General features: G+C 41.4%; 29 non-coding genes across 29 annotated transcripts; all 29 read left to right on the top strand.

Annotated features, from left to right (window-relative positions):
• Nucleotides 1-55,392: 55,392 nt before the first annotated feature.
• trnal-aag (transfer RNA leucine (anticodon AAG)) lies at nt 55,393-55,474 on the top strand. The gene has a single exon. It is a non-coding gene; the product is annotated as a tRNA-Leu (tRNA).
• Nucleotides 55,475-56,793: 1,319 nt separating this feature from the next.
• Nucleotides 56,794-56,875, top strand: trnal-uag (transfer RNA leucine (anticodon UAG)). The gene has a single exon. It is a non-coding gene; the product is annotated as a tRNA-Leu (tRNA).
• Nucleotides 56,876-60,059: 3,184 nt separating this feature from the next.
• On the top strand, nt 60,060-60,141 carry trnal-uag (transfer RNA leucine (anticodon UAG)). The gene has a single exon. It is a non-coding gene; the product is annotated as a tRNA-Leu (tRNA).
• A 552-nt stretch (nt 60,142-60,693) lies between these two features.
• On the top strand, nt 60,694-60,775 carry trnal-aag (transfer RNA leucine (anticodon AAG)). The gene has a single exon. It is a non-coding gene; the product is annotated as a tRNA-Leu (tRNA).
• Nucleotides 60,776-65,332: 4,557 nt separating this feature from the next.
• Nucleotides 65,333-65,414, top strand: trnal-aag (transfer RNA leucine (anticodon AAG)). Its single transcript has one exon. It is a non-coding gene; the product is annotated as a tRNA-Leu (tRNA).
• A 941-nt stretch (nt 65,415-66,355) lies between these two features.
• Nucleotides 66,356-66,437, top strand: trnal-aag (transfer RNA leucine (anticodon AAG)). Its single transcript has one exon. It is a non-coding gene; the product is annotated as a tRNA-Leu (tRNA).
• Nucleotides 66,438-67,379: 942 nt separating this feature from the next.
• Nucleotides 67,380-67,461, top strand: trnal-aag (transfer RNA leucine (anticodon AAG)). Its single transcript has one exon. It is a non-coding gene; the product is annotated as a tRNA-Leu (tRNA).
• Nucleotides 67,462-72,267: 4,806 nt separating this feature from the next.
• On the top strand, nt 72,268-72,349 carry trnal-aag (transfer RNA leucine (anticodon AAG)). The gene has a single exon. It is a non-coding gene; the product is annotated as a tRNA-Leu (tRNA).
• Nucleotides 72,350-75,116: 2,767 nt separating this feature from the next.
• On the top strand, nt 75,117-75,198 carry trnal-uag (transfer RNA leucine (anticodon UAG)). The gene has a single exon. It is a non-coding gene; the product is annotated as a tRNA-Leu (tRNA).
• Nucleotides 75,199-75,750: 552 nt separating this feature from the next.
• On the top strand, nt 75,751-75,832 carry trnal-aag (transfer RNA leucine (anticodon AAG)). The gene has a single exon. It is a non-coding gene; the product is annotated as a tRNA-Leu (tRNA).
• A 3,393-nt stretch (nt 75,833-79,225) lies between these two features.
• Nucleotides 79,226-79,307, top strand: trnal-aag (transfer RNA leucine (anticodon AAG)). Its single transcript has one exon. It is a non-coding gene; the product is annotated as a tRNA-Leu (tRNA).
• Nucleotides 79,308-82,678: 3,371 nt separating this feature from the next.
• trnal-aag (transfer RNA leucine (anticodon AAG)) lies at nt 82,679-82,760 on the top strand. Its single transcript has one exon. It is a non-coding gene; the product is annotated as a tRNA-Leu (tRNA).
• A 940-nt stretch (nt 82,761-83,700) lies between these two features.
• Nucleotides 83,701-83,782, top strand: trnal-aag (transfer RNA leucine (anticodon AAG)). Its single transcript has one exon. It is a non-coding gene; the product is annotated as a tRNA-Leu (tRNA).
• A 312-nt stretch (nt 83,783-84,094) lies between these two features.
• On the top strand, nt 84,095-84,176 carry trnal-uag (transfer RNA leucine (anticodon UAG)). The gene has a single exon. It is a non-coding gene; the product is annotated as a tRNA-Leu (tRNA).
• A 1,969-nt stretch (nt 84,177-86,145) lies between these two features.
• Nucleotides 86,146-86,227, top strand: trnal-aag (transfer RNA leucine (anticodon AAG)). Its single transcript has one exon. It is a non-coding gene; the product is annotated as a tRNA-Leu (tRNA).
• A 3,393-nt stretch (nt 86,228-89,620) lies between these two features.
• Nucleotides 89,621-89,702, top strand: trnal-aag (transfer RNA leucine (anticodon AAG)). The gene has a single exon. It is a non-coding gene; the product is annotated as a tRNA-Leu (tRNA).
• A 3,392-nt stretch (nt 89,703-93,094) lies between these two features.
• trnal-aag (transfer RNA leucine (anticodon AAG)) lies at nt 93,095-93,176 on the top strand. The gene has a single exon. It is a non-coding gene; the product is annotated as a tRNA-Leu (tRNA).
• A 2,766-nt stretch (nt 93,177-95,942) lies between these two features.
• On the top strand, nt 95,943-96,024 carry trnal-uag (transfer RNA leucine (anticodon UAG)). The gene has a single exon. It is a non-coding gene; the product is annotated as a tRNA-Leu (tRNA).
• A 548-nt stretch (nt 96,025-96,572) lies between these two features.
• trnal-aag (transfer RNA leucine (anticodon AAG)) lies at nt 96,573-96,654 on the top strand. The gene has a single exon. It is a non-coding gene; the product is annotated as a tRNA-Leu (tRNA).
• A 2,356-nt stretch (nt 96,655-99,010) lies between these two features.
• On the top strand, nt 99,011-99,092 carry trnal-aag (transfer RNA leucine (anticodon AAG)). Its single transcript has one exon. It is a non-coding gene; the product is annotated as a tRNA-Leu (tRNA).
• A 3,392-nt stretch (nt 99,093-102,484) lies between these two features.
• Nucleotides 102,485-102,566, top strand: trnal-aag (transfer RNA leucine (anticodon AAG)). Its single transcript has one exon. It is a non-coding gene; the product is annotated as a tRNA-Leu (tRNA).
• Nucleotides 102,567-102,876: 310 nt separating this feature from the next.
• trnal-uaa (transfer RNA leucine (anticodon UAA)) lies at nt 102,877-102,958 on the top strand. The gene has a single exon. It is a non-coding gene; the product is annotated as a tRNA-Leu (tRNA).
• A 1,969-nt stretch (nt 102,959-104,927) lies between these two features.
• trnal-aag (transfer RNA leucine (anticodon AAG)) lies at nt 104,928-105,009 on the top strand. Its single transcript has one exon. It is a non-coding gene; the product is annotated as a tRNA-Leu (tRNA).
• Nucleotides 105,010-105,319: 310 nt separating this feature from the next.
• Nucleotides 105,320-105,401, top strand: trnal-uaa (transfer RNA leucine (anticodon UAA)). The gene has a single exon. It is a non-coding gene; the product is annotated as a tRNA-Leu (tRNA).
• Nucleotides 105,402-107,370: 1,969 nt separating this feature from the next.
• On the top strand, nt 107,371-107,452 carry trnal-aag (transfer RNA leucine (anticodon AAG)). Its single transcript has one exon. It is a non-coding gene; the product is annotated as a tRNA-Leu (tRNA).
• A 1,731-nt stretch (nt 107,453-109,183) lies between these two features.
• On the top strand, nt 109,184-109,265 carry trnal-uag (transfer RNA leucine (anticodon UAG)). Its single transcript has one exon. It is a non-coding gene; the product is annotated as a tRNA-Leu (tRNA).
• Nucleotides 109,266-110,608: 1,343 nt separating this feature from the next.
• Nucleotides 110,609-110,690, top strand: trnal-uag (transfer RNA leucine (anticodon UAG)). The gene has a single exon. It is a non-coding gene; the product is annotated as a tRNA-Leu (tRNA).
• A 552-nt stretch (nt 110,691-111,242) lies between these two features.
• Nucleotides 111,243-111,324, top strand: trnal-aag (transfer RNA leucine (anticodon AAG)). The gene has a single exon. It is a non-coding gene; the product is annotated as a tRNA-Leu (tRNA).
• A 7,801-nt stretch (nt 111,325-119,125) lies between these two features.
• trnal-aag (transfer RNA leucine (anticodon AAG)) lies at nt 119,126-119,207 on the top strand. Its single transcript is given in 2 exon segments — nt 119,126-119,163; nt 119,173-119,207. It is a non-coding gene; the product is annotated as a tRNA-Leu (tRNA).
• The last annotated feature ends 24,972 nt before the right edge of the window (nt 119,208-144,179 follow it).

Raw genomic sequence — 144,179 nt, 5'->3', positions numbered from 1 at the left:
TTCAGTAATTCAACTCAAATTGTGAAACTCGTGTATTAAATAAATTCAATGCACACAGACTGAAGTAGTTTAAGTCTTTGGTTCTTTTAATTGTGATGATTTTGGCTCACATTTAACAAAAACCCACCAATTCACTATCTCAACAAATTAGAATATGGTGACATGCCAATCAGCTAATCAACTCAAAACACCTGCAAAGGTTTCCTGAGCCTTCAAAATGGTCTCTCAGTTTGGTTCACTAGGCTACACAATCATGGGGAAGACTGCTGATCTGACAGTTGTCCAGAAGACAATCATTGACACCCTTCACAAGGAGGGTAAGCCACAAACATTCATTGCCAAAGAAGCTGGCTGTTCACAGAGTGCTGTATCCAAGCATGTTAACAGAGAGTTGAGTGAAAGGAAGAAGTGTGGAAGAAAAAGATGCACAACCAACCGAGAGACCCGCAGCCTTATGATTGTCAAGCAAAATCGATTCAAGAATTTGGGGGAACTTCACAAGGAATGGACTGATGCTGGGGTCAAGGCATCAAGAGCCACCACACACAGACATGTCAAGGAATTTGGCTACAGTTGTCGTATTCCTCTTGTTAAGCCACTCCTGAACCACGGACAATGTCAGAGGCGTCTTACCTGGGCTAAGGAGAAGAAGAACTGGACTGTTGCCCAGTGTTCCAAAGTCCTCTTTTCAGATGAGAGCAAGTTTTGTATTTCATTTGGAAACCAAGGTCCTAGAGTCTGGAGGAAGGGTGGAGAAGCTCATAGCCCAAGTTGCTTGAAGTCCAGTGTTAAGTTTCCACAGTCTGTGATGATTTGGGGTGCAATGTCATCTGCTGGTGTTGGTCCATTGTGTTTTTTGAAAACCAAAGTCACTGCACCCGTTTACCAAGACATTTTGGAGCACTTCATGCTTCCTTCTGCTGACCAGCTTTTTAAAGATGCTGATTTCATTTTCCAGCAGGATTTGGCACCTGCCCACACTGCCAAAAGCACCAAAAGTTGGTTAAATGACCATGGTGTTGGTGTGCTTGACTGGCCAGCAAACTCGCCAGACCTGAACCCCATAGAGAATCTATGGGGTATTGTCAAGAGGAAAATGAGAAACAAGAGACCAAAAAATGCAGATGAGCTGAAGGCCACTGTCAAAGAAACCTGGGCTTCCATACCACCTCAGCAGTGCCACAAACTGATCACCTCCATGCCACACCGAATTGAGGCAGTAATTAAAGCAAAAGGAGCCCCTACCAAGTATTGAGTACATATACAGTAAATGAACATACTTTCCAGAAGGCCAACAATTCACTAAAAATGTTTTTTTTATTGGTCTTATGATGTATTCTAATTTTTTGAGATAGTGAATTGGTGGGTTTTTGTTAAATGTGAGCCAAAATCGTCACAATTAAAAGAACCAAAGACTTAAACTACTTCAGTCTGTGTGCATTGAATTTATTTAATACACGAGTTTCACAATTTGAGTTGAATTACTGAAATAAATGAACTTTTCCACGACATTCTAATTTATTGTGATGCACCTGTATATTAAGGCTTTGAATGTTTGTATGTAATAACTCACCATGGTAATTAAGCTTACGTTGATGTTTGCTTGTGAGTCTAAGCAGTGTCCACTTCATGATGAGCAGTCATTAAAAGTCTCAGTATCACCTCATTCTCCTGTTTTTAATGGAAAACATGAGAGAAGACGTGCACTGATTGTCATTGATGTCCGTTGATCTTTCCCCCGGTCGCTTCTGTCAAGAGTTGCAGCCGTGTATCGGAGCAAAAGCAGATTAAGGGCTCTCCTGTGAAAGGTGTCTGTTTCAGGTCTATTTCTCTCAATTTGTTTTCCATTCTAATCACAAATTATGTGAAACTGATGCAAATATATATATACAGTAGATAGCCTTTAGATTTCAAAATGTTCTCAGCTGTTTGGATGTGAGGCTAAAATACATGACAATCTGCGTCCCGTATTGATTTAATGTTAAACGCAATTCTGTTCCATTTAGTACTGAGCAATTCCATATTATAGCCTATGTGATGGTTTATATTTTGCAGAATAGACGAAAGAAAAGCTGTGGATGCGTGTGTCTGATTCAGTGTTTGGTAGGTAGACCCACAACACTTCCTAAAAAGGAATAAATATTAAAAGTAGACAATGAACATACAAAGTGGCAGTAATTTGTAAGCATCAATAAAACAACATTCAGTTACTCCCAGATGACTTAAAAGAAAAACAAACAAGAAAAACGAACAAAGACAAAACAGCAGGTTCACGTTCATCCACTGGCACCCATAAGTTACTGCAGACGAGCAGGGAACATATTCCACCCTATACACCTACAGTGAAGAGCAGATAGGAATAAGATAAAAATACAAACAAGTATCATAGCTCTCCAATTTAAATGCATACTTACAGTGCCAGCACCACAAAAGTGAGTGAAACAGGCACTGTTAGTGAAACTGTTAATTCCAGCTGCAAGACACAGGCTAAAGTCACAAACGTGAACAAATTTCAGGGTTTGCCAGGAGTGACCAAGGGGTGCACACACCAGCAATGCGCACTGCCAACTACTTGTGATGTGCTTATATTGCCTTTGCAATCAAGCAAATTAGCAGGGGCACAGGTGATGACAATTAGGGGAGTGCACTGAAGCAACACACTCCCTGCGTCCGAAACCGCATACTGTCACAATATGTACTGTATTTGATAAGAAACGCACTTCTTGGCTGGTAAAACAATACGCTCTTTCGGTATGCGAGAGGCAGTATGAATAGAATTCGGACATACTAACATCCGGGAACGTACGCATTGTCCCGTGACCAGAATATACGATGTAACAACAGCAACCACGTAAATAATCCATTCAAGTTCAGTTAAACAAGTGCCATTTAAGCACAATGAGCAATGTTCTTTGTGTATACTGCGCTTACTGTTAAAACCAGCCTTCCGTCCCACGGTTCTCCACCATTTATTTTAAATCCAGCATTTGAATGTGACGTCTCCTCTGCTCCCGATGCATTGTGGGATAGGAAAATGTTCAATCGATCCACACTTCGGATTCCTGCCAGAAGTAGTAGGTCATTCGGGGATTTCTCACTTACTGTCTTATGAATACTCTGGATTCGGACATACTACTCCACTGGCATACTGTTTTTGGCATACTATACAGTAGGATGGATATTTGGACACAGGGCCTGAATCCACAATAATCCTGAGTCCCATGACACTTTGCGGGCGATGTGGGCGGAACTTCCGTTTAAGCATAAACAATCATTATGTTGTGTACTAACTCAGCATTAAAAATGACAGAAACTTGAGAACAAATTATCACAGAATTATAGCGAGGAGATATTGTTCTTCCTCACCTATCTGTAAATGATTATGGGTTTGAGGATGATGGCCAAATATTGCAAATAGAAGCATTTTAGTTATTTTGTTGAGTCTTTATCCAACAATGGAAGAACCTGAGCAGACTAACCTGAAAAGCTATGTAGCCTATTAGCACCTTCACAGCTGTACAGTTGGACATGTTTTGAGAACTGTAGATAATTATGTTTATTTTAAAGCATATATAGAGTCTAGTCAGAACCTGAAGAATTTGTTGTACCAAGATAATGTACTTACTGCAGATAGAGGGGATGTACAGGATGCCCATGCATTGCAGGACTCAGGCAATGATACTGTCTTGCTGCCATTTTTCGGATAAAATGCAATTATTTTGAGGGAGATGAAAGTGTAGTAAGTTCAATCTAGCTTTATAATAGTTTGTTTACATACTTTATCTCTGTATCTAAAATAAATGCTATAACCTACATGAAATGTTTTAGTGTGACTGAAAAACTGATCCTGTTGATAGATTTGCAAGAGTTGCAAGTTGACCAGGTGGGACTGGCAGTGGAAAAGGAGGTCAAACTTCAAAAGAGGAAAAACTACAGTACCTCAAGAAGGAAGGGAGGGAGAGAGAGAGAGAGAGAGAGAGAGAGAGAGAGAGAGAGAGAGAGAGAGAGAGAGAGAGAAGAGAAAGAGACTTTCAAAAACCTTTTATTTTAAAACATTACTTTAAAATACATTTTTACAAACAAACAAACAAAACAAACAAACTTATCATAACAATAATTACCAGTGAAAAACCAGACTACCAGATTCATGAACATTAACAACTGCTTCTTTAACACCCCATATCATTCCAAATAAAAATAAAAAAATTGTTTGCTGATAATACATGTACTCAGTAACTACTCAAGATTTTACGAATGATTTAAACAACATCAAGTCAACATTTTGGTTTTCGTTCTTGCACTGATGGGATTTCAAAATAGCCAATTTAGCTTGTCCCAACAAAAAATTAGCAAGCTTACACTCCCTTTGCCAAGAAAATCTATACCTATTTCCAAAAATAAACAATGTCTTGTTGAATAAAAACCCTAGTTTAGACATTATTCCACCAAGCAACACGAACAAAGGCACTAAACGAAAACAATCACAAAATAAATGAAAAACATAATCAATATCATTACAAAAAGGACATGTTGATGAAACCAATGTATTAAACCTGGAAACAAAATTATTAGTGGCCACTATACCATGAATGATCCTCCACTGGTATTGGAGGTTTATACAGTGCATCCGGAAAGTATTCACAGCGCTTCACTTTTTCCACATTTTGTTATGTTACAGCCTTATTCCAAAATGGATTAAATTCATTATTTTCCTCAAAATTCTACAAACAATACCTCATAATGACAACGTGAAAGAAGTTTGTTTGAAATCTTTGCAAATTTATTAAAAATAAAAAACGAAAAAAAAAATCACATGTACATAAGTATTCACGGCCTTTGCTCAATACTTTGTTGAAGCACCTTTGGCACCAATTACAGCCTCAAGTCTTTTTGAGTATGATGCTACAAGCTTGGCACACCTATTTTTGGGCAATTTCTCCCATTCTTCGTTGCAGGACCTCTCAAGCTCTATCAGGTTGGATGGAGAGCATCGGTGCACAGCCATTTTCAGATCTCTCCAGAGATGTTCAATCGGGTTCAAGTCTGGGCTCTGGCTGGGCCACTCAAGGACATACACAGAGTTGTCCCGGAGCCACTTCTTTGTTATCTTGGCTGTGTGCTTAGGGTCGTTGTTGGAAGATGAACCTTTGCCCCAGTCTGAGGTCCAGAGCGCTCTGGAGCAGGTTTTCATCCAGGATGTCTCTGTACATTACTGCATTCATCTTTCCCTCGATCCTGACTAGTCTCCCAGTTCCTGCTGCTGAAAAACATCCCCACAGCATGATGCTGCCACCACCATGCTTCACTGTAGGGATGGTATTGGCCAGGTGATGAGCGGTGCCTGGTTTCCTCCAGACATGACGCTTGCCATTCAGGCCAAAGAGTTCAATCTTTGTTTCTCATGGTCTGAGAGTCCTTCAGGTGCCTTTTGGCAAACACCTGGTGGGCTGTCATGTGCCTTTTACTAAGAAGTGGCTTCTGTCTGGCCACTCTACCATACAGGCCTGATTGGTGGAGTGCTGCAGAGATGGTTGTTCTTCTGGAAGGTTCTCCTCTCTCCACAGAGAAATGCTGGAGCTCTGTCAGAGTGACCATCAGGTTCTTGGTCACCTCCCAGACTAAGGCCCTCTCCCCTGATCGCTCAGTATGGCCAGGCGGCCAGCTCTAGGAAGAGTCCTGGTGGTTCCAAACTTCTTCCATTTACGGATGATGGAGGCCACTGTGCTCATTGGGATCTTCAATGCTACAGAAATTTTTCTGTACCCTTCCCCAGATCTGTGCCTCGATACAATCCTGTCTCGGAGGTCTACAGACAATTCCTTGGACTTCATGGCTTGGTTTGTGCTCTGACATGCACTGTTAACTGTGGGACCTTATATAAACAGGTGTGTGCCTTTCCAAATCATGTCCAATTAACTGAATTTACCACAGGTGGACTCCAATCAAGTTGTAGAAACATCTCAAGGATGATCAGTGGAAACAGGATGCACCTGAGCTCAATTTTGAGTGTCATGGCAAAGGCTGTGAATAGTTATGTACATGTGATTTTTTACATTTTTTATTTTTAATAAATTTGCAAAGATTTCAAACAAACTCCTTTCACATTGTCATTATGGGGTATTGTTTGTAGAATTTTGAGGACAATAATGAATTTAATCCATTTTGGAATAAGGCTGTAACATAACAAAATGTGGAAAAAGTGAAGCGCTGTGAATACTTTCAGGATGCACTGTATAAAAGTCTCCAAGAAGGAGTAACTTCCTCTGGGGCAGAAAGATAAACCCTCCATTTACTATCAACCCTTTCCCGTAATTGTTTACAATAAGCATCTTTTACACATATATGATACAAAATCTTTTTTCCAAGGGATTAAAAATCCAAAGCTTCATACCCCTTCAACAAGAGAACCTGACCACTTTCATTCGTTTACAACATTTTGGGTTTAACTTTTAAAACAGGAAACGTCTGAGGCACTGCATCATTGTGAATGAGCTCATTTAAAAAGGACAAGAATTCAGGAGGAAACGAGACTTTAAGACTATTGACAAAACCATCCATAGTCCTTACTGATCTACAAGAGTCTGTACACTTTTCCATTGACTATTGTGCAAATCAAGCAAATCAATCATTCTTATTATCCCTGCTTTAGAAAACATTGCAATAAATGAATTCAGTACATTTGATTGTATTTTAAACAATGGATTAAAAAACAAAGGTTCAAGAATACCATAATGTTCATTGTTATCTCTTATCATCTTAAACAGTCCCCATACTTTCAGCACTGATGCATAAAAATCAGCAAAAGACAATTTAGTTTCTGGATCATAGGACTTTTCAATTAAAAACAACTGTCTGTCCAGCTTGACATTGGTCATATTTTGAAGCAAAATGAGGCTGAATGGTATCCAAGACACTCTATCTGTCCAATAAAGTATCTTTTTCAATGTTTGCAATCTCATTGCCTTCATCTTTGACTCCACATGAATGAGTCCTTGTCCTCCCTCTGCCACAGGCAGATAAAGAACACCAGGTGGAAGCCAGTGATGACCATTCCAGAAAAAGTCAACAAAAGCCTTCTGTATTTTTAAGAAGAAATCTTTAGGAGGGTTCAAAACTGTGAGTTTATGCCACAGCATTGAAGCTGCCAGATTGTTTATGATTAAAACTCTTCCTCTGTTCGAGAGCTGTGGAAGAATCCATCTCCACCTCTGGATGCTCCCTATCACCTGGTCAGAAAGTCCTTCCCAATTTTTCTCCATATACTCATCAGTCCCAAAGTAAATCCCAAGGATTTTAAAACCATCTCGAGTCCATTGACACTGTTGAGGTAATTGAGGAGGTCCCATTTCCCTCCATTCTCCCATCAATAATGTTGTACATTTCTCCCAATTTATACGTGCAGATGTCGCTTTTTGAAAGCAATTTAAGCAGGTTGTTAAATTACCTATATCATCCACATAACGTACAACAACAGTGACATCATCAGCATATGCTGTAAGTTTTACTGGGGTTAAATCTGGATAACCAGAAATGCTCACACCATGTAGCCTACTCCTTAATGTAACCAGCAATGGTTCGATTGAAATGGCATACAGTAATCCAGAAAGTGGACACCCCTGTTTATACCTCGAATTACAGGAAAGGGTCTGGTTAAGGAACCATTAATTCTAAGCATACTGTAAATATTATTATTCAGCAGCTTAATAAGAGACACAAAATTTGGCCCAAAACCAAAAGCCTCTAAAGTCTTAAAAAGATATACATGATCTACCCTATCAAAGGCTTTTTCTTGGTCAAGAGAAAGAAAACCTATTTCCAAAAGCATATCTTTTCCCAACAGATATCAAATCTCTAACCAAAAAAAAGATTATCAAAAATTGTTCATTTGGGAATACAATAGGTTTGATCTTCATGGATTACACTTGATATAAATAGCTTTAATCTATTTGTTATAGCCTTTGACAATATCTTCAAATCCACAGTTAAAAGTGATACAGGGCGCCAATTTTTCAAAAAACCCAAGTCTCCTTTCTTGGGAATTAGTGTCAAGACAGCTCTTTGGCAGCTCACAGGAAGAATCCCCTGATTAAAGCATTCTAATAGAACTTCATAAAATCATGTACCATCAAATTCCAAAAACATTAATAAAACTCTGCTGTCAGACCATATATCCCAGGAGACTTCCCAGGATTCAACTCTAAAACAGCTTTTGAAATCTCAGAAAAATTAAGAGAACTCTCTAAAAATTGTGTATCTTGTTCTTAAATCTGAGGAAGATCACATAAGAACTCATTTACAGCTGATTCTTCACATGATTCTGCCTTATACCATTTTTCATAAAATGACAAAGCAACAGCATTTATTTCCTGTTGATCAGTTATTTCTTGACCACTGGAAAGTTTTAAGTAATGAAAGTACTTGTTGTCTCTGGACTTTTTTTTCTAGTCCAAAAAAAAAAAAAGAAGGCTGTAGGGGCATCCATTTTATTCAAATGAGTGTATCTGGCTCTAATCAAAGTTCCTTTTCTTCCAAAAGATTCTTTAAAAGAAATGTATTTCTTTCAATATCTGTGAGAGATGAATCATCATTATAGGCTTGAAAGTTTGACAGAAGTATATTTTGTTCCAGTATCTTCATTTTCTCTTTAAGGGCTCTAGTACTGTGAGCAGTATATTGCTGACAAAAAAATTTTTTATCTGTACTTTGCCTATAACCTACCACTGACTTGATGAAAAACTGTCTCTTTCCTCTCTCCAAGCTTTCCAAAAAGAATGAAAAGCATGAATAAAAGAATTATCCTGGAGTAAGTTATTATAAAAATGCCAATATGAAGAATAAGATTTAATAAAAGGAACAGAAACAGTCATAGAAATATAATGGTGATCAGACAAAAAGTTTGGAGAAATAGAGACACCAAGAAATCTGCCCCCAATTATTAGCTTTCACATAAAAACGATCAAGTCTTACCGCTGACATTTCATTAGAATTCTGTTTGAGCCAGGTATACTGCCTAACCCCTGGAAAAGTATCTCTCCATAAATCAGTAAAACTATGAGAATTAATTAAAGATCTAAGTGCTTCAGCTGAACAAGAATGAGGTTCCTCATGATTCCTATCCACAGCTTGATCTAAAGTACAGTAAAAATCACCCCCCAACACAATAATCTTATCCTGAGAACATTCAGATATAGCTTCAGAGAGTTTAAAAAAAAAGAAGTATACGTTCATTCCCTATATTTGGTGCATAGACATTAAAAAAAGAAAAATTAGAATCCCCTAAAGTAACATCCACTCGCAAAATCCGACCAGAAATTATTTCAGACACAAAAGCCTGACTATTTACCCATGATGAAAGAAGTATTGCAACACCTGCGCTTAAGTTTGAACCATGACTAAGCAGAACACTACCCTTCCATTCGGTCATCCATTGCATTTGATTTTGAACATTCGTATGGGTCTCTTGTAATAATATAATATCTGTCTTTTTTAACTGTAAATAATCAAATAATGCAGCTCTCTTCTCAGTGCCCCGACAACCATTAATATTAAAAGAGCCAATATTAAACGAAGTCATGGGAATGAGAAATAGAAATTCAAAGAGCCATTGCACAAACACCACAAAACTCATCATAACTTTACTAGTGTTTTACAGATCGAGTCTTCATTCTTTTTCTTACATTGCACATAAATTTCTTAAGTTGATAACGTTTTGGTTGATCAATTTCCTCTAAAGTAGCTTTTCTCATGGCAATGGCACATGATTAATTGAAAAGCCTTAAATTTGGAAAATACATTTCAAGTTTTGGTCTCCGTTGATATTTTGTAAAATCAAGAAAATGATTCAACTGTTCAACTGTGTAGTAGGATACATTTGTTTTATAAGTGGAACATCCCTGAGAGGTTGCATCAATACTGTCTCCACAACTCTCTGAATATTCACTATCAGAATCATAAAAAGAGTGTCCATCATTTTCCAAAACATCTTGTGAATCCAACAAATTCATCACTCCCTCAATTTCCACTTGTTCTCCAAAGTGCTCAGAATCCCTAGCACTGTCAGCAACAGCAGGTTCTGCATCATCCTGTATCTCTACACTATCACCAGCAACATTTGCACTTGGTACATCAGTAACAATAGGGACCACATCAGAGTTATCGACACAGCCAGTTGAACTAGGTTCGCTAAGGCAGTCACTAACTTTTTCAGAGTGCTGATCAATTTTAGTTTCATTATTTTCATCAGGAGTATGAGTCACCTGCTCATTAACAGTAACTGACTCATTCTCATGGTTAACTTGTTCAGCGTCCTTCTTTGTGGGACACGTTTGTCTAGTATGACCATGCTTTCTGCAGACAAAACATCTCATTGAATCAGAAGTAATAAAGATAGTATAATCCTTACCCAACACTGTCAGTTTCACTGAGACATTCAAATCCTGATATTCAGCACTCAAAATCATGAAAATTTGTCTTCTAAAAGACATGATGTGTTTCAAGTCTGGATTTTTTTAAACCAAGAGGAATCATCTTCATTGAACCGATGATTTTGCCGTTACGCACAAGAATGCGCTCAAGCATATCCTTGGGTATAAACGGCGGGACATTTGAAAGAATAACCTTTTTTGATAGGTTAGACAGCAGCAGCACCGGAATGAAATCATCTCTCACTGATACACCACACTCAACTAAATTATCCACCATAGTTAGCTCTTTCAGAAAGATAACAATAGACTTATTCATCCTTGATGCCAACAAAATGTGTTGTGCACCAATTTCATTTCCGATTGCTGTCAAGCAATCTTCCACCGACACCAAATCATCTGGTATGCATTTGCAACCATGTCGGGCAGTCAAGATTGATAACCCTCTGAGTTTGGACCCATAATCACCACACGACTGGACAGTAAATAAGCCTACTACAAACTACTAACTAACAAAAATATACAAAGGAAAGAAAAGTTAGAAGGAAAGTTTAAAGAACTCACTCAAAACGCCATCACTCATTCACTCGCACACTTCTCACAGTCACTCCACACATGTGCACGAGAGAGACAGAGAGAGAGAGAGAGAGAAGAAAAAGAGAAAATGAATGCAGAAAGCAGGGAAGGAGATATGTGAGAACATGAACAACAGTGCCCATTTGGAAGAGAACAAAGAAATGAGAAAGAGGAGCAGCATTAAGATATTCAACAGTGAAGCTGAAGCTAAGAACACAGAGGAGAATGGTATTGCACAAAACTGCTTGTGTGTGTGTGATAAACAAAGCAATTCAAAAGATTTTTTGAAGGAACATTTTTGAATAACTTTTTTGATGCAAGTTTGAAATCCCATTGCTATTTATTAGGGCTCAGAATTGCCGCAGACCTCCCGATTCGATATTACAATGATATTTTCAAGCCGATTTGATATGTATTGCGATATTGCAATTCTGTAAGTATTGTGATTTGCTGGTTTGATATAAAAACATCATAAAAAGATAAACTTTGTTAACTCCTTTTTCTCAGAAAGAAATGTCTGTTGAAGAACAGTTGTGTCTGAAATGACAATTGTTTCACTCTGTATTATATAATTTTCAGGTAAAAGTTAGGAATGTGCAAAACTACCAATTTAAAACTATCAGCTGACCAGTCAGTGCATTGTCTGAGCTAGGCGACTAGTTAGTGCAAAGGAACCCATGTATAAAGCAGCATTATGTCCATTTGTATTCAACAAATAAATATATACAATATATCATTTTAACTTATCAAACTAATTTAGTTATTTTAGAATATAAAATATATAAAATATTACCATAGGCTATATTATCATAATGATTATTTTGCAACTCAAATGGACGCTAAAGAATAAAAGGTAGTCCCGGTGTCATTGCATGTTATTTGCATATGCATCCTGACATAGTCTGAGCAGCATTCTCATAGACAACTCTATTGTTACAAACAGCTCCCAGATGACTGACAGAGAAAAAAATGTGTGAACTCACAATTTGCGCGTGTTCCGCGAGACACGGTCGCACTGCGCGTGTGGGTGCCAGTATGGAATGCCAGGCAGTGCGAAATTCAACACGCAAACAACACGTTAACAAAGCGTGATCTCAGGCATCAATTTCATATACTTCTGAGCCATTTGGCCACTTGTCCAGTTTGAACGGATGAGTGTTGGCTGCTGAGCACTAGAGTTAAACATTTTTTTAAGCCTAGAGGGGCTGCCTACCCACTCATAGACTCTATGCTACCACTATTGAACATGCTAAGGATCTTCTAATTTCTTAGTCCTTTTCTTCCTTTTTTGTGTAGCCATAAAAACAAAATATTTGGATTGCAGTTTTATGACAAATTGTTTTCATCAAGATAAAATTGCCTCCTTTTCGATTAGAATGAGAGTTTGTAATTAGGTCAGGTAGTAATTCGATATGGCTTTGCTGACAGCAGATGTACGCTACTGTGCCAAAGTGCTAGGCCACCCTGAAAGTTCTTATTAAAACCATTTACCTGAGAAGTAAGTGTTTATCTAATTAGTTAAAACACTTTATAACATTTAAGTAAACACAAGGATACAAAGAAAAGAGGCTTACTGTTTCTTTCTAGAACCACACACATACAGTAGTTTATATCTGCAATACCTGGAAATAGTCATGCAGAAAATAAGGGACATGAATGCTTTCAACTGTGCATTACAGATGCTCCACAATGATCACAGCAACAAGTAACATGGATTGTTATTGAGTAGCCTATTATACACTTCATAACATCCCGAAATAAATGTATTACTGCTTTTGTGACAGTTTATATAGCCTACTGGTTTAGCAATGTGACGGTCTTGAAATGGCTTACTGACAGTATGAAAAGGCTTGGACTGAAGATGGGACTGATGTGATTCCACTGCAAACTGCTCAAGCTAGGGCTGGGCGATATGACGATATATATCGTGGGAAAAATATAAAGTGTCCGATAGAGATTTTGCTTTCGTTATCGCGTTATGTAAAAATATCCGTGTGGTTTTCAGTGGGCAGGACTGCTTAAAGTTATTGACGGGTTAGGTACTCGCACCGCTCGGGTGTACAGTAAAATACACACACAAATCAGATGTGTGTCAGTATATTGGATCTGTGCATTAGGTCTTAAAGTGTAAATGCAGCCTAATACTGTACTTGCTGCTGTATGTGTCGTTAACAACAAAAGAAAAGAGAAAATCACTCACTGCACTTGATTGAATAACTTTTGTAGCTTTTATAAGGATCAGTGTATATTTAATGAATACAGTGAAGACTATGAAGTGTTTTATTTTGAGAGAGTTTGCATGATCTTGGGCCAGGGTGCAATTAAAACTGTTGAACCACATTAATACATTTTAATACAATGTGCTGTAGCCTATATGTGCATAAAATACAAAATAGGCCTAATGAAAGAAAATGTCTGTCCTGCATAATCTGCATATTATTATATATATTATTATATATACATTGCTTTTCAAGTCTATAGCTAATCATCCAGCACCTCAACTAAGCCTTTAACCAGATATATTATTATTATTGTAATGTATAATAATAGTCATTCATTCATTCATTCATACTATTCATTCATTTATAAAATTCAGCTGTCTGTAATTTGTTTTCAGTCATGGATTGAGCAAGGAGTGGGCGATATGGCCAAAATCTCATGATATGAGTAATTTTATATTGCGATAATGATATCACAATATAGGCTAGTTATTTTTGCAGGAAATAAGGTTGTAATGATTCCAAAATTTTAGATACCAATGAAATTTCACAATGCTTGATACCAATTTCGATACCACAGCAAAAATTAATATTAGCCTAACTAATGTAAGAAGTTCTCAAGCAATTATTAAAGTCAAACAGTCAGTAATAAAATAAGAACAAAGAAACAAATGACAAGCAATAGGACAAATAAACACAATATAACAAAGATACAAATGACGTAAACAGTGCTGAAAGTGTTTCAAACTTCAAATAAGCATTCAGAAAATGAATAATCAAAATAAATAAAACAAAACTCTCTGTATCGGCCTTCCAAAATCATGGCTGTGTTGGGTCAGTTTTCAAACGCACTTCCACCACCCGAAGTTGTTACAAAAGTTTTTATTAACTCCAGTGAAAATAAGGAATGAAACATAGATTGAAATTAAACTCAAAATAATACAAAACAAAATCTACTTATAAGAATTTTTTTTCCAACAAAATAACATCAAAAATCGTGTCTGACCCACTCCACGTCTCCCGACATTTGCCATACCCTACTCAAATAACAGGGGTTGTATCAAACTCTGTTTCACAGTTGGATTCTGTTTCCCCCTAGGCCCACCCCCGTCAAACGGCGAAGGAAGCACGTGTTCACAAAAAGCTCGCCCCACGAGACTCCTACCACTGAGTAGAGATGGGCGGATCGATACTTCCGATACTAAAGTATCGATACATCCGATACTGATGTGGTATCAAGAATGAAGATGTGAAGATCCTCACATAAAAATATCGATTCTTTTTTTTTTTTTTTTAGAACTAGTGATCTTATTAGTTAGGTAACATGAATATTAATGCATTTTGTGAGCTTCGAAGTGGAAAAAAAGAATTATATTAGCGAATTGTTGCATGGCAACGGAACTATTTTTTCTTCCACTCATCTTGACACATAGAAATGCTAAAATACACCAGCAGTCAGACAGTGCTCACCTTTTCAGTCATAGCACTCGTTTAAAGAGGGAGCAGTGCTTTCCAGAGGTAATGACAGAAAAACAGCATCTGGAGTTATTCACACTAAGTAATGAGAAACCTAGACATAACGTATTATAATGGCTTTGTGTGACAATTTTTACAAGCTTATTTAAATTCAGAGTTGTTAAAACATTGATAATGATCTTTAATCCACATTAATGATACTCTTATGAAAACTACCCATGGATTTTCTGTAGTAATATTATATATTGTAATAACCACGACTGTAGTAACCATGTTTTTCTTTTTCTTTTCTTTTTGGCAGTAACCATGGTTTTACTACAGCATTACTGTAGTATCCATATGGTAACTTGGTTTTAGTAATAGTAACCATATAATAATATCTATGGTTAATTTTGTGGTTTTATATGTGCCTTATACTTACTAATTTTTAAAGGGTAAACAAAGCAGCCTAATAATTTTCTGTTTAGGCCAATAAATATATAAAATTAATTAATAATTTAAGTTACTAATTTTATCCAAAGAATTTATAAAAATTCAGTTTATTAGAGGTATCGGCATTGGTATTGATATCGGCGATATTGGCCTAAAAGTATTTGGTATTGGATCGAAAAGAAAATACGTGGTATCGCCCATTCCTACCATTAAGGTACTACGGAGAGCACTAAGGCTCAAAACTAACGTTTTTAACAAGTTTTACCAGTAGAATTTTGTATTCTAGAGAAAGGAAAATTTCGTGACTGTCTAGTTATATTTTGAAAATGGGGTAACAGAATCTATGTTTGTTGCTTTTTTATGTCTTTATGAACACAACCACCTATTGTTATATCTATCAATAAATAATATTATATTTGTGAGAGAGTTTTCATTTTGAATATTGTAGACTTTTGGAAGAAATGTGTGCTCACTCATATAACTGATTTTATAGGCTAAATATGCGACCGTTCTCACAAGGCACAAAACCTGGACATATTGATCATATTTCTCTTTTTTCCCCTTAGTACAGCTTTTGCAGAAATGCAATTGCGTGATTTGGCCACAAGAGAGCTTTGTTGTCCACTTTAGTTCAGCTGTTTGGAGTAAACTAAATCTGATGGTTTTCTGTCCCAACAAGTACTTTCACCGCAATTTACTGAGAAAAGGTAAAAAGAAATTGTAGATAAAAAAAATAACATCACACAAGTTTTTAGGATTTATCTTTGTCTTAAAACCACCCCCATTATAGCAGGGGGAACACATCCTAACAGTTGGGAATTTTACTGTCAGATACAGTTCCCTCTGTGTTCAATAAGAAATACAGCTCATACCTGTGTCAAATTCATACTGCTGACTTGTTTCCCCACAACAGGTAAGTCCTGTGATTTTTAGCCTTCTATCCCTAAATTTGTCCATGGGGGAACGAATCCTGACAGCTGGGAATGTTACTGTCAGATACTGTTCCCACTGAGTTCAATAAGAAAGAAAGCTCACACAAGTATTACATGGAAGACTTTTATAAAAAAAAAAAAAAAAAAAAAAAAATTGTGCACACTTACCTTTTAGAATATACAATACCGTTTACTTTAGTTGAAACATCATGGTAGCAGCTTGCCTTGCTGCCTACATGTTTTTCACACAAGTTATAGATGGTGATAATTTGTTTTATATCACTAAAAATTTCAGTAAATACAAAACTAAATGGCAAAATGGTTTAAAAATTTAAGAAAACAATATACCGGCCTGGGTAGCTCAGTGGTAAAATACGCTGGCTACCACCCCTGGAGTTCGCTAGTTTGCTAGTTCAAATCCCAGGGCATGCTGAGTGACTCCAGCCAGGTCTCCTAAGCAACCAAATTGGCCCGGTTGCTAGGGAGGGTAGAGTCACATGGGGTAACCTCCTTGTGGTCGCTATAATGTGGTTTGTTCATGGTGGGGCGCATGGTGAATTGAGCATGGTTGCTGCAGTGGATGGCATGAAGCCTCCACACGTGCTATGTCTCTGTGGCAACACGCTCAACAAGCCACGTGATAAGATGCTTGGGTTGACTGTCTCAGATGCGGAGGCAACTGGGATTTGTCCTCTGCCACCCAGACTGAGGCGAATCACTATGCCACCACGAGGACTTAGAGTGCATTGGGCATTCCAAAGTGGGGGAAAAATCCCAAAAAAACAATATACTTTTTAAAAGTGGGAATTAAAGAAATATTACAAATAATATATATATATATATATATATATATATATATATACACACACCAATCAGCCACAACATTAAAACCACTTCCCTAATATTGTGGTGGTCCCCCTCGTACCGCCAAAACAGCGCCAACCCACATCTCAGATTGCATGATTGTTGGTGCCAGATGGGCTAGTTTGAGTATTTCTGTACCTGCTGATCTCCTGGGATTTTCATGCAGAACAGTTTCTACAATTTACTCAGAATGGTGCCAAAAACAAAAAGCATCCAGTGAGCAGCAGTTCTGTGGACAGAAATGCCTTGTTGATGAGAGAGGTCAACAGAGAATGGCCAGACTGGTTCGAACTGACAAAGTCTACGGTAGCTCAGAATGCTATTCTGAGATACGGGTTGCCGCTGTTTTGGCGGTACGAGGGGGACCTACACAATATTAGGCAGGTGGTTTTAATGTTGTGGCTGATCAGTGTGTGTGTGTATATATATATATACACACACACACATATATATATGGAAAAATCCATATATCTGGACTATTTAGGGTACAAGAGTGATATCCCCAAGTTTATTGAAGGTAATTTGCTGTAAAATACCCATGGGTGAATTAAGCTGTCAGTACGGTAACTATTGTGTCAATAGCAGATACAATGTACAATCAGGGTACGTTTACACAACAACGATGTACTTAAAACGGAAATGTTTTTCCTTTGCGTTTTTGAAAAGTTTCGCGTACAGACGACAATGTTGTCAAAATGATCCCCGTTCACACGGATCCGCAAAAAGAATAAAAACGCTGTATTATGCATGCCAGGTCAGTAGTTGGCGATGTCACTTTGTAAAGCAACACTACACGCCTGCACACATAAGCATTCTTCCACAGAGCGGTGAATACAAACAATGAAAATGGCGATCACTGGTCGTAGTAGTGATGCAGTAATTCTACACTTTGCTGGAGAAGAATCAATAAACTCAAAATCTTGAGCAGCACAAACACAGTCCTGTTGTCCGCCATTGTAGTTTTGAAGTACTCGCGCGTGCCTATAGACTGAACACGTAATACGTGTGCGCATGACATCATCGTTTTACAAATTTGCGTTTTTGTATGTTTACATGGAGACGATAACGGCATCGTTTTCAAAAACGTGCACTTTGAAACCCGTTTTCAAAAGTTTGCGTTTTCAGGCCCCAAAATGCCATTGTCGTGTAAATGAATAGCCAAAACGCATGAAAAGTTTTCAATTTTTAGTTTAAAACGTTGTCGTGTAAACGGCCCCTTAGTAAATGAATTTAATACTCTTGTTATTTGTAACTGGTATTTTAAGCCTCGTACAAAACAGTAAATTCCTGACCTTAGGAATGCATGAGTGATAATAATTTTGATTAAAATGCACACTTAGTAGCTTCATCTGAGCTCTTCAACTCACAAGCACTTACCAAAGCCCATTCAATACCTTACAATATCTGCTGGTGTTAATACTGAACAATTTTTATTGTCCCCTGCTATAATGGACATATTTAGGGATAGAAGGAAAAATTCACAGGACTTACCTGTTGTGAGGAATCAAGTCAGCAGTATGAATTTGACACAGGTATGAGCTGTATTTCTTATTGAACACAGGGGGAACTGTATCTGACAGTAACATTCCCAGCTGTCAGGATGTGTTCCCCCTGCTATAATGGAGACGGTCTTAAGACAAAGATAAATCCTAAAAACTTGTGTGATGTTATTTATTATATATTATATATTTTTTTACCTTTTCTCAGTAAATTGCGGTGAAAGTGTACTTGTTGGGACAGAAAACCATCAGATTTAGTTTACTCCAAACAGCTGAACTAAAGTGGACAACGGAGCTCTCGTGACCAAATCACGCAATTGCATTGCTGTACTAAGGGGAAAAAAGAGAAACATGATCAATATGTCCAGGTATTGTGCCTTGTGAGAACGGTCACATATTTAGCCTATAAAATCACAGTTATGTGAGTGAGCACACATTTCTTCCAAAATTCTACACTATTCAAAATGAAAACTCTCTCACAAATATATTATTTATTGATAGAAATAACAGTAGGTGGTTGTGTTCATAAAGACATAAAAAAGCAACAAAAATAGATTCTGTTACCACATTTTCAAAATATAACTAGACAGTCATGAAATTTGCCTTTCACTTCTAGAATACAAAATTCTACTGATAAAACTCGTTAAAAACATTAGTTTTGAGCCTTAGCGCTCTCCGTAGTACCTCAGTGGTACGAGCACACCATCTCAAGGGTGAGCTTTTTGTGATAGCAGCAGACTTCTCTATTTATTTAACAATAAAATCATGAGTCTGTCTATCAATCTGTTAACTTCAATTTAACTTATTAACTTTAAGTTTGTTAAGTTTCTCTAAATGACCGCTGCCATTTCAAACATCTGTGATTAAAATAAAAATAAGTCAAGAATAGCTGCAGGAACCTTTTTTGTAAATGTTTTATAAAACAACTACAAAACCTAGTTATGAGCGTTGAGATGACATGTATGCCACTTTGCGTCCGCTGTCTAGTAATTGACACAGGTGAGTCTAACTGGTTGAGATGCCAGGCAGATATTGTTTTTCGCTTTATTTATGAATGACTTGATTTTCCTTTTCTCCTTTGTGATACAGAAATAGCAAGAAAACAAAAAATAAAAAAGCCTGTTCTGGGACTGAGAAGTATAGCTGCTACTTGGAAAGCAGAAAAGAGAGAGCGAGAGCAAGAAAGTATAATGATAATAGACTTTATTTACTATTGTTAATATATATGATATACACTGGCAGCCAAAAGTTTGGAAAAATGTACAGATTTGTTATATTCACCAAAGTGGCATTCATCTGATTACAATGTATAGTCAGGACATTAATAACATGAAAAATTACTATTACAATTTGACAAAAATGTTCAGAACTTCTTAAACTACTTCAAAGAGTCAAAAAAATCCTCCACATGCAGCAATGACAGCTTTGCAGATCCTTGGCATTCTAGCTGTCAGTTTGTCCAGATACTCAGGTGACATTTCACCCCACGCTTCCTGTAGCACTTGTCATAGATGTGGCTGTCTTGTCGGACACTTCTCACACACCTTACAGTCTAGCTGATCCCACAAAAGCTCAATGGGGTTAAGATCCATAGCACTCTTTTCCAATTATCTGTTGTCCAATGTCTGTGTTTCTTTACTCACTCTAACCTTTTCTTTTTGTTTTTCTGTTTCAAAAGTGGCTTTTTCTTTGCAATTCTTCCCATAATACACAAGGGAAAACAAGGGAAGGAGGAACACCTAGGGAAACAATCAGGGGAAAACCAATCATGAAAAGAAACTACAAAGGACTACAAAACAGGAAACAGGAACAGGGAACTAAACCAGAATTTCAACATAAAAGTCAAAACAAACAACAGGGAATATGTGACAGCCACTTTGGTGAATTAAAGTACCAATTTCCTTCCGAAACAGCAAAATCTGTACATTATTCCAAACTTTTGGCTGCCAGTGTAAATTATATAATATAAAATGTTCAAAGATTTGTCCTGTCTGGAACAACTTCACCATCCTATTTCTGAGTGTTGTGAAAGCTACAAGAAGGTTATCTTCCCCTTTTGATTCATTATACTTAAATGAGTGAAACAATTGATACCTGGTACCGTGTACCTTCAGATAATTCATTTTCTTGTTTTTGTCTTCAAAACGGAAAAACAAATAACTGTTCATCACATATTCGTCTCTTCTCATGAACATAAAAAAATAATAATCTCAGGTAATTTTTTCATATTTTTATTGTTGTTTTCATCATACTTTGTTCTAATGCATCACATGGAAATACAATCAAATCAAAACAAAAAACAAAACCTTTTTGGACCGTACGAATCCTTGTTATCATCCGTTCATTACATTATCTGTTTTGTAATCAAAAAAACGGATAACAAAAATGTTTCATTTTTTATTTTTCCCTCAAAAATAAATAAATAAATAGACACAAATTTTTTCATTTTTTTAAAAGGAGAATTCTCAACTTTTTTCTATTTTCTGTTTCACATTTCCCATTCTGAAAGCTAAAGTGGGAGAGAGAAAAAAATGTAATAAAAAAATATCACATTTTAATTCATTTCATCAACTTTTGCAAAGGTCACTAGCAGTTGAAATGGGCCACAAAACGGGGAAAACATTACCCGAGATTATTATTTTTTTATGTTCATGAGAAGGGTCGAATATGTGATAAATGGTTATTTGATTTTTCGTTTTGAAGACAAAAACAAGAAAACGAATTATCCGAAGGTACGGACTGTACACACATTGACTTGTGCACTGATTTTATTAATCAAAAATGTCCATAACAACCATAAATTGCCACAAAGTTATACTGATGCTAACTTTAATTCTCTACAAAATGTACAGTGCATCCGGAAAGTATTCACAGCGCTTCACTTTTTCCACATTTTGTTATGTTACAGCCTTATTCCAAAATGGATTAAATTCATTATTTTCCTCAAAATTCTACAAACAATACCCCATAATGACAACGTGAAAGAAGTTTGTTTGAAATCTTTGCAAATTTATTAAAAATAAAAAACGAAAAAAATCACATGTACATAAGTATTCACAGCCTTTGCCGTGACACTCAAAATTGAGCTCAGGTGCATCCTGTTTCCACTGATCATCCTTGAGATGTTTCTATAACTTGATTGGAGTCCACCTGTGGTAAATTCAGTTGATTGGACATGATTTGGAAAGGCACACACCTGTCTATATAAGGTCCCACTGTTAACAGTGCATGTCAGAGCACAAACCAAGCCATGAAGTCCAAGGAATTGTCTGTAGACCTCCGAGACAGGATTGTATTGAGGCACAGATCAAGGGAAGGGTACAGAAAAATTTCTGCAGCATTGAAGGTCCCAATGAGCACAGTGGCCTCTAATTGAAATTTGATTATGAAGTGGAGCAAACTGTTGCAGGCACCATGATACAGTTGTTAAGCTGTGGCCTATTCAGAAAGCCCCCCTCCCATACACTCATTCACTGCCTCCATTGGAACTGCTCACATTTGGCTGCTTCAAATAAGTTTTGATTACATTGCTTTCTCAGTAAATCCACATATTAATATTTGACAATTTATGAATTACACAATTTGTAATTATTTCTTCGTAGATCTAACGGTGCATCAGAACATATATAACATAATAAATTAGGTATATTCCATTTATTTTTATTTACCTAAAAGCAGTGCATGTAACTTAAACATTTGGAGCTTCTGACACTGGTTTCTAGTACTGTAATTCTAGCCTATAAACTGACGGCAAATACCTAACCTAAATAATACTTCATTACATTAAGCAGTCCCACCATGATTTCGCGGCACTTTTTCCTGATTTTTCAGCCCAAAATGGCTGAATTTGCTGTGTCTTTTCTCAAAATTTTGCGATGCAATTTGTGATTGGAATAAGTGGGTGTTAGAAGACCCTTAATTATTTTTGTATTAACATTTTCTGCCTCATACAATGCAAAAAAACCTTTTCTAAGTTTAAAATAGACATGCAATAAATCTGTAAACTAAAAACACAAATGAGGATTCAATAATTGGGCCTGTTGCAATTATTACATCATCTAATATTGAAATATGATATGCATTTATGTACAATTTTAAATTCCACAAATATTTTGAAAAATATCATATTTTGAAATATATGTTGCATATATGTATATGTGACCTTTTTATTTTAGTAAAAAACATTTATGAACATTTATTATCAGCATATGCATATTGCTGTTTTTTTAGATTTGTAGCCTACTCTATTAAGCACTTCAAATTCTAATCACATTTTATTGCACACTAATGGGTATTTTAAGTGAATGTTAGGGATTCTTTGTATAAATGCAGGTTTTTGTGTCTCATTGACTCATTGTACTTGCTTGTTTTGATTATTGGGGGGGGGGGGTACTGGAACACTAATGCATATGTAGCAGCTTCAAGTTCCTGGGTGTCCACATCACTGAGGAACTCACATGGTCCATCCACACTGAAGCCGTTGTGAAGAAGGCTCATCAGCGCCTCTTCTTCTTGAGATGGCTGAGGAAGTTTGGAATGAACCGCCACATCCTCACACGGTTCTACACCTGCACTGTAGAGAGCATCCTGACTGGCTGTATCTCCACCTGGTACGGCAATAGCACCGCCCACAACCGCAAAGCACTGCAAAGGGTGGTGCGAACTGCCAGACACATCATCGGAGGTGAGCTTCCCTCCCTCCAGGAAATATATACAAGGCGGTGTGTGAAAAAAGCTCGGAGGATCATCAGAGACTCCAGCCACCCGAGCCATGGGCTGTTCTCACTGCTACCATCAGGCAGGCGGTATCGCAGCATCAGGACCCGCACCAGCCGACTCCATAATAGCTTCTTCCCCCAAGCTATCAGACTTCTGAACTCTTGATCTCCCACGATCAAAATACATCAGCACTGCACTTTATTACTCTTACTCTTATATCTCACACCGGACTGTCATAAATTATATTATTATTATATTATATTCTCTCTTAACAACTGACTATCAACCGACAGCTGAATGTCAATATAGTACAATACTGTACATTCTATATATACTTTTTTATATATTTTTATTTTTATTTTTATTGAATAATGTGTATCTATATTGTGTGTATTGTATACTGTACAGTGTTTGTTATTATTTGTATATTGTTGAGTGTAATTATGTGTATATCAATGTTTAAATTGTGTTGTGTAAATCTGATGTTTATTGTAAATTGGTATATGTCTCATCACTGTCACGACTGCTATGTTGATCGGAACTGCACCCAAGAATTTCATACACCATTGCACTTGTGTATATGGCTGTGTAACAATAAAGTGATTTGATTTGATTTGATATAACTGAACTGTTATAGTAACATTTACTCTTTTCTTTTTAAAGGAAAGCCTGGGAGAGCAGGTCGGAAACAGCAAGAAGGGTGTCATGTAAGAACATTTTTTTTACCACCTTACAAATCTGTGATAGGCAACATTTTATTGTATCTTGTAGGTATAAACATCCCAATAATCAAATGTAAAAAAAAAAAATATATTTTGCTCTCTTTTAGGATGCAGAAAAGGTCTTATACTCTGGCCCAAGATGATGTAGGCACACTTGTCTACCTGTTTAAGCTCCATTTTAAAGCTGTTTCTAGGCTTATTGTATACTTCATATATAATAGCATATTGCAACATTTTCCAACAAATGGTGTATTGTACTGATATTTTGAAGGATGTACAGGTGGTCCATACCTTGCATAACTCCCTGGAGAGGCCTCATACAGTCGAGAGGTATGTAAGTACAGTTATCAGCACTCAGTCATTATCTAATGAACGTTATCTAAAAAATAAAAAAAAAAAAAAAAAATTACCCAACATCAAAAGTAATTTCCTTTTGAAATGTAAAAACAATCAATTGTTGACATTGCAATAAAACACTCATTAAGGATGTTTTACAGGTCGCACATGAATCTCATGTCACAGAGATAGTGTAACACTGACTCAGGCTCAGTGGGATCCATGTGCGGTTTATTAACACAAGTTCAGAGTACAAACAGGCGTGGGTAAAATAACCAGGGCAACCAACAATATCAGAGATAGGGCAGTAACGTAGTCAAACAGACAAAGGACCGGGGCAGGCAGCAAAACAGCAATAGAGATAGTCCAGGCAAACACAGTAATAGGCAGGCAGCAGAGAATCGTACGAGGTAAATCCAAAGCAGAGTCAAACACGGGTAGATCAACAGAGTAAGTAATAACACTCAGAAATGTAGCCAGGGCAAACAAGACTTCGCAATGAATAAACACGCACATCAGGCTTAAATAGTCTGAGTGATATGAGGCATGTGTAGGGTAATCAGTCCAGGCATGTGGGCACTTGGGAAATGTAGTTTAATGTTAATATTCAGGGGAGTGAGACCTCCGGTGGTCGATTGAGGAATCTTCACCAAATAGCAGATGATGTTGCTGATGTAAATTTTTGTCTTTTTAAGAGTTTCATACTAGGGACTTTAAAAGATTAATGTTGTTAATCATAAATACATTGAATGTTCTTACATTCTTAATATTGCCTATAGGATTTACATGAGTGGCGTGCACTTCGTGCAAAACAAGATGAGGAATACATGGAAAGTCTGCAAACTGACCAAGAAAGAATAAGCATGCTCGGCAATGTTTATGTGTTTGTTTTCTGCCTGTTATTTGTGAATTCATACATTTACATGACAATTTGGGCATTTGTTTTTTTTTCTTTCTTCCCCCGCAGGACCAGGCACAGCGCAGAGAAGCAGAGTTTTAAAACAGACGCAAAGAGGCACAGTGTGACTCAATAGTTATTTAATTGAACCAAGCATAGACTGATTAATTTTATGTCTTGTTCTCTTTTAACAGGCTTTGGAAAGAATACTTAATTTGAGTAATCAGGCCGAGCCACAGGATGGCATCCCACTGCAAGTGAAATATGCGGATGGCCATGTTTTAAGGAGGATGTTTCACCTCATGCATCCACATCAGGTACTCGGAAATTGGGTTCTGATATCGGGACACCTCATGGTGCATTATTGCTAATTTACAAAAATTCCCAAATTTGAAAGTTTAAGGATTTAAATTAAATGCAAACACTGTCAATGTAAATTAATTCTGATTATTTAACATTTTTTTATTGTATAATAACTTTAACAAGGACATGTTGTCTGGGCAGCGCTTCCACAAATAATACCTTGGATATTTTTTTTTTGAAGCAACTATTTGACATTGTTAGCTCAGATGACATGGCAACAGAGGTGTTCTCTATTCAGAGAGCTAGGGCATCACCAATACAACAATGGGCAAAATAATTGATCACAACAAATCCTGCACTGTTTTTGCAACCTGGGATGATGTAATGGACACAGACATTGATGAAATTCATTACTATGAAATTCAAAGCCTTTTTCAATGGAAATTAGGAGTTTATTCAGGTTTTAATTTGTTCTTTGTCAGGACACTCTGGTTCTTGAAGAGGAGAACACTCCTCAAAACAACTTATCTGGGTCCTCAGATACAATTGCTGGCTTCACGGATTTCAGTCATGTTAATGACACTAACAAGTTTGTGGTAGTTTCCTATTTTATTAATAATGGATAATTTACTGTGTTAAATGACTCAGGGCCAGCAGGCCAATAGAGTGCTAAAAAAAATATATATATATATATATATATATATATATATATATATATAGAGAGAGAGAGAGAGAGAGAGAGAGAGAGAGAGAGAGAGAGAGAGAGAGAATATATATATATAGGTATCTAGAAAGAAAACACATTTAAGCAAATCCTCATAACATACAGATAATTTCAGTGACTCTAAATGTTTTTATCATTAAGTTTACTCACAAAGAAATTGGAATTATATTTTTGATAGGTGAAAAATCAATAGAAAATTGCTTCTCTGAGGGTGTTCTCCAGAACAGTTGCGCAGCATACAGTTGTGCTCAAAAGTTTGCATACCCTTAGAGAATTGGTAATATATGTACCATTTTTAAAGAAAACATGAGTGAGCAGGCAAAACACATTTCTTTTATTTCTTATGGGATTCATATTCAACTGTAGGTTATAACAGAATGGCACAATCATGCAACAAAGAAAAAAATGAAATGACCCCTGTTCAAAAGTCTGCATACCCTTAGTTCTTAATACTGTGTATTGCCCCCTGTAGCATCAATGACAGCGTGCAGTCTTTTGTAATAGTTGTCTATGACGCCCCAAATTCTTGCAGGTGGTATAGCTGCCCATTCGTCTTGGCAAAATGCCTCCAGGTCATACAAAGTCTTTGGTCATCTTGCATGAACCGCATGTTTGAGATCTCCCCAGAGTGACTCGATGATATTAAGGTCAGGAAACTGTGATGGCCTCTCCAGAACCTTCACCTTTTTCTGCTGTAACCACTGGAGGGTCAACTTGGCCTTGTGCTTAGGGTCATTGTCATGCTGGAAAGTCCAAGAGCGTCCCATGCGCAGCTTTCGTGCAGAAGAATGCAAATTGTCTGCCAGTATTTTCTGATAACATGCTGCATTCATCTTGCCATCAGTTTTCACAAGATTCCCCGTGCCTTTAGAGCTCACACACCCCCAAAACATCAGTGAGCCACCACCATGCTTCACAGTGGGGATGGTATTCTTTTCACTATAGGCCTTGTTGACCCCTCTCCAAACATAGCACTTATGGTTGTGACCATAAAGCTCTATTTTGGTCTCGTCATTCCAAATTACAGTGTGCCAGAAGCTGTGAGGCGTGTCAAGGTGTTGTCATTTGTGGCATTGGCACAGTAAAGGCTTCTTTCTGGCAACTCGACCATGCAGCTCATTTTTGTTCAAGTATCAGCATATTGTGCTCCTTGAAACAACCACACCGTCTTTTTCCAGAGCGGCCTGTATTTCTCCTGAGGTTACCTGTGGGTTTTTCTTTGTATCCCGAACAATTCTTCTGGCAGTTGTGGCTGAAATCTTTCTTGGTCTACCTGACTTTGGCTTGGTATCAAGAGATCCCCAAATTTTCCACTTCTTAAAAAGTGATTGAACAGTACTGACTTGCATTTTCAAAGCTTTGGATATCTTTTTATATCCTTTTCCATCTTTATAAAGTTCCATTACCTTGTTACGCAGGTCTTTTGACAGTTCTTTTCTGCTCCCCATGGCTCAGTATCTAGCCTGCTCAGTGCATCCACGTGAGAGCTTACAAACTCATTGACTATTTATACACAGACACTAATTGCAATTTAAAAAGCCACAGGTGTGGGAAATTAACCTTTAATTGCCATTTAAACCTGTGTGTGTCACCTTGTGAGTCTGTAACAAGGCCAAACATTCAAGGGTATGTAAACTTTTGATCAGGGCCATTTGGGAGATTTCTGTTATCATTATGATTTAAAAAGGAGCCAAACAACTATGTGATAATAAATGGCTTCCTATGATCACTATCCTTAAATAAAAGACATTTTGCATGATCAGTCATATTTTCAAAATCAATGCCAAAATTTCACAATTTCTACCAGGGTATGCAAACTTTTGAGCACAACTGTATATGCAGTGCACAGTGCAATAAAAAATAAAGAAATAACCACCAGGCCATAGTGTGATGGAGGAATAGCTCTTTATGGTTTATTAAAAGTCATCCATTCATTATTGACTATTTTATTGCCATCATATATGCACCGTGTGCTTACAAAGCGTTGCAAATAGGTTTGTTAGAGGTAACGCCGCAATAAAGATATTATACGATCGTGTGTGCTTTGCACGGCCGTTATTTGCACGTTATATGCATCAGATCAGCCACGTTTAATTTGGTAAAATATTGCAATACATACAGTTGTTCGATATAAGCATATTGCTAATTGTTTTGGGAGATGATTTAATTTCGACTGATATTTAGAAGTAAAAAAATCTCCCAAAGCAGCATCCCACTTTTGCACATTTATTTACATGTAGCCTATTAGATACCATTTGCATTTGTCAGCTTCTTTCTGCTGGTCTAACATGTGTGTTATGGTATTAAAATAAGATTTTCCCAAGAAATATGTAAGAATGAACCTGAGGTCTTCCATGATTCCTATTGTTTCCAACAACAAAGAACTTGAACATAACATACTGGTAATTCCGACTTCAGAAATGGGAAGTAGCACATGAAGGCAGCATAAGGTCATGATTCTTGCAACTTTTCTAGATCACTGTAAAGCTACATATGCACAAAATTCCTTTTTAACTATGATAACATCAGAATAAACAAGCACAGATCCTGCAGAGGTTCATGTGTTATAAGGACACAAGTTAATATTCAGTTTTTTTCTAAAGTGTTTATCCAGTCTATTGAACTGTAAACAGGGTTTGTAAATTGAGGTGTCTAATGTCCTCTGTTATGTCACTTGTAATTATGAGGAGATGTTTCTCTGTGTCTGTTTTGTATTATAATATTGATGTACTGATGTTACAGTACGCAGAAAATTGCACTTTGATAGCGCCCTTACGTTTCTGGCAGGTGTAAGCATAGAACCCTGAATTTATTAATTTAATCCTAACACAGAAGACAAATAACAGCTTTTTGTTTGATTTTTAGGTGGAGAATAGTGATCCATGGTGGAATCTGTGGCTTCAGCAGACTGGTTGTGTTTTTGCAGGCTTCAGACAACAACAGAAGTAGCACAGTGTTTGACCAGTTGTTCAAGCCACCGCTATATATGGGGTACCATGTACATGTACATATGTACCATAGTAAGGTGTGACCACGGAGGAGAAAACAATGGTGTTTACTTGTTCATGAACATTTACCTTGGATCAGAAAGAGGAAGTGCCATCCAGGGCAGAAGTGTCCATAGCCAGCGGATAAAGAGGCTTTGGGGAGATCTTTGGTGGGGTATGACCAATGTGTACCACCAGCTTTTCTCCTTCCTTGAAAATGATGGAATCATTGACTGTTCCAATGAGATTCATATATGGACACTGCATTATGTTCACCTGCCACAGATAAACTGGGACCTGGATGTTTTCAGGGAACAATGGAACAACCATTGCTTGCACACTGATGTCCACCACACACTATGTCAGATATTTGTCCAAGGATGTCTTCAGAGGCAAACACAACCACTCACTGCCATGGCAGAGATTTTTGGACCCAACACTGCTCAACAAGGTGCAGCTGCTGGAATTCCTGCTCTGAATTGGCAGGAAGTAGTAACATTTCCTGCTAACCAATTCAGTCCAAGCCATGCACAGATGTAACAACTCCAGGATGTGGACACTCTGGCAGGACCTATTGGTAGTCTGGCCATAGTTACACTCCGAAGTGTAATTTTCTGTCCATTCCATTGTAATTATCTACCTCAAACATCAAAATGGGCACTTAGGAAATAAAACTTAGGAAATAATGTCATTGTTGACTGATTTTATTTGGTGTTAATGTTGAGGTGAAACTTTTAGTAAAGGCGTATAAATGGAACTCAAGTACAGTATTTATATTTGAAACCTAGATAAACCTAAGATATTTATATCACATTTGGGGGGAAAAATTAGGTCAGATATCAGAAATAATTTATTGATCCCCAAGGGGAAACTGGGTCATGTTACAGTTGCTCACATTTAAGAAGAGAAATATATATAAGCATAAGGGGGGAAAAAATTAAAATTGAGATATGTAAAAATAAGAGGTAAGTGCAAAAAGAGTCTACATAGAAGTTCAACATAGTTGAAAATATACAGTAGAAAATATACTTTGGACTACTTCAGTATAAATATGCAGTGTACTAAATCATTGATAAATTTCTATGGCTTTTTGCTCTCAAATAGTCTGGTGGAAACACTGAAATTAAAGACAAACTGCACCTTCAAGTGATGCTTCAATGGTGTGGTGTGTAAAGACAGAATGGATGCTTTTTTCTCATACAGACTACCCAGGTTTGATTCACCCTTGTTTCTGTGGGATTCTAAATAAACACGCTGCAGTGACTCCCCTATACTGAATATTATTTTGTAACTATGGGTGCAAATAGTATCTGTAAATAATAATAGTAAAAAAATATGCTTTTTATTGCTATTTACACTCAGTGCAGATAACATCTGCCGAAAAAAATTATTGCACCTTTTTAAAAATGCTTTTTATCATTTAGATATCATAACTTAGTTGTTCTCACAAAAATATGCTTTATCAAAAAAGCCTCAGCTATCTGTTCTTGGCTGACAGAAGTGGAACCTGACATGGTCTTCTACTGTTGTAGCCCATCCGCCTCAAGGTTCGACATGTGCATTCTGAGATGCTATTCTGCTCACTACAATTGTACAGAGGGTTTATCAGAGTTACTGTAGCCTTTTTGTCAGCTCAAACCACTCTGGTCATTCTCTGTTGACCTCTCTCATCAATAAGGCATTTCCGTCCACAGAACTGCCGCTCACTGGATGTTTTTTTGTTTTTGGCACCATTCTCTATAAACTCTAGAGACTGTTGTGCATGAAAATCCTAGGAGATCAGCAGTTACAGAAATACTCAAACCAGCCCGTCTGGCAGCAACAATCATGCCACGGTCTAAATCAATGAGATAAAAAATGTTTTCCCTGTTCTGAAGGTTGATGTGAACATTAACTGAAGCTTTTGACCCGTATCTGCATGATTTTAGGCATTGCACTGCTGCCACAAGATTGGGTGATTAGATAATCGCATAAATAAGTAGGTGTACAGGTGTACCTAATAAAGTGCTCAATGAGTGAATATACTGTATATATATATATATATATATATATATATATATATATATATATATATATATGCCTTTTTGCAATAGAAATTTCCTAAAAATGAGTCATCATGACCAGATGCATGCGAGTTGGTCTACACACACCTTAAAACACAAGGAACAGATTGTGATGATGCATTTACATTCCATAATAAAGTAATCCTCATCAATTATACGTCACTCATCATATTGGGTTCCTGATCATAAAAACAGTCATTGTGATATTTATTCATCCTCATTCAGATTATAAAAATAGCATCATCCAGACAAAACAGCATATTTGTTACAGTTCAAGAGAATAAACATACTCCTCAAAACAGACACTCATTCAGTGACCAAAACAAAGATGGTGACGTGGCCTGGAATACCTTTATTTTTGATGACGTGAGAGCAGAAAAAGATGGCGGCCGTAAGATTTGTGACTGAGCTCATTCAGAAGACTCCTCCAGTAGAGTTTTATTGTTTCTCGCAATGCAAAGTTTTCAGTAACCTGTCAACAGGTTAGTTCTGCCCTAGTAATTCTAAGGACAGCACAATGACAAGGAATATCTGAGGGGTATTCCAGAAAGCAGGTTAAGTGACTTACCCGGGGGTAAGTTTACTCAGAATAAGCGATAACCTCAGCTTTCTGTTCCAAAAACTGAGGGAACTTTCAGGGTATGTTAGTAGCCATAGCAACTTACTCTCCGAATATAACCTGCTCTGGTGTAGGTTATGTTCCAGAGTTAGTTTATTTCAGGTAGTGTTTCAGAGGCTGTCAGCGCATGCGTGCCCTTTTAATGGCGGCACAGTGGGTGAGAAAGTTCAGATTACGCACAATATTATACTTTTAAAGTAATATTTCGGTAAACTGCAATCTTTAACTCACAAACCTTCTTTACTCCAGCATTTCCAGTCTCACACCGCAGATTTGCATTCAAAAGTGAACAAACTGTGTACACTGTGCTTTAACTTTTAATGGGAAGGTTTTAATACTGTAATATGTTTTAATGCAAAACACATCAGAAAGTCCCCCACACTCTTCACTGTGAAGACAGGGCTTTATGTATTTATATTTAGCCCTTCTAATAAATCATTTTTATTCTATACATTTCATAGAATAAAATTATTATAGCACCCATATTCTATTTACAGTTACTTCAGTCAATGAATATTAATGTTATTTATAAAATGACATTCCATAGTATTAATATGTAAGTAATGTCTGTCAATTAAAAGCTTCAGCAATTAATCACTTGTTATTCTTCTTCACTAACTAGATAATATGTGATAATTTCACAGACCACAGATATAGAGGTTAGAGATTTTATTTCTTATCACTCTAATTGATGTAGGCTACTGTACATATAAATGCACACATTTCCAGACTTGTTCATTGTACTCTCTTTATTATCTGAAAATATAAATGAGACATGCTGTCATTTAGAGTCACCCACAGTGCCCTCATTTAGCTGGTGGTCAGGTGATTCAATAAAAAGATTTATCTTTCTGATGCTCAGCCTCCTCTGTACATCTCTAAATTACATTATTGTTCTGCCTTTCAATAGGGAACTTTTACAGCTTCCTATTAACAAGGAAGAGATGAGTTACTTTTTCCTAATGCTGAGATCATGAACATCTATAATGTGTAGTCAGATCCATGATCTTCAATTAAAACAACATAATTTAATTCCGTACCAAGTTGCTGGAGGCAGATGGACCCTACTGTACATGACAACACAACATGACAAGTTTTAATGCCACATCAAATGTGAAAAGAACACAATGGACATATAACTCCTATCACTGTCCACCTCTGTTCTTCATCTTCATCTTAGCAGATCTTCATCTTATAATGCACATTAATAATCATGTGTGGCCTACTAAAAAACATTACATTAAATCAATGGAAAATGATGACAACCGTTGGAGATCCTACAATTGAAAGAGGGTCTACTAATACAATGAGACCATCAGCAACTGTGGGAAATTAAAGGTGATATGATTCTAAGTTTTTAGAAACCCCAACTGGGTACATCAAATGGTATTATAAATAAAGGAAATACATTCAGTTCACATGACATACAGTAAAATAAAATTAGCATGCACAGATCATGGTAAATACCATTCAAATTAATCTTAAAATAAAATATATAGTAAACCTATAATTAACCAAGAGTTCAGGGTTTATGTGACGGTAAGTTAACCTTGCATTCTTTAATACTCCTCCGATCTCCCTGCAGCTGGTTGTTGTGAAAACGTTGCATGTACAGTGTTAGTAAGAGTTCTGGGAAATCGTGATCTGGAGTTACAGAGTGGAATCATGCGCTCTCTTACACTGTACACATCACAACGTTAAAATCCCGAAAACCCAGACCGGACTACTAACAAATATGGAGTCTGGCAGGCATGAGTAAAAGGTTTTAAGATTGCAGACGATTGACTGCTTTATCTACTTTTTTCTCTCTCCCTTCATTGCATCGCCTATGTTGAATATTTGAAATTGATTTTGAGTCTGACTGCTCTACTGATGTTTTTGTGTGTGTGTGTGTTGTTGAAACTATATGAACTGAAATTTTATGCTGATACATTTAAAAAAAAAAAATATATATATATATATTTTATCCCCTTTTCTTCCAATTTGGAATGCCCAATTCCCACTACTTAGTAGGTCCTTGTGGTTACTCACCTCAATCCGGGTAGCGGAGGACAAGTCTCAGTTGCCACCTGAGACCACCATTCCATGCATCTTATCATGTGGCTTGCTGTGCAAGACACTGCTGAGACTCCACATGTGGAGGCTCATGCTACTCTCTGTGATCCATGCACAACTTAAAATGTGCCCACTGAGAGCAAGAACCACTAATCGCAACCACGAGGAGGTTATCTCATGTGACTCTACCCTCTCTAGCAACTGGGCCAATTTGGTTGCTTAAGAGACCTGGCTGGAGTCACTCAGCACGCCCTGGGTTTGAACTTGTGACTCCAGGGGTGGTAGTCAGTGTCAATACTTGCTGAGCTACCCAAGGGGGGCCTGGGTAGCTCAGCAAGTATTGATGCTGACTACCACCCCTGGATACTTGACTGTGGGAAAACTGTATTTTTTGGACACTCTGTGCTTGTAAATACACTGAAAGAACAGGGAGTCTTGATACCTGGGGACAAACTTCTTACCAGTGTTAAGGGTTCATGTTTATTGTTGATATTTGAGATATTGATGGTATTTTATACATGCATCCTTTGTTTTCCTTTCTTTAATGACTTGACTGAATTATTGACAACCCAAATACTTAAAACAATCGACAGAATATCTGTCTGGCACCCCAGCATTTAAAATTAACCTTAGAGAAGTAAAATGTTATAAGGTGGATGGGAGCAGCTGGGTTTCCCAATTTTAAAAGTGGGGAAACAAATTATGTAAAAATGTGGATTTGGTTTGACATAATGTTGTTGCTAAAGTGTTTGCTTTATTATCAAATTAATTTTTGTTAGTTTACAGAGGATTACCTTTCCACAGAGAATAGTTTATGAATATCCTGCCGGACTCACAATCTGTTGATCTGGCCAGCCGTTATATGGGTCATTCTTCAATTGGAGTGGCAAACGAGAAGCAGAATTTGTAAAAATGCTTCTTATTTATTTAATAATATACTTTATTGCAATATATTTAAAAATAGTTTATTATGTTTTATACAGAAAAATGAAAGCTTAAAGACATTTTGGTTATTAAATAATTTTAATCAAATACTGGTGACACACCTGCTTATGTTTGTGGTGTTACCGGTATCAGAAGTAAAGTTCTGGGTTGATCTAAAATGAGTAGGTAAGTGCAACTTTAGGCATTTATTCAGAAAAATTATTAACTTTAAGAATTAAATTTAAATTATTTTATTGAAATTTTGTGTGGAATTTTTCAGCTTAGACCCCATTTCAGTCAAGGCAGAATTGTTATCTCTATTTATTTTGACATAGATGGAAAAAAAAAAAAAAAAAGACATGACAAATAAACTGTAGTTCCTTTTTAGTGTTTGTTTTAAAGGGTTAGTATCACTTTAAGATTTTAAAAGGTCAGATAATGAAATAAATAGCCTCAGAAGGAAATACATTTTACAATTTAAAGTAACACCACAGACAACTTACATTACGCCCATGTGTATGTGTGTATGTATGTATGTGTGTGTCTGTACGTATGTGTATAATTAGTTTTATTTTTTATTATTATCTATGTCTTGCTGCTGTTTTTGTATTGTTTTTGTATTGTTGTACACTGGAAGCTCCTGTCACCAAGACAAATTCCTTGTATGTGTAAGCATACTTGGCAATAAAGCTGATTCTGTTCTGATTCTGATTTCTGTCTGTACATTGTCTGTGGAGTTACTAAAAAGTCAGTGGTGTTACCATGAAAAACAGTAGTTGCACAAATCTGCACAATTCTGGACTTTTTTAAATGGGAGGATTCCATCATGATAGTTTCAAAGTCAGGGGAAATTTTGGAAACATTAATACGGCATGTTCTCGCAAACTCAAAAGATGTACTGTATTTTTTGACAAAAATGTAACTTAATGCGGAAATTGCTTTTACCATATACAATATGAATGTTCAATTATTTTACAATTTATTGGTATTTAAAATTGTTTTCTATTGTTGTAAATTGCATATTAAATTGAACATGGCAGTAAGTTTGTGTTTTAAATGTTAAGTTTTGTGTTTAAATTGTCTTTTGAGTATTCAAAGTTCCATAACCAAACACAATGAATTGACAGAGTGGATTTTTTTTTTTTTTTTTTTTAGCACTTTTGCTTAATACCAATTTCTTTATTAAACAAGGTGACTGTAGAGCCGAGGAGGGCGGGGCCGGGCTGGAATGAGACACACCCGGTCCCCAATCAGCCTGATGGGGCGCACGAGGGATAAAGGCGGCCGGGGACAACAGAGAGAGAGAGAGAGAATTGCAGACAGCTGTACTGTGTGGTTTTAGTTGTGTGTTTTGGTTATGTTTTTTGTTTAATAAATTGTTATTTAAGTTGTCAAGCCAGTTCTCGCCTCCTCCTTTCCACTGAACCCCCTTACACTGGTGCCGAAACCCGGGAAGGAGGAGGGATTCCCGTCGCAGGATCCTCGACACTGCTTATCCACCCAGGGGAGCGCTGCTGCCGTCCGACGGGGGACGGAGTAGCCCGACCACCCGGACGTGGGGAACGGCCGCCGTCCGCGAGGCGAGTGGGGACGGGACTCCCCGACCGCCTGGAGCGAGGGAGCCGCTGCCAGGGGCGGAGGAGTGCCATGCCGTCCCCCGGGAACGCAGAGGGGTCGAGAGAAGACCGCCGTCCACGGGGGGGAGGAGGGAAGCGACTCCCCGACTGCCTGGAGTGGTAGGGCCGCTGCCAGGGGTGGAGGGAGAGTCCCCACGGGACGCCGGGAACGCGGAGGGGCGTTCTGTCCGCTGGGGGTCGGAGGTCTGACTCCGGTCCACCCGGGGAGGAGCGGCTGCAGTCCGCCTGAGAGGGTGGAGTAGTGATCGAGGACCACGCAACGGCGCATCAGAGAACCGGTGAGTTTCTTTTTCTCTCTCTCCTCTCTCTCTCTCTGTTGTCCCCGGCCGCCTTTATCCCTCGCGCGCCCCATCAGGCTGATTGGGGACCAGGTGTGTCTCATTCCAGCCTGGCCCCGCCCTCCTCGGCTCTACACTGACATTGATTCCCTTTGCACTGCCTGTAACAAGATAAATCCAGACAATGACTGCTCTGACATCTTTACATTGGAAAATTACATAGAATTAGATCACGTTCACGGGAAAAGTAAGAAGCAAGAAAGTTGAATGTATTATTAATTTAATTCTGGCTCCCTTTTTAGGTGCAATGCAATTCATGTTCAAGATGAGAACACCTGTTGTAACGTGCATCCCTGATGTCAGGAGTATAAAGGACCTCCCGTTAAGGCTAATGTATACTTACTGGGCGGACAGGTTTCGCTTAGTTTACCTACAAATGATGAAATACAGTGACATTTTGTTCTGCATGTGTTCGTTTGGTGATATTTCTCCTGTTTGCGCAGATCTCTAAAATTCTTGATCTAGGAGAACTCGAAGAGCATTGATGATTGGTTAAAACTAAACGTGGGTGTGGTTTGGACGTGACATTTTTTTTTACAAATCGCGTATTCACCTGTCTCTCAGAAACTGTGCAGAAGTATACTTTTTTTTTTACATGATTTGCAACACAAACTCTACAAAGACAGCGCAGCCACGACAAATGAGTAGAGAGAGATTTGAGTCTTTAAAAGTGGAAGGAGCCTTGACAAGTTAAATAAAGCAAAGAAGTAGCACAGCTCTAAGAGCGGCGGTCCACAGAGAGAAAAACCTGCATTCCCTATCTGTCACTCACTCGACGTTGTGTCGATGTAGTGACACTAGGGGTCACTCTTGGGAGCCCGAAACACCTCTGGTCTTTGAAAAAAGGCCAATAAAAATTGGCGAGTGGTATTTGCATACCACTCCCCTGAACATACGGGTATAAAAGGAGCTGCTATGCAACCACTCATTCAGATTTTCTCTTCGGAGCCGAATAGTCGATGCTCACTGAGCTGAATTCCCACGGCTGTTCATTCACCTCTGCTGGATCTGATGGCGCTTTTCAGCGGCTTCTCCCCCCTCTGTACTAGTGCACTGCAGAGAACGCCCCTGGGCGCTTCGGCAGAAATAAAGAGTATATTCTAAAAAAGAGTATTTTCCTCTAAAAGAGCGGCACACACGGAATGTCTTTTTAAAGACGTGTCTTTTTAAAGATGCCTTTCTGTTTGTGTGTTATTCCTGGTTGCGGTCATTATCTCTCACCTTCTGACGGTCACGATCACTGTTTTTCTTGCCTGGGCGCTGCCCACACGGAGACAGCATTCGTGGATGGGTCATGTACTCATTGCGAGAACATGTCCATGGCAACGATGCGGTCACGGCTTGCCTTTGTATGAAAGCAAGCCACCCCAGTGGCTCCCCGCCCCGGTCCTTCTACCCACGGGTATGAGGCCAGCGCGGCTAGCACTGGGGGAGATTTGGGGACTCCAATGAGACCACCTCCGCCGGGTATCCCCCCACGGACCTCCCATTCCCCAGCATGCTCGTCTGCCCCGATCGGGCTTCCGGATGAGTCCGCCGGCTCGTCTCACGGCGAGTTCGACCTCTTATTCGGAGCCCGCGAAGGTGATGAGCTCTCGAGCACAGCATCGGAAAGCGGGCTCATCCAATCGGACACAGAAGCCTCAGCTGGGTGACGGACATGCTTTCCTGGGCAGCCGCGAGCGTTGGGCTAAAGTGGAACCCTCCTCTCTCCCCTGAACCCTCACGGCTCGATGATTGGTTCCTGGGCTCACAGTGCCACTCGCAGCCATGCCTCGCCCCAGTTCCTTTCTTCCCGAAGTGCACAAGGAGCTGACAAGGTCATGGGAGGCACCTTTTACTGCCCGGTCCTGATCTTTCAGCTCCCCCGCCCTCACTACCCTCGATGGTGGGGCGGCCAAGGGCTATCCGGCGATCCCCCCGGTGGATAAGGTGCTCGCAGTGCACCTATGCCCGCAGAGCGCCGCCACCTGGCGTGGGCGCCCAAAGCTCCTGTCCAAGGCCTGTAGGTTTACGTCGTCCCTGAAGGCCAATGCTTACGGTGCCGCTGGGCAAGCCGCCTCCGCCCTGCACGCCATGGCTCTCCTGCAAGTCCACCAAGCCAAGGCGCTAAAGGAACTGCACGAGGGTAGTTCCGCCCCGGGATTGATGCAGGAGCTGTGCTCGGCGACCAATCTCGCCCTCCAGGCGACGAAGGTCACGGCGCGGTCTCTCGGGCGGGTGATGTCCACCTTGGTGGTCCAGGAGTGCCACCTTTGGCTCAACCTGGTCGAGATGGGAGAGGCCGAAAAGGCATGGTTCCTTGGCACCCCCATTTCCCAGGTTGGCCTGTTCAGCGACACCGTGAGGACTTTATCCAGCAGTTCTCAGCGGTGAAGCAGCAGATGGAGGCTATCCGGCACATCCTGCCCTGGCGCGGCTCAAGATCCCGCACCCCGTCTGCTCGTCACCAAGGGTGTCCCCCTGCGGTGACTGCACCGGCTCTGCCGCAGCCTGCTCTGGAGCTGGTAAGCAGACCACTCCATCCCCCGGTGGAGGGCCGGGAGGAGAATCTTTTGTTACCTTTTCATTTAATTTTGCCGAATGCCCAAGTGGCTGTGGTACCCAAGAGTTCAGCAAAAGAGCGGTTTCCTTGTTCCCTGGGTCACATACCCGGTGCGCATGGCCATCATCACGACCACCGTCCACCATTCCATTTTGGCAGGTTTGGCACTCCAGCAGCGGTCTCCCCGCCCCTGCGCGCCCAGCTGTGGCACAAATCCACCCCCAATGCGATGGTCTCCACAGGTCACGAGGACAGGCCTCTTCCTCCCCCATCCCAGGCTGTTCCGGGGGTGGTCACAAGGAGCCAGGTAAGTGTTTTGATGTCCCTGAACTCAGCATGGCCACGACACGGCGTGGCACCTCAGGCTCTGCCACGAGGCCCCACCCTCCAGTACGTCCGACGAGATTGTCCCCTTGGTCCCCCTCGCCCGGAGCTTGGACATGTGGCTTGCGCTTTCCAACCCATCGCGATGGCTGGTCCGGACCGTCCGACTCGGCTACACGATTCAGTTCGCCAGGCATCCGCCCAGGTTCAGCGGCGTCCAATTCACCTTGGTGAAGGGCAAGAACACCGCTACCTTGCGTGCGGAAATCGCTACCCTCCTATGGAAGGGGTTTTACAGCCCCTACTTCATTGTACCAAAGAAAGGTGGTGGGTTGTGGCCAATCTTGGACCTGCGAGTACTGAACCGGGCTTTACACAGACTCCCGTTCAAGATGCTGATGCAAAAACGCATTCTAGCGAGCGTCCGGCATCAAGATTGGTTTGCGGCGGTAGATCTGAAGGACGCGCACTTCCACGTCTCAATTCTACCTCGACACAGACCCTTTCTGTGGTTTGCATTTGAGGGTCGGGCGTATCAGTACAAGGTCCTCCCTTTCGGCCTGTCCTTGTCCCCATGTGTCTTCACGAAGGTTGCAGAGGCAGCCCTTACCCCGTTAAGGGAAGTGGGCATTCGCATCCTCAACTATCTCGACAATTGGCTAATCCTAACTCACTCTCGGAATGTGTTCTGTGCACACAGGGACCTGGTGCTCTCGCACCTCAGCCGACTAGGGCTTCGGGTCAACTGGGGAAAGAGCAAGCTCCTCCCAGTTCAGAGCATCTCTTTTCTCAGATTGGAGTTGGACTCTGTATCTATGATGGCGCGCCTCACGAACGAGCGCGCACAGTCGGTGCTGACCTGTTTGAAGGTGTTCAGACAGAAGACAGTGGTTCCACTAAAACTGTTTCAGAGGCTCCTGGGGCATATGGCATCCACAGCAGTGGCCACTCCGCTCGGGTTGATGCATATGAGACTGCTTTAGCACTGGTTCCAGACTCGAGTCCCGAGATGGGCATGGCGCAGCGGGACACATCGCGTGGCCATCACGCCGGTCTGTCACCGCCTCTTCAGCCCTTGGACCGACCTCACATTTCTACGGGCAGGCGTTCCCCTAGAGCAGGTCTCCAGGCGTGTCGTGGTTATGACAGACGCCTCCAAAACGGGCTGGGGTGCTGTATGCAATGGGCATGCAGCCGCTGGCTCCTGGACGGGCCCACGGCCACATTGGCACATCAACTGCCTCGAGTTGTTGGCAATTCTGCTTGCCCTATGGAGGTTTGTGTTAAGCATGTGTTAGTTCGGACAGACAACATGGCAACGGTGGCATACATCAACCGTCAAGGCAGTTTACGCTCCCATTGTATGTCACAACTTGCCCGCCGTCTCCTCCTCTGGAGTCAGCAGCACCTCAAGTCGCTGCGAGCCACTCACATCCCGGGCAACCTCAACACTGCAGCGGACGCCCTGTCATGACAGGTTACCCTCAGGGGAGAGTGGAGACTCCACCCTCAGGTGGTCCTGCTGATTTGGAGTCGATTCGGGCAGGCACAGGTAGACCTGTTCTCTTCCCAAGAATCCTCCCACTGCCCGCTCTGGTACGCCCTGACCGAGGCACCTCTCGGTATAGACGTGCTGGCACACAGCAGGCCCCCTGGACTATGCAAATATGCATTTCCCCCAGTAAGCCTACTTGCACAGACCCTGTGCAAGGTCAGGGAGGACAAGGAGCAGGTTGTCCTGGTACCACCCTACTGGCCCACCCAGACATGGTTCTCGGACCTCACACTCCTCTGACCTTCTTTCTCAGGGACAGGGCACCATTGGGCACCCGCGACCAGACCTCTGGAATATCCATGTCTGGCCCCTGGACGGGATGCAGAAGACTTGAGTGGCCTACCACCCGCGGTGGTAGACACAACCACTCAGGCTAGGGCCCCCTCTATGAGGCACCTGTATGCCTTGAAGTGGTGTCTGTTCGCTAAGTGGTGTTCTTCCCGAAGCGAAGACCCCCAAAGATGCGCAGTCGGATCGGTGCTTTCCTTCCTGCAGGAGAGGTTGGAAGGACGGCTGTCCCCCTCCACCTTGAAGGTGTATGTAGCCACTATAGTGGCACACCATGACACTGGTAAGTCCTTAGGGAAGCACAACCTGATCATCAGGTTCCTGAGAGGCGCCAAGAGGTTGAATCCCTTCAGACCGCACCTCATTCCCTCATGGGACCTCTCTGTAGTTCTTCAGGGTCTATGGAGAGCCCCCTTTGAGCCCCTGCAGTCAGCTAAGCTTAAGGCACTCTCTTTAAAAACTGCCCTCCTGACTGCGCTCACTTCCATCAAGAGGGTAGGAGACCTGCAAGTGTTCTTTGTCAGCAAAACGTGCCTGGAGTTCGGTCCGGGCTACTCTCATGTGATCCTGAGACCCTGACCGGGCTATGTGACCAAGGTTCCCATGACCTCTTTTAAGGATCAGGTGGTGAACCTGCAAGCACTGCCCCAGGAGGAGGCAGACCCTGCCCTGACGTTGCTGTGTCCAGTGCACGCTTTACGCATCTATCTGGATCGCACGCAGAGCTTTAGAGTCTCTGAGCAGATCTTTGTCTGCTTTGGTGGACAGTGGAAAGGAAGCGCTGTCTCCAAGCAGAGGATCGCCCACTGGGTCATTGACGCCATAACAATGGCATATCAGGCCCAGGACGTGCCACCCCCAGCAGGGCTACGAACCCATTCTACCAGGAGTGTGGCAGCCTCCTGGGCCTTGACCAGTGGCGCCTCTCTAACAGACATTTGCAGAGCAGCGGGCTGAGCAACACCCAACACATTTGCGAGGTTCTACAATCTCCAGGTGGAACCGGTTTCGTCCCGTGTGGTGGCAGGCACAAGCAGGTAAGTCCGGGACAGCTGGCCGGGTGTATCGCTTGCGCATAGTGCCTTTCACCTCCCCTGAGCTGAAGACGTGTGCTGTTGACTCCCAGTAGTGTTCACAAACTGTGTTCCCTGGATGATTTCCTCTGAGCCCTGTGGCAGACGAGTTTGTGGAGAAACTCGCTGCCGGCTCAGTACATGTGCTAACTAAGCCCTGTATTGGGGTAGGTGCTCTGCATGTGTTGGTTCCCCATAGGTAACCCCATGCAATGTATATCTTCCGCTAATTCGTTTCCCTGTTGGTAAACTGCGTCTTCCTCTGCCCCAGTCACCATGTTTGTAGAAACTCCTCCCCCGTAGGGTAGGACCTACCATGGGACTTCTCCACATGACATACTTCCGACAAAGCTCGGCAAGACCATGTGATGTATTTCCACTCAAAATACCCCCCCCCCCCCCCCCGGGCGGGGTGTGGTCTCTGCAGTGTCTTCCCCTTGGGAGGGACACCCCCCCCCCCCCCGACGTAGACCTGGTGGCCACAGTCGGATAACAAATTTCACTCTTTTTTTGGGGAGAGGAAAATAAAGAGAGGAAAAGAGGCCATGACTGGGCTAGCCTGTCTCTATCTTTTGGGCAGTCAACTTGTCCCCGAAGGGCCATTCGACACTCAAGTGTCGGCCTGGTGCGCTGGCTACGAGGCACACAGTGGTCTTCCCGTCACACACCGCCAGTTCACATAACACAGTTCAGCCAGTTGTGGCGTTTCGTCTAGGGACCCCTAGTGTCACTACATCGACACAACGTCAAGTGAGTGACAGATAGGGAATGTCCTGGTTACTTAAGTAACCTCTGTTCCCTGATGGAGGGAACGAGACGTTGTGCCGGGACTTTGTCTCGGCTCCTCAGCACAAAACCTGAATGAGTGGTTGCATACCAGCTCCTTTTATACCCATATGTTCGGGGGAGTGGTATGCAAATACCACTCGCCAATTTTCATTGGCCTTTTTTCAAAGACCAGAGGTGTTTCAGGCTCCCAAGAGTGACCCCTAGTGTCACTACATGGACACAACATCTCGTTCCCTCCATCAGGGAACGGAGGTTACGCAAGTAACCAGGACATTATTGGCTTTACTTGTGGCTGGAACAGTATGTGAAACACTGTGACATCACCCTAAACAAACATATTTTATAACGACACCATGCGTATTATAAACACCAGCTTCGTTTGCACAAGAGAAAAAAGTTTGGCTTCTTCCAAAGTATAAACCAGGCTTTTAGAATATCACTGTGGACTTTGCAGATTATGGTTCTTTTTTTTTTTTTTTTTTTTTTTTGGATCTACACAAATTAACTGAAGAGAGAAACAAATTAACAGCTTTCTTAGAATTTTGCATTTCAATTTCTGACCTCTAAAGGAGAGTATTTGTTAAAATGTTTACATTAAGTAGCCTAATGTACCCAAATGCATTACAAAAAAAGTTGTGAGGTTGATAACTAAATATACTAGAAATAACTTTACTGCCTGACAAAATATGCTGCCCTCTTTTTTTTTCTTCTTTTTTTTATAATACATTATTGTGCATCCAAGATGTGCTAATGTTTCACTGTTAATGGTAGCTAATTCTGAGAAAGAAGCACATTTAATCAAACTAACATGAAAATTTAAAACCATCTGTAGGTCATCCTAAGCAGGTAGGTCAGATTTTCAGAACAACAGTCAAACACATGCACACTAAACACATATTCCTGCACACAAACAAATTAAAACATCAGTCACAGAGATGGTAGTAACGTTTTAAAGTAACCTATTAAGATTATTTTGCCTTTACAAAGTAACCTACCTTCTGCAACCAGTTAAAATATTCTGTCCTATCATAACTTTATTGTTCTAACAAATTCAAGACCACTGTAAAAAGCAACTCCTCACATGCCCACAAAATGACATTTTATCACACTCGTAATAAAAAAATTCAGTCAGTGAACAAGCTAATTAGTGCATAGCAAAAAGGGTTGTAAATCTCAGAAATATCCACAGACAGACAGACGATAATGTTAAGAGATGAATGGAATACAACAGGCATCCCAGTAAGCACATTTTCTTTAACAACAGTTTTGGCCCAAATAAACAGCTGAAATGTGGCCTGGCCAGTTGCATAAACAAAGCCATTAACTTAAGACTGTGTCTAACAATTAGTATGAGTAACTAAAGACACCAGAGAAAGCCTGTTGCATAAAACAAGCTTACAGCTGTCTTTAGTAAGACAGTCGAATAATTTAGTTTATTGTTTATTGTCATTTCAAAACATGGGCTACATGAAAGCAATGAAACTAAGTACTGAGGTCCCGGTAACAACAGCAAAGAATAAAAACACTAAAATATCAAATTAAGCAGAGCAGAGATAAGTACTATAAATAAACAATAAAACAATACAACCACAGAATCTCAAAATTAAGCAAAGAGTAATCTCAAAACAACAGCAAAGGATAAAAACACTCAAATCTAAACTAAGCAGAGCAGTGCAATAAAGTGCAATAAAGTGCAATGACAATAAAACAATACAACCGTAGAATCTCAAATTAGCAATGGTAAAAACAGTGCAAATGAGTAGTATTAATAAATTAATAAATATGAATATTATTATGGATATAAATATTCAAATGCTACTGCACATAAGAGACTGTAATCTATGAGTATTATTGCACATGAAAGAGTCCCTGATGTATAAGTATTATTTTACATGAAAGAGTCTTTGGTGTATGAATGTTATTGCACATGAAAAAAAGTTTTTGAATCTGACAGCTTCTGGGAAGAAACTGTTTCTGAGCCTGGTTGTCTTGCCCTAAAGCTGCGCAGCCTTCTACCTGAGGGAAGGAGGGTAAACAGTCCATGAGCAGGGTGGAAAGAGTCTTTCATGATACAGTCAGCCCTGTTCCTACATCTGCTGGTGTAAATGTTCTCAATAGTTGGAAAACTGCATCCAGTGATCCTCTGTGCAGACTTAACTACATGCTGCAGAGCCTTCCTGTCTGCAGCAGAGCAGTTTCTGTACCACACTGTGACACATGATGTAAGGATGCTCTCCACTATGCACCTGTAGAAGGATGTGAGGACTGTTGTACCTAGGCCAGCCCACTTGAGCCTCCTCAGGAAATACAGTCATTGATGGGCCTTCTTTATTAAGTTAACAGAGTTAGTGTGCCAGGTGAGGTCGTTATTAATGTGTATCCCCAGGTATATGAAGCTGGGGACGACCTCGACAGCTGTTCCTCCGATGTAAAGAGGGGCAGGAAGGCTCCTAGTGACTTTCCTGAAATCCACAATCATTTCCTTTGTTTTCTTCACACTGATGCAGATGTTGTTGGCTCTGCACCAAGCTGCTAGTTGTTCCACCTCTAGCCTGTACTCTGTCTCATCGTTGTGGGAAATTAGTCCTATCACTGCTGTATCATCCGCAAACTTAACAATGTGGGTGCTCGGGAATGTAACTGAGCAGTCGTAGGTCAGCAGAGAATACAGAAAATACAAGCACTTTATCTCCCAGTGCTAATTCATGTAGTCGAGTGCTCCTGTCGTACAGTCGGTGTTGTCATTCTTGTGCTTGGAGCAAATTCTCCTGTGTTACCTGCCCCAAAGTGTGGAGTTTTGCTCTAAGGTCAAGAACGTATTGAATTTGGTTCTTACTCTTTGAAGGTCCTTCCTCCCAAGCTTCCTGTATGACGTCCAGCACGCCGTGTGGCAAACGCCTATACAGTAGCTCAAATGGGGAAAACCCTGTGGAAGCTTGTGGGATCTCTCATACTGCAAACAACAGGGGTTCAAGCCACTTATCCCAATCTTTAGCATCTTTGTGTACGAACTTACGAATTATGTTTTTCTCCAGGATGATGGGAGAGGAAGTGATGTCGTGGATTCTGACAGTCTGTCTCCTATTTGTTAAAAAGTCCAGCACCCAGTTACATAATGATGCACTCAGCCCAAGTGTCTCTAGCTTGTGTATCAATGTTTGAGGTATGATTGTATTAAAAGCAGAACTAAAATCTAGGAAGACATAGGAACATAAGAGTCCCTGCTCTCCAAGTGGGTATAGGCCAGATGTACAACATATGAGATGGCATCTGCAGTTGATCTATTCCTCCTATATGCTTACTGATGGAAGTTGATGCTAGCATCAATTTTACTTTTTATATAATCCATGATCAGCCTCTCAAAGCACTTCATGACTATCGGAGTTAGTGCTATAGGGCGATAGTCATTCAGATCTGACACTGCTGTGGTCTTTGGAACAGGGATGATGGCAGATTTGAAGCATGATGGTACCTTTGCTTGGGAGAGTGAGCTATTGAAGATGTCAGTCAGTACCTCTACAAGCTGGTGTGCACAGTCTTTCAGGACCCGGCCTGAGATGTCATCCGGACCTGCAGCCTTGCCGGACTTGATTTTCAGGAGGGACCTCCTGACATCCTCTGTGGTTACACCAGGGGACTGCTCACCTGGTGTTAGGGTGAGTCTGTATTGCATTGTGAGAAAAGTAAAACACTGAACAACTTTTAAAAAATGTCCAACAGTGGGCACTCACAATTTTCCTTCACTGAAAATATTTGCTTATTAGAAGAATGCAGTGCTTCAAAATTGATTCTAATGAACAAATTTAGTGATTAACACAAATAATAAAAACACAAGAAACATAGTAAAACTACTAACATAGTAAAAGTCAAGTGCTGCATCTAAACCTGCATACTGTCCCAGTATGTACTGTATTTGATGAAGGATGATCTAATCTGCCACCAAAACAGTACATTCTTTTAGGTATGCCAGCAAGTAGTATGAAGATTTCGGACCTACTTCATCCGGGAACGTGGGCATTGACCCTCGAATATATGACGTAAGAACAACAGCAGCAAAGATTATCTGCTCTGGTTTTGTTAAACAAGCACCATTTGTAAGCACAAAGAACAATTATCTTGGTATATGTAGTAGCACTTAGGGGTTATTTACACTTGGCCACTTCATGCATTTTCACAGATCGGATAGCTATCTGATCATCAAATGACCAGGTTTAAATGCCCTCCGAAACGCATTTGAGACGGATTGCAATCTGATCGTACAAACCACTTCAGGAGGTGGTTTGAGACACATTCCAGACGAAACTGGTCAAGTGTAAGTGCATCTGGCTGTTCAAGACGCATATATAAAAACTTTACTCCACCCAAACAGTACTACATCAGCATAGGGAAAACGCTAAATAAAGCTACTACCGAGTATTTGCATAGGGCTCACGTTGCGCAATAAATAACAACAAATTAAGGCATGGATGCATGTTGTTTCTTCATTTATTTGATGCAGATTGCTGAAGAAACTGACACTAAACACTGGCATTAAGCGCAGCTTACGCGCATGATGCATCTTGCCAATGAGAAGACCAGAGGGGGGAAAATACACAGCGTGCACAGAAACACATGCGCTCTGTTCAAAGTCAGTTGGAATCAAATAAATCACATCTTTTAAAATTTCTGCCCAGCATAAGCATAATCAAGGAAGTGAACTGTCTTATTTGCATATAGCACGGGAATTGAAGATCAGATTCATATTCGTTTGGCGGAGACACATTCATGTGGCCAAGTGTAAATGTAATGTGCTTTTTCAATCGGATAGCAATCCGATCAGTAAAAACGCATGACCAAGTGTAAATAGGCCCTTATAGTTGAGAAGAGCCATCTGACTTGCTGTTCACTGCCGTTCTTTTAAATCCAGTGTTTTGAACATGACGTCACCTCAGATGTGGGATCGTTAAAGCTGCACTACGTAACTTTGTGCTCTCAAGCGACATCTGAGGTTGAAACTTAAAATTGCAAGCTATTTGCGGAAGAATACATTATGTCAGTAATGTTCTGGTACTGCTCTTCTTTAATCTCCCAATTTGAGCTTACCTGGACATCACCTGTGTGTGATCATGACTGGAGATGGAGTCATAACGTGCTATTTTCATGTTGTTATTATGTTATGCGATTAAACATTTGAAACTGACATATTACTTGCTTTGATGAAGAAAAACAACATTCTTATTTACATATTTTAATGAATTTAGCACTTAAATTGCTTTGACATAACACTGAAAGCACTTTTAAATAGAGAACAGGGGACTCTCCTCAGCCACAACCAGTATATATTAATATGATTATTCAAGTGTTTTATCTACTATTGTATGAATTGTACTACAATTTAAGAGGTTAAACTCGTGATATGGATGATACGAGTTCAATAGAAGACTTTATTATTTTTCTTTATATTGTCCAGCATCAGTTACTACAATAGCATGTCTATGCAATGCACACAATAACACCATGAACTAAAACGAGGATTCAGTAATGATGGGGATAAAATATACTTTATTAAACATAAAAATATTAAGCTTAAATATGCAATATAACGATTACAAGAAGTCAATTTCAGAAGTCATACATATTAAACATGTCACAGAAACTTCACTGGACAACATAGATACATCGCGATCGGTTAACACATGAGTAATGTTCATAAAAGCATGGCAAGCAATATAAGCTTCAACAACCCTACCAGAAAACATATCCAAGCATTATAGCAAGCAAAAGACTTTGCCAAACAGATAACAGATAAACATCTATTTACAATGCCTCTACGCAACATCTCAGCACATAGGTTGGATTCCAAAGGAAATCCTCACTGACAAAGGCACAACATTCATGTCACGTACACTATGTAAACTGTATGAATTATTAGGCATTAAATCGATTCGCACCAGTGTTTATCACCCGCAAACCGACGGGTTGGTCAAACGATTTAATAAGACCTTGAAAAACATAATTCGTAAGTTCGTACACAAAGATGCTAAAGATTGGGATAAGTGGCTTGAACCCCTGTTGTTTGCAGTATGAGAGATCCCACAAGCTTCCACAGGGTTTTCCCCATTTGAGCTACTGTATAGGCGTTTGCCACACGGCGTGCTGGACGTCATACAGGAAGCTTGGGAGGAAGGACCTTCAAAGAGTAAGAACCAAATTCAATACGTTCTTGACCTTAGAGCAAAACTCCACCCTTTGGGGCAGGTAACACAGGAGAATTTGCTCCAAGCACAAGAATGACAACACCGACTGTACGACAGGAGCACTCGACTACATGAATTAGCACAGGGAGATAAAGTGCTTGTATTGCTGCCCACTTCGAGCTCCAAATTACTCGCCAAGTTGCAAGGACCCTTTGAGGTCACATGACGAGTTGGAGATCTCGATTACGAGGTTAGGTGAACAGATATGGGAGGGGATGTCAAATCTACCACCTCAACCTTCACAAACCATGGTAGGAGGTGGTGCCTGTAGCCTTGGTGACGATAGTTCCGAAGAGGGTGGAGCTCGTGCCGTTCACTCCGGTCCCTTGTGGAGACCACCTCTCACCGTCGTAGCTTACAGACATTGCCCGGTTGCAAGCAGAATTCGCTGATGTGTTTTTACCCCTTCCCAGTCGCATGAACCTTGTAGAGCACCATATTGAGACCACCCCGGGGTTGGTGGTTTGTAGCCGCCCCTATCATCTTCCTGAACACAAGAAAAAGGTTGTTCAAGAAGAATTAGAGGCAATGCTTGAGATGGGCGTAATACAAGAGTTCCATAGCGATTGAGCCAGCCCAGTAGTTCTGGTACCAAAGAGTGACGGCTCGGTCCGGTTCTGTGTTGACTACCGGAAAGTGAACGCTGTGTCTAAATTTGATGCTTATCCAATGCCACAAATCAATGAGTTACTCGATCGGTTTGGCGCACCTCAAACAAACTTTGAGGTGGGGGGGGAGGCCGGATGTTGCCCTGGCCTGAGTCGGCAGTGGGGGTATGTGGCATGGGGGGGCATGGTCATGTGTCATGTATGGCTAAATAAACACTGGACAGCATAAAATTGTGAATCAGTGTATCTTCCATATTCGTTTTGAAGATAAAAACGAGAAAAATAATTATCCAAAGGTACACGGACCAGTCCCATGTATCATTTGTACATTGCATATTCAATTAAGAATTCAAAATTGGAAAATCAAAAAATGACTGATTTCATTAAACAGTTACTGAACCAATATTAAAAAACAAATAACAACTTGATTTTCATACTTCGGATTTTATACTCCAGTTAAAAATAGGAAATTGGAAAAATGGCCACGGGACACTGTTCATTTTGATAATTCAATTTTCCATCTAAAAAGAAACTAAAAGAGGTGAGAAATTTATTTGCACATGTTTTTTATTTGTATTTTTTGTATTTTTTATTGCTTCACAGAAAACATGTTACAGAACATAAACATACAGGGGGGATACAAAAATAAGCATAAAAGGAAAAAAATTACTATTACAGTTTATCTAAAAACCTTCCAAGAATAAGGAATGTTATTTTAGCTTTCTTGGAGGAGATTTTCAGAAGGGAAGATAACAAAATATGTAAATCCTTTGCAAAATTTTTTGGATTGGATTTGAATTTAAAGAAGACCTATTATGCCCCTTTTTACAAGACGTAATATAAGTCTCAGGTGTCACCAGAATGTGTCTGTGAAGTTTCAGCTCAAAATACCCAACGGATCATTTATTATATCATGTTGTATATGCCTCTTTTTGATTGGAATCAAAAACACGCTGTTTTCGTGTGTGTCTCTTTCAATGCAAATGAGCTGCTGCTCCCCGCCCCCTTTCTGTAAACAGGGCTGTGCCTTTACAGCTCGTGCTTCGGATACTATAGCAACAACAAATCAGAACCGGAGTGTAAATAAATACCAGAGTGTTTTTCAACCATTTAGCAACGATGGATGAGCAACACAATATTTACTGTAATGACGTTAGCTATGCGCTATAACGAGACATGACATTTTAGGGGGTTGTCTTGCATCATGCGATTTGCAAACATTCACAAAATATAAAGTGCGATACTTACATCTTCAGGATATAAAGCTGGAACACAAACAGTTGGTATTGATCCATGCTTGAGAATCAAATATTTAGAAAAGCCTGCTTTATATTGATCCTCATTCACAAAGCATTCCGGTGTAAAATGATTTGCTCAAACATACACAAATTTTGGTATGTTTTGGGGAACATTTTCTTCAAAAACAAAACTTGTCCACTATGTCCTCAGTGGCTCTGATGCCGGGAGTACATGAAGACTCTTATGTTCACTTTTACAGCCTACAACAGAACACGTATGACGCTTATGAAGCTGAGACATTATTCTTCTCAATGTAGCTGCTCCAGTGCGGAAAAAAAAATGGTGGACTGTGTGTCGATCACTCAGGGGAGGATCTATGATAATAGGATGGAGTCCGTCACCAGTCGTGGGCGAGGCCTGCTCTAAAGTGACGTCACTTTAGAGCGGATCCAAAACCAGTCATTTTGAGACACTGTTTTTGATTAATAGAAATATAAGAAAGAGGAGTGGGTGGACTTTTAACATTGTAGGGTGGTTGTGTACACACACTGCTGACTCACATTTATGTTCAAACACCATGTAAAAGTGAATTTTGCATAATAGGTCCCCTTTAAGATACATTGCTTTATGGATATGGTATTTACCCATCATACAAATAAAACGTACCACAACTCCTTATTATCGGTTTCATAATCATGGAAAAAGAATAATTGTGATAGAATCTGGTAAAATTTTAAATATAAAGATGAGATAGGAGACCCACATTTTTTAGAGTAAGGGCAAAAATAAAATAAGTGGGGAACAGTTTCCAAACAAAACACATCAGGGAAATGTTACCATTAAAATCTACTGAAGTATTTATTACAGGAGTAATAATGCTGAATAATTTTGAAATTAACCTCCTTAATTTTGTTATTAAAATAAATTTGCTGGTTACTGACCACATCTTCTGAAAATGTATAGTAGGGAATAGAGTTAACCATTTGCTATAGGCTTTCAGAATATTACTATTATTAGCAGTGATAACATTTCTTATGAAACAGTACATTTAAGACTCAAAATATGAATCCCTTGAATAAATGTCAGAGGAATATTCTAATTCATATCACAGTACAATTTTGTAAGATTTTACTAAAATAATCATTGTGAGGGATACTCAATGTAAGTTTAACAATGTCCTGTCTATTAACCCTTACACCACGTTTTCTTACAAAACCTTTGTATGAATGTATTTCCCCATTTTCATTTAACAAATCTGAAATAAAAACAATCTTCTGATTAAACCAATCTGGGAGGAAAATTGATTTTTGATGTGATAAAATATTGATTATTCCAGATAATATGAGGTGATAAATTGTGTTTTAAGATCAGCTTCCATGAGTCAAGTGCTTGCTTGTGGAAATGAGATAACTTTAAAGGAAGCCTTGTACATTTAAAATCACATGAAAGTAATAGATACAAATTACCAAATTTCTTAAAGATCATATTAGGAATACACAACCAAATTGAGTTTCTACTGATACACTTAAGCCAATTAATTTTAAAAATCTGGTTTAGCGTTTGAAAGTTTAAGGCATTTAGACTTTCTAAATATGGCTTTATAAGAGACTTCCTATTGATGCATTCAACCTAGTTTTTCCAAATTAATTTAAAGAAGTGAATCAATAGCTTTACAAATAGGATCAACATAAAGAGATATAGCAGACATGAACATTTAGTATGTTGGTGGACACAGGCTAAACTGGAAATGGACAGGGGTATTAGAAAAATACAATAAATTGGAAATTGACATTTTGTATGTTGGTGGACACAGGGGTCATAGACTAATACAATGAATTGGAAATGGACATTTATTATGTTGGTGGTTAACAGACCTAGGTCTTTCGGATCAAAGTAGGCAAAATAGTTGGTTAGGGGGCAGATAGTAGGTCTGTGGACAGCCCCACCCCCTCCGGGTGGTCCGGGGGTCTCGTTGGTCAACTTGGGCAAAATAGTTGGTTAGGGGGCAGATAGTGGGTCTGTGGGCAGCTGCGCCCCCTCGGGGTGGTCCGGGGGTTTCATTAGTCAATTTGGGCAAAATAGTTGGTTAAGGGACAGATAGTGGGTCTGTGGACTGTCCGGCACCCACCCAGGTGGTCCGGTGGACTTTTGGGGTCTGTGGGGGATTGAGTCCCATTCCCCCATTAAACAAACACAGTGTGACAAATTGAACGTGGGACCACACTGCCCCGAGAGGTGCCCGCCTGCCATCAATATGAATAGTGAAGGCAGCCATTCATTTAAGCCAGAGGTGGGATGTGAGGCCGCCACCCTGTGGGTCAAGGCCGAACTGCAGGTGAAATGCTCATTCAGGGGGATTTCTTTAAACGCCCGTGGTGGGGGTCTGTGGGTCCCAAGACGTGGCGCCATATCACAGATTATCCCTGTGGGCCCCCGGGAAGGAATGGGTGCCGGCCACCCGCCCGCAAAATTTTTGGGGGGAATGGCGTGCAGCGTACACGAACCAGTGACCGTTTCCCCATTTCCTAATGGCTTCATTACCAGCATTCGAAATTGATGGCCTTATGCAAGTTAAGCATATAAAACAGGATAATAAACACTCTCTCGGTGACACATCATGTTATCTCAACTGGGTAGCCTTTGAAGGTTTCAAAGAGATGAGCTGAACTAAACTTTTCCACTATTTCAGAATGTAGGGGAGAATCAGTGTATGCCTTTTCCATGGTAGTGTGGCCGAGGGGTCTAAGGTGCAGAGGAACACTGAGGATTTTTAAATACTGTGGGTGACTTGCTTCTAAAATGTCTTTTGAAGCCTTTGCTTTGCTTGGAGGAAATTCAAGGTTTCATAGAGATGAGCTGAACCAAACTTTTCCACTATTTCAGAATGTAGGGGTTTGAAACCCACCGCTGCCAGGCATGGTTTTAAAAGGCCTTTGTTGCATTAAGTAGGCCCACTGATAGGGCATATTTGGTCTGTTTCATATTGATCTGTGTAACTAGAGTCAGTGCAAGAAGCTGAAACATGAGAATTTGCTTACACTGACAGCAGCAAGTCCCTTAAGGAAAGTATAAGGAGTAAGGTATTTAGTCGAGAATGATGCATCAATTGCTCCTCAATGATGATATGATCCTGTCTTCTAAGGCAGGCAACTCAGTCCTACTCCATGAAAACACCCTTTATGCAGGGTTTGGTTTCAACACATATTTTCAAGTAAACCCCAAGGCCTTTATTAGATGACCCAGGTGTGTTTGACTAGAGATGAAACTTCATTCTGCAGGAGTGTGGACCTTCAGCAGTAGGAGTGATTAACAATGGATTATGGAGGCCTTTACACCTGCCGAGGAACTCCTCCATAAAACACTGAGGATTTTTAAGTACTGTCGGTGACTTGCTTCAAAAATGTATATGGAAAATATTGTCTGAAAAAAGCCTATGGAAAAACTAAATGAAAGGTAGCGTGGCCGAGCGGTCCAAGGCACTGGATTAAGACTCCAGTCTCTTCAGTGCATGGGCTGAAATCCCACTGCTGCCAGGCATGGCTTTAAATGGCCTTTGTTACACAGCTGCCAGAGTGACCTTCTAGAAAGCTTCTGTGGCAGCTTGTACCACGTGAAGCACAAGGTGCAGCATTTCAAGTCACCAAGACTGGGCATGATGAAAGTGAATTTACAGAAGGTTTGGCAACATCAGTTTTGAGTGGAAGGATGAGGGTTAAGCATATAAAACAGGATAATAAAAAATCTCTCTGTGACACATCATGTTATCGCAACTGGGTAGCCTTTGCAGGTTTCATAGAGATGAGCTGAACCAACTTTTCCACTGTTTCAGAATGTAGGGGAGAATCAGTATATGCCTTTTCCATGGTAGTCCATGGTAGGGTCTAAGGCGCTGAAGAACACTGAGGATTTTTAAATACTGTGGGTGACTTGCTTCAAAAATGTATATGGTAAAATATTGTCTGAAAAAAGCCAACGAAAAACATAAACAAAAGGTAGCGTGGCCGAGCGGTCCAAGGCGCTGGATTAAGGCTCCAGTCTCTTCGGGGGCGTGGGTTCGAATCCCACCGCTGCCAGAGTAGTGTTTTAGTATGCTGCTGTGGCAACTTGTACCACGTGGAGCGCAAGGTGCAGCAGTTCAAGTCACAAAGACTGGGCATGATGAAAGTGAATTGACAGAAGATTTGGCATTATCAGTATTTCATGGAAGGATGAGGTTTAAGCATAAAAAACAGGATAATGAACACTTTCTCAGTGGCACATCATGTAATCTCAACTAGGAAGGCTTTGCTTTACTTGGAGGAAAATGAAGGTTTCATAGAGATGAGTTGAACCAAACTTTTCCACTATTTCAGAATGTAGGGGAGCATCAGTGTATATCTTTTCCGTGGTAGTGTGGCTGAGGGGTCTAAGGCGCTGGATTTAGGCTCCAGTCTTTTTGCATTGATATCCCACTGCTTCCAGGCATGGCTTTAAATAGCCTTTGTTGCATTAAGTAGGCCCACTGAAAGTGCCCATATGGTCTGTGGCTGTTTCATATTGATCTGTGTAACTACAGTCAGTGCAAGAAGATGAAACATGAGAATTTGCTCACACTGACAGCAGCAAGTCCCTTAGGGAAAGTTGTCGGTACAGGAATCACGTATTTAGTTGAGAATGATGCATCAATTGCTCCTCGATGATGATATGATCCTGTCTTCTAAGGCAGGCAACTCAGTCCTATTCCATGAAAACACCCTTCATGCAGTGTTTGGTTTCAACACATATTTTCAAGTAAACCAAGGCCTTTATTAGATGACCAGGTGTGTTTGACTAGAGATGAAACTTCATTCTGCAGGAGGGTGAACCTTCAGCAGTAGGAGTGATTAACAATGGATTATGAAGGGCTTTACACCTGCCGAGGAACTCCTCCATAAAACACTGAGGATTTTTAATTACTGTGGGTGACTTGCTTCAAAAATTTATATGGTAAAATATTGGAAGGGGAAAATCAGTATATGCCTTTTCCATGGTAGTCTGACCGAGGGGTCTAAGGCGCTGAAGAACACTGAGGATTTTTAAATACTGTGGGTGACTTGCTTCGAAAATGTCTTTTGAAGCCTTTGCTTTGCTTGGAGGAAATTGAAGGTTTCATAGACATGAGCAGAACCAAACTATTCCAATCTTTCAGTATGTAGGGGAGCAGCAGTGTCTGTATTTTCTGTGGTAGTGTGACCGATGTGTGTAAGGCGCTAAAGAACACTGTTGATTTTTAAACACTGTGGGTGACTTGATTCGAAAATGTCTTTTGAAGCCTTTGCTTTGCTTGGAGGAAATTGAAGGTTTCATTGACATGAGCAGAACCCAACTATTCCACTATTTCAGTATGTAGGGGAGCAGGATACATCTTATCTGTGGTAGTGTGGCCGAGGGGTCTAAGGCGCTGGATTTAGGCTCCAGTCTCTTTGGAGGCGTGGGTTCGAATCCCACCGCTGCCAGGCGTGGTTTTAAAAGTCCTTTGTTGCAATAAGTAGGCTCATTGAAAGTGTCCATTTGGTCTGTGTCTGTTTCATATTGATCTGTGTAACTACAGTCAGTGCAAGAAGATGAAACATGAGAATTTGCTCACACTGACAGCAGCAAGTCCCTTAGGGAAAGTTGTCGGTACAGGAATCACGTATTTAGTTGAGAATGATGCATCAATTGCTCCTCGATGATGATATGATCCTGTCTTCTAAGGCAGGCAACTCAGTCCTATTCCATGAAAACACCCTTCATGCAGTGTTTGGTTTCAACACATATTTTCAAGTAAACCAAGGCCTTTATTAGATGACCAGGTGTGTTTGACTAGAGATGAAACTTCATTCTGCAGGAGGGTGAACCTTCAGCAGTAGGAGTGATTAACAATGGATTATGAAGGGCTTTACACCTGCCGAGGAACTCCTCCATAAAACACTGAGGATTTTTAATTACTGTGGGTGACTTGCTTCAAAAATTTAAATGGTAAAATATTGGAAGGGGAAAATCAGTATATGCCTTTTCCATGGTAGTCTGACCGAGGGGTCTAAGGCGCTGAAGAACACTGAGGATTTTTAAATACTGTGGGTGACTTGCTTCGAAAATGTCTTTTGAAGCCTTTGCTTTGCTTGGAGGAAATTGAAGGTTTCATAGACATGAGCAAAACCAAACTATTCCACTATTTCAGTATGTAGGGGAGCAGGATACATCTTTTCCATGGTAGTGTGGCTGAGGGGTCTAAGGCGCTGGATTTAGGCTCCAGTATCTTTGCATTGATATCCCACTGCTTCCAGGCATGGCTTTAAATAGCCTTTGTTGCATTAAGTAGGCCCACTGAAAGTGCCCATATGGTCTGTGGCTGTTTCATATTGATCTGTGTAACTACAGTCAGTGCAAGAAGATGAAACATGAGAATTTGCTCACACTGACAGCAGCAAGTCCATAGGGAATGTTGTCGGTACAGGAATCAGGTATTTAGTTGAGAATGATGCATCAATTGCTCCTCGATGATGATATGATCCTGTCTTCTAAGGGAGGCAACTCAGTCCTACTCCATGAAAACACCCTTTATGCAGGGTTTGGTTTCAACACATATTTTCAAATAAACCCCAAGGCCTTTATTAGATTACCCAGGTGTGTTTGACTAGAGATAAAACTTCATTCTGCAGGAGGGTGAACCTTCAGCAGTAGGAGTGTTTAACAATGGATTATGGAGGCCTTTACACCTGCCGAGGAACTCCTCCATAAAACACTGAGGATTTTTAATTACTGTGGGTGACTTGCTTCAAAAATTTATATGGTAAAATATTGTCTGAAAAAAGCCAATGAAAAACATAGACAAAAGATAGCGTGGCAGAGCGGTCCAAGGCGCTGGACTAAGGCTCCAGTCTCTTCGGGGGCGTGGTTTCGAATCCCACCGCTGCCAGAGTAATGTTTTAGAATGCTGCTGTGGCAGCTTGTACCATGTGGAGCGCAAGGTGCAGCAGTTCAAGTCACTAAGACTGGGCATGATGAAAGTGAATTGACAGAAGATTTGGCATTATCAGTATTTCATGGAAGGATGAGGTTTAAGCATAAAAAAAAGGATAATGAACACTCTCTCAGTGACACATCATGTAATCTCAACTAGGAAGGCTTTGCTTTGCTTTGCTTGGAGGAAAATGAAGGTTTCATAGAGATGATTTGAACCAAACTTTTCCACTATTTCAGAATGTAGGGGAGCATCAGTGTATATCTTTTCCGTGGTAGTGTGGCTGAGGGGTCTAAGGCGCTGGATTTAGGCTCCAGTCTCTTTGCATTGATATCCCACTGCTTCCAGACATGGCTTTAAATAGCCTTTGTTGCATTAAGTAGGCCCACTGAAAGTGCCCATATGGTCTGTGGCTGTTTCATATTGATCTGTGTAACTACAGTCAGTGCAAGAAGATGAAACATGAGAATTTGCTCACACTGACAGCAGCAAGTCCCTTAGGGAAAGTTGTCGGTACAGGAATCACGTATTTAGTTGAGAATGATGCATCAATTGCTCCTCGATGATGATATGATCCTTTCTTCTAAGGCAGGCAACTCAGTCCTACTCCATGAAAACACCCTTTATGCAGGGTTTAGTTTCAACACATATTTTCAAATAAACCCCAAGGCCTTTATTAGATTACCCAGGTGTGTTTGACTAGAGATGAAACTTCATTCTGCAGGAGGGTGAACCTTCAGCAGTAGGAGTGATTAACAATGGATTATGAAGGCCTTTACACCTGCCGAGGAACTCCTCCATAAAACACTGAGAATTTTTAAGTACTGTCGCTGACTTGCTTCAAAAATGTATATGGAACATTTTGTCTGAAAAAATCCTATGGAAAAACTAAATGAAAGGTAGCGTGGCTGAGCAATCCAAGGTGCTGGATTAAGACTCCAGTCTCTTCGGGTGCATGGGCTTAAATCCCACCGCTACCAGGCATGGCTTTAAATTGCCTTTGTTACACAGCTGCCAGAGTGACCTTCTAGAAAGCTTCTGTGGCAGCTTGTACCACGTGGAGCACAAGGTGCAGCATTTCAAGTCACCAAGACTGGGCATGATGAAAGTGAATTTACAGAAGGTTTGGCAATATCAGTTTTGAGTGGAAGGATGAGGGTTAAGCATATAAAACAGGATAATAAACATTCTCTCTGTGACACATCATGTTATCGCAACTGGGTAGCCTTTGCAGGTTTCATAGTGATGAGCTGAACCAACTTTTCCACTATTTCAGAATGTAGGGGAGAATCAGTATATGCCTATTCCATGGTAGTCCATGGTAGGGTCTAAGGCGCTGAAGAACACTGAGGATTTTTAAATACTGTGGGTGACTTGCTTCGAAAATGTCTTTTGAAGCCTTTGCTTTGCTTGGAGGAAATTGAAGGTTTCATAGACATGAGCAGAACCAAACTATTCCAATCTTTCAGTATGTAGGGGAGCAGCAGTGTCTGTATTTTCTGTGGTAGTGTGACCGATGTGTGTAAGGCGCTGAAGAACACTGTTGATTTTTAAACACTGTGGGTGACTTGATTCGAAAATGTCTTTTGAAGCCTTTGCTTTGCTTGGAGGAAATTGAAGGTTTCATTGACATGAGCAGAACCCAACTATTCCACTATTTCAGTATGTAGGGGAGCAGGATACATCTTATCTGTGGTAGTGTGGCCGAGGGGTCTAAGGCGCTGGATTTAGGCTCCAGTCTCTTTGGAGGCGTGGGTTCGAATCCCACTGCTGCCAGGCATGGTTTTAAATAGCCTTTGTTGCATTAAGTAGGCCCACTGAAAGTGCCCATATGGTCTGTGGCTGTTTCATATTGATCTGTGTAACTACAGTCAGTGCAAGAAGATGAAACATGAGAATTTGCTCACACTGACAGCAGCAAGTCCCTTAGGGAAAGTTGTCGGTACAGGAATCACGTATTTAGTTGAGAATGATGCATCAATTGCTCCTCGATGATGATATGATCCTGTCTTCTAAGGCAGGCAACTCAGTCCTACTCCATGAAAACACCCTTTATGCAGGGTTTGGTTTCAACACATATTTTCAAATAAACCCCAAGGCCTTTATTAGATTACCCAGGTGTGTTTGACTAGAGATAAAACTTCATTCAGCAGGAGGGTGGACCTTCAGCAGTAGGAGTGATTAACAATGGATTATGGAGGCCTTTACACCTGCCGAGGAACTCCTCTATAAAACACTGAGGATTTTTAATTACTGTTGGTGACTTGCTTCAAAAATGTATATGGTAAAATATTGTCTGAAAAAAGCCAATGAAAAACTTAAAGAAAAGGTAGTGTGGCCGAGCGGTCCAAGGCGCTGGATTAAGGCTCCAGTCTCTTCGGGGGCGTGGGTTTGAATCCCACCGCTGCCAGAGTAATATGTTTTAGAATGCTGCTGTGGCAACTTGTACCATGTGGAGCGCAAGGTGCAGCAGTTCAAGTCACAAAGACTGGGCATGATGAAAGTGAATTGACAGAAGATTTGGCATTATCAGTATTTCATGGAAGGTTGAGGGTTAGGCAAAAAAAACAGGATAATGAACACACTATCAGTGACTCATCATGTAATCTCAACTAGGAAGCCTTTGCTTTGTTTGGAGGATATTGAAGGTTTCATAGAGATGAGTTGAACCAAACTTTTCCACTATTTCAGAATGTAGGGGAGCATCAGTGTATATCTTTTCCGTGGTAGTGTGGCTGAGGGGTCTAAGGCGCTGGATTTAGGCTCCAGTCTCTTTGCATTGATATCCCACTGCTTCCAGGCATGGCTTTAAATAGCCTTTGTTGCATTAAGTAGGCCCACTGAAAGTGCCCATATGGTCTGTGGCTGTTTCATATTGATCTGTGTAACTACAGTCAGTGCAAGAAGATGAAACATGAGAATTTGCTCACACTGACAGCAGCAAGTCCCTTAGGGAAAGTTGTCGGTACAGGAATCACGTATTTAGTTGAGAATGATGCATCAATTGCTCCTCGATGATGATATGATCCTGTCTTCTAAGGCAGGCAACTCAGTCCTACTCCATGAAAACACCCTTTATGCAGGGTTTAGTTTCAACACATATTTTCAAATAAACCCCAAGGCCTTTATTAGATTACCCAGGTGTGTTTGACTAGAGATGAAACTTCATTCTGCAGGAGGGTGAACCTTCAGCAGTAGGAGTGATTAACAATGGATTATGAAGGCCTTTACACCTGCCGAGGAACTCCTCCATAAAACACTGAGGATTTTTAAGTACTGTCGGTGACTTGCTTCAAAAATGTATATGGTAAAATATTGTCTGAAAAAAGCCTATGGAAAAGCTTAAATGAAAGGTAGCGTGGCCGAGCGGTCCAAGGCGCTGGATTAAGACTCCAGTCTCTTCAGTGCATGGGCTGAAATCCCACTGCTGCCAGGCATGGCTTTAAATGGCCTTTGTTACACAGCTGCCAGAGTGACCTTCTAGAAAGCTTCTGTGGCAGCTTGTACCACGTGGAGCACAAGGTGCAGCATTTCAAGTCACCAAGACTGGGCATGATGAAAGTGAATTTACAGAAGGTTTGGCAATATCAGTTTTGAGTGGAAGGATGAGGGTTAAGCATATAAAACAGGATAATAAACAATCTCTCTGTGACACATCATGTTATCGCAACTGGGTAGCCTTTGCAGGTTTCATAGTGATGAGCTGAACCAACTTTTCCACTATTTCAGAATGTAGGGGAGAATCAGTATATGCCTTTTCCATGGTAGTCCATGGTAGGGTCTAAGGCGCTGAAGAAGACTGAGGATTTTTAAATACTGTGGGTGACTTGCTTCGAAAATGTCTTTTGAAGCCTTTGCTTTGCTTGGAGGAAATTGAAGGTTTCATAGACATGAGCAGAACCAAACTATTCCAATCTTTCAGTATGTAGGGGAGCAGCAGTGTCTGTATTTTCTGTGGTAGTGTGACCGATGTGTGTAAGGCGCTGAAGAACACTGTTGATTTTTAAACACTGTGGGTGACTTGATTCGAAAATGTCTTTTGAAGCCTTTGCTTTGCTTGGAGGAATTTGAAGGTTTCATTGACATGAGCAGAACCCAACTATTCCACTATTTCAGTATGTAGGGGAGCAGGATACATCTTAAGTGTGGCCGAGGGGTCCAAGGCGCTGGATTAAGGCTCCAGTCTTTTCGGGGACGTGGGTTCGAATCCCACCGCTGCCAGAGTAATGTTTTAGAATGCTGCTGTGGCAACTTGTACCATGTGGAGCGCAAGGTGCAGCAGTTCGAGTCACAAAGATTGGGCATGATGAAAGTAAATTGACAGAAGATTTGGCATTATCAGTATTGCATGGAAGGATGAGGGTTAGGCAAAAAAAACAGGATAATGAACACTCTCTCAGTGACTCATCATGTAATCTCAACTAGGAAGCCTTTGCTTTGCTTGGAGGATATTGAAGGTTTCATAGAGATGAGTTGAACCAAACTTTTCCACTATTTCAGAATGTAGGGGAGCATCAGTGTATATCTTTTCCGTGGTAGTGTGGCTGAGGGGTCTAAGGCGCTGGATTTAGGCTCCAGTCTCTTTGCATTGATATCCCACTGCTTCCAGGCATGGCTTTAAATAGCCTTTGTTGCATTAAGTAGGCCCACTGAAAGTGCCCATATGGTCTGTGGCTGTTTCATATTGATCTGTGTAACTACAGTCAGTGCAAGAAGATGAAACATGAGAATTTGCTCACACTGACAGCAGCAAGTCCCTTAGGGAAAGTTGTCGGTACAGGAATCACGTATTTAGTTGAGAATGATGCATCAATTGCTCCTCGATGATGATATGATCCTGTCTTCTAAGGCAGGCAACTCAGTCCTACTCCATGAAAACACCCTTTATGCAGGGTTTAGTTTCAACACATATTTTCAAATAAACCCCAAGGCCTTTATTAGATTACCCAGGTGTGTTTGACTAGAGATGAAACTTCATTCTGCAGGAGGGTGAACCTTCAGCAGTAGGAGTGATTAACAATGGATTATGAAGGCCTTTACACCTGCCGAGGAACTCCTCCATAAAACACTGAGGATTTTTAAGTACTGTCGGTGACTTGCTTCAAAAATGTATATGGAAAATATTGTCTGAAAAAAGCCTATGGAAAAGCTAAATGAAAGGTAGCGTGGCCGAGCGGTCCAAGGCGCTGGATTAAGACTCCAGTCTCTTCAGTGCATGGGCTGAAATCCCACTGCTGCCAGGCATGGCTTTAAATGGCCTTTGTTACACAGCTGCCAGAGTGACCTTCTAGAAAGCTTCTGTGGCAGCTTGTACCACGTGGAGCACAAGGTGCAGCATTTCAAGTCACCAAGACTGGGCATGATGAAAGTGAATTTACAGAAGGTTTGGCAATATCAGTTTTGAGTGGAAGGATGAGGGTTAAGCATATAAAACAGGATAATAAACAATCTCTCTGTGACACATCATGTTATCGCAACTGGGTAGCCTTTGCAGGTTTCATAGTGATGAGCTGAACCAACTTTTCCACTATTTCAGAATGTAGGGGAGAATCAGTATATGCCTTTTCCATGGTAGTCCATGGTAGGGTCTAAGGCGCTGAAGAACACTGAGGATTTTTAAATACTGTGGGTGACTTGCTTCGAAAATGTCTTTTGAAGCCTTTGCTTTGCTTGGAGGAAATTGAAGGTTTCATAGACATGAGCAGAACCAAACTATTCCAATCTTTCAGTATGTAGGGGAGCAGCAGTGTCTGTATTTTCTGTGGTAGTGTGACCGATGTGTGTAAGGCGCTGAAGAACACTGTTGATTTTTAAACACTGTGGGTGACTTGATTCGAAAATGTCTTTTGAAGCCTTTGCTTTGCTTGGAGGAATTTGAAGGTTTCATTGACATGAGCAGAACCCAACTATTCCACTATTTCAGTATGTAGGGGAGCAGGATACATCTTAAGTGTGGCCGAGGGGTCCAAGGCGCTGGATTAAGGCTCCAGTCTTTTCGGGGACGTGGGTTCGAATCCCACCGCTGCCAGAGTAATGTTTTAGAATGCTGCTGTGGCAACTTGTACCATGTGGAGCGCAAGGTGCAGCAGTTCGAGTCACAAAGATTGGGCATGATGAAAGTAAATTGACAGAAGATTTGGCATTATCAGTATTGCATGGAAGGATGAGGGTTAGGCAAAAAAACAGGATAATGAACACTCTCTCAGTGACTCATCATGTAATCTCAACTAGGAAGCCTTTGCTTTGCTTGGAGGATATTGAAGGTTTCATAGAGATGAGTTGAACCAAACTTTTCCACTATTTCAGAATGTAGGGGAGCATCAGTGTATATCTTTTCCGTGGTAGTGTGGCTGAGGGGTCTAAGGCGCTGGATTTAGGCTCCAGTCTCTTTGCATTGATATCCCACTGCTTCCAGGCATGGCTTTAAATAGCCTTTGTTGCATTAAGTAGGCCCACTGAAAGTGCCCATATGGTCTGTGGCTGTTTCATATTGATCTGTGTAACTACAGTCAGTGCAAGAAGATGAAACATGAGAATTTGCTCACACTGACAGCAGCAAGTCCCTTAGGGAAAGTTGTCGGTACAGGAATCACGTATTTAGTTGAGAATGATGCATCAATTGCTCCTCGATGATGATATGATCCTGTCTTCTAAGGCAGGCAACTCAGTCCTACTCCATGAAAACACCCTTTATGCAGGGTTTGGTTTCAACACATATTTTCAAATAAACCCCAAGGCCTTTATTAGATTACCCAGGTGTGTTTGACTAGAGATAAAACTTCATTCTGCAGGAGGGTGGACCTTCAGCAGTAGGAGTGATTAACAATGGATTATGGAGGCCTTTACACCTGCCGAGGAACTCCTCTATAAAACACTGAGGATTTTTAATTACTGTGGGTGACTTGCTTCAAAAATGTATATGGTAAAATATTGTCTGAAAAAAGCCAATGGAAAAACATAAACAAAAGGTAGCATGGCCGAGCGGTCCAAGGCGCTGGATTAAGGCTCCAGTCTCTTCAGGGACATGGGTTCGAATCCCACCGTTGCCAGAGTAATGTTTTAGAATGCTGCTGTGGCAACTTGTACCATGTGGAGCGCAAGGTGCAGCAGTTCGAGTCACAAAGACTGGGCATGATGAAAGTGAATTGACAGAAGATTTGGCATTATCAGTATTGCATGGAAGGATGAGGGTTAGGCAAAAAAAACAGGATAATGAACACTCTCTCAGTGACTCATCATGTAATCTCAACTAGGAAGCCTTTGCTTTGCTTGGAGGATATTGAAGGTTTCATAGAGATGAGTTGAACCAAACTTTTCCACTATTTCAGAATGTAGGGGAGCATCAGTGTATATCTTTTCCGTGGTAGTGTGGCTGAGGGGTCTAAGGCGCTGGATTTAGGCTCCAGTCTCTTTGCATTGATATCCCACTGCTTCCAGGCATGGCTTTAAATAGCCTTTGTTGCATTAAGTAGGCCCACTGAAAGTGCCCATATGGTCTGTGGCTGTTTCATATTGATCTGTGTAACTACAGTCAGTGCAAGAAGATGAAACATGAGAATTTGCTCACACTGACAGCAGCAAGTCCCTTAGGGAAAGTTGTCGGTACAGGAATCACGTATTTAGTTGAGAATGATGCATCAATTGCTCCTCGATGATGATATGATCCTGTCTTCTAAGGCAGGCAACTCAGTCCTACTCCATGAAAACACCCTTTATGCAGGGTTTGGTTTCAACACATATTTTCAAATAAACCCCAAGGCCTTTATTAGATTACCCAGGTGTGTTTGACTAGAGATAAAACTTCATTCTGCAGGAGGGTGGACCTTCAGCAGTAGGAGTGATTAACAATGGATTATGGAGGCCTTTACACCTGCCGAGGAACTCCTCTATAAAACACTGAGGATTTTTAAGTACTGTGGGTGACTTGCTTCAAAAATGTATATGGTAAAATATTGTCTGAAAAAAGCCAATGGAAAAACTTAAATGAAAAGGTAGCATGGCCGAGCGGTCCAAGGCGCTGGATTAAGGCTCCAGTCTCTTCGGGGGCGTGGGTTCGAATCCCACCGCTGCCAGAGTAATCTTTTAGAATGCTGCTGTGGCAGCTTGTACCATGTGGAGCGCAAGGTGCAGCAGTTCAAGTCACAAAGACTGGGCATGATGAAAGTGAATTGACAGAAGATTTGGCCATTATCAGTATTTCAGTGGAAGGATGAGGGTTAGGCATATAAAACAGGATAATGAACACATCTCTCAGTGACTCATCATGTAATCTCAACTAGGAAGACTTTGCTTTGTTTGGAGGATATTGAAGGTTTCATAGAGATGAGTTGAACCAAACTTTTCCACTATTTCAGAATGTAGGGGAGCATCAGTGTATATCTTTTCCGTGGTAGTGTGGCTGAGGGGTCTAAGGCGCTGGATTTAGGCTCCAGTCTCTTTGCATTGATATCCCACTGCTTCCAGGCATGGCTTTAAATAGTCTTTGTTGCATTAAGTAGGCCCACTGAAAGTGCCCATATGGTCTGTGGCTGTTTCATATTGATCTGTGTAACTACAGTCAGTGCAAGAAGATGAAACATGAGAATTTCCTAACACTGACAGCAGCAAGTCCCTTAGGGAAAGTTGTCGGTACAGGAATCAGGTATTTAGTTGAGAATGATGCATCAATTGCTCCTCGATGATGATATGATCCTGTCTTCTAAGGCAGGCAACTCAGTCCTACTCCATGAAAACACCCTTTATGCAGGGTTTGGTTTCAACACATATTTTCAAATAAACCCCAAGGCCTTTATTAGATTACCCATGTGTGTTTGACTAGAGATAAAACTTCATTCTGCAGGAGGGTGGACCTTCAGCAGTAGGAGTGATTAACAATGGATTATGGAGGCCTTTACACCTGCCGAGGAACTCCTCTATAAAACACTGAGGATTTTTAATTACTGTGGGTGACTTGCTTCAAAAATGTATATGGTAAAATATTGTCTGAAAAAAGCCAATGAAAAACATAAACAAAAGGTAGCATGGCCGAGCGGTCCAAGGCGCTGGATTAAGGCTCCAGTCTCTTCAGGGACATGGGTTCGAATCCCACCGTTGCCAGAGTAATGTTTTAGAATGCTGCTGTGGCAACTTGTACCATGTGGAGCGCAAGGTGCAGCAGTTCGAGTCACAAAGACTGGGCATGATGAAAGTGAATTGACAGAAGATTTGGCATTATCAGTATTGCATGGAAGGATGAGGGTTAGGCAAAAAAAACAGGATAATGAACACTCTCTCAGTGACTCATCATGTAATCTCAACTAGGAAGCCTTTGCTTTGCTTGGAGGATATTGAAGGTTTCATAGAGATGAGTTGAACCAAACTTTTCCACTATTTCAGAATGTAGGGGAGCATCAGTGTATATCTTTTCCGTGGTAGTGTGGCTGAGGGGTCTAAGGCGCTGGATTTAGGCTCCAGTCTCTTTGCATTGATATCCCACTGCTTCCAGGCATGGCTTTAAATAGCCTTTGTTGCATTAAGTAGGCCCACTGAAAGTGCCCATATGGTCTGTGGCTGTTTCATATTGATCTGTGTAACTACAGTCAGTGCAAGAAGATGAAACATGAGAATTTGCTCACACTGACAGCAGCAAGTCCCTTAGGGAAAGTTGTCGGTACAGGAATCACGTATTTAGTTGAGAATGATGCATCAATTGCTCCTCGATGATGATATGATCCTGTCTTCTAAGGCAGGCAACTCAGTCCTACTCCATGAAAACACCCTTTATGCAGGGTTTGGTTTCAACACATATTTTCAAATAAACCCCAAGGCCTTTATTAGATTACCCAGGTGTGTTTGACTAGAGATGAAACTTCATTCTGCAGGAGGGTGGACCTTCAGCAGTAGGAGTGATTAACAATGGATTATGAAGGCCTTTACACCTGCCGAGGAACTCCTCCATAAAACACTGAGAATTTTTAAGTACTGTCGCTGACTTGCTTCAAAAATGTATATGGAACATTTTGTCTGAAAAAATCCTATGGAAAAACTAAATGAAAGGTAGCGTGGCTGAGCAATCCAAGGTGCTGGATTAAGACTCCAGTCTCTTCGGGTGCATGGGCTTAAATCCCACCGCTACCAGGCATGGCTTTAAATTGCCTTTGTTACACAGCTGCCAGAGTGACCTTCTAGAAAGCTTCTTTGGCAGCTTGTACCACGTGGAGCACAAAGTGCAGCAGGTCATGTCACTAAGACAGGGCATGATGAAAGTGAATTTACAGAAGATATGGCCATATCAGTTTTGAGTGGAAGGATGAGGGTTAAGCATATAAAACAGGATAATAAACAATCTCTCTTTGACACATCATGTTATCTCAACTGGGAAGCTTTTGCAGGTTTCATAGAGATGAGCCGAACCAACTCTTCCACTATTTCAGAATGTAGGGGAGCATCAGTGTATATCTTTTCCGTGGTAGTGTGGCTGAGGGGTCTAAGGCGCTGGATTTAGGCTCCAGTCTCTTTGCATTGATATCCCACTGCTTCCAGGCATGGCTTTAAATAGCCTTTGTTGCATTAAGTAGGCCCACTGAAAGTGCCCATATGGTCTGTGGCTGTTTCATATTGATCTGTGTAACTACAGTCAGTGCAAGAAGATGAAACATGAGAATTTGCTTACAGTGACAGCAGCAAGTCCCTTAAGGAAAGTTGTCTGTACAGGAATCAGGTATTTAGTCGAGAATGATGCATCAGTTGCTCCTTAATGATGATATGATCCTGTCTTCTAAGGCAGCCAAATCAGTTGTACTCCATGAAAACACCCTTCATGCAGGGTTTGGTTTCAACACATATTTTCAAGTAAACCAAGGCCTTTATTAGATGACCAGGTGTGTTTGACTAGAGATGAAACTTCATTCTGCAGGAGGGTGGACCTTCAGCAGTAGGAGTGATTAACAATGGATTATGGAGGCCTTTACACCTGCCGAGGAACTCCTCCATAAAACACTGAGGATTTTTAAGTACTGTCGGTGACTTGCTTCAAAAATGTATATGGAAAATATTGTCTGAAAAAAGCCTATGGAAAAGCTAAATGAAAGGTAGCGTGGCCGAGCGGTCCAAGGCGCTGGATTAAGACTCCAGTCTCTTCAGTGCATGGGCTGAAATCCCACTGCTGCCAGGCATGGCTTTAAATGGCCTTTGTTACACAGCTGCCAGAGTGACCTTCTAGAAAGCTTCTGTGGCAGCTTGTACCACGTGGAGCACAAGGTGCAGCATTTCAAGTCACCAAGACTGGGCATGATGAAAGTGAATTTACAGAAGGTTTGGCAATATCAGTTTTGAGTGGAAGGATGAGGGTTAAGCATATAAAACAGGATAATAAACAATCTCTCTGTGACACATCATGTTATCGCAACTGGGTAGCCTTTGCAGGTTTCATAGTGATGAGCTGAACCAACTTTTCCACTATTTCAGAATGTAGGGGAGAATCAGTATATGCCTTTTCCATGGTAGTCCATGGTAGGGTCTAAGGCGCTGAAGAAGACTGAGGATTTTTAAATACTGTGGGTGACTTGCTTCGAAAATGTCTTTTGAAGCCTTTGCTTTGCTTGGAGGAAATTGAAGGTTTCATAGACATGAGCAGAACCAAACTATTCCAATCTTTCAGTATGTAGGGGAGCAGCAGTGTCTGTATTTTCTGTGGTAGTGTGACCGATGTGTGTAAGGCGCTGAAGAACACTGTTGATTTTTAAACACTGTGGGTGACTTGATTCGAAAATGTCTTTTGAAGCCTTTGCTTTGCTTGGAGGAAATTGAAGGTTTCATTGACATGAGCAGAACCCAACTATTCCACTATTTCAGTATGTAGGGGAGCAGGATACATCTTATCTGTGGTAGTGTGGCCGAGGGGTCTAAGGCGCTGGATTTAGGCTCCAGTCTCTTTGCATTGATATCCCACTGCTTCCAGGCACGGCTTTAAATAGCCTTTGTTGCATTAAGTAGGCCCACTGAAAGTGCCCATATGGTCTGTGGCTGTTTCATATTGATCTGTGTAACTACAGTCAGTGCAAGAAGATGAAACATGAGAATTTGCTCACACTGACAGCAGCAAGTCCCTTAGGGAAAGTTGTCTGTACAGGAATCAGGTATTTAGTCGAGAATGATGCATCAGTTGCTCCTTAATGATGATATGATCCTGTCTTCTAAGGCAGCCAAATCAGTTGTACTCCATGAAAACACCCTTCATGCAGGGTTTGGTTTCAACACATATTTTCAAGTAAACCAAGGCCTTTATTAGATGACCAGGTGTGTTTGACTAGAGATGAAACTTCATTCTGCAGGAGGGTGGACCTTCAGCAGTAGGAGTGATTAACAATGGATTATGGAGGCCTTTACACCTGCCGAGGAACTCCTCCATAAAACACTGAGGATTTTTAAGTACTGTCGGTGACTTGCTTCAAAAATGTATATGGAAAATATTGTCTGAAAAAAGCCTATGGAAAAGCTAAATGAAAGGTAGCGTGGCCGAGCGGTCCAAGGCGCTGGATTAAGACTCCAGTCTCTTCAGTGCATGGGCTGAAATCCCACTGCTGCCAGGCATGGCTTTAAATGGCCTTTGTTACACAGCTGCCAGAGTGACCTTCTAGAAAGCTTCTGTGGCAGCTTGTACCACGTGGAGCACAAGGTGCAGCATTTCAAGTCACCAAGACTGGGCATGATGAAAGTGAATTTACAGAAGGTTTGGCAATATCAGTTTTGAGTGGAAGGATGAGGGTTAAGCATATAAAACAGGATAATAAACAATCTCTCTGTGACACATCATGTTATCGCAACTGGGTAGCCTTTGCAGGTTTCATAGTGATGAGCTGAACCAACTTTTCCACTATTTCAGAATGTAGGGGAGAATCAGTATATGCCTTTTCCATGGTAGTCCATGGTAGGGTCTAAGGCGCTGAAGAACACTGAGGATTTTTAAATACTGTGGGTGACTTGCTTCGAAAATGTCTTTTGAAGCCTTTGCTTTGCTTGGAGGAAATTGAAGGTTTCATAGACATGAGCAGAACCAAACTATTCCAATCTTTCAGTATGTAGGGGAGCAGCAGTGTCTGTATTTTCTGTGGTAGTGTGACCGATGTGTGTAAGGCGCTGAAGAACACTGTTGATTTTTAAACACTGTGGGTGACTTGATTCGAAAATGTCTTTTGAAGCCTTTGCTTTGCTTGGAGGAAATTGAAGGTTTCATTGACATGAGCAGAACCCAACTATTCCACTATTTCAGTATGTAGGGGAGCAGGATACATCTTATCTGTGGTAGTGTGGCCGAGGGGTCTAAGGCGCTGGATTTAGGCTCCAGTCTCTTTGCATTGATATCCCACTGCTTCCAGGCACGGCTTTAAATAGCCTTTGTTGCATTAAGTAGGCCCACTGAAAGTGCCCATATGGTCTGTGGCTGTTTCATATTGATCTGTGTAACTACAGTCAGTGCAAGAAGATGAAACATGAGAATTTGCTCACACTGACAGCAGCAAGTCCCTTAGGGAAAGTTGTCGGTACAGGAATCACGTATTTAGTTGAGAATAATGCATCAATTGCTCCTCAATGATGATATGATCCTGTCTTCTAAGGCAGGCAACTCAGTCCTACTCCATGAAAACACCCTTTATGCAGGGTTTGGTTTCAACACATATTTTCAAATAAACCCCAAGGCCTTTATTAGATTACCCAGGTGTGTTTGACTAGAGATAAAACTTCATTCAGCAGGAGGGTGGACCTTCAGCAGTAGAAGTGATTAACAATGGATTATGGAGGCCTTTACACCTGCCGAGGAACTCCTCTATAAAACACTGAGGATTTGTAATTACTGTGGGTGACTTGCTTCAAAAATGTATATGGTAAAATATTGTCTGAAAAAAGCCAATGAAAAACTTAAAAGGTAGCGTGGCCGAGCGGTCCAAGGCGCTGGATTAAGGCTCCAGTCTCTTCGGGGGCGTGGGTTCGAATCCCACCGCTGCCAGAGTAATGTTTTAGAATGCTGCTGTGGCAACTTGTACCATGTGGAGCGCAAGGTGCAGCAGTTCAAGTCACAAAGACTGGGCATGATGAAAGTGAATTGACAGAAGATTTGGCATTATCAGTATTTCATGGAAGGTTGAGGGTTAGGCAAAAAAAACAGGATAATGAACACACTATCAGTGACTCATCATGTAATCTCAACTAGGAAGCCTTTGCTTTGTTTGGAGGATATTGAAGGTTTCATAGAGATGAGTTGAACCAAACTTTTCCACTATTTCAGAATGTAGGGGAGCATCAGTGTATATCTTTTCCGTGGTAGTGTGGCTGAGGGGTCTAAGGCGCTGGATTTAGGCTCCAGTCTCTTTGCATTGATATCCCACTGCTTCCAGGCATGGCTTTAAATAGCCTTTGTTGCATTAAGTAGGCCCACTGAAAGTGCCCATATGGTCTGTGGCTGTTTCATATTGATCTGTGTAACTACAGTCAGTGCAAGAAGATGAAACATGAGAATTTGCTCACACTGACAGCAGCAAGTCCCTTAGGGAAAGTTGTCGGTACAGGAATCACGTATTTAGTTGAGAATGATGCATCAATTGCTCCTCGATGATGATATGATCCTGTCTTCTAAGGCAGGCAACTCAGTCCTACTCCATGAAAACACCCTTTATGCAGGGTTTAGTTTCAACACATATTTTCAAATAAACCCCAAGGCCTTTATTAGATTACCCAGGTGTGTTTGACTAGAGATGAAACTTCATTCTGCAGGAGGGTGAACCTTCAGCAGTAGGAGTGATTAACAATGGATTATGAAGGCCTTTACACCTGCCGAGGAACTCCTCCATAAAACACTGAGAATTTTTAAGTACTGTCGCTGACTTGCTTCAAAAATGTATATGGAACATTTTGTCTGAAAAAATCCTATGGAAAAACTAAATGAAAGGTAGCGTGGCTGAGCAATCCAAGGTGCTGGATTAAGACTCCAGTCTCTTCGGGTGCATGGGCTTAAATCCCACCGCTACCAGGCATGGCTTTAAATTGCCTTTGTTACACAGCTGCCAGAGTGACCTTCTAGAAAGCTTCTTTGGCAGCTTGTACCACGTGGAGCACAAAGTGCAGCAGGTCATGTCACTAAGACTGGGCATGATGAAAGTGAATTTACAGAAGATATGGCCATATCAGTTTTGAGTGGAAGGATGAGGGTTAAGCATATAAAACAGGATAATAAACAATCTCTCTTTGACACATCATGTTATCTCAACTGGGTAGCTTTTGCAGGTTTCATAGAGATGAGCCGAACCAACTTTTCCACTATTTCAGAATGTAGGGGAGCATCAGTGTATATCATTTCCGTGGTAGTGTGGCTGAGGGGTCTAAGGTGCTGGATTTAGGCTCCAGTCTCTTTGCATTGATATCCCACTGCTTCCAGGCATGGCTTTAAATAGCCTTTGTTGCATTAAGTAGGCCCACTGAAAGTGCCCATATGGTCTGTGGCTGTTTCATATTGATCTGTGTAACTACAGTCAGTGCAAGAAGATGAAACATGAGAATTTGCTTACAGTGACAGCAGCAAGTCCCTTAAGGAAAGTTGTCTGTACAGGAATCAGGTATTTAGTCGAGAATGATGCATCAGTTGCTCCTTAATGATGATATGATCCTGTCTTCTAAGGCAGCCAAATCAGTCGTACTCCATGAAAACACCCTTCATGCAGTGTTTGGTTTCAACACATATTTTCAAGTAAACCAAGGCCTTTATTAGATGACCAGGTGTGTTTGACTAGAGATGAAACTTCATTCTGCAGGAGGGTGGACCTTCAGCAGTAGGAGTGATTAACAATGGATTATGGAGGCCTTTACACCTGCCGAGGAACTCCTCCATAAAACACTGAGGATTTTTAAGTACTGTCGGTGACTTGCTTCAAAAATGTATATGGAAAATATTGTCTGAAAAAAGCCTATGGAAAAGCTAAATGAAAGGTAGCGTGGCCGAGCGGTCCAAGGCGCTGGATTAAGACTCCAGTCTCTTCAGTGCATGGGCTGAAATCCCACTGCTGCCAGGCATGGCTTTAAATGGCCTTTGTTACACAGCTGCCAGAGTGACCTTCTAGAAAGCTTCTGTGGCAGCTTGTACCACGTGGAGCACAAGGTGCAGCATTTCAAGTCACCAAGACTGGGCATGATGAAAGTGAATTTACAGAAGGTTTGGCAATATCAGTTTTGAGTGGAAGGATGAGGGTTAAGCATATAAAACAGGATAATAAACAATCTCTCTGTGACACATCATGTTATCGCAACTGGGTAGCCTTTGCAGGTTTCATAGTGATGAGCTGAACCAACTTTTCCACTATTTCAGAATGTAGGGGAGAATCAGTATATGCCTTTTCCATGGTAGTCCATGGTAGGGTCTAAGGCGCTGAAGAACACTGAGGATTTTTAAATACTGTGGGTGACTTGCTTCGAAAATGTCTTTTGAAGCCTTTGCTTTGCTTGGAGGAAATTGAAGGTTTCATAGACATGAGCAGAACCAAACTATTCCAATCTTTCAGTATGTAGGGGAGCAGCAGTGTCTGTATTTTCTGTGGTAGTGTGACCGATGTGTGTAAGGCGCTGAAGAACACTGTTGATTTTTAAACACTGTGGGTGACTTGATTCGAAAATGTCTTTTGAAGCCTTTGCTTTGCTTGGAGGAATTTGAAGGTTTCATTGACATGAGCAGAACCCAACTATTCCACTATTTCAGTATGTAGGGGAGCAGGATACATCTTATCTGTGGTAGTGTGGCCGAGGGGTCTAAGGCGCTGGATTTAGGCTCCAGTCTCTTTGGAGGCGTGGGTTCGAATCCCACCGCTGCCAGGCATGGTTTTAAATAGCCTTTGTTGCATTAAGTAGGCCCACTGAAAGTGCCCATATGTTCTGTGGCTGTTTCATATTGATCTGTGTAACTACAGTCAGTGCAAGAAGATGAAACATGAGAATTTGCTCACACTGACAGCAGCAAGTCCCTTAGGGAAAGTTGTCGGTACAGGAATCACGTATTTAGTTGAGAATGATGCATCAATTGCTCCTCGATGATGATATGATCCTGTCTTCTAAGGCAGGCAACTCAGTCCTACTCCATGAAAACACCCTTTATGCAGGGTTTGGTTTCAACACATATTTTCAAATAAACCCCAAGGCCTTTATTAGATTACCCAGGTGTGTTTGACTAGAGATAAAACTTCATTCAGCAGGAGGGTGGACCTTCAGCAGTAGGAGTGATTAACAATGGATTATGGAGGCCTTTACACCTGCCGAGGAACTCCTCTATAAAACACTGAGGATTTTTAATTACTGTGGGTGACTTGCTTCAAAAATGTATATGGTAAAATATTGTCTGAAAAAAGCCAATGAAAAACTTAAAGAAAAGGTAGTGTGGCCGAGCGGTCCAAGGCGCTGGATTAAGGCTCCAGTCTCTTCGGGGGCGTGGGTTCGAATCCCACCGCTGCCAGAGTAATGTTTTAGAATGCTGCTGTGGCAACTTGTACCATGTGGAGCGCAAGGTGCAGCAGTTCAAGTCACAAAGACTGGGCATGATGAAAGTGAATTGACAGAAGATTTGGCATTATCAGTATTTCATGGAAGGTTGAGGGTTAGGCAAAAAAAACAGGATAATGAACACACTATCAGTGACTCATCATGTAATCTCAACTAGGAAGCCTTTGCTTTGTTTGGAGGATATTGAAGGTTTCATAGAGATGAGTTGAACCAAACTTTTCCACTATTTCAGAATGTAGGGGAGCATCAGTGTATATCTTTTCCGTGGTAGTGTGGCTGAGGGGTCTAAGGCGCTGGATTTAGGCTCCAGTCTCTTTGCATTGATATCCCACTGCTTCCAGGCATGGCTTTAAATAGCCTTTGTTGCATTAAGTAGGCCCACTGAAAGTGCCCATATGGTCTGTGGCTGTTTCATATTGATCTGTGAAACTACAGTCAGTACAAGAAGATGAAACATGAGAATTTGCTCACACTGACAGCAGCAAGTCCCTTAGGGAAAGTTGTCGGTACAGGAATCACGTATTTAGTTGAGAATGATGCATCAATTGCTCCTCGATGATGATATGATCCTGTCTTCTAAGGCAGGCAACTCAGTCCTACTCCATGAAAACACCCTTTATGCAGGGTTTAGTTTCAACACATATTTTCAAATAAACCCCAAGGCCTTTATTAGATTACCCAGGTGTGTTTGACTAGAGATGAAACTTCATTCTGCAGGAGGGTGAACCTTCAGCAGTAGGAGTGATTAACAATGGATTATGAAGGCCTTTACACCTGCCGAGGAACTCCTCCATAAAACACTGAGAATTTTTAAGTACTGTCGCTGACTTGCTTCAAAAATGTATATGGAACATTTTGTCTGAAAAAATCCTATGGAAAAACTAAATGAAAGGTAGCGTGGCTGAGCAATCCAAGGTGCTGGATTAAGACTCCAGTCTCTTCGGGTGCATGGGCTTAAATCCCACCGCTACCAGGCATGGCTTTAAATTGCCTTTGTTACACAGCTGCCAGAGTGACCTTCTAGAAAGCTTCTTTGGCAGCTTGTACCACGTGGAGCACAAAGTGCAGCAGGTCATGTCACTAAGACTGGGCATGATGAAAGTGAATTTACAGAAGATATGGCCATATCAGTTTTGAGTGGAAGGATGAGGGTTAAGCATATAAAACAGGATAATAAACAATCTCTCTTTGACACATCATGTTATCTCAACTGGGTAGCTTTTGCAGGTTTCATAGAGATGAGCCGAACCAACTTTTCCACTATTTCAGAATGTAGGGGAGCATCAGTGTATATCATTTCCGTGGTAGTGTGGCTGAGGGGTCTAAGGTGCTGGATTTAGGCTCCAGTCTCTTTGCATTGATATCCCACTGCTTCCAGGCATGGCTTTAAATAGCCTTTGTTGCATTAAGTAGGCCCACTGAAAGTGCCCATATGGTCTGTGGCTGTTTCATATTGATCTGTGTAACTACAGTCAGTGCAAGAAGATGAAACATGAGAATTTGCTTACAGTGACAGCAGCAAGTCCCTTAAGGAAAGTTGTCTGTACAGGAATCAGGTATTTAGTCGAGAATGATGCATCAGTTGCTCCTTAATGATGATATGATCCTGTCTTCTAAGGCAGCCAAATCAGTCGTACTCCATGAAAACACCCTTCATGCAGTGTTTGGTTTCAACACATATTTTCAAGTAAACCAAGGCCTTTATTAGATGACCAGGTGTGTTTGACTAGAGATGAAACTTCATTCTGCAGGAGGGTGGACCTTCAGCAGTAGGAGTGATTAACAATGGATTATGGAGGCCTTTACACCTGCCGAGGAACTCCTCCATAAAACACCGAGGATTTTTAAGTACTGTCGGTGACTTGCTTCAAAAATGTATATGGAAAATATTGTCTGAAAAAAGCCTATGGAAAAGCTAAATGAAAGGTAGCGTGGCCGAGCGGTCCAAGGCGCTGGATTAAGACTCCAGTCTCTTCAGTGCATGGGCTGAAATCCCACTGCTGCCAGGCATGGCTTTAAATGGCCTTTGTTACACAGCTGCCAGAGTGACCTTCTAGAAAGCTTCTGTGGCAGCTTGTACCACGTGGAGCACAAGGTGCAGCATTTCAAGTCACCAAGACTGGGCATGATGAAAGTGAATTTACAGAAGGTTTGGCAATATCAGTTTTGAGTGGAAGGATGAGGGTTAAGCATATAAAACAGGATAATAAACAATCTCTCTGTGACACATCATGTTATCGCAACTGGGTAGCCTTTGCAGGTTTCATAGTGATGAGCTGAACCAACTTTTCCACTATTTCAGAATGTAGGGGAGAATCAGTATATGCCTTTTCCATGGTAGTCCATGGTAGGGTCTAAGGCGCTGAAGAAGACTGAGGATTTTTAAATACTGTGGGTGACTTGCTTCGAAAATGTCTTTTGAAGCCTTTGCTTTGCTTGGAGGAAATTGAAGGTTTCATAGACATGAGCAGAACCAAACTATTCCAATCTTTCAGTATGTAGGGGAGCAGCAGTGTCTGTATTTTCTGTGGTAGTGTGACCGATGTGTGTAAGGCGCTGAAGAACACTGTTGATTTTTAAACACTGTGGGTGACTTGATTCGAAAATGTCTTTTGAAGCCTTTGCTTTGCTTGGAGGAATTTGAAGGTTTCATTGACATGAGCAGAACCCAACTATTCCACTATTTCAGTATGTAGGGGAGCAGGATACATCTTATGTGTGTCCGAGGGGTCTAAGGCGCTGGATTTAGGCTCCAGTCTCTTTGGAGGCGTGGGTTCGAATCCCACCGCTGCCAGGCATGGTTTTAAATAGCCTTTGTTGCATTAAGTAGGCCCACTGAAAGTGCCCATATGTTCTGTGGCTGTTTCATATTGATCTGTGTAACTACAGTCAGTGCAAGAAGATGAAACATGAGAATTTGCTCACACTGACAGCAGCAAGTCCCTTAGGGAAAGTTGTTGGTACAGGAATCACGTATTTAGTTGAGAATGATGCATCAATTGCTCCTCGATGATGATATGATCCTGTCTTCTAAGGCAGGCAACTCAGTCCTACTCCATGAAAACACCCTTTATGCAGGGTTTGGTTTCAACACATATTTTCAAATAAACCCCAAGGCCTTTATTAGATTACCCAGGTGTGTTTGACTAGAGATAAAACTTCATTCAGCAGGAGGGTGGACCTTCAGCAGTAGGAGTGATTAACAATGGATTATGGAGGCCTTTACACCTGCCGAGGAACTCCTCTATAAAACACTGAGGATTTTTAATTACTGTGGGTGACTTGCTTCAAAAATGTATATGGTAAAATATTGTCTGAAAAAAGCCAATGAAAAACTTAAAGAAAAGGTAGTGTGGCCGAGCGGTCAAAGGCGCTGGATTAAGGCTCCAGTCTCTTCGGGGGCGTGGGTTCGAATCCCACCGCTGCCAGAGTAATGTTTTAGAATGCTGCTGTGGCAACTTGTACCATGTGGAGCGCAAGGTGCAGCAGTTCAAGTCACAAAGACTGGGCATGATGAAAGTGAATTGACAGAAGATTTGGCATTATCAGTATTTCATGGAAGGTTGAGGGTTAGGCAAAAAAAACAGGATAATGAACACACTATCAGTGACTCATCATGTAATCTCAACTAGGAAGCCTTTGCTTTGTTTGGAGGATATTGAAGGTTTCATAGAGATGAGTTGAACCAAACTTTTCCACTATTTCAGAATGTAGGGGAGCATCAGTGTATATCTTTTCCGTGGTAGTGTGGCTGAGGGGTCTAAGGCGCTGGATTTAGGCTCCAGTCTCTTTGCATTGATATCCCACTGCTTCCAGGCATGGCTTTAAGTAGGCCCACTGAAAGTGCCCATATGGTCTGTGGCTGTTTCATATTGATCTGTGAAACTACAGTCAGTACAAGAAGATGAAACATGAGAATTTGCTCACACTGACAGCAGCAAGTCCCTTAGGGAAAGTTGTCGGTACAGGAATCACGTATTTAGTTGAGAATGATGCATCAATTGCTCCTCGATGATGATATGATCCTGTCTTCTAAGGCAGGCAACTCAGTCCTACTCCATGAAAACACCCTTTATGCAGGGTTTAGTTTCAACACATATTTTCAAATAAACCCCAAGGCCTTTATTAGATTACCCAGGTGTGTTTGACTAGAGATGAAACTTCATTCTGCAGGAGGGTGAACCTTCAGCAGTAGGAGTGATTAACAATGGATTATGAAGGCCTTTACACCTGCCGAGGAACTCCTCCATAAAACACTGAGAATTTTTAAGTACTGTCGCTGACTTGCTTCAAAAATGTATATGGAACATTTTGTCTGAAAAAATCCTATGGAAAAACTAAATGAAAGGTAGCGTGGCTGAGCAATCCAAGGTGCTGGATTAAGACTCCAGTCTCTTCGGGTGCATGGGCTTAAATCCCACCGCTACCAGGCATGGCTTTAAATTGCCTTTGTTACACAGCTGCCAGAGTGACCTTCTAGAAAGCTTCTTTGGCAGCTTGTACCACGTGGAGCACAAAGTGCAGCAGGTCATGTCACTAAGACTGGGCATGATGAAAGTGAATTTACAGAAGATATGGCCATATCAGTTTTGAGTGGAAGGATGAGGGTTAAGCATATAAAACAGGATAATAAACAATCTCTCTTTGACACATCATGTTATCTCAACTGGGTAGCTTTTGCAGGTTTCATAGAGATGAGCCGAACCAACTTTTCCACTATTTCAGAATGTAGGGGAGCATCAGTGTATATCATTTCCGTGGTAGTGTGGCTGAGGGGTCTAAGGTGCTGGATTTAGGCTCCAGTCTCTTTGCATTGATATCCCACTGCTTCCAGGCATGGCTTTAAATAGCCTTTGTTGCATTAAGTAGGCCCACTGAAAGTGCCCATATGGTCTGTGGCTGTTTCATATTGATCTGTGTAACTACAGTCAGTGCAAGAAGATGAAACATGAGAATTTGCTTACAGTGACAGCAGCAAGTCCCTTAAGGAAAGTTGTCTGTACAGGAATCAGGTATTTAGTCGAGAATGATGCATCAGTTGCTCCTTAATGATGATATGATCCTGTCTTCTAAGGCAGCCAAATCAGTCGTACTCCATGAAAACACCCTTCATGCAGTGTTTGGTTTCAACACATATTTTCAAGTAAACCAAGGCCTTTATTAGATGACCAGGTGTGTTTGACTAGAGATGAAACTTCATTCTGCAGGAGGGTGGACCTTCAGCAGTAGGAGTGATTAACAATGGATTATGGAGGCCTTTACACCTGCCGAGGAACTCCTCCATAAAACACTGAGGATTTTTAAGTACTGTCGGTGACTTGCTTCAAAAATGTATATGGAAAATATTGTCTGAAAAAAGCCTATGGAAAAGCTAAATGAAAGGTAGCGTGGCCGAGCGGTCCAAGGCGCTGGATTAAGACTCCAGTCTCTTCAGTGCATGGGCTGAAATCCCACTGCTGCCAGGCATGGCTTTAAATGGCCTTTGTTACACAGCTGCCAGAGTGACCTTCTAGAAAGCTTCTGTGGCAGCTTGTACCACGTGGAGCACAAGGTGCAGCATTTCAAGTCACCAAGACTGGGCATGATGAAAGTGAATTTACAGAAGGTTTGGCAATATCAGTTTTGAGTGGAAGGATGAGGGTTAAGCATATAAAACAGGATAATAAACAATCTCTCTGTGACACATCATGTTATCGCAACTGAGTAGCCTTTGCAGGTTTCATAGTGATGAGCTGAACCAACTTTTCCACTATTTCAGAATGTAGGGGAGAATCAGTATATGCCTTTTCCATGGTAGTCCATGGTAGGGTCTAAGGCGCTGAAGAACACTGAGGATTTTTAAATACTGTGGGTGACTTGCTTCGAAAATGTCTTTTGAAGCCTTTGCTTTGCTTGGAGGAAATTGAAGGTTTCATAGACATGAGCAGAACCAAACTATTCCAATCTTTCAGTATGTAGGGGAGCAGCAGTGTCTGTATTTTCTGTGGTAGTGTGACCGATGTGTGTAAGGCGCTGAAGAACACTGTTGATTTTTAAACACTGTGGGTGACTTGATTCGAAAATGTCTTTTGAAGCCTTTGCTTTGCTTGGAGGAAATTGAAGGTTTCATTGACATGAGCAGAACCCAACTATTCCACTATTTCAGTATGTAGGGGAGCAGGATACATCTTATCTGTGGTAGTGTGGCTGAGGGGTCTAAGGCGCTGGATTTAGGCTCCAGTCTCTTTGCATTGATATCCCACTGCTTCCAGGCACGGCTTTAAATAGCCTTTGTTGCATTAAGTAGTCCCACTGAAAGTGCCCATATGGTCTGTGGCTGTTTCATATTGATCTGTGTAACTACAGTCAGTGCAAGAAGATGAAACATGAGAATTTGCTCACACTGACAGCAGCAAGTCCCTTAGGGAAAGTTGTCGGTACAGGAATCACGTATTTAGTTGAGAATAATGCATCAATTGCTCCTCAATGATGATATGATCCTGTCTTCTAAGGCAGGCAACTCAGTCCTACTCCATGAAAACACCCTTTATGCAGGGTTTGGTTTCAACACATATTTTCAAATAAACCCCAAGGCCTTTATTAGATTACCCAGGTGTGTTTGACTAGAGATAAAACTTCATTCAGCAGGAGGGTGGACCTTCAGCAGTAGAAGTGATTAACAATGGATTATGGAGGCCTTTACACCTGCCGAGGAACTCCTCTATAAAACACTGAGGATTTTTAATTACTGTGGGTGACTTGCTTCAAAAATGTATATGTGTAAAATATTGTCTGAAAAAAGCCAATGAAAAACTTAAAAGGTAGCGTGGCCGAGCGGTCCAAGGCGCTGGATTAAGGCTCCAGTCTCTTCGGGGGCGTGGGTTCGAATCCCACCGCTGCCAGAGTAATGTTTTAGAATGCTGCTGTGGCAACTTGTACCATGTGGAGCGCAAGGTGCAGCAGTTCAAGTCACAAAGACTGGGCATGATGAAAGTGAATTGACAGAAGATTTGGCATTATCAGTATTTCATGGAAGGTTGAGGGTTAGGCAAAAAAAACAGGATAATGAACACACTATCAGTGACTCATCATGTAATCTCAACTAGGAAGCCTTTGCTTTGTTTGGAGGATATTGAAGGTTTCATAGAGATGAGTTGAACCAAACTTTTCCACTATTTCAGAATGTAGGGGAGCATCAGTGTATATCTTTTCCGTGGTAGTGTGGCTGAGGGGTCTAAGGCGCTGGATTTAGGCTCCAGTCTCTTTGCATTGATATCCCACTGCTTCCAGGCATGGCTTTAAATAGCCTTTGTTGCATTAAGTAGGCCCACTGAAAGTGCCCATATGGTCTGTGGCTGTTTCATATTGATCTGTGTAACTACAGTCAGTGCAAGAAGATGAAACATGAGAATTTGCTCACACTGACAGCAGCAAGTCCCTTAGGGAAAGTTGTCGGTACAGGAATCACGTATTTAGTTGAGAATGATGCATCAATTGCTCCTCGATGATGATATGATCCTGTCTTCTAAGGCAGGCAACTCAGTCCTACTCCATGAAAACACCCTTTATGCAGGGTTTGGTTTCAACACATATTTTCAAATAAACCCCAAGGCCTTTATTAGATTACCCAGGTGTGTTTGACTAGAGATAAAACTTCATTCAGCAGGAGGGTGGACCTTCAGCAGTAGGAGTGATTAACAATGGATTATGGAGGCCTTTACACCTGCCGAGGAACTCCTCTATAAAACACTGAGGATTTTTAATTACTGTGGGTGACTTGCTTCAAAAATGTATATGGTAAAATATTGTCTGAAAAAAGCCAATGGAAAAACTTAAACAAAAGGTAGTGTGGCCGAGCGGTCCAAGGCGTTGGATTAAGGCTCCAGTCTCTTCGGGGGCGTGGGTTCGAATCCCACCGCTGCCAGAGTGATGTTTTAGAATGCTGCTGTGGCAACTTGTACCATGTGGAGCGCAAGGTGCAGCAGTTCAAGTCACAAAGACTGGGCATGATGAAAGTGAATTGACAGAAGATTTGGCCATTATCAGTATTTCAGTGGAAGGTTGAGGGTTAGGCATAAAAAACAGGATAATGAACACACTATCAGTGACTCATCATGTAATCTCAACTAGGAAGCCTTTGCTTTGTTTGGAGGATATTGAAGGTTTCATAGAGATGAGTTGAACCAAACTTTTCCACTATTTCAGAATGTAGGGGAGCAGAATACATCTTATCTGTGGTAGTGTGGCTGAGGGGTCTAAGGCGCTGGATTTAGGCTCCAGTCTCTTTCGAGGCATGGGTTCGAATCCCACCGCTGCCAGGCATGGTTTTAAAAGTCCTTTGTTGCAATAAGTAGGCTCACTGAAAGTGTCCATTTGGTCTGTGTCTGTTTCATATTGATCTGTGTAACTACAGTCAGTGCCAGAAGATGAAACATGAGAATTTGCTAACAGTGATAGCAGCAAGTCCCTTAAGGAAAGTTGTCTATACAGGAATCAGGTATTTAGTCGAGAATGATGCATCATTTGCTCCTTAATGATGATATGATCCTGTCTTCTAAGGCAGCTAAATCAGTCGTACTCCATGAAAACACCCTTCATGCAGGGTTTGGTTTCAACACATATTTTCAAGTAAACCAAGGCCTTTATTAGATGACCAGGTGTGTTTGTCTAGAGATGAAACTTCATTCTGCAGGAGGGTGGACCTTCAGCAGTAGGAGTGATTAACAATGGATTATGGAGGCCTTTACACCTGCAGAGGAACTCCTCCATAAAACACTGAGGATTTTTAAGTACTGTCGGTGACTTGCTTCAAAAATGTATATGGAAAATATTGTCTGAAAAAAGCCTATGGAAAAGCTAAATGAAAGGTAGCGTGGCCGAGCGGTCCAAGGCGCTGGATTAAGACTCCAGTCTCTTCAGTGCATGGGCTGAAATCCCAATGCTGCCAGGCATGGCTTTAAATGGCCTTTGTTACACAGCTGCCAGAGTGACCTTCTAGAAAGCTTCTGTGGCAGCTTGTACCACGTGGAGCACAAGGTGCAGCATTTCAAGTCACCAAGACTGGGCATGATGAAAGTGAATTTACAGAAGGTTTGGCAATATCAGTTTTGAGTGGAAGGATGAGGGTTAAGCATATAAAACAGGATAATAAACAATCTCTCTGTGACACATCATGTTATCGCAACTGAGTAGCCTTTGCAGGTTTCATAGTGATGAGCTGAACCAACTTTTCCACTATTTCAGAATGTAGGGGAGAATCAGTATATGCCTTTTTCATGGTAGTCCATGGTAGGGTCTAAGGCGCTGAAGAACACTGAGGATTTTTAAATACTGTGGGTGACTTGCTTCGAAAATGTCTTTTGAAGCCTTTGCTTTGCTTGGAGGAAATTGATTGTTTCATAGACATGAGCAGAACCAAACTATTCCAATCTTTCAGTATGTAGGGGAGCAGCAGTGTCTGTATTTTCTGTGGTAGTGTGACCGATGTGTGTAAGGCGCTGAAGAACACTGTTGATTTTTAAACACTGTGGGTGACTTGATTCGAAAATGTCTTTTGAAGCCTTTGCTTTGCTTGGAGGAATTTGAAGGTTTCATTGACATGAGCAGAACCCAACTATTCCACTATTTCAGTATGTAGGGGAGCAGGATACATCTTAAGTGTGGCCGAGGGGTCTAAGGCGCTGGATTTAGGCTCCAGTCTCTTTGGAGGCGTGGGTTTGAATCCCACCGCTGCCAGGCATGGTTTTAAATAGCCTTTGTTGCATTAAGTAGGCCCACTGAAAGTGCCCATATGGTCTGTGGCTGTTTCATATTGATCTGTGTAACTACAGTCAGTGCAAGAAGATGAAACATGAGAATTTGCTTACAGTGACAGCAGCAAGTCCCTTAAGGAAAGTTGTCGGTACAGGAATCACGTATTTAGTTGAGAATAATGCATCAATTGCTCCTCAATGATGATATGATCCTGTCTTCTAAGGCAGGCAACTCAGTCCTACTCCATGAAAACACCCTTTATGCAGGGTTTGGTTTCAACACATATTTTCAAATAAACCCCAAGGCCTTTATTAGATTACCCAGGTGTGTTTGACTAGAGATAAAACTTCATTCAGCAGGAGGGTGGACCTTCAGCAGTAGAAGTGATTAACAATGGATTATGGAGGCCTTTACACCTGACGAGGAACTCCTCTATAAAACACTGAGGATTTTTAATTACTGTGGGTGACTTGCTTCAAAAATGTATATGGTAAAATATTGTCTGAAAAAAGCCAATGAAAAACTTAAACAAAAGGTAGCGTGGCCGAGCGGTCCATGGCGCTGGATTAAGGCTCCAGTCTCTTCGGGGGCGTGGGTTCGAATCCCACCGCTGCCAGAGTAATGTTTTAGAATGCTGCTGTGGCAACTTGTACTATGTGGAGCGCAAGGTGCAGCAGTTCAAGTCACAAAGACTGGGCATGATGAAAGTGAATTGACAGAAGATTTGGCATTATCAGTATTTCATGGATGGTTGAGGGTTAGGCAAAAAAAACAGGATAATGAACACACTATCAGTGACTCATCATGTAATCTCAACTAGGAAGCCTTTGCTTTGTTTGGAGGATATTGAAGGTTTCATAGAGATGAGTTGAACCAAACTTTTCCACTATTTCAGAATGTAGGGGAGCATCAGTGTATATCTTTTCCGTGGTAGTGTGGCTGAGGGGTCTAAGGCGCTGGATTTAGGCTCCAGTCTCTTTGCATTGATATCCCACTGCTTCCAGGCATGGCTTTAAATAGTCTTTGTTGCATTAAGTAGGCCCACTGAAAGTGCCCATATGGTCTGTGGCTGTTTCATATTGATCTGTGTAACTACAGTCAGTACAAGAAGATGAAACATGAGAATTTCCTAACACTGACAGCAGCAAGTCCCTTAGGGAAAGTTGTCGGTACAGGAATCAGGTATTTAGTTGAGAATGATGCATCAATTGCTCCTCGATGATGATATGATCCTGTCTTCTAAGGCAGGCAACTCAGTCCTACTCCATGAAAACACCCTTTATGCAGGGTTTAGTTTCTACACATATTTTCAAATAAACCCCAAGGCCTTTATTAGATTACCCAGGTGTGTTTGACTAGAGATGAAACTTCATTCTGCAGGAGGGTGAACCTTCAGCAGTAGGAGTGATTAACAATGGATTATGAAGGCCTTTACACCTGCCGAGGAACTCCTCCATAAAACACTGAGAATTTTTAAGTACTGTCGCTGACTTGCTTCAAAAATGTATATGGAACATTTTGTCTGAAAAAATCCTATGGAAAAACTAAATGAAAGGTAGCGTGGCTGAGCAATCCAAGGTGCTGGATTAAGACTCCAGTCTCTTCGGGTGCATGGGCTTAAATCCCACCGCTACCAGGCATGGCTTTAAATTGCCTTTGTTACACAGCTGCCAGAGTGACCTTCTAGAAAGCTTCTTTGGCAGCTTGTACCACGTGGAGCACAAAGTGCAGCAGGTCATGTCACTAAGACTGGGCATGATGAAAGTGAATTTACAGAAGATATGGCCATATCAGTTTTGAGTGGAAGGATGAGGGTTAAGCATATAAAACAGGATAATAAACAATCTCTCTTTGACACATCATGTTATCTCAACTGGGTAGCTTTTGCAGGTTTCATAGAGATGAGCCGAACCAACTTTTCCACTATTTCAGAATGTAGGGGAGCATCAGTGTATATCATTTCCGCGGTAGTGTGGCTGAGGGGTCTAAGGTGCTGGATTTAGGCTCCAGTCTCTTTGCATTGATATCCCACTGCTTCCAGGCATGGCTTTAAATAGCCTTTGTTGCATTAAGTAGGCCCACTGAAAGTGCCCATATGGTCTGTGGCTGTTTCATATTGATCTGTGTAACTACAGTCAGTGCAAGAAGATGAAACATGAGAATTTGCTTACAGTGACAGCAGCAAGTCCCTTAAGGAAAGTTGTCTGTACAGGAATCAGGTATTTAGTCGAGAATGATGCATCAGTTGCTCCTTAATGATGATATGATCCTGTCTTCTAAGGCAGCCAAATCAGTCGTACTCCATGAAAACACCCTTCATGCAGTGTTTGGTTTCAACACATATTTTCAAGTAAACCAAGGCCTTTATTAGATGACCAGGTGTGTTTGACTAGAGATGAAACTTCATTCTGCAGGAGGGTGGACCTTCAGCAGTAGGAGTGATTAACAATGGATTATGGAGGCCTTTACACCTGCCGAGGAACTCCTCCATAAAACACTGAGGATTTTTAAGTACTGTCGGTGACTTGCTTCAAAAATGTATATGGAAAATATTGTCTGAAAAAAGCCTATGGAAAAGCTAAATGAAAGGTAGCGTGGCCGAGCGGTCCAAGGCGCTGGATTAAGACTCCAGTCTCTTCAGTGCATGGGCTGAAATCTCACTGCTGCCAGGCATGGCTTTAAATGGCCTTTGTTACACAGCTGCCAGAGTGACCTTCTAGAAAGCTTCTGTGGCAGCTTGTACCACGTGGAGCACAAGGTGCAGCATTTCAAGTCACCAAGACTGGGCATGATGAAAGTGAATTTACAGAAGGTTTGGCAATATCAGTTTTGAGTGGAAGGATGAGGGTTAAGCATATAAAACAGGATAATAAACAATCTCTCTGTGACACATCATGTTATCGCAACTGGGTAGACTTTGCAGGTTTCATAGTGATGAGCTGAACCAACTTTTCCACTATTTCAGAATGTAGGGGAGAATCAGTATATGCCTTTTCCATGGTAGTCCATGGTAGGGTCTAAGGCGCTGAAGAACACTGAGGATTTTTAAATACTGTGGGTGACTTGCTTCGAAAATGTCTTTTGAAGCCTTTGCTTTGCTTGGAGGAAATTGAAGGTTTCATAGACATGAGCAGAACCAAACTATTCCAATCTTTCAGTATGTAGGGGAGCAGCAGTGTCTGTATTTTCTGTGGTAGTGTGACCGATGTGTGTAAGGCGCTGAAGAACACTGTTGATTTTTAAACACTGTGGGTGACTTGATTCGAAAATGTCTTTTGAAGCCTTTGCTTTGCTTGGAGGAAATTGAAGGTTTCATAGACATGAGCAGAACCAAACTATTCCACTATTTCAGTATGGAGGGGAGCAGGATACATCTTAAGTGTGGCCGAGGGGTCTAAGGCGCTGGATTTAGGCTCCAGTCTCTTTGGAGGCGTGGGTTTGAATCCCACCGCTGCCAGGCATGGTTTTAAATAGCCTTTGTTGCATTAAGTAGGCCCACTGAAAGTGCCCATATGGTCTGTGGCTGTTTCATATTGATCTGTGTAACTACAGTCAGTGCAAGAAGATGAAACATGAGAATTTGCTCACACTGACAGCAGCAAGTCCCTTAGGGAAAGTTGTCGGTACAGGAATCACGTATTTAGTTGAGAATGATGCATCAATTGCTCCTCGATGATGATATGATCCTGTCTTCTAAGGCAGGCAACTCAGTCCTACTCCATGAAAACACCCTTTATGCAGGGTTTGGTTTCAACACATATTTTCAAATAAACCCCAAGGCCTTTATTAGATTACCCAGGTGTGTTTGACTAGAGATAAAACTTCATTCTGCAGGAGGGTGGACCTTCAGCAGTAGGAGTGATTAACAATGGATTATGGAGGCCTTTACACCTGCCGAGGAACTCCTCTATAAAACACTGAGGATTTTTAATTACTGTGGGTGACTTGCTTCAAAAATGTATATGGTAAAATATTGTCTGAAAAAAGCCAATGAAAAACTTAAAGAAAAGGTAGTGTGGCCGAGCGGTCCAAGGCGCTGGATTAAGGCTCCAGTCTCTTCGGGGGCGTGGGTTCGAATCCCACCGCTGCCAGAGTAATATTTTAGAATGCTGCTGTGGCAACTTGTACCATGTGGAGCGCAAGGTGCAGCAGTTCAAGTCACAAAGACTGGGCATGATGAAAGTGAATTGACAGAAGATTTGGCATTATCAGTATTTCATGGAAGGTTGAGGGTTAGGCAAAAAAACAGGATAATGAACACACTATCAGTGACTCATCATGTAATCTCAACTAGGAAGCCTTTGCTTTGTTTGGAGGATATTGAAGGTTTCATAGAGATGAGTTGAACCAAACTTTTCCACTATTTCAGAATGTAGGGGAGCATCAGTGTATATCTTTTCCGTGGTAGTGTGGCTGAGGGGTCTAAGGCGCTGGATTTAGGCTCCAGTCTCTTTGCATTGATATCCCACTGCTTCCAGGCATGGCTTTAAATAGTCTTTGTTGCATTAAGTAGGCCCACTGAAAGTGCCCATATGGTCTGTGGCTGTTTCATATTGATCTGTGTAACTACAGTCAGTACAAGAAGATGAAACATGAGAATTTCCTAACACTGACAGCAGCAAGTCCCTTAGGGAAAGTTGTCGGTACAGGAATCACGTATTTAGTTGAGAATGATGCATCAATTGCTCCTCGATGATGATATGATCCTGTCTTCTAAGGCAGGCAACTCAGTCCTACTCCATGAAAACACCCTTTATGCAGGGTTTAGTTTCAACACATATTTTCAAATAAACCCCAAGGCCTTTATTAGATTACCCAGGTGTGTTTGACTAGAGATGAAACTTCATTCTGCAGGAGGGTGAACCTTCAGCAGTAGGAGTGATTAACAATGGATTATGAAGGCCTTTACACCTGCCGAGGAACTCCTCCATAAAACACTGAGAATTTTTAAGTACTGTCGCTGACTTGCTTCAAAAATGTATATGGAACATTTTGTCTGAAAAAATCCTATGGAAAAACTAAATGAAAGGTAGCGTGGCTGAGCAATCCAAGGTGCTGGATTAAGACTCCAGTCTCTTCGGGTGCATGGGCTTAAATCCCACCGCTACCAGGCATGGCTTTAAATTGCCTTTGTTACACAGCTGCCAGAGTGACCTTCTAGAAAGCTTCTTTGGCAGCTTGTACCACGTGGAGCACAAAGTGCAGCAGGTCATGTCACTAAGACTGGGCATGATGAAAGTGAATTTACAGAAGATATGGCCATATCAGTTTTGAGTGGAAGGATGAGGGTTAAGCATATAAAACAGGATAATAAACAATCTCTCTTTGACACATCATGTTATCTCAACTGGGTAGCTTTTGCAGGTTTCATAGAGATGAGCCGAACCAACTTTTCCACTATTTCAGAATGTAGGGGAGCATCAGTGTATATCATTTCCGCGGTAGTGTGGCTGAGGGGTCTAAGGTGCTGGATTTAGGCTCCAGTCTCTTTGCATTGATATCCCACTGCTTCCAGGCATGGCTTTAAATAGCCTTTGTTGCATTAAGTAGGCCCACTGAAAGTGCCCATATGGTCTGTGGCTGTTTCATATTGATCTGTGTAACTACAGTCAGTGCAAGAAGATGAAACATGAGAATTTGCTTACAGTGACAGCAGCAAGTCCCTTAAGGAAAGTTGTCTGTACAGGAATCAGGTATTTAGTCGAGAATGATGCATCAGTTGCTCCTTAATGATGATATGATCCTGTCTTCTAAGGCAGCCAAATCAGTCGTACTCCATGAAAACACCCTTCATGCAGTGTTTGGTTTCAACACATATTTTCAAGTAAACCAAGGCCTTTATTAGATGACCAGGTGTGTTTGACTAGAGATGAAACTTCATTCTGCAGGAGGGTGGACCTTCAGCAGTAGGAGTGATTAACAATGGATTATGGAGGCCTTTACACCTGCCGAGGAACTCCTCCATAAAACACTGAGGATTTTTAAGTACTGTCGGTGACTTGCTTCAAAAATGTATATGGAAAATATTGTCTGAAAAAAGCCTATGGAAAAGCTAAATGAAAGGTAGCGTGGCCGAGCGGTCCAAGGCGCTGGATTAAGACTCCAGTCTCTTCAGTGCATGGGCTGAAATCTTACTGCTGCCAGGCATGGCTTTAAATGGCCTTTGTTACACAGCTGCCAGAGTGACCTTCTAGAAAGCTTCTGTGGCAGCTTGTACCACGTGGAGCACAAGGTGCAGCATTTCAAGTCACCAAGACTGGGCATGATGAAAGTGAATTTACAGAAGGTTTGGCAATATCAGTTTTGAGTGGAAGGATGAGGGTTAAGCATATAAAACAGGATAATAAACAATCTCTCTGTGACACATCATGTTATCGCAACTGGGTAGACTTTGCAGGTTTCATAGTGATGAGCTGAACCAACTTTTCCACTATTTCAGAATGTAGGGGAGAATCAGTATATGCCTTTTCCATGGTAGTCCATGGTAGGGTCTAAGGCGCTGAAGAACACTGAGGATTTTTAAATACTGTGGGTGACTTGCTTCGAAAATGTCTTTTGAAGCCTTTGCTTTGCTTGGAGGAAATTGAAGGTTTCATAGACATGAGCAGAACCAAACTATTCCAATCTTTCAGTATGTAGGGGAGCAGCAGTGTCTGTATTTTCTGTGGTAGTGTGACCGATGTGTGTAAGGCGCTGAAGAACACTGTTGATTTTTAAACACTGTGGGTGACTTGATTCGAAAATGTCTTTTGAAGCCTTTGCTTTGCTTGGAGGAAATTGAAGGTTTCATAGACATGAGCAGAACCAAACTATTCCACTATTTCAGTATGGAGGGGAGCAGGATACATCTTAAGTGTGGCCGAGGGGTCTAAGGCGCTGGATTTAGGCTCCAGTCTCTTTGGAGGCGTGGGTTTGAATCCCACCGCTGCCAGGCATGGTTTTAAATAGCCTTTGTTGCATTAAGTAGGCCCACTGAAAGTGCCCATATGGTCTGTGGCTGTTTCATATTGATCTGTGTAACTACAGTCAGTGCAAGAAGATGAAACATGAGAATTTGCTCACACTGACAGCAGCAAGTCCCTTAGGGAAAGTTGTCGGTACAGGAATCACGTATTTAGTTGAGAATGATGCATCAATTGCTCCTCGATGATGATATGATCCTGTCTTCTAAGGCAGGCAACTCAGTCCTACTCCATGAAAACACCCTTTATGCAGGGTTTGGTTTCAACACATATTTTCAAATAAACCCCAAGGCCTTTATTAGATTACCCAGGTGTGTTTGACTAGAGATAAAACTTCATTCTGCAGGAGGGTGGACCTTCAGCAGTAGGAGTGATTAACAATGGATTATGGAGGCCTTTACACCTGCCGAGGAACTCCTCTATAAAACACTGAGGATTTTTAATTACTGTGGGTGACTTGCTTCAAAAATGTATATGGTAAAATATTGTCTGAAAAAAGCCAATGAAAAACTTAAAGAAAAGGTAGTGTGGCCGAGCGGTCCAAGGCGCTGGATTAAGGCTCCAGTCTCTTCGGGGGCGTGGGTTCGAATCCCACCGCTGCCAGAGTAATATTTTAGAATGCTGCTGTGGCAACTTGTACCATGTGGAGCGCAAGGTGCAGCAGTTCAAGTCACAAAGACTGGGCATGATGAAAGTGAATTGACAGAAGATTTGGCATTATCAGTATTTCATGGAAGGTTGAGGGTTAGGCAAAAAAACAGGATAATGAACACACTATCAGTGACTCATCATGTAATCTCAACTAGGAAGCCTTTGCTTTGTTTGGAGGATATTGAAGGTTTCATAGAGATGAGTTGAACCAAACTTTTCCACTATTTCAGAATGTAGGGGAGCATCAGTGTATATCTTTTCCGTGGTAGTGTGGCTGAGGGGTCTAAGGCGCTGGATTTAGGCTCCAGTCTCTTTGCATTGATATCCCACTGCTTCCAGGCATGGCTTTAAATAGTCTTTGTTGCATTAAGTAGGCCCACTGAAAGTGCCCATATGGTCTGTGGCTGTTTCATATTGATCTGTGTAACTACAGTCAGTACAAGAAGATGAAACATGAGAATTTCCTAACACTGACAGCAGCAAGTCCCTTAGGGAAAGTTGTCGGTACAGGAATCACGTATTTAGTTGAGAATGATGCATCAATTGCTCCTCGATGATGATATGATCCTGTCTTCTAAGGCAGGCAACTCAGTCCTACTCCATGAAAACACCCTTTATGCAGGGTTTAGTTTCAACACATATTTTCAAATAAACCCCAAGGCCTTTATTAGATTACCCAGGTGTGTTTGACTAGAGATGAAACTTCATTCTGCAGGAGGGTGAACCTTCAGCAGTAGGAGTGATTAACAATGGATTATGAAGGCCTTTACACCTGCCGAGGAACTCCTCCATAAAACACTGAGAATTTTTAAGTACTGTCGCTGACTTGCTTCAAAAATGTATATGGAACATTTTGTCTGAAAAAATCCTATGGAAAAACTAAATGAAAGGTAGCGTGGCTGAGCAATCCAAGGTGCTGGATTAAGACTCCAGTCTCTTCGGGTGCATGGGCTTAAATCCCACCGCTACCAGGCATGGCTTTAAATTGCCTTTGTTACACAGCTGCCAGAGTGACCTTCTAGAAAGCTTCTTTGGCAGCTTGTACCACGTGGAGCACAAAGTGCAGCAGGTCATGTCACTAAGACTGGGCATGATGAATGTGAATTTACAGAAGATATGGCCATATCAGTTTTGAGTGGAAGGATGAGGGTTAAGCATATAAAACAGGATAATAAACAATCTCTCTTTGACACATCATGTTATCTCAACTGGGTAGCTTTTGCAGGTTTCATAGAGATGAGCCGAACCAACTTTTCCACTATTTCAGAATGTAGGGGAGCATCAGTGTATATCTTTTCCGTGGTAGTGTGGCTGAGGGGTCTAAGGCGCTGGATTTAGGCTCCAGTCTCTTTGCATTGATATCCCACTGCTTCCAGGCATGGCTTTAAATAGCCTTTGTTGCATTAAGTAGGCCCACTGAAAGTGCCCATATGGTCTGTGGCTGTTTCATATTGATCTGTGTAACTACAGTCAGTGCAAGAAGATGAAACATGAGAATTTGCTTACAGTGACAGCAGCAAGTCCCTTAAGGAAAGTTGTCTGTACAGGAATCAGGTATTTAGTCGAGAATGATGCATCAGTTGCTCCTTAATGATGATATGATCCTGTCTTCTAAGGCAGCCAAATCAGTCGTACTCCATGAAAACACCCTTCATGCAGTGTTTGGTTTCAACACATATTTTCAAGTAAACCAAGGCCTTTATTAGATGACCAGGTGTGTTTGACTAGAGATGAAACTTCATTCTGCAGGAGGGTGGACCTTCAGCAGTAGGAGTGATTAACAATGGATTATGGAGGCCTTTACACCTGCCGAGGAACTCCTCCATAAAACACTGAGGATTTTTAAGTACTGTCGGTGACTTGCTTCAAAAATGTATATGGAAAATATTGTCTGAAAAAAGCCTATGGAAAAGCTAAATGAAAGGTAGCGTGGCCGAGCGGTCCAAGGCGCTGGATTAAGACTCCAGTCTCTTCAGTGCATGGGCTGAAATCTTACTGCTGCCAGGCATGGCTTTAAATGGCCTTTGTTACACAGCTGCCAGAGTGACCTTCTAGAAAGCTTCTGTGGCAGCTTGTACCACGTGGAGCACAAGGTGCAGCATTTCAAGTCACCAAGACTGGGCATGATGAAAGTGAATTTACAGAAGGTTTGGCAATATCAGTTTTGAGTGGAAGGATGAGGGTTAAGCATATAAAACAGGATAATAAACAATCTCTCTGTGACACATCATGTTATCGCAACTGGGTAGCCTTTGCAGGTTTCATAGTGATGAGCTGAACCAACTTTTCCACTATTTCAGAATGTAGGGGAGAATCAGTATATGCCTTTTCCATGGTAGTCCATGGTAGGGTCTAAGGCGCTGAAGAACACTGAGGATTTTTAAATACTGTGGGTGACTTGCTTCGAAAATGTCTTTTGAAGCCTTTGCTTTGCTTGGAGGAAATTGAAGGTTTCATAGACATGAGCAGAACCAAACTATTCCAATCTTTCAGTATGTAGGGGAGCAGCAGTGTCTGTGTTTTCTGTGGTAGTGTGACCGATGTGTGTAAGGCGCTGAAGAACACTGTTGATTTTTAAACACTGTGGGTGACTTGATTCGAAAATGTCTTTTGAAGCCTTTGCTTTGCTTGGAGGAAATTGAAGGTTTCATTGACATGAGCAGAACCCAACTATTCCACTATTTCAGTATGTAGGGGAGCAGGATACATCTTATCTGTGGTAGTGTGGCCGAGGGGTCTAAGGCGCTGGATTTAGGCTCCAGTCTCTTTGGAGGCGTGGGTTCGAATCCCACCGCTGCCAGGCATGGTTTTAAATAGCCTTTGTTGCATTAAGTAGGCCCACTGAAAGTGCCCATATGGTCTGTGGCTGTTTCATATTGATCTGTGTAACTACAGTCAGTGCAAGAAGATGAAACATGAGAATTTGCTCACACTGACAGCAGCAAGTCCCTTAGGGAAAGTTGTCGGTACAGGAATCACGTATTTAGTTGAGAATGATGCATCAATTGCTCCTCAATGATGATATGATCCTGTCTTCTAAGGCAGGCAACTCAGTCCTACTCCATGAAAACACCCTTTATGCAGGGTTTGGTTTCAACACATATTTTCAAATAAACCCCAAGGCCTTTATTAGATTACCCAGGTGTGTTTGACTAGAGATAAAACTTCATTCAGCAGGAGGGTGGACCTTCAGCAGTAGAAGTGATTAACAATGGATTATGGAGGCCTTTACACCTGCCGAGGAACTCCTCTATAAAACACTGAGGATTTTTAATTACTGTGGGTGACTTGCTTCAAAAATGTATATGGTAAAATATTGTCTGAAAAAAGCCAATGAAAAACTTAAAAGGTAGCGTGGCCGAGCGGTCCAAGGCGCTGGATTAAGGCTCCAGTCTCTTCGGGGGCGTGGGTTCGAATCCCACCGCTGCCAGAGTAATGTTTTAGAATGCTGCTGTGGCAACTTGTACCATGTGGAGCGCAAGGTGCAGCAGTTCAAGTCACAAAGACTGGGCATGATGAAAGTGAATTGACAGAAGATTTGGCATTATCAGTATTTCATGGAAGGTTGAGGGTTAGGCAAAAAAAACAGGATAATGAACACACTATCAGTGACTCATCATGTATTCTCAACTAGGAAGCCTTTGCTTTGTTTGGAGGATATTGAAGGTTTCATAGAGATGAGTTGAACCAAACTTTTCCACTATTTCAGAATGTAGGGGAGCATCAGTGTATATCTTTTCCGTGGTAGTGTGGCTGAGGGGTCTAAGGCGCTGGATTTAGGCTCCAGTCTCTTTGCATTGATATCCCACTGCTTCCAGGCATGGCTTTAAATAGCCTTTGTTGCATTAAGTAGGCCCACTGAAAGTGCCCATATGGTCTGTGGCTGTTTCATATTGATCTGTGTAACTACAGTCAGTGCAAGAAGATGAAACATGAGAATTTGCTTACAGTGACAGCAGCAAGTCCCTTAAGGAAAGTTGTCTGTACAGGAATCAGGTATTTAGTCGAGAATGATGCATCAGTTGCTCCTTAATGATGATATGATCCTGTCTTCTAAGGCAGCCAAATCAGTCGTACTCCATGAAAACACCCTTCATGCAGTGTTTGGTTTCAACACATATTTTCAAGTAAACCAAGGCCTTTATTAGATGACCAGGTGTGTTTGACTAGAGATGAAACTTCATTCTGCAGGAGGGTGGACCTTCAGCAGTAGGAGTGATTAACAATGGATTATGGAGGCCTTTACACCTGCCGAGGAACTCCTCCATAAAACACTGAGGATTTTTAAGTACTGTCGGTGACTTGCTTCAAAAATGTATATGGAAAATATTGTCTGAAAAAAGCCTATGGAAAAGCTAAATGAAAGGTAGCGTGGCCGAGCGGTCCAAGGCGCTGGATTAAGACTCCAGTCTCTTCAGTGCATGGGCTGAAATCCCACTGCTGCCAGGCATGGCTTTAAATGGCCTTTGTTACACAGCTGCCAGAGTGACCTTCTAGAAAGCTTCTGTGGCAGCTTGTACCACGTGGAGCACAAGGTGCAGCATTTCAAGTCACCAAGACTGGGCATGATGAAAGTGAATTTACAGAAGGTTTGGCAATATCAGTTTTGAGTGGAAGGATGAGGGTTAAGCATATAAAACAGGATAATAAACAATCTCTCTGTGACACATCATGTTATCGCAACTGGGTAGACTTTGCAGGTTTCATAGTGATGAGCTGAACCAACTTTTCCACTATTTCAGAATGTAGGGGAGAATCAGTATATGCCTTTTCCATGGTAGTCCATGGTAGGGTCTAAGGCGCTGAAGAACACTGAGGATTTTTAAATACTGTGGGTGACTTGCTTCGAAAATGTCTTTTGAAGCCTTTGCTTTGCTTGGAGGAAATTGAAGGTTTCATAGACATGAGCAGAACCAAACTATTCCAATCTTTCAGTATGTAGGGGAGCAGCAGTGTCTGTATTTTCTGTGGTAGTGTGACCGATGTGTGTAAGGCGCTGAAGAACACTGTTGATTTTTAAACACTGTGGGTGACTTGATTCGAAAATGTCTTTTGAAGCCTTTGCTTTGCTTGGAGGAATTTGAAGGTTTCATTGACATGAGCAGAACCCAACTATTCCACTATTTCAGTATGTAGGGGAGCAGGATACATCTTAAGTGTGGCCGAGGGGTCTAAGGCGCTGGATTTAGGCTCCAGTCTCTTTGGAGGCGTGGGTTTGAATCCCACCGCTGCCAGGCATGGTTTTAAATAGCCTTTGTTGCATTAAGTAGGCCCACTGAAAGTGCCCATATGGTCTGTGGCTGTTTCATATTGATCTGTGTAACTACAGTCAGTGCAAGAAGATGAAACATGAGAATTTGCTCACACTGACAGCAGCAAGTCCCTTAGGGAAAGTTGTAGGTACAGGAATCACGTATTTAGTTGAGAATGATGCATCAATTGCTCCTCGATGATGATATGATCCTGTCTTCTAAGGCAGGCAACTCAGTCCTACTCCATGAAAACACCCTTTATGCAGGGTTTGGTTTCAACACATATTTTCAAATAAACCCCAAGGCCTTTATTAGATTACCCAGGTGTGTTTGACTAGAGATAAAACTTCATTCTGCAGGAGGGTGGACCTTCAGCAGTAGGAGTGATTAACAATGGATTATGGAGGCCTTTACACCTGCCGAGGAACTCCTCTATAAAACACTGAGGATTTTTAATTACTGTGGGTGACTTGCTTCAAAAATGTATATGGTAAAATATTGTCTGAAAAAAGCCAATGAAAAACTTAAAGAAAAGGTAGTGTGGCCGAGCGGTCCAAGGCGCTGGATTAAGGCTCCAGTCTCTTCGGGGGTGTGGGTTCGAATCCCACCGCTGCCAGAGTAATATTTTAGAATGCTGCTGTGGCAACTTGTACCATGTGGAGCGCAAGGTGCAGCAGTTCAAGTCACAAAGACTGGGCATGATGAAAGTGAATTGACAGAAGATTTGGCATTATCAGTATTTCATGGAAGGTTGAGGGTTAGGCAAAAAAACAGGATAATGAACACACTATCAGTGACTCATCATGTAATCTCAACTAGGAAGCCTTTGCTTTGTTTGGAGGATATTGAAGGTTTTATAGAGATGAGTTGAACCAAACTTTTCCACTATTTCAGAATGTAGGGGAGCATCAGTGTATATCTTTTCCGTGGAAGTGTGGCTGAGGGGTCTAAGGCGCTGGATTTAGGCTCCAGTCTCTTTGCATTGATATCCCACTGCTTCCAGGCATGGCTTTAAATAGTCTTTGTTGCATTAAGTAGGCCCACTGAAAGTGCCCATATGGTCTGTGGCTGTTTCATATTGATCTGTGTAACTACAGTCAGTACAAGAAGATGAAACATGAGAATTTCCTAACACTGACAGCAGCAAGTCCCTTAGGGAAAGTTGTCGGTACAGGAATCACGTATTTAGTTGAGAATGATGCATCAATTGCTCCTCGATGATGATATGATCCTGTCTTCTAAGGCAGGCAACTCAGTCCTACTCCATGAAAACACCCTTTATGCAGGGTTTAGTTTCAACACATATTTTCAAATAAACCCCAAGGCCTTTATTAGATTACCCAGGTGTGTTTGACTAGAGATGAAACTTCATTCTGCAGGAGGGTGAACCTTCAGCAGTAGGAGTGATTAACAATGGATTATGAAGGCCTTTACACCTGCCGAGGAACTCCTCAATAAAACACTGAGAATTTTTAAGTACTGTCGCTGACTTGCTTCAAAAATGTATATGGAACATTTTGTCTGAAAAAATCCTATGGAAAAACTAAATGAAAGGTAGCGTGGCTGAGCAATCCAAGGTGCTGGATTAAGACTCCAGTCTCTTCGGGTGCATGGGCTTAAATCCCACCGCTACCAGGCATGGCTTTAAATTGCCTTTGTTACACAGCTGCCAGAGTGACCTTCTAGAAAGCTTCTTTGGCAGCTTGTACCACGTGGAGCACAAAGTGCAGCAGGTCATGTCACTAAGACTGGGCATGATGAAGGTGAATTTACAGAAGATATGGCCATATCAGTTTTGAGTGGAAGGATGAGGGTTAAGCATATAAAACAGGATAATAAACAATCTCTGTTTGACACATCATGTTATCTCAACTGGGTAGCTTTTGCAGGTTTCATAGAGATGAGCCGAACCAACTTTTCCACTATTTCAGAATGTAGGGGAGCATCAGTGTATATCTTTTCCGTGGTAGTGTGGCTGAGGGGTCTAAGGCGCTGGATTTAGGCTCCAGTCTCTTTGCATTGATATCCCACTGCTTCCAGGCATGGCTTTAAATAGCCTTTGTTGCATTAAGTAGGCCCACTGAAAGTGCCCATATGGTCTGTGGCTGTTTCATATTGATCTGTGTAACTACAGTCAGTGCAAGAAGATGAAACATGAGAATTTGCTTACAGTGACAGCAGCAAGTCCCTTAAGGAAAGTTGTCTGTACAGGAATCAGGTATTTAGTCGAGAATGATGCATCAGTTGCTCCTTAATGATGATATGATCCTGTCTTCTAAGGCAGCCAAATCAGTCGTACTCCATGAAAACACCCTTCATGCAGTGTTTGGTTTCAACACATATTTTCAAGTAAACCAAGGCCTTTATTAGATGACCAGGTGTGTTTGACTAGAGATGAAACTTCATTCTGCAGGAGGGTGGACCTTCAGCAGTAGGAGTGATTAACAATGGATTATGGAGGCCTTTACACCTGCCGAGGAACTCCTCCATAAAACACTGATGATTTTTAAGTACTGTCGGTGACTTGCTTCAAAAATGTATATGGAAAATATTGTCTGAAAAAAGCCTATGGAAAAGCTAAATGAAAGGTAGCGTGGCCGAGCGGTCCAAGGCGCTGGATTAAGACTCCAGTCTCTTCAGTGCATGGGCTGAAATCTTACTGCTGCCAGGCATGGCTTTAAATGGCCTTTGTTACACAGCTGCCAGAGTGACCTTCTAGAAAGCTTCTGTGGCAGCTTGTACCACGTGGAGCACAAGGTGCAGCATTTCAAGTCACCAAGACTGGGCATGATGAAAGTGAATTTACAGAAGGTTTGGCAATATCAGTTTTGAGTGGAAGGATGAGGGTTAAGCATATAAAACAGGATAATAAACAATCTCTCTGTGACACATCATGTTATCGCAACTGGGTAGCCTTTGCAGGTTTCATAGTGATGAGCTGAACCAACTTTTCCACTATTTCAGAATGTAGGGGAGAATCAGTATATGCCTTTTCCATGGTAGTCCATGGTAGGGTCTAAGGCGCTGAAGAACACTGAGGATTTTTAAATACTGTGGGTGACTTGCTTCGAAAATGTCTTTTGAAGCCTTTGCTTTGCTTGGAGGAAATTGAAGGTTTCATAGACATGAGCAGAACCAAACTATTCCAATCTTTCAGTATGTAGGGGAGCAGCAGTGTCTGTATTTTCTGTGGTAGTGTGACCGATGTGTGTAAGGCGCTGAAGAACACTGTTGATTTTTAAACACTGTGGGTGACTTGATTCGAAAATGTCTTTTGAAGCCTTTGCTTTGCTTGGAGGAAATTGAAGGTTTCATTGACATGAGCAGAACCCAACTATTCCACTATTTCAGTATGTAGGGGAGCAGGATACATCTTATCTGTGGTAGTGTGGCCGAGGGGTCTAAGGCGCTGGATTTAGGCTCCAGTCTCTTTGCATTGATATCCCACTGCTTCCAGGCACGGCTTTAAATAGCCTTTGTTGCATTAAGTAGGCCCACTGAAAGTGCCCATATGGTCTGTGGCTGTTTCATATTGATCTGTGTAACTACAGTCAGTGCAAGAAGATGAAACATGAGAATTTGCTCACACTGACAGCAGCAAGTCCCTTAGGGAAAGTTGTCGGTACAGGAATCACGTATTTAGTTGAGAATGATGCATCAATTGCTCCTCGATGATGATATGATCCTGTCTTCTAAGGCAGGCAACTCAGTCCTACTCCATGAAAACACCCTTTATGCAGGGTTTGGTTTCAACACATATTTTCAAATAAACCCCAAGGCCTTTATTAGATTACCCAGGTGTGTTTGACTAGAGATAAAACTTCATTCAGCAGGAGGGTGGACCTTCAGCAGTAGGAGTGATTAACAATGGATTATGGAGGCCTTTACACCTGCCGAGGAACTCCTCTATAAAACACTGAGGATTTTTAATTACTGTGGGTGACTTGCTTCAAAAATGTATATGGTAAAATATTGTCTGAAAAAAGCCAATGAAAAACTTAAACAAAAGGTAGCGTGGCCGAGCGGTCCAAGACGCAGGATTAAGGCTCCAGTCTCTTCGGGGGCGTGGGTTCGAATCCCACCGCTGCCAGAGTAATGTTTTAGAATGCTGCTGTGGCAACTTGTACCATGTGGAGCGCAAGGTGCAGCAGTTCAAGTCACAAAGACTGGGCATGATGAAAGTGAATTGACAGAAGATTTGGCATTATCAGTATTGCATGGAAGGATGAGGGTTAGGCAAAAAAAACAGGATAATGAACACTCTCTCAGTGACTCATCTTGTAATCTCAACTAGGAAGCCTTTGCTTTGCTTGGAGGATATTGAAGGTTTCATAGAGATGAGTTGAACCAAACTTTTCCACTATTTCAGAATGTAGGGGAGCAGGATACATCTTATCTGTGGTAGTGTGGCTGAGGGGTCGAAGGCGCTGGATTTAAGCTCCAGTCTCTTTGGAGGCATGGGTTCGAATCCCACCGCTGCCAGGCATGGTTTTAAAAGTCCTTTGTTGCAATAAGTAGGCTCACTGAAAGTGTCCATTTGGTCTGTGTCTGTTTCATATTGATCTGTGTAACTACAGTCAGTGCCAGAAGATGAAACATGAGAATTTGCTAACAGTGATAGCAGCAAGTCCCTTAAGGAAAGTTGTCTGTACAGGAATCAGGTATTTAGTCGAGAATGATGCATCAGTTGCTCCTTAATGATGATATGATCCTGTCTTCTAAGGCAGCCAAATCAGTCGTACTCCATGAAAACACCCTTCATGCAGGGTTTGGTTTCAACACATATTTTCAAGTAAACCAAGGCCTTTATTAGATGACCAGGTGTGTTTGACTAGAGATGAAACTTCAATCTGCAGGAGTGTGGACCTTCAGCAGTAGGAGTGATTAACAATGGATTATGGAGGACTTTACACCTGCCGAGGAACTCCTCCATAAAACACTGAGGATTTTTAAGTACTGTCGGTGACTTGCTTCAAAAATGTATATGGAAAATATTGTCTGAAAAAAGCCTATGGAAAAGCTAAATGAAAGGTAGCGTGGCCGAGTGGTCCAAGGCGCTGGATTAAGACTCCAGTCTCTTCAGTGCATGGGCTGAAATCCCACTGCTGCCAGGCATGGCTTTAAATGGCCTTTGTTACACAGCTGCCAGAGTGACCTGCTAGAAAGCTTCTGTGGCAGCTTGTACCACGTGGAGCACAAGGTGCAGCATTTCAAGTCACCAAGACTGGGCATGATGAAAGTGAATTTACAGAAGGTTTGGCAATATCAGTTTTGAGTGGAAGGATGAGGGTTAAGCATATAAAACAGGATAATAAACAATCTCTCTGTGACACATCATGTTATCGCAACTGGGTAGCCTTTGCAGGTTTCATAGTGATGAGCTGAACCAACTTTTCCACTATTTCAGAATGTAGGGGAGAATCAGTATATGCCTTTTCCATGGTAGTCCATGGTAGGGTCTAAGGCGCTGAAGAACACTGAGGATTTTTAAATACTGTGGGTGACTTGCTTCGAAAATGTCTTTTGAAGCCTTTGCTTTGCTTGGAGGAAATTGAAGGTTTCATAGACATGAGCAGAACCAAACTATTCCAATCTTTCAGTATGTAGGGGAGCAGCAGTGTCTGTATTTTCTGTGGTAGTGTGACCGATGTGTGTAAGGCGCTGAAGAACACTGTTGATTTTTAAACACTGTGGGTGACTTGATTCGAAAATGTCTTTTGAAGCCTTTGCTTTGCTTGGAGGAAATTGAAGGTTTCATTGACATGAGCAGAACCCAACTATTCCACTATTTCAGTATGTAGGGGAGCAGGATACATCTTATCTGTGGTAGTGTGGCCGAGGGGTCTAAGGCGCTGGATTTAGGCTCCAGTCTCTTTGCATTGATATCCCACTGCTTCCAGGCACGGCTTTAAATAGCCTTTGTTGCATTAAGTAGGCCCACTGAAAGTGCCCATATGGTCTGTGGCTGTTTCATATTGATCTGTGTAACTACAGTCAGTGCAAGAAGATGAAACATGAGAATTTGCTCACACTGACAGCAGCAAGTCCCTTAGGGAAAGTTGTCGGTACAGGAATCACGTATTTAGTTGAGAATGATGCATCAATTGCTCCTCGATGATGATATGATCCTGTCTTCTAAGGCAGGCAACTCAGTCCTACTCCATGAAAACAACCTTTATGCAGGGTTTGGTTTCAACACATATTTTCAAATAAACCCCAAGGCCTTTATTAGATTACCCAGGTGTGTTTGACTAGAGATAAAACTTCATTCAGCAGGAGGGTGGACCTTCAGCAGTAGGAGTGATTAACAATGGATTATGGAGGCCTTTACACCTGCCGAGGAACTCCTCTATAAAACACTGAGGATTTTTAATTACTGTGGGTGACTTGCTTCAAAAATGTATATGGTAAAATATTGTCTGAAAAAAGCCAATGAAAAACTTAAACAAAAGGTAGCGTGGCCGAGCGGTCCAAGGCGCTGGATTAAGGCTCCAGTCTCTTCGGGGGCGTGGGTTCGAATCCCACCGCTGCCAGAGTAATGTTTTAGAATGCTGCTGTGGCAACTTGTACCATGTGGAGCGCAAGGTGCAGCAGTTCAAGTCACAAAGACTGGGCATGATGAAAGTGAATTGACAGAAGATTTGGCATTATCAGTATTGCATGGAAGGATGAGGGTTAGGCAAAAAAAACAGGATAATGAACACTCTCTCAGTGACTCATCTTGTAATCTCAACTAGGAAGCCTTTGCTTTGCTTGGAGGATATTGAAGGTTTCATAGAGATGAGTTGAACCAAACTTTTCCACTATTTCAGAATGTAGGGGAGCAGGATACATCTTATCTGTGGTAGTGTGGCTGAGGGGTCGAAGGCGCTGGATTTAAGCTCCAGTCTCTTTGGAGGCATGGGTTCGAATCCCACCGCTGCCAGGCATGGTTTTAAAAGTCCTTTGTTGCAATAAGTAGGCTCACTGAAAGTGTCCATTTGGTCTGTGTCTGTTTCATATTGATCTGTGTAACTACAGTCAGTGCCAGAAGATGAAACATGAGAATTTGCTAACAGTGATAGCAGCAAGTCCCTTAAGGAAAGTTGTCTGTACAGGAATCAGGTATTTAGTCGAGAATGATGCATCAGTTGCTCCTTAATGATGATATGATCCTGTCTTCTAAGGCAGCCAAATCAGTCGTACTCCATGAAAACACCCTTCATGCAGGGTTTGGTTTCAACACATATTTTCAAGTAAACCAAGGCCTTTATTAGATGACCAGGTGTGTTTGACTAGAGATGAAACTTCAATCTGCAGGAGTGTGGACCTTCAGCAGTAGGAGTGATTAACAATGGATTATGGAGGACTTTACACCTGCCGAGGAACTCCTCCATAAAACACTGAGGATTTTTAAGTACTGTCGGTGACTTGCTTCAAAAATGTATATGGAAAATATTGTCTGAAAAAAGCCTATGGAAAAGCTAAATGAAAGGTAGCGTGGCCGAGTGGTCCAAGGCGCTGGATTAAGACTCCAGTCTCTTCAGTGCATGGGCTGAAATCCCACTGCTGCCAGGCATGGCTTTAAATGGCCTTTGTTACACAGCTGCCAGAGTGACCTTCTAGAAAGCTTCTGTGGCAGCTTGTACCACGTGGAGCACAAGGTGCAGCATTTCAAGTCACCAAGACTGGGCATGATGAAAGTGAATTTACAGAAGGTTTGGCAATATCAGTTTTGAGTGGAAGGATGAGGGTTAAGCATATAAAACAGGATAATAAACAATCTCTCTGTGACACATCATGTTATCGCAACTGGGTAGCCTTTGCAGGTTTCATAGTGATGAGCTGAACCAACTTTTCCACTATTTCAGAATGTAGGGGAGAATCAGTATATGCCTTTTCCATGGTAGTCCATGGTAGGGTCTAAGGCGCTGAAGAACACTGAGGATTTTTAAATACTGTGGGTGACTTGCTTCGAAAATGTCTTTTGAAGCCTTTGCTTTGCTTGGAGGAAATTGAAGGTTTCATAGACATGAGCAGAACCAAACTATTCCAATCTTTCAGTATGTAGGGGAGCAGCAGTGTCTGTATTTTCTGTGGTAGTGTGACCGATGTGTGTAAGGCGCTGAAGAACACTGTTGATTTTTAAACACTGTGGGTGACTTGATTCGAAAATGTCTTTTGAAGCCTTTGCTTTGCTTGGAGGAAATTGAAGGTTTCATTGACATGAGCAGAACCCAACTATTCCACTATTTCAGTATGTAGGGGAGCAGGATACATCTTATCTGTGGTAGTGTGGCCGAGGGGTCTAAGGCGCTGGATTTAGGCTCCAGTCTCTTTGCATTGATATCCCACTGCTTCCAGGCACGGCTTTAAATAGCCTTTGTTGCATTAAGTAGGCCCACTGAAAGTGCCCATATGGTCTGTGGCTGTTTCATATTGATCTGTGTAACTACAGTCAGTGCAAGAAGATGAAACATGAGAATTTGCTCACACTGACAGCAGCAAGTCCCTTAGGGAAAGTTGTCGGTACAGGAATCACGTATTTAGTTGAGAATGATGCATCAATTGCTCCTCGATGATGATATGATCCTGTCTTCTAAGGCAGGCAACTCAGTCCTACTCCATGAAAACAACCTTTATGCAGGGTTTGGTTTCAACACATATTTTCAAATAAACCCCAAGGCCTTTATTAGATTACCCAGGTGTGTTTGACTAGAGATAAAACTTCATTCAGCAGGAGGGTGGACCTTCAGCAGTAGGAGTGATTAACAATGGATTATGGAGGCCTTTACACCTGCCGAGGAACTCCTCTATAAAACACTGAGGATTTTTAATTACTGTGGGTGACTTGCTTCAAAAATGTATATGGTAAAATATTTTCTGAAAAAAGCCAATGAAAAACTTAAACAAAAGGTAGCGTGGCCGAGCGGTCCAAGACGCAGGATTAAGGCTCCAGTCTCTTCGGGGGCGTGGGTTCGAATCCCACCGCTGCCAGAGTAATGTTTTAGAATGCTGCTGTGGCAACTTGTACCATGTGGAGCGCAAGGTGCAGCAGTTCAAGTCACAAAGACTGGGCATGATGAAAGTGAATTGACAGAAGATTTGGCATTATCAGTATTGCATGGAAGGATGAGGGTTAGGCAAAAAAAACAGGATAATGAACACTCTCTCAGTGACTCATCTTGTAATCTCAACTAGGAAGCCTTTGCTTTGCTTGGAGGATATTGAAGGTTTCATAGAGATGAGTTGAACCAAACTTTTCCACTATTTCAGAATGTAGGGGAGCAGGATACATCTTATGTGTGGCTGAGGGGTCGAAGGCGCTGGATTTAGGCTCCAGTCTCTTTGGAGGCATGGGTTCGAATCCCACCGCTGCCAGGCATGGTTTTAAAAGTCCTTTGTTGCAATAAGTAGGCTCACTGAAAGTGTCCATTTGGTCTGTGTCTGTTTCATATTGATCTGTGTAACTACAGTCAGTGCCAGAAGATGAAACATGAGAATTTGCTAACAGTGATAGCAGCAAGTCCCTTAAGGAAAGTTGTCTGTACAGGAATCAGGTATTTAGTCGAGAATGATGCATCAGTTGCTCCTTAATGATGATATGATCCTGTCTTCTAAGGCAGGCAACTCAGTCCTACTCCATGAAAACACCCTTTATGCAGGGTTTGGTTTCAACACATATTTTCAAATAAACCCCAAGGCCTTTATTAGATTACCCAGGTGTGTTTGACTAGAGATAAAACTTCATTCAGCAGGAGGGTGGACCTTCAGCAGTAGGAGTGATTAACAATGGATTATGGAGGCCTTTACACCTGCCGAGGAACTCCTCTATAAAACAATGAGGATTTTTAATTACTGTGGGTGACTTGCTTCAAAAATGTATATGGTAAAATATTGTCTGAAAAAAGCCAATGAAAAACTTAAACAAAAGGTAGTGTGGCCGAGCGGTCCAAGGCGCTGGATTAAGGCTCCAGTCTCTTCAGTGCATGGGCTGAAATCCCACTGCTGCCAGGCATGGCTTTAAATGGCCTTTGTTACACAGCTGCCAGAGTGACCTTCTAGAAAGCTTCTGTGGCAGCTTGTACCACGTGGAGCACAAGGTGCAGCATTTCAAGTCACCAAGACTGGGCATGATGAAAGTGAATTTACAGAAGGTTTGGCAATATCAGTTTTGAGTGGAAGGATGAGGGTTAAGCATATAAAACAGGATAATAAACAATCTCTCTGTGACACATCATGTTATCGCAACAGGGTAGCCTTTGCAGGTTTCATAGTGATGAGCTGAACCAACTTTTCCACTATTTCAGAATGTAGGGGAGAATCAGTATATGCCTTTTCCATGGTAGTCCATGGTAGGGTCTAAGGTGCTGAAGAACACTGAGGATTTTTAAATACTGTGGGTGACTTGCTTCGAAAATGTCTTTTGAAGCCTTTGCTTTGCTTGGAGGAAATTGAAGGTTTCATAGACATGAGCAGAACCAAACTATTCCAATCTTTCAGTATGTAGGGGAGCAGCAGTGTCTGTATTTTCTGTGGTAGTGTGACCGATGTGTGTAAGGCGCTGAAGAACACTGTTGATTTTTAAACACTGTGGGTGACTTGATTCGAAAATGTCTTTTGAAGCCTTTGCTTTGCTTGGAGGAAATTGAAGGTTTCATTGACATGAGCAGAACCCAACTATTCCACTATTTCAGTATGTAGGGGAGCAGGATACATCTTATCTGTGGTAGTGTGGCTGAGGGGTCTAAGGCGCTGGATTTAGGCTCCAGTCTCTTTGGAGGCATGGGTTTGAATCCCACCGCTGCCAGGCATGGTTTTAAATAGCCTTTGTTGCAATAAGTAGGCTCACTGAAAGTGTCCATTTGGTCTGTGTCTGTTTCATATTGATCTGTGTAACTACAGTCAGTGCCAGAAGATGAAGCATGAGAATTTGCTAACAGTGATAGCAGCAAGTCCCTTAAGGAAAGTTGTCTGTACAGGAATCAGGTATTTAGTCGAGAATGATGCATCAGTTGCTCCTTAATGATGATATGATCCTGTCTTCTAAGGCAGCCAAATCAGTCGTACTCCATGAAAACACCCTTCATGCAGGGTTTGGTTTCAACACATATTTTCAAGTAAACCAAGGCCTTTATTAGATGACCAGGTGTGTTTGACTAGAGATGAAACTTCAATCTGCAGGAGTGTGGACCTTCAGCAGTAGGAGTGAATAACAATGGATTATGGAGGACTTTACACCTGCCGAGGAACTCCTCCATAAAACACTGAGGATTTTTAAGTACTGTCGGTGACTTGCTTCAAAAATGTATATGGAAAATATTGTCTGAAAAAAGCCTATGGAAAAGCTAAATGAAAGGTAGCGTGGCCGAGTGGTCCAAGGCGCTGGATTAAGACTCCAGTCTCTTCAGTGCATGGGCTGAAATCCCACTGCTGCCAGGCATGGCTTTAAATGGCCTTTGTTACACAGCTGCCAGAGTGACCTTCTAGAAAGCTTCTGTGGCAGCTTGTACCACGTGGAGCACAAGGTGCAGCATTTCAAGTCACCAAGACTGGGCATGATGAAAGTGAATTTACAGAAGGTTTGGCAATATCAGTTTTGAGTGGAAGGATGAGGGTTAAGCATATAAAACAGGATAATAAACAATCTCTCTGTGACACATCATGTTATCGCAACTGGGTAGCCTTTGCAGGTTTCATAGTGATGAGCTGAACCAACTTTTCCACTATTTCAGTATGTAGGGGAGAATCAGTATATGCCTTTTCCATGGTAGTCCATGGTAGGGTCTAAGGCGCTGAAGAACACTGAGGATTTTTAAATACTGTGGGTGACTTGCTTCGAAAATGTCTTTTGAAGCCTTTGCTTTGCTTGGAGGAAATTGAAGGTTTCATAGACATGAGCAGAACCAAACTATTCCAATCTTTCAGTATGTAGGGGAGCAGCAGTGTCTGTATTTTCTGTGGTAGTGTGACCGATGTGTGTAAGGCGCTGAAGAACACTGTTGATTTTTAAACACTGTGGGTGACTTGATTCGAAAATGTCTTTTGAAGCCTTTGCTTTGCTTGGAGGAAATTGAAGGTTTCATTGACATGAGCAGAACCCAACTATTCCACTATTTCAGTATGTAGGGGAGCAGGATACATCTTATCTGTGGTAGTGTGGCCGAGGGGTCTAAGGCGCTGGATTTAGGCTCCAGTCTCTTTCGAGGCGTGGGTTCGAATCCCACCGCTACCAGGCATGGTTTTAAATAGCCTTTGTTGCATTAAGTAGGCCCACTGAAAGTGCCCATATGGTCTGTGGCTGTTTCATATTGATCTGTGTAACTACAGTCAGTGCAAGAAGATGAAACATGAGAATTTGCTCACACTGACAGCAGCAAGTCCCTTAGGGAAAGTTGTCGGTACAGGAATCACGTATTTAGTTGAGAATGATGCATCAATTGCTCCTCAATGATGATATGATCCTGTCTTCTAAGGCAGGCAACTCAGTCCTACTCCATGAAAACACCCTTTATGCAGGGTTTGGTTTCAACACATATTTTCAAATAAACCCCAAGGCCTTTATTAGATTACCCAGGTGTGTTTGACTAGAGATAAAACTTCATTCAGCAGGAGGGTGGACCTTCAGCAGTAGGAGTGATTAACAATGGATTATGGAGGCATTTACACCTGCCGAGGAACTCCTCTATAAGACACTGAGGATTTTTAATTACTGTGGGTGACTTGCTTCAAAAATGTATATGGTAAAATATTGTCTGAAAAAAGCCAAAGAAAAACTTAAACAAAAGGTAGCATGGCCGAGCGGTCCAAGGTGCTGGATTAAGGCTCCAGTCTCTTCGGGGACGTGGGTTCGAATCCCACCGTTGCCAGAGTAATGTTTTAGAATGCTGCTGTGGCAACTTGTACCATGTGGAGCGCAAGGTGCAGCAGTTCGAGTCACAAAGACTGGGCATGATGAAAGTGAATTGACAGAAGATTTGGCATTATCAGTATTGCATGGAAGGATGAGGGTTAGGCAAAAAAAAGAGGATAATGAACACTCTCTCAGTGACTCATCATGTAATCTCAACTAGGAAGCCTTTGCTTTGCTTGGAGGATATTGAAGGTTTCATAGAGATGAGTTGAACCAAACTTTTCCACTATTTCAGAATGTAGGGGAGCAGGATACATCTTATCTGTGGTAGTGTGGCCAAGTGGTCTAAGGCGCTGGATTTAGGCTCCAGTCTCTTTGCATTGATATCCCACTGCTTCCAGGCATGGCTTTAAATAGCCTTTGTTGCATTAAGTAGGCCCACTGAAAGTGCCCATATGGTCTGTGGCTGTTTCATATTGATCTGTGTAACTACAGTCAGTGCAAGAAGATGAAACATGAGAATTTGCTCACACTGACAGCAGCAAGTCCCTTAGGGAAAGTTGTCGGTACAGGAATCACGTATTTAGTTGAGAATGATGCATCAATTGCTCCTCGATGATGATATGATCCTGTCTTCTAAGGCAGGCAACTCAGTCCTACTCCATGAAAACACCCTTTATGCAGGGCTTAGTTTCAACACATATTTTCAAATAAACCCCAAGGCCTTTATTAGATTACCCAGGTGTGTTTGACTAGAGATGAAACTTCATTCTGCAGGAGGGTGAACCTTCAGCAGTAGGAGTGATTAACAATGGATTATGAAGGCCTTTACACCTGCCGAGGAACTCCTCCATAAAACACTGAGAATTTTTAAGTACTGTCGCTGACTTGCTTCAAAAATGTATATGGAACATTTTGTCTGAAAAAATCCTATGGAAAAACTAAATGAAAGGTAGCGTGGCTGAGCAATCCAAGGTGCTGGATTAAGACTCCAGTCTCTTCGGGTGCATGGGCTTAAATCCCACCGCTACCAGGCATGGCTTTAAATTGCCTTTGTTACACAGCTGCCAGAGTGACCTTCTAGAAAGCTTCTTTGGCAGCTTGTACCACGTGGAGCACAAAGTGCAGCAGGTCATGTCACTAAGACTGGGCATGTTGAAAGTGAATTTACAGAAGATATGGCCATATCAGTTTTGAGTGGAAGGATGAGGGTTAAGCATATAAAACAGGATAATAAACAATCTCTCTTTGACACATCATGTTATCTCAACTGGGTAGCTTTTGCAGGTTTCATAGAGATGAGCCGAACCAACTTTTCCACTATTTCAGAATGTAGGGGAGCATCAGTGTATATCTTTTCCGTGGTAGTGTGGCTGAGGGGTCTAAGGCGCTGGATTTAGGCTCCAGTCTCTTTGCATTGATATCCCACTGCTTCCAGGCATGGCTTTAAATAGCCTTTGTTGCATTAAGTAGGCCCACTGAAAGTGCCCATATGGTCTGTGGCTGTTTCATATTGATCTGTGTAACTACAGTCAGTGCAAGAAGATGAAACATGAGAATTTGCTTACAGTGACAGCAGCAAGTCCCTTAAGGAAAGTTGTCTGTACAGGAATCAGGTATTTAGTCGAGAATGATGCATCAGTTGCTCCTTAATGATGATATGATCCTGTCTTCTAAGGCAGCCAAATCAGTTGTACTCCATGAAAACACCCTTCATGCAGGGTTTGGTTTCAACACATATTTTCAAGTAAACCAAGGCCTTTATTAGATGACCAGGTGTGTTTGACTAGAGATGAAACTTCATTCTGCAGGAGGGTGGACCTTCAGCAGTAGGAGTGATTAACAATGGATTATGGAGGCCTTTACACCTGCCGAGGAACTCCTCCATAAAACACTGAGGATTTTTAAGTACTGTCGGTGACTTGCTTCAAAAATGTATATGGAAAATATTGTCTGAAAAAAGCCTATGGAAAAACTAAATGAAAGGTAGCGTGGCTGAGCAATCCAAGGTGCTGGATTAAGACTCCAGTCTCTTCGGGTGCATGAGCTTAAATCCCACCGCTACCAGGCATGGCTTTAAATGGCCTTTGTTACACAGCTGCCAGAGTGACCTTCTAGAAAGCTTCTTTGGCAGCTTGTACCACGTGGAGCACAAAGTGCAGCAGGTCATGTCACTAAGGCTGGGCATGATGAAAGTGAATTTACAGAAGGTATGGCCATATCAGTTTTGAGTGGAAGGATGAGGGTTAAGCATATAAAACAGGATAATAAACAATCTCTCTTTGACACATCATGTTATCTCTACTGGGTAGCTTTTGCAGGTTTCATAGAGATGAGCCGAACCAACTTTTCCATTACTTCAGAATGTAGGGGAAAATCAGTATATGCCTTTTCCATGGTAGTCTGACCGAGGGGTCTAAGGCGCTGAAGAACACTGAAGATCTTTAAATACTGTGGGTGACATGCTTCGAAAATGTCTTTTGAAGCCTTTGCTTTGCTTGGAGGAAACTGAAGTTTTCATAGACATGAGCAGAACCAAACTATTCCACTCTTTCAGTATGTAAAGGAGCAGGGTACATCTTTAGTGTGGCTGAGGGGTCTAAGGTGCTGAATTTAGGCTCCAGTCTCTTTAGAGACATGGGTTCAAATCCCACTGCTCCCAGGCATGGTTGTTGCAGTAAGTAGGCTCACTGAAAGTGCCCATTTTGTTTGTGTCTGTTTCATATTGATCTGTGTAACTACAGTCAGTGCAAGAAGCTGAAACATAAGAATTTGTTTACACTGACAGCAGCAAGTCCCTTAAGGAAAGATGTCGGTACAGGAATCAGGTATTTAGTTGAGAATGATGATATGATCCTGTCTTCTAAGGCAGCCAAATCAGTCCTACTCCATGAAAACACCCTTCATGAAGGGTTTGGTTTCAACACATATTTTCAAGTAAACCAAGGCCTTTATTAGATGACCAGGTGTGTTCAAATCAAATCAAATCATATCACTTTATTGTCACACAGCCATATACACAAGTGCAATGGTGTGTGAAATTCTTGGGTGCAGTTCTGATTAACATAGTAGTCATGACAGTGATGAGACATATACCAATTTACAATAACATCAAATTAACACAACACAATTTAAACATCTGTTATACACATAATTACACTCAACAGTATACAAATAATAACATACACTGTACAGTATACAATACGCACTATATATATACACATTATCCAATAAAAATAAAAATATATAAAAAAGTATGTATATGTATAGAATGTACAGTATTGTACTGTATTGACATTCAGGCTGTCGGTTGATAGTCAGTTGTTAAGAGAGAACATAATATAATAATAATAATATAATTTATGACAGTCCGGTGTGACATATAAGAGTAAGGGTAATAAAGTGCAGTGCTGATGTATTTTGATCGTGGGAGATCAAGAGTTCAAAAGTCTGATTGCTTGGGGGAAGAAGCTATCAAGGAGTCGGCTGGTGCGGGTCCTGATGCTGCAATACCTCCTACCTGATGGTAGCAGTGAGAACAGCCCATGGCTCGGGTGGCTGGAGTCTCTGATGATCCTCCGAGCTTTTTTCACACACCGCCTTGTATATATTTCCTGGAGGGAGGGAAGCTCACCTCCGATGATGTGTCTGGCAGTTCGCACCACCCTTTGCAGTGCTTTGTGGTTGTGGGCGGTGCTATTGCCGTACCAGGCGGAGATGCAGCCAGTCAGGATGCTCTCTATAGTGCAGGTGTAGAACCGTGTGAGGATGTGGTGGTTCATTCCAAACGTCCTCAGCCATCTCAGGAAGAAGAGGCGCTGATGAGCCTTCTTCACAACGACTTCAGTGTGGATGGACCATGTGAGTTCCTCAGTGATGTGGACACCCAGGAACTTGAAGCTGCTGACTCTCTCCACTGGTGCTCCATTGATGGTGATGGGTCTGTGTTCTCTGTCTTTTCTTCTGAAGTCCACCACAAGCTCCTTTGTCTTACTGACGTTGAGGGAGAGGTTGTGCTCCTGACACCAGTGTGTCAGAGTGTGTACCTCCTCTCTGTAGGCTGTTTCATCATTGTCAGTGATCAGACCTACCACCGTCGTGTCATCAGCAAACTTAATAATGGCATTGGAGCTATGTGTTGCCACACAGTCATGTGTGTACAAGGAATACAGTAGTGGGCTGAGAACACAGCCTCGCGGGGCTCCAGTGTTGAGGGTCAGTCATGAGGAGATGTTGCTGCCTATTCAACCACCTGGCGTCTGCTTGACAGGAAGTCCAGGATCCAGCAGCACAGCGAGCTGTTTAAGCCCAGAGCCCTGAGTTTCTCATCTAGCTTGGAGGGCACTATGGTGTTGAATGCTGAGCTGTAGTCTACAAACAGCATTCTCACATAAGTGTTCCTTTTTTCCAGGTGGGAGAGAGCAGTGTGTATTGTAGATGCAATGGCATCATCAGTGGAGCGGTTGTTGCGGTAGGCAAACTGCAGCGGGTCAAGAGAGAGTGGCAATACAGAGCAGATGTAATCTCTGATTAGTCTCTCAAAACATTTGCTGATGATGGTGGTCAGAGCAACAGGACGCCAGTCATTTAAACAAGTTATTTTTGATTGTTTTGGAACAAGCACAATGGTGGATGTTTTAAAGCATGTGGGGACTACAGACAAAGAGAGGGAAAGGTTGAAAATGTCCGTAAAAACACCAGCCAGCTGGTTCGCGCACGCTCTGATGACGTGGCACGGAATGCCGTCTGGGCCCGCAGCTTTGCGGATATTCACCCGTCAGAAGGATCGGGTTACATCCGCTACAGAGACGGAGAGTGAACTAACCTCTGTAGCTTCAGCCGCGAGAGCTCTCTCTGCGAAGGCGGTGTTATTTCCCTCGAAACGAGCATAAAAAGTATTTAGCTCATCCGGTAGAGAGGCAGCAGTGTTCATGGCGGATTTTTTATTCCCTTTAAAGTCCGTGATGATGTTAATTCCCTGCCACATGCTTCTAGAGTTGGTGGTGTTAAACTGTCCTTCAATCTTACTCCTGTACTGGCGTTTTGTGGTTCTGATAGATTTTCGGAGGGCATAACTGGCTTGTTTATGCTCCTCCACCTTCCCGGAATTAAAAGCGGAGGTCCGCACATTAAGTGCCGCGCGAACATCGCTATTGATCCATGCTTTCTGATTCGGATAGATTCGTACAGTTCTGGTCGGAACGACGTCCTCCACGCACGTTCTGATGAAACACATTACGCTATCAGCGTAAAGCTCGATGTCGTCATCAGAGGCAGACTGGAACATCTCCCAGTCCGTGTGATCAAAACAGTCTTGTAGCGTAGAGTCTGATTGGTCCGACCAGCACTGGATCGTTCTGAGGGTGGGTGCTTCCTGTTTCAATTTCTGCCTGTAAGCGGGCAGAAGCAGAATGGAAGAGTGGTCCGATTTGCCAAATGGTGGGCAAGGGAGGGATTTGTAGCCATCCCAGAACGGAGAGTAGCAATGGTCCAAAACCTGGTCCCCTCGTGTGATGAAACTAATGTGCTGGTGATATTTTGGTGCGACTGATTTTAAACTGGCTTTAAGTCCCCGGTCACAATGAACGCAGCCTCAGGGTGCGCGGTTTCCTGCTCACTTATTCTCCCATACAGTTCCTTGAGTGCCCGGTCAGTGTCGGCTTGTGGGGGGATGTACACAGCAGTGATAATGACCGCTGTGAATTCCCTCGGTAGCCAGAATGGTTGACACAGAAGCATAAGAAATTCCAGATCAGGAGAGCAGAAAGACTTGATAGAATGTATGTTCCTCTGATCACACCAGATTTTGTTGATCATAAAACATACACCACCACCTCTGCTTTTACCTGAGAGGTCTTTCGCTCTGTCCGCTCGGTGCACGGAGAACCCCGTGGGTTCAATGGCTGAGACTGGAATCTCTGCAAACATCCAAGTTTCTGTTTGGCAGATAATGCAGCAGTCCCTTGTATCTCATTGGAAAGAGATCCGCGCTTTCAGCTCGCAGAGCTTGTTATCCAGAGACTGAACATATGCCAGTAGAATAGTGGGTAGCGGGGGTCGATTTGCGCTGCGTCTTACTCTGATGAGAACGCCGGCTGTTTCCCCTTTTCCTCCTGCGTTTCCGCGGCCGTGCTGCCCAGACAAAGGGCTCTGCTGGCGTGTTTGTAAACAGCGGGTCGGCATTGAGGAATGTGAAGTCCGGTTTACGGTGTGAGATTGCTGAACCAATGTCCAAAAGTGTTTGTCTGTCGTAGACAATAAGGCAGACAACATCTAAGACAAACAAAACATTACTATGTTGTGTCGGAGCTCGCAACGCAGCAGCCATACTCGGCGCCATCTTAAGTCCAAACTTCCACATCTAGTCCAAGGCCTTTATTACATGACCAGGTGTGTTTGACTAGAGATGAAACTTCATTCTGCAGGAGGGTGGACCTTCAGCAGTAGGAGTGATTAACAATGGATTATGGAGGCCTTTACAATTGCCGAGGAACTCCTCCATAAAACACTGAGGATTTTTAAGTACTGTCGGTGACTTGCTTCAAAAATGTATATGGAAAATATTGTCTGAAAAAAGCCTATGGAAAAACTAAATGAAAGGTTGCGTGGCCGAGCGGTCCAAGGCGCTGGATTAAGACTCCAGTCTCTTCAGGTGCATGGGCTGAAATCCCACCGCTGCCAGGCATGGCTTTAAATGGCCTTTGTTACACCGCTGCCAGAGTGACCTTCTAGAAAGCTTCTGTGGCAGCTTGTACCACGCGGAGCACAAGGTGCAGCAGGTCATGTCACTAAGACTGGGCATGATGAAAGTGAATTTGCAGAAGGTTTGGCCATATCAGTTTTGAGTGGAAGGATGAGGGTTAAGCATATAAAACAGGATAATAAACAATCTCTCTGTGACACATCATGTTATCTCAACTGGGTAGCCTTTGCAGGTTTCATAGAGATGAGCCGAACCAACTTTTCCACTATTTCAGAATGTAGGGGAGAATCAGTATATGCCTTTTCCATGGTAGTCTAACCGAGGGGTCTTAGGTGCTGAAGAACACTGAGGATTTTTAAATACTGTGGGTGACTTGCTTCGAAAATGTCTTTTGAAGCCTTTGCTTTGCTTGGAGGAAATTGAAGGTTTCATAGACATGAGCTGAACCAAACTATACCACTGTTTCAGAATGTAGGTGAGCAGCAGTTTATTTCTTTTCTGTGGTAATTCACTGGATTTAGGCTCCAGTCTCTTTGGAGGCATGGGTTCGAATCCCACTGCTGCCAGGCATGGTTTAAAAGGCCTTTGTTGCAATAAGTAGGCTCACTGAAAGTGCCCATTTGGTCTGTGGCTGTTTCATATTGATCTGTGTAACTACAGTCAGTGCAAGAAGCTGAAACATGAGAATTTGCTTACACTGACAGCAGCAAGTCCCTTAAGGAAAGTTGTCGGTACAGGAATCAGGTATTTAGTCGAGAATGATGCATCAATTGCTCATCGATGATGATATGATCCTGTCTTCTATGGCAGGCAACTCAGTCCTACTCCATGAAAACACCCTTCATGCAGGGTTTGGTTTCAACACATATTTTCAAGTAAACCAAGGCCTTTATTAGATGACCAGGTGTGTTTGACTAGAGATAAAACTTCATTCTGCAGGAGGGTGGACCTTCAGCAGTAGGAGTGATTAACAATGGATTATGGAGGCCTTTACACCTGCCAAGGAACTCCTCTATAAAACACTGAGGATTTTTAATTACTGTGGGTGACTTGCTTCAAAAATTGATATGGTAAAATATTGTCTGAAAAAAGCCAATGAAAACCATAAACAAAAGGTAGCGTGGCCGAGCGGTCCATGGCGCTGGACTAAGGGTCCATTCTCTTCGGGGGTGTGGGTTCGAATCCCACCGCTGCCAGAGTAATGTTTTAGAATGCTGCTGTGGCAGCTTGTACCATGTGGAGCGCAAGGTGCAGCAGTTCAAGTCACTAAGACTGGGCATGATGAAAGTGAATTGACAGAAGATTTGGCATTATCAGTATTTCATGGAAGGATGAGGGTTAAGCATAAAAAACAGGATAATGAACACTCTCTCAGTGACACATCATGTAATCTCAACCAAGAAGGCTTTGCTTTGCTTGAAGGAAAATGAAGGTTTCATAGAGATGAGTTGAACCAAACTTTTCCACTATTTCAGAATGTAGGGGAGCATCAATGTATATCTTTTCCGTGGTAGTGTGGCTGAGGGGTCTAAGGCGCTGGATTTAGGCTCCAGTCTCTTTGCATTGATATCCCACTGCTTCCAGGCATGGCTTTAAATAGCCTTTGTTGCATTAAGTAGGCCCACTGAAAGTGCCCATATGGTCTGTGGCTGTTTCATATTGATCTGTGTAACTACAGTCAGTGCAAGAAGATGAAACATGAGAATTTGCTCACACTGACAGCAGCAAATCCCTTAGGGAAAGTTGTCGGTACAGGAATCACGTATTTAGTTGAGAATGATGCATCAATTGCTCCTCGATGATGATATGATCCTGTCTTCTAAGGCAGGCAACTCAGTCCTACTCCATGAAAACACCCTTTATGCAGGGTTTGGTTTCAACACATATTTTCAAATAAACCCCAAGGCCTTTATTAGATTACCCAGGTGTGTTTGACTAGAGATAAAACTTCATTCTGCAGGAGGGTGGACCTTCAGCAGTAGGAGTGATTAACAATGGATTATGGAGGCCTTTATACCTGCCGAGGAACTCCTCCATAAAACACTGAAGATTTTTAAGTACTGTGGGTGACTTGCTTCAAAAATGTAAATGGAAAATATTGTCTGAAAAAGCCTATGGAAAAATTAACTGCATGGTAGTGGGGCCAAGTCGTCCAAGTTGCTGGTTTAAGTCCCCAGTCTCTTCGGGGGTGTGGATTTGAATCCCACCGCTGCCAGAGTGGCCTTTTAAAATGCTGCTGTGGCTGCTTGTACCATGTGCAGGTATAAAGTGCAGCAGTTCAAGTCTCTAAGACTGGGCATGATGCAAGTAAATTGATAGAAGGTTTTGCCATGTCAGTATTGAGTGGAAGGATGAGGGTTAAATATAAAAACAGGATAATATACATCCAGTCAGTGACACAGCATGTTATCTCAACTGGGCAGCCTTTGCTTTGCTTGGAAACACTTGAAGGTTTCACGGAGATGAGCCGAACCAAACATTTCCACTATTTTAGAATAATGTAGAGGAAAAGCATTATGTGACTTCTACGAGGTAGTGAGGTCTATGGTGCTGGATTTAGGCTCAAATCTCTTTGAAAACATTGATTCAAATCCCACTGGTGCCATTCATGGATTTATTTGCCTGTATTGCTATATGTAGACCCTATTTTGTGTGTGGCTTTTGCCTATTTATCTGTGTACCTACAGTCAGTGCAAATTTTCCATACCCTGCAAGGAGCAAGACACTTAAGAGAAGGTTTTAGTACAGGAAGCAAATATACATTCGAAAATTATGTATCAATTGCTCCTTGATGATGATCTGATCCAATCTTCTAAGGCAAGGTAACTCATTTTGATTCCTGGAACACACCCTTCATGCAGAGTTAATTTCAACATATTTTCAAATAAACTCCAAGGCCTTGATTAGCTGACCCAGTTATATTTGACTAGAGATGGAATTTAATTTCACAGGTAAGGTTCTTTGTCAAGGGGGACTAAGATAAAACGGTAGCAGTTGGTAGCAGTATTAAAATTGTTATAGGGCTGCTGTCTAAACACATCAGATGTGTGTTTTTGTGTGTGGAGAGGGAGTATAAAATGGTGGCCCTACCTTGTTTCTCTTAAATTGCAGGTCCATGCTTCCCCCTGACAAATATCTTTTGGATTTGCAAGGCCAATTACCCCCAAAACGTAAACTAGATCGCCATAGATGGGAGAGGGATCCTTAATTTCATTGCACTTACCTATTTGTCATATTTTGTCCCGGTACTCATGTACTTCTTCCATAACATCTTAAATAGGATTGGTAAATTTAACATGAAAATTTCTGTAATTAATATTTTTTGTTTAACGTGTAAAAAAAGTTACACAATTAATACAATATCTGCTTTTTTGTTATTACTAAAACTCCACACGATAGGAAAAAGGTGTCCAAAATTGTTCCTGGCAGATTACTCAATTTTACAGGCTCAGATTAGGGTGGGGGTGGGGTTAGGGCATATGCTGCCTGCCAGAAAAACAAACCCAGGCACTTTTCAGAATCAGAATGAGCTTTATTGCCAAGTATGCTTACACATACAAGGAGGTGCAATCATTTGTATACAGGGAGAAGGGTAGTGGGGAGAGCACACATCCCTGGGGGGCACCAGTGCTGATTGTACATGTGCTGGAAGTGAATTTTCCCTGTCTCAATAGCTGCTGCCTGTCCGTCAGAAAGCTGGTGATCCACTGACAGATAGACGTGGGAACAGAGGGTTGGTGTAATTTAGTCTGGAGAATAGCTGGGATGGTGGTGTTGAAAGCCGAACTGAAGTCCACAAAAAAGATCCTTGCATATCTCCCTGTCTGTCCATTTGTTACAGGATATGACGCAATTCCATGTTGACTGCATCATCCACAGACCTGTTTGCTTGATAAGAAAATTGAAGGGGATCTAGAATGGGTCCAGTGATGTCCTTCAGGTGGGCCAACACCAGTCTCTCAAATGACTTCATGACCACAGATGTCAGAGCGACGGGTCTGTAGTCATTAATCCTATGATTTGGGTTTTTTTTGGGACAGGAATAATGACTGAGCATTTGAAGCAGCAACAGTGTTGGGGGATGGAGTCTTGTAGTTAGTAAATTGTTTCAGGCCACTCCACACTGATGCAGGGTCGTTAGCTGAAAACTTGTTTTTCAGCTTATCAGAATAGCTTCTTTTAGCAACTCCAATTTCCTTATTCAGTGTGTTCCTGGCCTGATTGTACAGGGTTTTATCCCCACTTCTGTAAGCATCCTCTTTTGCATGACGAAGCTGCCTGAGTTTTGCTGTAAACCACAGTTTGTCATTGTTGTTCGTTAAATAAGTCCTAGTAGGAATGCACATATCCTCACAGAAACTGAAATATGATGTCACTGTATCTGTGAGCTCATCCAGATTGGTGTCTGCAGCCTCAAATACACTCCAATCAGTGCAGTCAAAACAGGCTTGTAGTTCCAGATCTGCTTCACTGGTCCATCTCTTTACAGTCTTTACTACAGGTTTAGCTGTTTATGCCTGTAGGTTGGAAGAAGATGAACCAGACAGTGATCAGAGAGTTCCAAAGCTGCTCTAGGGACAGAGCGATATGCATACTTTATTGTTGTGTAGCAATGATCCAGTATATTTCCGTCTCTGGTTGGGCATGCAATGTGCTGTTTGTATTTGGACAGTTCACGTGTGAGGTTTGCTTTGTTAAAATCCCCAAGAATAATAATGACTGAGTCTGGGTATTGTTGTTCCGTGTCTGTGATTTGATCAGCCAGCTGTTGCAGCGCTGAATTCACGCACGCGTGTGGAGGAATATAACACTCACCAGAATAAACAAGGAAAACTTCACGGCGAGTAGTAAGGCTTACAGTTGATAAAGAGCGCTTCCAAATTAGGACAGCACATCTTCTTTAACGTTGTTACATCTGTACACCAACTTTGATGTAAAAGCATGTTCCACTGCCTCTCGTTTTCCCTGTTAACTCCGTGATGCGATCCACTCTGATCAGCTGAAACCCTGGCAGATATAATGTGCTGTCAGGTATGGCTTCACTCAGCCAGGTTTCTGTGGAGCACAAGGCAGCAGAGTTTGAAAAGTCCTTGATTGTATGGGTGAGGAGATGTAGTTCATCTGTTTTGTTAGGAAGAGAGCAGAGATTCGCTAGATGAACACTCGGCAGTGCTGTTCGAAAGCCGCGCTGTCGAAGCTTGACCAGCATGCCGGCTTGCTTCCCTCGCCAGCGTCTCATAGCGCATTTAACAACACAGCTGCGCCTCCAACTAAAATGTCCAGCAAAATGTCCAAATAGTCAAAAACTGGGAAAAGATTGTCTGATATGTGCTGCCGAATGTTCAGCAGTTCGTCCCTGGTAAAACTGATTGGAAAAAGATTACTAAACACAGGACAAACAAACAAAAACAACAAAAGAATTGGAGAGCTCCACACTGAGGCTGCCATCCATGGCGCCATCTTGTACAAAGGGTGAAAATTCACTAATGTTTTAACCCACTTTCTGTGGCAAAAATTGGCACATATAAATATTAAGGAGGTACACGATGGACTCAACTGCACATCCCAGCACAGAAACTGATTGTGTGTAACAGTGCACATTTATTTATTACACGCATCACATGATGTACTGAATGGAGAATGAAGAATTCCCCTGCAAGTGGTGAATCAGGTGTGCGAGATGCGAGCAAGCTGCCATATTTTTTCACATCGCCCAAAAACGCTCACACACTTTCATCTGAACCATTTTTAAAAGCAAAACTGCGTGGAAGAGACTGAGAAGGACTTGCAGGCTGATATACTTGTAGAGACTAAACAGAAACAAGAGAAAATAATAGTTAAGATTTTTAGAAACTTCATCCAATTAATCTTAAGCATTCAATATGTTTGTATGTATAGTGTCTAATAATGCATTGGCAATTTACTGTACACTTAAGTTTCTCTTTCTAATAAAGTCTGATATGAATTGAATATGCCCATTTGATCCTATTATTAAGAAAAATCCACTGGTAAATGCCAGAAGATTTTGCCCAAATTGCCCAAATTGTAATTACATGTCCACTGATTTAATGGCATGTATACATATATTTATCAAAGATTAATACCTGTAAAAATGTGTCTGATTAACTCTATCTGCAATTGTTTTTTAATAATTAAAATAAATGACGACAAACCGATTTCTTGCAAGTTCTTTGAGACAAAGTATGAATTAAATAGATTTATGATAATTTTTAAAGTTTGTTGGAATTTATCATGTACCATAATATAATCACTATTAATCACAGAAAACTGTGTGATTAATGAGTTAAACCTTTTAATTGATTCACATCCCTAGACTTAACTTTACTGTGACATTGCAGTGCTGTTCTGTTTCTGTTACCTCCTGGCGATCACAATCTCCCAGCTGATTGCATTACATAATCATTGTGATCACTTACAACTGTTCCTCCTCTCCCTCTTGATTTTCTCCCCTATTTAACCTCTCTCTGTTTGTGGGCTGTTGTCTTGTGTCATTGCCTAGTCAACTTTAGCCCTCTAGTCTTGTTTGTTTTGTCCTGTTTTCAACAGTGCTCTCTCCAGTCTTGGTCTGCTCCTAATAAGCAGGTCTGCTTCCTGTTCCTGCCCTGCCCTGTGATCATCTCTGCCCATTTCTCGACTTCCTGCCTGTTCTCCCACCTCTGAGCTCGCCCAGCCCTCTGCCTTGGTTGCCTTATTGGACTGTTTACCCCAGACATTTGTTGTTTATTTTTTCCCTGTCTTTGTAAAAATAATTTTTCATTTAAAACCCCTTCCTTCAGCTCCACTTCTGGGTCCTCTGTTAACCATACCTGACATTACAATCCGACACATCCTGTCATTCCTTTTAGACTCAGTGTGATATTGTGTTCTCCCTCCAGCCCATCACTTACGCCTCCGAGAGAGCCAAGGTGGTGTTCGTGATCTTTCTCACCAGACGAGCCCGCGATTGGGTACTGCTGTCTGGGTCGCGGACACTCTGTTCTGTGCAGATTTTTAACTGTTCAAGGTCGAGATATTCTGTATTGTTCAAGGTCGAGGTTATTCTGTGCTGTTCCTATTGGATCATCACTTCCTGTTCCTGTTGCTTCAGGCGCATACCTTGAGTTTGTGTTTGTAACCTCCTAGCCTGCTAAGCATTGATTATTTTTCTGTTTTCAGCATTTTAATCTTTAATCTCTGCTATTTTACCATGTGTATCTGTTTTTTCCGCGTTTCTCCTTTTTCACAATTCAACTGCATGCATCAGTTTATTTTCACTGTGTTTTATACGGATTATTACATTGATCTCAAATCCCCGCTGCTCAGGAAACACAACACCTATACAACAAACAACTGCAGTAAGTCATGGCACCAACACGTTATTGCTGCTTGCACTGCATGTCACATGTTTACTATAGCTTCATCTGTCAGCGGTGAAGGATTTACATGTGATAAATGTAAGGAATTAGTTAGGCTGATGGAGAAGATTAATGAGTTAAAGACACATCCGAATGCTAGTGGAGGTCAGTGAGAAAGAGAAGCCAATAGATATTGTTTGGGGTGTGGGTAGTACAGCGAACAACACACACACTTCAGTTCCGGCTGTAGAGCCCCCACAGCAGGGTGTTTGGGTGAAATCTCAGCGACATACTCCCTCAGCAAAATGACAATGCTCTCCCATTCCTGTTATAATTTCCAACAGGTTCTCCCCACTCAGTGACACACCCACTAAGAAGCCTGTTGAAAGCGCCCTGTTTATAGGAGATTATATTTTAAGGAACATGAAAATAGAGACTCCAGCCACCATTGTAAAATGTTTGTCTGGTGCCAGGGTGTCTGACATTAGATCAAATTTACAAGCAGAGGTGGACTGGCCTTCAGGAGAACAGGGACTTTTCTCGGTGGGCCAGCTCCGAAACGGGGCTGCAATATGATGAAGGGGGCTACGAAATGGTGCCGCGATGTTCCGAAGGGGGCCGCGATATGCAGAAGGGGACAGTGAAAAACACAATACCCCAAGCACCACAACCCCCCAACCCTCAACGACTTGTCATGGCAAGACCACCCACCCATCAAATTTTCACCAGGGTCACATTTTGTTCCCAGTCCGCCCCGGTTTACAAGTGCTGGCTAATGCAAAACTTACATTTTCTAAGATTATTCACTTTGGCACTAATGATGTCTGGCTTTGCTAGTTTTGCTTTCTCTGTTGTCCTTGTCCAGATTGTCTTGTGCCACTGCCTAGTCTGTTTTGTCCTGTTTTCTCCAGCACTCTGCCTAGTCCTGGTCTGCTGCTGAGATGATCGGCTTCCTTTACCTACCCTGCGATCCTCTCTACACCTGTTCTTGACTTCCTGCCTGTTCTCCCGCCTCTGAGCTCTCACAGCCCTCTGCCTTGGTTGCCTTATGGACTGTTTGACCCGGACTTTTGTTGCTTATTTTTTTTCCCTGTCTTTTTTTTCATTAACCCCTTACTTCAGCTCTGCTTCTGGGTTCTCTGTTAACTGTACCTGACACATACAACCATACATTGTAAAAAGTTTTTTTTTTTTTTTTTTTTTTTTTTACCTGCGACAGAAGTTGGCAGCTATGTGTGACAAGCATCAAGGTATTTCTGTTATAACGAAATGCAAAGCGGACTGGTGCATCTCTGAGTTCACAATGCACAAATCAACTGAACCACAAACATTATTAATCTTTTTGGGGTTCTGAGATAATTTGGGGTGTTTACATGTACACATAATATCAGTCGGAGACCACTTGGAGTGCTCAAACAAACTAGGTGTGAAAACAACCTTGATGAATTTACTTAGTAAAATGTTATTTATATATTTATACACACACACACACACACACACACACACACACACACACACACACACACACACACACACACACACATATATATATATATATATATATATATATATATATATATATTTATATATATACACTATATTGCCAAATGTATTCGCTCATCTGCCTTTAGACGCATATGAACTTAAGTGACATCCCATTCTTAATTCATAGGGTTTAATATGACGTCGGCCCACCCTTTGCAGCTATAACAGCTTCAACTCTTCTGGGAAGGCTTTCCACAAGGTTTAGGAGTTTGTTTATGGGAATTTTTGACCATTCTTCCAGAAGCGCATTTGTGAGGTCAGACACTGATGTTGGACGAGAAGGCCTGGCTCGCAGTCTTCGCTCTAATTCATCCCAAAGGTGCTCTATCGGGTTGAGGTCAGGACTCTGTGCAGGCCAGTCAAGTTCTTCCACACCAAACTTGCTCATCCATGTCTTTATGGACCTTGCTTTGTGCACTGGTGCACAGTCATGTTGGAACAGGAAGGGGCCATCCCAAAACTGTTCCCACAAATTTGGGAGCATGGAATTGTCCAAAATCTCTTGGTATGCTGAAGCATTCAGAGTTCCTTTCACTGGAACTAAGGGGCCAAGCCCAGCTCCTGAAAAACAACCCCACACCATAATCCCCCCTCCACCAAACTTCACAGTTGGCACAATGCAGTCAGACAAGTACCGTTCTCCTGGCAACCACCAAACCCAGACTCGTCCATTAGATTGCCAGATGGAGAAGCGTGATTCATCACTCCAGAGAACGCGTCTCCACTGCTCTAGAGTCCAGTGGCGGCGTGCTTTACACCACTGCATCCGATGCTTTGCATTGCACTTGGTGATGTATGGCTTGGATGCAGCTGCTCGGTCATGGAAACCCATTCCATGAAGCTCTCTACGCACTGTTCTTGAGCTAATCTGAAGGCCACATGAACTTTGGAGGTCTGTAGCAATTGACTCTGCAGAAAGTTGGCGACCTCTGCGCACTATGCGCCTCAGCATCCGCTGACCCCGCTCTGTCATTTTACGTGGCCTACCACTTCGTGGCTGAGTTGCTGTCATTCCCAATCGCTTCCACTTTGTTATAATACCACTGACAGTTGACTGTGGAATATTTAGTAGCGAGGAAATTTCACGACTGGACTTGTTGCACAGGTGGCATCCTATCACAGTACCACGCTGGAATTCACTGAGCTCCTGAGAGTGGCCCATTCTTTCACAAATGTTTGTAGAAGCAGTCTGCATGCCTAGGTGCTTCATTTTATACACCTGTGGCCATGGAAGTGATTGGAACACCTGAATTCAATTATTTGGATGGGTGAGCGAATACTTTTGGCAATATAGTGTATATATAGCGGAGTGGGGGGTAGGAGGATAGGGCTGTTGCACCAGCAGAGGGGGAAGAATGCTGCTGATGCTAATATGTTAGAGAAAACCAATATATAATCTGACTATGCCACCCTGTAATTAACAGGGAAATACCAACCCAATCACAAATAGAAAAGGGCACACAGGTATGTTGTTTCAAAACAAAAGGGCTGTTGCACCAGCAGAGGGGGGAGAATGCTGCTGATGCTAATATGTTAGGAAAAACCAATAGATAATCTGATTACGCCACCCTGTAATTAACAGGAAAATACTAACCCAATCACACATAGAAAAGGGCACACAGGTGAATCATTTGTGAATACACAGCACTCCGCATGTGACAGGGGCACTACCACCATTTAGCAGGGAATGGCTAGACCCCTACACTGGGCCCTCAGCTCCTGAGAACACAGAAGAGAAAACTAACAAAATAATCATATAATAAACCAACACAACACAACAAAGAAACCAACAAAAAAAAACTCGAAGGGTTTTAACACACAAAACAAAATATGTTAGTGTGAAGGGCAGGGGTTTAAGGGTTTAAATCGGAACAAAATAACACTATTTCCAAACTCTAATGATGATCTCGTTGGCTCAGGATATACACATACAGAGATAATGATCACACTTCTCTCTGTGAGTACCAAAACAGCTCTTCTGTAGCCAGAGACTGAGTTGTAAATGTAAACATGCCAAAAACCAAAATGTAAAACAAAACAAACAGAAAAAAAACAAAGAAAAACAAAATAGTACAACAAAACAGCAGCGTCAAAGTTCAGCCCTGTAGCTTCTATGCAGACAGACACATTCTGGTGAGCAGATTATTTCACCAAAAGTGTTGAAGCTACAGCCATAATTACGGCCGCGAATACACAGGTGGTATACAGTATGGAACAGGCAGACTGGAGGAAGGCAGCACCATGTACAAACAAATGCTTAGGAGCGGAAGCATCTGATACCAGAAAGGGGGAGGTGATTAGACCATGACACGCAACTTGGCGGCATGTAGCCACCCTAATATACCCCACGAATGCACGCTGATAGGCTATAAAAACCAACCTAATGATGAGGGGCATGATACAATAAAACAGACAAATGCGCTGTTCTTGTACACACTGCATAATGCAAGTCGCATTAAAGTTAAAATATATTATGCATAAAAGGGAAAGTCACTATTATACACAAATGTCAAAACTAAGGGAAATACTACAAGACAGTAGTCTGTCTCACTACATATAGATAGGTCTGAAGTCCATATATCTGCTGAAGTCCATCGTAGTTGACTGAAGTGATGTCTGGCTGGCACAGACTGCAGTTAGTCATCATCACTCAGCGACACGTAGCAGTGGAGTCGGATATCAAGCAGGAACGGAGCTGGATCTGGCAGGCTCTGGTAACCTCGGGATATGAATCCCGAGACAGGGAAACAAATAGAATAATATTAGCATAGATGCCATTCAATTTATTGCAGAGTTATAGAATAAAAGAAGTGTTTCCTGTTCTGGCAGACCTAACTAAAGCAGCATAACTATGAGTTGATGGATAAATTAGGTGTATGCCTGGCTGAATAGATGAGTCTATAGTCTAGACTTAAACTGAGAGAGTGTGTCTGAGTCCCGAACAGTGTTAGGAAGACTATTCCATAGTTTAGGAGCCAAACAGGAAAAGGTTCTACCTCCTTTTCTGTGATTTTGATATTCTTCTTATTATTTTATACTCTGCAGGATTTTTTGGGCTGCTGCCTGAAAATGTTCACACTTAAATTTAAAAGCTCCCTTTTCACACATACAGTGGACTAATTTCATAAAAAATTGTCTCATATTACAGATAACCTGGTATATTTTAAGAAATGATTGCAATAATTAATAAATAACATTGTATGTGTTTACAATTTTTTGATAAACAATTTTTTTTTTGGAAATAAATATTTTTTTATGTCTAAAGTTTAAAAGCATGCCATTTCAGTTCTGTGTCCTCGGTTTTCAAGCAAAAAGTATTATTTTATTCCACTGGATGGCAGCAAGTACTAGAATTTTTTTTTTCTCTATCACCTTCCATCACATTATACTGATCTGAAATGTAGGTGGTGCTCTTAAGCATTTTAGCCCTCACCCATAGACAATATGTCTTTTTTTGAAGTGCTGAGAGCTTCCACACTGTTTTGTTGAACATCTTGGCTTCTGCATTGTTTAAAAGCCTAATTGCAGGGGAATACAGCATGGGCCCGTAGACCAGTAGGCTTGGAATGAAGACGAAGAGTCGAGGTGTCAATCAAATTAGTTGAATTTTACTGAAGTTGTTTGCAAAATCAAATGGCAAAAGTCAGTAGTACAAAAGCCTCTGAGTTCGAAGACAGGAGAATCACGAACTAAACTCAGGTCCAAAAACATCAATACTTATAGTCAGATACAGCATCAAGCTGACGTTAATGCTATAGCTTCTAGAATTCTGATTGGTTACAAGTATAGATAACTATAGAACATTTCTGAACATGGTAATCGTGTATATCGTTTATCTCGTTGATTGTTGGCATGATGCTTTAGTTCCATTTATAGGATCCAATGGTCCAAGTCAGGTCATAGGCCACGGATAGTCTTCCCTTTATAGACAATAGTAGGTCTCTGAGGTCAATTTGTGCACCTCTTGACTGCTATTCTCACTTTACTGAATTCCTGAAACAGAAATACTTCAAGAGAAACACACGCACAGTTTCTCCTATTCAAGGTCTTATACTACAAAGCTTCTGTTGAAGATAGTTCTTATCTTATTGGAACTTAAAACACAGAGATAACTGTACTTTCTCTCAGGAGAGCTGAAGTTGAAACATTCATAATCAATGTAGATACTAGAGAAGCGGCCTACATGACTGTAAGAGATTTGGGATAAAGGAGGAGGCGAGAAGCGAGGTTTCCCAGTTCAGGTGGGTGCTTTAATTTATCCAGTTTATAGTTTTTACAGCTTGGCAGGAACACTTGTTGACTTAACTACACACAATTTCACAGTCACTTTCGTGCTAGGCTTGTATTTCTTATGCCGGTCTCTCCCTCTCTTCTGGCGGTGTGGCTCCTTTTATGCCGCTCTCCCCGTGCTCACTAAAATTAGAGACAGGTGTTAGACATAATTTAGCTCAGGTGTAAGCGCCCTTACCGCTTTCTCTCTCTCCGGAGAGATGCTTGACCACGCCCCCGCTGCCACAATGACCTAGGCCTCTTAGTCAAAAGACACACTGCCTCCTAAAGCATGAAGACAGATATGGAATATATATTAAGAACATATATTAAGAATAATAAATCATTAGTTCAAAAAGATATATGTGATGAAAATACTGATTAGTACCACTAAAATAATTCACTTAATCGCATTAGGTTAAATGCTGATTGGTTTAAATGTAATTAACTCAAAGGATATATATATATATATATATATATATATATATATATCCAGCCATCCACTCCTTCACTCCACCGTCTTAGACCAATGTGGGGTCAAATACCCCATGTCCGGTCTAGTGAGGTCACTACGGAAGGTGAGAGTGGTGACACATGCTCCCCTGATGGGTCACATTTGCCTCTTTGACACTCCACAGACATGCCGGAAACTATAAATTCCATTCCCCATGGTCAAGGCTCTCCCACCTCCCCCTCACAACAGGGCATCGATGTTGTCTTTGTTCAGTTGTGACTTCAGGCTGTTTGTCAGTTTCCGAAGTCGCTTCTCTTCTTCTGTTGGGTTCAAAGTTCTGCAAGCAGACTTACACAGATAGGAGAAACCACAGCGGATAATCATCCATAAAATATAACACAGCAACACTAATCCTAAAACAGCTGCATAGAGTATATACTTCCCTATACCAATAACTATTTGTTCAGATGCTTCTACGAATTCTTCCCATCCAAGTTAATGCTAGTGCAAATGGTTCTTCTCTGTCAGACAAGAAAGGACTACCATTAGATCTAAGCCATAATGAATTCAAATATTCATATCCTTCAAAAACCTCAGTACTTTTTAGTTGATTCAGGAAAGCTTCTATGTATTAAACCTGTGCCCTCTTTGCTTTCAGTTTTGGGTAATATTCAGTGCTATTTTCCAACTTAGCAAAACATAAATCCCTTTCTGAGCACTCAACATTTCTGCATTTCTCTGCCGGGTGCCACTCAGGTCCTATTGCATGCACAATCTTGTGGGTAGTACACCTATCACCTCTAGGCATAATTTGGAGTTCACACATCTCTTGTACTGATGGAATTGGCCTTAAGAATGTGCGAAATTGTTTTTCTTGATCAAACCATTCATTCCCCATGGCCACATCCTTTACTTGTGGCCACATAAACACTTAATACGGGCTGAAATCTTTCCATACTAGGTTCCATCGACTTTCAAAGGTACGTACAAGTTAGTTTTCCTAATAGCAACCACTTCTAAACACAGATGAAACATGTGCAAGTGCATCCAAGCTGTAACATTATAAACCATGGAGATAGCACTGTTACATTTCGTTTCCAAATGGTCATGCAGTTTTTTTATTCTTATTTTAGACCCAGTGACGAGTCTTACACGTCATTGGGTCATCACTTCTTGCCACTGGTCTAGATACCGCTCAGTCCTATTAGCCAATCCTTAATAATTTGGTATCAGTAAACAGATATTTTCTTTTGTTTCAGGGAGTATACCTTAGAACCGTCACAGCCAATGGAACCATCTACAACTGCTTAAATATGGAGACATTTCAAAACATTTCAAAATCATCATTCAAAATTCAACAATCTATTAAAATTGTCCAAATTAAAAGTAGAAGTAAGAATTCTAAAATTTAACTCATGTACAGATCATAAATTTCCATTCAGGTTGTATTTCTGCTACTTTAGCAAATGTCACAAAAGACCAGTATCATGGTGGGGACTAATAACAGAACAAAACTAAAGTGTAGCCTCTGTCAAATTTCTAGGAAGCTTAATTTAAAAACATCACCTTAATTCAATAATAGTCTGTAGATTGTCTTGAACCTACATGTATTTTTTTCAGATGAACATTCAACTGAATCGCTTGTCTATAGTATAAAATCCAAATTGCCCTCTGAATATGTTGGGCCTCATGTCCATAAAATAGAAGACAGAAGACAAAGGCAGGCCTAACACAGTCATAAAACCTAACCGAGGCCCACACACAAAGTCATAAATCTTACTGATAAAAACCGCGCCAAAATCAAACAAAGGGAGTCCAAAACAGACTACAAATCCCATGAAACCTTGCTCACTAAAGGATCAAACTCAGCATACAGCTCAGCATTCAACACCATAGTGCCCTCCAAGCTTGATGAGAAACTGCGGGCTCTGTGCTTAAACAGCTCGCTGTGCAGCTGGATCCTGAACTTCCTGTCAAGCAGATGCCAGGTGGTTAGAATAGGCAGCAACATTTCCTCATCACTGACCCTCAACACTGGAGCCCCACAGGGCTGTGTTCTCAGCCCACAAGTTCCTGGGTGTCCACATCACTGAGGAACTCACATGGTCTATCCACACTGAAGTCGTTGTGAAGAAGGCTTATCAACGCCTCTTCTTCCTGAGACGGCTGAGGAGGTTTGGAATGAACCGCCACATCCTCACACGGTTCTACACCTGCACTGTAGAGAGCATCCTGACTGGCTGCATCTCCGCCTGGTACGGCAATAGCACCACCCACAACCGCAAAGCACTGCAAAGGGTGGTGCAAACTGCCAGACACATCATCGGAGGTGAGCTTCCCTCCCTCCAGGACATATATACCAGGCGGTGTGTGAAAAAAGCTCGGAGGATCATCAGAGACTCCAGCCACCCGAGCCATGGGCTGTTCTCACTGCTACCATCAGGCAGGCGGTATCGCAGAATCAGGACCCGCACCAGCCGACTTCATGATAGCTTCTTCCCCCAAGCAATCAGACTTTTGAACTCTTGATCTCAAATGATCAAAATACATCAGCACTGCACTTTATTACCCTTACTCTTATATCTCACACCAGACTGTCATAAATTATATTATTATTATATTATATACTCTCTTAACAACTGACAGCCTGAATGTCAATACAGTACAATACAACCTACTGTACATTCTATGTATACTATATATACTTTTTTTAAATGAATAATGTGTATCTATATTGTGTATTGTATACTGTACAGCGTATGTTATTATTTGTATATTGTGTTGTGTGTAATTATGTGTATATTAGACTTTAAATTGTGTTGTGTTAATCTGATGTTTATTGTAAATTGGTATATGTCTCATCACTGTCATGACTGCTATGTTGCTCGGAACTGCACCCAAGAATTTCACACACCATTGCACTTGTGTATATGGTTGTGTGACAATAAAAGTGATTTGATTTGAACTCTCAACTCCTATTGGATGAGGCACACAACAGAACGCCCCTCAACCATGACGTGATCAGGAGTAGAAATACCTCTGAGATGCTTCCGGGCATTGCTTCCAACAACTTTGCTCGCCGTGTGTAGACACAGCTCATCGCTGCTCTCAGGTGTAGCCTCGTGGCACAAGGAAGTAACGTCGACTTGAAACTGTGGTCATACAATCTCCATCTTGCTGGACGAGTTGAGATTACTCTGTGTTCCACCGAACACTCTAACGGATCCGAAAGAGACCGCCGAGCAATCCACATCTTCATCCGTTTTCCTGCAGAAGTGAAGAGAAAGATTTCTCTTCCATCTTCAATCAAGTCGACGTCGCTGAATTCTGCGCCAGCCCGCAGAGAATCAGCAGCCTTACCGCTCGCCGACAGAGCGAGGAAACGGCCTCCCGTCATCACCCGAGCCTCGAGGAACCAAGTCGGAGTTAAAGGACGGATGAACACACATTCTACCTACGTCCTCATACGATTCAAGTAAGAGGTTTACGTCTGAGCAGAGATAGAATATTATAGTGTGTTATTCTTGTGTATCAAGTTTATTGCTTGTACAGTTTATGGACCGCTGAGTCCGCTCATTGCTGCTAATAATACTCAAGGTGTTACTGTAATGTACTGTTATCACGAATGAGATCTGCTGTGTTGTAGTCCAACCACATTGGACTGTTGTGTATTTCCGCAATCGCGGGTGAGACCGGCACACTGAGTTTATCCATTAAAGAACCAAAGACCGCAGGATGGTTTACGAGCCGTCCACCGCATCTCTGAGTGATAAACTAGCAGCTGCTTTCTCTCCCACGATCGCGAAACCGGCTTTGGTGCCACCACTTTATGCTCTCTCTCTAGTACTAACCATACACACATACGCGACCCCTCACAAGCACTCTCGCACACACTTTTGGGTAGTAGATAACTTCGTGATAAAGCTCAGCTTTGTCCCCAAGTTATCGCACAAGCGTAGACACGCGGTAAACGGGCAGACGTCATTAACCGGCTTCTCTCCGCCCACATTAGCGGCCATATTCTCTGGCCGGAAATCTCGCATGACGTGCTCTCCACGAGAGTCACGTCCGCCATTTTGTGCGCGTCACTCCTTACACACACACACACACACACATTCACACACACACACCTTCCTCTCATGTGTTAGGCTTATTTTGGTTACCATATCTAATCATATCACTGTTTAGTTTGTAGTTGGAAGTTGGAAGTTTATTGACTGCATTGTATTCATTATTAATTGATATTACTTCATAAATAAACTTTGCTATATTTTAAAGAGAAGTGTTTTGGTTTGTTTTGCATACACCTGTGTCAAATACTGACAGGGGATGTCAGTGCTCGTATTCAAGCCTTCATTGTTTCCTTTTGAATGTCGATTTTCTTAAGAGAACAATCTAATATTGAGACTGTTATACTGTCTGGTTATTAGTCCCTGATTCCAGGGTGGTGCCCCGGTGATATTAATCCTTATTAATATTCTATTGATTTTGATAATTGATAATTATCTTTGATGATTATTGAATTTGAAGGATCAATAGGCTAGTGTTAATTCTAATCAATGTTCTATTGATTTAAATAATTGATAATTATCTTTGATAATTATTAATTATTGCTAATAACCAAACCCGCTCCTGAACGTAGCGCACTACATTTACTGGTGCCTCGTATGAGGCTTTAATGAGTTAGATTCTATTATTTAATTTAAATATTAATTAATAACTAAATAAATTATTATTAATTATTTCTGATAGTAACACTGATCTAAACAACCAGTAGAACCTACAAATATATATCTTTAATCATGATGAGGAAAGCTGTTTGAACCTCTCCTTCATATCACTGTATCCAACATTATTGTCAAGTCACATCATTTTCCATATAAAATAAAACAAAACAATTTAGAGATGTGCCTTTAGCACACTTCAAATTTTCTTGACCTTCACTGCTCTTATGTTTCAAGCAGATGCATATCAAACTTAGAGACTGAGAGAGAGACAGAGAGAGAGAGAGAGTAAGTAGGGTGGGGTGGGGTGAGAAATTCGGAGGGGGGCATCCCACTCTCTCACGCTGTTTCTAATCTTATTACAGTTGTTTCTTCTTTTCATTTTAGAATCTCTCAATAATATATTTAAGTTATTCTTCAACACAACACAACAATTCTTCTCTAAACAATTAAGCATTGTTTCTTTTATTTAGATATCAAGACTTTGCAGGGTTTGATTTAAGATTATACTCAATTTTATCCTCAAAATTTCCTAAGTAAGGATCAATTTAATCTTAAACAAAAATATTTTAATTTCTGGTACTTAGAAATCACTTATCTTGCCTTAACCCCTGCACCTGAACTGAAGCTTTTCTTATATCCTTAATTTTCTCAAGCTTCATCTTAAAACCTCATAAAAAAAAAAACTTGAAGAGTTTAAAATTCTTCTGGAATTATACCAAACACCATTTCCATATTAAAGAGATAAATTATCATAAATATTGTAACATAAACATCAAGTCAACATATAATGTTGACACTCGGGATACCATAAACTGGACCAGACAGAACATACAACACAACAGACACATGAATGTGAAGTTTTCACATTTAAGGTTTGCTTTTCATACTCAAGTTACAAGATAGAATTTGGTCTAGACACATCTTTTTTTTATTATTATTATTATTAGTTGGTTTCATTGATTTATTTATTTTGACTAGTTTCTCTTTTACTTCTTTCAGTTACACTGATGGGAGGTTTTTGATGGAGCACATATCTGTTGGTTCCTTCAACAGGATAAAGACAGGCACTGTAATTTTCATGAGCCATGGTTAGAGGAATCCAGCAAAGTGAGCTGAAATTACTCTCAACACATCCAGTCCTTTTCATTCTCCCACTGGCCTTTCTGTAATATGAGGGTGCTCTCTGGAAAATTTGGGGACTGACCGAGCCAATAGGTCACCATGCTATTGCCGTCAAATGATACAATTTCTGTTTGCCATTAGGCTCTAGGAAAGATTGATGTAGTGTTGGATTTAGTTTTAGACCCTCTTGTAAATTTAGGCATGGATATCTGACCCATGATGGACACTATCTAAAACCCCATAGTCCCAATTCGCTGTAAATGCATGAAGTCGACCCATCCAGAGAGAAATTTGAATCCACATAAGAAATGATAATGCAACCATGATTACCAGCACAAGTGAGAGAGGGATGACTAATCAGAAAAAAGCTCATCTCACTTTCAGCCTTCTTTCTCTAAGAACTTCTTCTTACAGAATTAGCAACTTCAATAAGTCTTCTGGATTAGCCATCTGTATCATTCAAGGCTAACTTATGAAGTATGGTAGTTGTTTGGTTGTGACCTTTCTCGATAGGTTTCACCTGTGACCAATGTCTCCACACTGTACTTAGTATTTATTGTCAATAACACCTGGTAAGGCCCATCAAAATTTTAAACTTAGAGGAGAGACTCTGGGGTGAATATCAACAGCTTGAACCAACTGTAGTTTACTCGGGGGCACAAGACTCTCTACAATGACCTGGACATCACATATGCCTAAATTCTGTTGCCTTGCCAGAGCTTCTGTTTTTGCCCACACTACTTTGTTTGGATTAAACAATTTCAAGGGTTCAAGGCCTGCCAGCAGATTGTTTCTCTCTGATAGAGATACTCTAACCCATTCTCCCATATCTCCTCCTGCCACCATTTCTGTGTCTCTGGTGATATCATCAGTTACACTGATGAACTGACACTGTTCCCTTAGTGGGAACTTTGGCTTTTTCCATAGCGGACAGCATAACATTCCTAATTGTCTGAGGCCCTTTTGGTGAAAATTGTGTGTGTTGTTCTTTGATTTTATCAGCATAAGACGGAGGTGCTTCTCCTATAACTGCATTCAGCAGTCTTCTAACTTCATCATAGGGACTCTCAGCTTGTTCTTCTGGCTGGGGGATTGTGTTCAGTGCAGCTGCCACTTGAGCAGGCTGATAAGAAAGCTCGGGAGCAGAAGGGACTGGCACAAAAGCTGCTTTTTTATGTTTTACTATTTTCTATTGTTTCAAAAACCACAGCCAGCCATTTGTTAACCTGACTCAGATCATATCCCACATTTATCCCAGACACTTCTGTAATTTTATCACACATCATAATAAGATCATGACAACCATCAAATACTTCTAAGATGGTCCCGTCGGGGGTTAAAGGCACAGCCCCCATCTTACTAATCCATGAATATGCACACACGCTAAGAACTTGTTATTTTCTGGCTCTTTCTTTGCTTCGAGCCAGTCAATTTGTTGCTCAATTTTCCAATCAGAATTGAAACCCTGACTGACCATCTTTTTGATGAGCTCAGAAAATTTTTTAGATGTCAAAGCATCGGAGCAGTGCGGTTTACAGCATTTGCCCTTTTCTGCCCGTCACAATAGCTGTTTTTTAATTAATAAAAACACCTGCACTCTCAACCCTCCTAAATCTTTTCCACCAGATAACCCTAAGAATTAAGTATTAGATCTATCTACCTTATATGTTGGTCGATCAGGTGTTACAGCGACAATTGCCAGCATTCTCCACCATAACGCTGTAGGGGATTACAGCTTGGGCCCGTAGACAAGTAGGCTTGGAATGAAGACGAAGAGTCGAGGTGTCAATCAAATTAGTTGAATATTACTGACGTTGTTTGCAAAATCAAATGGCAGAAGTCAGCAGTACAAAAGCCTCTGAGTTCAAAGAGAGGAGAATCATGAAATAAACTCAGGTCCAAAAATATCAGTACTTATAGTCAGAGCATCAAGCTGACGTTAATGCTATAGCTTCGAGAATTCTGATTGATTACAAGCATAGATAACAATAGAACATTTCTGAACATGGTCATTGTGTACGTCGTTTATCTCATTTATTGTTGGCATGACGCTATAGTTCCGTATATAGGATCCAATGGTCCGAGTCAGGTCACAGGCAACGGACAGTCTTCCCTTTATAGACAATAGTAGGTCTCTGAGATCCAGTTGTCCACCTCTCGACTGCTATTCTCACTTTACTGAATTCCTGAAACAGAAATACTTCTGGAGAAACACACACAGTTTCTCCTATCCAAGGTCTTGTACTACAAAGCTTCTGTTGGAGATTGGTCTTATCTTATTGGAACTTAAAACATAGAGATAACTGTACTTTCTCTCAGGAGAGCTTAAGTTGTATTCTTGTTAACTTGGCAGAAACATTCATAATCAATGTAGACACTAGAGGAGTGGCCTACGTGACCTAGGCCTCTTAGTCAGAAGACACACTGTCTCTTAAAGCATGAAGACAGATATGGAATGGACTCAAACTGTTTGTATGAGCATGACACCACAAAGAACATATATTAAGATACTTAGTAAATCTTATGGTATATATATATATATATATATATATATATATATATATATATATATATATATATATATATATATATATATAAATCATTAGTTCAAAAGGATATATGTGATGAAAATACTGATTAATTCCACTAAAATAATTCACTTAATCACATTAGGTTAAATGCTGATCGGTTTAAATTTAATTAAATCAAAGGATATATATACTGTATATCCAGGTGTCCACACCTTCATAATCTAGATGTCATTGAAAAGCAGAAAATCCCAGCTTTACAATGATGTATAACATTTCATCTTCTATAGATGGGAACCTATTTTGCTGATGATTTGTTTCTCATGCTTTTTCTACCGGTCAAAAATGTTTCAACACAACACAAAAATTCATCCAAGCAAGCTAACAAACAAGTAAAAAAGTAATTACTTTAATTTTAAAGCTAACAACCCAAGGTAAGATTTGATATAAAGTTTGAGGCCATTTGAGGCTTACAGATCAGTGGTCAGCACAGAAAAGAGATGTATGCATTTTATGCCTTACAGGGAAAAAAAAGAAAAAAAAATCACTTTGTGGCAACAAAATAAATAAACTATACAGTCACCTTCCTTAGACTGAGAGCTTTCATTTGACATATGACTTGTCCATTTAAGTGCTATGTGAAGGAATGTTATGTACATTTTTATATACAACCTCTAGGTGGGGCCAATTTGCGACAAATTATTTCAGGCCTTATTTTATTTTATGTAACTAAATGCAAAATTGATGTCGTTCTCTGTTCAAAAGTTCAGATTCTAAGCTTTCAAATGATACCACATATGCCTAACTTATGCATCCAGGGACCTCAGTATTTTAAGTGTTAAAACGGCTTGCCATATAGCGCCTCCTCACAGAACCGCCGGCAGTTTAAGAGGTTAACAGGTCAGGATTTTGAGATCGTAATGAACGTGATGGAACATAGGTCAGCGTAATAGGTCACTTAAGTACAGTGGAGCTAGAACATTCAAAGCTTTGTACGTAGTAAACAGAATTTTAAAATTGAACAGGTACCCAATATAACAACGATAAAATGCACTCGTCACCATCGCGGATGAGGCCGATTACCGTGGTGTCGTCTGCAAACTTCAGAAGCTTGACAGTGGGGTCTTTTGCAGTGCAATCATTCATGTACAGGGAGAAGAGCAGTGGAGAGAGAACGCAGAAACACTAGTGCTAATAGTGAGGGTCCCAGATGTGAGTTTCCCCAATCTCACTGGCTGCTGCCTATCTGTCATAAAGCTGATGATCCATCAACAGACTGGGGTGGGCATGGAAAGCTGGGTCAGTTTGGTTGAGAGAAGATCAGGCATGATGGTATTGAAGGCTGAACTGAAGTCCACAAATAGGATCCTTGCATAAGTCCCAGGTCTGTCATGGTGTTGCAGGATATAATGAAGTCCCATATTGACAGCATCATCCAAAGACCTGTTTGCTCGGTAAGCAAACTGAAGGGGGTCCAGCAGGGGTCCAGTGATGTCTTTCAGGTAGGCCAAAACCTGTCTCTCAAACTACTGAATAAACACCTAGGATTGTTGCAGTTATTTTTTATGAGTTTGCTAAAATATGCTGACCTGGCCTAGGCATACCTAGTCACACTGCTTATCCTTTACCCTGGGTTAGTAATTAAAAGTAATACATGGTATGAAAAACCTATACACGTTCCATACAAGATGGGCATTTGATTTGACATCATATTTTCACTGTCCCATAAATATGAAATTAAAACATTTTCAATAAACTAAAATATTAAGATACATTTTAAAATATAAATGCACCTTGAATTTTATGATAAAGAATATTATTCTCAATTTTATCATGCAAGTTTGAGCTGAATATGGAAATATAATATTCACTGGTATGTCCCCAGTGTTGAATAGCATAAATAAGGATCTCATTAAATTAATAATTATTTTGTTAAAATCAAAGCATTTGGCATTATATCATATGGGGTTTAAAAGATGACACTTAACCCAGTGGGCAATTGATGTTGAAAAGACATAAAATTTACATCAGACATTGACGTAAAAAAAACAGGTCAAATATGTAAATCAAACTGACGTCAAAAACTTGATGTCCATTTGACATCCACACACTTATGTCCTATTCTCGACCACCAAAATAAGGACACAAAAGTAATAAAATGTAAGAAAAGTTTTATTCATCGCGCTTCAATTCAAAAATACAAATGTAAACTGGATTTTGTATACCCTGAAGGGACTACGCTGTTTAAATTTTTTTTTTTTTTTTTAAATTAAAAAAAAACAACAACAAAAAAAAAAAAACAGTGAAATGAATGGCAGCAGTGGCAAATTACAGTCAAATATCCTTATTCAAATAAAGTGCAAAAACAATATATTTACAGAAATTTTCATTAAAAGTTTTACAGAGAAACACTGTTATTTTACAGGTATTTTCTGAATTATGATCAAACACCTTCAATTAAGAGTTAACATGCTAAAGATTGTAAAATACTAGTTTTATTTTGGAAGACAATATAAAAATTCTCTAAAAATACTGTATAAAACAGATTAAAATCATCTCAAACTTGACTGGCAGTGTTTGTGTTTAGATTAAAACTTGTAAAAGTAAAATCTAAATACAACATTTAATATTTAATTTACTGAACAGTAGAAAGGTTTTTTCAAATTCTCATAAAATATAAGCTTTAAGATTACTGTGAAATATCTGCAACTGAAAACATACTGAAGAAATACAAAATAAACAGATACATCTACAAATAAAACCCTTTTTTTTTTATGTATTCAGATGTAAATTTACAATATCAACCAATTATTCACAAACCGTTCTTCTGAGCCCCCCCAGGAGGAACTGAAAAACTAAAAATGTCATTTCTCTATGTGTCTATCTTGTCTATTAGGGTTACTATCATGATGAGGTCATGATTTTCACCTCTGAAACAGGTGGAGAAAGCAACAAATTGTGCTGTTGAGCTGAGGGGGTTGTGGTCTGTTGCTTTTTAGCTTGTATTTTCCAATTCAGTTTTATGTTGTTTTCCACAAAATTCTCCTGACCCCTGGAGGCTCTGTATAGTTCTAATATATGTAGACAAACATTACACTGTCTTTTAATTCAGAATCCTAACTATACAGTGTATTAATAAGTAAAATCAAAACATAACAAAAAATTAAAAAAAAAAATCAATGAATCTGTACTAGAAGTGACAGTGCAACGTAGCAGATAAAAGAACAATCCTCCTCAAATTGCCAGTAATCAGCTGGATCCTTTGTGCATCTGGGGTGGGTAGGACACACTGAGATTCACTGAAAAGTCCTTAAAAAGTAGGATTTCATTTACCATTCCTTTAAACAAGTTTAAAACAAACTTAAATTGTTTGTACCAACATTTGCCATTATGAGACAATTTGGCAATGTGAATACAGAGTACTGTCAGCTTTGAGAGTGTTAGTTATTAAATGTTTGCCAATTTAACCATGCACCTAATGCATGTCTTAGCACCCCCGTCAGAACAATGTGAACCACCAAAAGAAGACAGACATGGATTCACAACAATGGACACTTTTCACATATGTATCATAGCAAGGTAAACACAGTTGTAGATAAAAAAAAAAAATATTGACAATTGGTACACCAAAATCAAACCAACCATCTAATGTATTAACTGCAGCTGCGTTTACCCTGTTATAACATGTCTGAGGGTCATAAGGGTCTTTGCCTTAATGTTCTCCTGAATATTAAATAAAGGATTGATGATGATGATGACTAATATCTTATTTTATATAGTACTGCAGTTGATACTTACTAGTGATCGACTTGTCTCTCTGTTGGGTGTTTATTCTCCCATGTAAACCTTGTTCCAATGCTTGATCTAAAAAAAAAATTTAAACAAGTTTCTTATCATTAGCAGTCATCAGTGTTGGAAATGGGAATGTAAAAATTGCTCAAAGAAACAGGCAGCTACACATACAGTACATAACAGATTTGGGCCAAATTGAACATCTCTCCAAGACAAGTACATATTTCTGTGTAGTTAAAGGAACAATTTGTAAAACAAACAGAAAAATATACTGTATATATATTTTTTATAACCTGCTAATTTGCATTGAAGGACATGACAATGACTTGTCCAGATCATACAGTGCATCCGGAAAGTATTCACAGCGCTTCACTTT

The sequence above is a fragment of the Myxocyprinus asiaticus genome, chromosome 36 (genome assembly GCF_019703515.2).
Source record: "Myxocyprinus asiaticus isolate MX2 ecotype Aquarium Trade chromosome 36, UBuf_Myxa_2, whole genome shotgun sequence".
NCBI classification, from domain to species: domain Eukaryota; kingdom Metazoa; phylum Chordata; class Actinopteri; order Cypriniformes; family Catostomidae; genus Myxocyprinus; species Myxocyprinus asiaticus.
This window is presented reverse-complemented; position numbering and strand designations above follow the sequence as displayed.